Below are 144,179 nucleotides of genomic sequence, written 5' to 3' on the forward strand. Positions count from 1 at the left end.
AGTGGCATATATGTAAATACGGGGTTTCGGTACCATTTCTTGCGCATTACGGTTCGAACACTCGAACACCTATACGGATTCTCCAGCACAGTGGCAGATATGTAAATACGGGGTTTCGGTACCATTTCTTGCGCATTACGGTTCGAACACTCGAACACCTGTACGGATTCTCCTGCACAGTGGCAGATATGTAAATACGGGGTTTACATATCATTTCTTGCACATTACGGTTCGAACACTCGAACACCTATGCGGATTCTCCTGCACAGTGGCAGATATGTAAATACGGGGTTTCCGTACCATTTCTTGCGCATTACGGTTCGAACACTCGAACACCTATGCGGATTCTCCTGCACAGTGGCAGATATGTAAATACGGGGTTTCGGTACCATTTCTTGCGCATTACGGTTCGAACACTCGAACACCTATACGGATTCTCCTGCACAGTGGCAGATATGTAAATACGGGGTTTCCGTACCATTTCTTGCGCATTACGGTTGGAACACTCGGACACCTATACGGATTCTCCTGCACAGTGGCAGATATGTAAATACGGGGTTTACATACCATTTCTTGCGCATTACGGTTCGAACACTCGAACACCTATGCGGATTCTCCTGCACAGTGGCATATATGTAAATACGGGGTTTCGGTACCATTTCTTGCGCATTACGGTTCGAACACTCGAACACCTATACGGATTCTCCAGCACAGTGGCAGATATGTAAATACGGGGTTTCGGTACCATTTCTTGCGCATTACAGTTCGAACACTCGAACACCTGTACGGATTCTCCTGCACAGTGGCAGATATGTAAATACGGGGTTTACATATCATTTCTTGCACATTACGGTTCGAACACTCGAACACCTATGCGGATTCTCCTGCACAGTGGCAGATATGTAAATACGGGGTTTCCGTACCATTTCTTGCGCATTACGGTTCGAACACTCGAACACCTATGCGGATTCTCCTGCATAGTGGCAGATATGTAAATACGGGGTTTCGGTACCATTTCTTGCGCATTACGGTTCGAACACTCGAACACCTATACGGATTCTCCTGCACAGTGGCAGATATGTAAATACGGGGTTTCCGTACCATTTCTTGCGCATTACGGTTCGAACACTCGAACACCTATGCGGATTCTCCTGCACAGTGGCAGATATGTAAATACGGGGTTTCGGTACCATTTCTTGCGCATTACGGTTCGAACACTCGAACACCTATACGGATTCTCCTGCACAGTGGCAGATATGTAAATACGGGGTTTCGGTAACATTTCTTGCGCATTACGGTTCGAACACTCGAACACCTATCCGGATTCTCCTGCACAGTGGCAGATATGTAAATACGGGGTTTCGGTACCATTTCTTGCGCATTACGGTTCGAACACTCGAACACCTATACGGATTCTCCTGCACAGTGGCATATATGTAAATACGGGGTTTCGGTACCATTTCTTGCGCATTACGGTTCGAACACTCGAACACCTATACGGATTCTCCAGCACAGTGGCAGATATGTAAATACGGGGTTTCGGTACCATTTCTTGCGCATTACGGTTCGAACACTCGAACACCTGTACGGATTCTCCTGCACAGTGGCAGATATGTAAATACGGGGTTTACATATCATTTCTTGCACATTACGGTTCGAACACTCGAACACCTATGCGGATTCTCCTGCACAGTGGCAGATATGTAAATACGGGGTTTCCGTACCATTTCTTGCGCATTACGGTTCGAACACTCGAACACCTATGCGGATTCTCCTGCACAGTGGCAGATATGTAAATACGGGGTTTCGGTACCATTTCTTGCGCATTACGGTTCGAACACTCGAACACCTATCCGGATTCTCCTGCACAGTGGCAGATATGTAAATACGGGGTTTCCGTACCATTTCTTGCGCATTACGGTTGGAACACTCGGACACCTATACGGATTCTCCTGCACAGTGGCAGATATGTAAATACGGGGTTTACATACCATTTCTTGCGCATTACGGTTCGAACACTCGAACACCTATGCGGATTCTCCTGCACAGTGGCATATATGTAAATACGGGGTTTCGGTACCATTTCTTGCCCATTACGGTTCGAACACTCGAACACCTATACGGATTCTCCAGCACAGTGGCAGATATGTAAATACGGGGTTTCGGTACCATTTCTTGCGCATTACAGTTCGAACACTCGAACACCTGTACGGATTCTCCTGCACAGTGGCAGATATGTAAATACGGGGTTTACATATCATTTCTTGCACATTACGGTTCGAACACTCGAACACCTATGCGGATTCTCCTGCACAGTGGCAGATATGTAAATACGGGGTTTCCGTACCATTTCTTGCGCATTACGGTTCGAACACTCGAACACCTATGCGGATTCTCCTGCACAGTGGCAGATATGTAAATACGGGGTTTCGGTACCATTTCTTGCGCATTACGGTTCGAACACTCGAACACCTATACGGATTCTCCTGCACAGTGGCAGATATGTAAATACGGGGTTTCCGTACCATTTCTTGCGCATTACGGTTGGAACACTCGGACACCTATACGGATTCTCCTGCACAGTGGCAGATATGTAAATACGGGGTTTACATACCATTTCTTGTGCAATACGGTTCGAAGACTCGAACACCTATACGGATTCTCCTGCACAGTGGCAGATATGTAAATACGGGGTTTCCGTACCATTTCTTGCGCATTACGGTTCGAACACTCGAACACCTATGCGGATTCTCCTGCACAGTGGCAGATATGTAAATACGGGGTTTCGGTACCATTTCTTGCGCATTACGGTTCGAACACTCGAACACCTATACGGATTCTCCTGCACAGTGGCAGATATGTAAATACGGGGTTTCGGTAACATTTCTTGCGCATTACGGTTCGAACACTCGAACACCTATCCGGATTCTCCTGCACAGTGGCAGATATGTAAATACGGGGTTTCGGTACCATTTCTTGCGCATTACGGTTCGAACACTCGAACACCTATACGGATTCTCCTGCACAGTGGCATATATGTAAATACGGGGTTTCGGTACCATTTCTTGCGCATTACGGTTCGAACACTCGAACACCTATACGGATTCTCCAGCACAGTGGCAGATATGTAAATACGGGGTTTCGGTACCATTTCTTGCGCATTACGGTTCGAACACTCGAACACCTGTACGGATTCTCCTGCACAGTGGCAGATATGTAAATACGGGGTTTACATATCATTTCTTGCACATTACGGTTCGAACACTCGAACACCTATGCGGATTCTCCTGCACAGTGGCAGATATGTAAATACGGGGTTTCCGTACCATTTCTTGCGCATTACGGTTCGAACACTCGAACACCTATGCGGATTCTCCTGCACAGTGGCAGATATGTAAATACGGGGTTTCGGTACCATTTCTTGCGCATTACGGTTCGAACACTCGAACACCTATCCGGATTCTCCTGCACAGTGGCAGATATGTAAATACGGGGTTTCCGTACCATTTCTTGCGCATTACGGTTGGAACACTCGGACACCTATACGGATTCTCTTGCACAGTGGCAGATATGTAAATACGGGGTTTACATACCATTTCTTGCGCATTACGGTTCGAACACTCGAACACCTATGCGGATTCTCCTGCACAGTGGCATATATGTAAATACGGGGTTTCGGTACCATTTCTTGCCCATTACGGTTCGAACACTCGAACACCTATACGGATTCTCCAGCACAGTGGCAGATATGTAAATACGGGGTTTCGGTACCATTTCTTGCGCATTACAGTTCGAACACTCGAACACCTGTACGGATTCTCCTGCACAGTGGCAGATATGTAAATACGGGGTTTACATATCATTTCTTGCACATTACGGTTCGAACACTCGAACACCTATGCGGATTCTCCTGCACAGTGGCAGATATGTAAATACGGGGTTTCCGTACCATTTCTTGCGCATTACGGTTCGAACACTCGAACACCTATGCGGATTCTCCTGCACAGTGGCAGATATGTAAATACGGGGTTTCGGTACCATTTCTTGCGCATTACGGTTCGAACACTCGAACACCTATACGGATTCTCCTGCACAGTGGCAGATATGTAAATACGGGGTTTCCGTACCATTTCTTGCGCATTACGGTTGGAACACTCGGACACCTATACGGATTCTCCTGCACAGTGGCAGATATGTAAATACGGGGTTTACATACCATTTCTTGTGCAATACGGTTCGAAGACTCGAACACCTATGCGGATTCTCCTGCACAGTGGCAGATATGTAAATACGGGGTTTCGGTACCATTTCTTGCGCATTACGGTTCGAACACTCAAACACCTATCCGGATTCTCCTGCACAGTGGCAGATATGTAAATACGGGGTTTCGGTACCATTTCTTGCGCATTACGGTTCGAACACTCGAACACCTATACGGATTCTCCTGCACAGTGGCAGATATGTAAATACGGGGTTTCGGTACCATTTCTTGCGCATTACGGTTGGAACACTCGGACACCTATACGGATTCTCCTGCACAGTGGCAGATATGTAAATACGGGGTTTACATACCATTTCTTGCGCATTACGGTTCGAACACTCGAACACCTATGCGGATTCTCCTGCACAGTGGCAGATATGTAAATACGGGGTTTACATACCATTTCTTGCGCATTACGGTTCGAACACTCGAACACCTATGCGGATTCTCCTGCACAGTGGCAGATATGTAAATACGGGGTTTCCGTACCATTTCTTGCGCATTACGGTTCGAACACTCGAACACCTATACAGATTCTCCTGCACAGTGGCAGATATGTAAATACGGGGTTTACATACCATTTCTTGCGCATTACGGTTCGAACACTCGAACACCTATGTGGATTCTCCTGCACAGTGGCAGATATGTAAATACGGGGTTTCGGTACCATTTCTTGCGCATTACGGTTCGAACACTCGAACACCTATACGGATTCTCCTGCACAGTGGCAGATATGTAAATACGGGGTTTACATACCATTTCTTGCGCATTACGGTTCGAACACTCGAACACCTATACGGATTCTCCTGCACAGTGGCAGATATGTAAATACGGGGTTTCGGTACCATTTCTTGCGCATTATGGTTGGAACACTCGAACACCTATACGGATTCTCCTGCACAGTGGCAGATATGTAAATACGGGGTTTACATACCATTTCTTGCACATTACGGTTCGAACACTCGAACACCTATGCGGATTCTCCTGCACAGTGGCAGATATGTAAATACGGGGTTTCCGTACCATTTCTTGCGCATTACGGTTCGAACACTCGAACACCTATGCGGATTCTCCTGCACAGTGGCAGATATGTAAATACGGGGTTTCGGTACCATTTCTTGCGCATTACGGTTCGAACACTCGAACACCTATACGGATTCTCCTGCACAGTGGCAGATATGTAAATACGGGGTTTCGGTAACATTTCTTGCGCATTACGGTTCGAACACTCGAACACCTATCCGGATTCTCCTGCACAGTGGCAGATATGTAAATACGGGGTTTCGGTACCATTTCTTGCGCATTACGGTTCGAACACTCGAACACCTATACGGATTCTCCTGCACAGTGGCATATATGTAAATACGGGGTTTCGGTACCATTTCTTGCGCATTACGGTTCGAACACTCGAACACCTATACGGATTCTCCAGCACAGTGGCAGATATGTAAATACGGGGTTTCGGTACCATTTCTTGCGCATTACGGTTCGAACACTCGAACACCTGTACGGATTCTCCTGCACAGTGGCAGATATGTAAATACGGGGTTTACATATCATTTCTTGCACATTACGGTTCGAACACTCGAACACCTATGCGGATTCTCCTGCACAGTGGCAGATATGTAAATACGGGGTTTCCGTACCATTTCTTGCGCATTACGGTTCGAACACTCGAACACCTATGCGGATTCTCCTGCACAGTGGCAGATATGTAAATACGGGGTTTCGGTACCATTTCTTGCGCATTACAGTTCGAACCCTCGAACACCTGTACGGATTCTCCTGCACAGTGGCAGATATGTAAATACGGGGTTTACATATCATTTCTTGCACATTACGGTTCGAACACTCGAACACCTATGCGGATTCTCCTGCACAGTGGCAGATATGTAAATACGGGGTTTCCGTACCATTTCTTGCCCATTACGGTTCGAACACTCGAACACCTATACGGATTCTCCAGCACAGTGGCAGATATGTAAATACGGGGTTTCGGTACCATTTCTTGCGCATTACAGTTCGAACACTCGAACACCTGTACGGATTCTCCTGCACAGTGGCAGATATGTAAATACGGGGTTTACATATCATTTCTTGCACATTACGGTTCGAACACTCGAACACCTACGCGGATTCTCCTGCACAGTGGCAGATATGTAAATACGGGGTTTCCGTACCATTTCTTGCGCATTACGGTTCGAACACTCGAACACCTATGCGGATTCTCCTGCACAGTGGCAGATATGTAAATACGGGGTTTCGGTACCATTTCTTGCGCATTACGGTTCGAACACTCGAACACCTATACGGATTCTCCTGCACAGTGGCAGATATGTAAATACGGGGTTTCCGTACCATTTCTTGCGCATTACGGTTGGAACACTCGGACACCTATACGGATTCTCCTGCACAGTGGCAGATATGTAAATACGGGGTTTACATACCATTTCTTGTGCAATACGGTTCGAAGACTCGAACACCTATGCGGATTCTCCTGCACAGTGGCAGATATGTAAATACGGGGTTTCGGTACCATTTCTTGCGCATTACGGTTCGAACACTCAAACACCTATCCGGATTCTCCTGCACAGTGGCAGATATGTAAATACGGGGTTTCGGTACCATTTCTTGCGCATTACGGTTCGAACACTCGAACACCTATACGGATTCTCCTGCACAGTGGCAGATATGTAAATACGGGGTTTCGGTACCATTTCTTGCGCATTACGGTTGGAACACTCGGACACCTATACGGATTCTCCTGCACAGTGGCAGATATGTAAATACGGGGTTTACATACCATTTCTTGCGCATTACGGTTCGAACACTCGAACACCTATGCGGATTCTCCTGCACAGTGGCAGATATGTAAATACGGGGTTTACATACCATTTCTTGCGCATTACGGTTCGAACACTCGAACACCTATGCGGATTCTCCTGCACAGTGGCAGATATGTAAATACGGGGTTTCCGTACCATTTCTTGCGCATTACGGTTCGAACACTCGAACACCTATACAGATTCTCCTGCACAGTGGCAGATATGTAAATACGGGGTTTACATACCATTTCTTGCGCATTACGGTTCGAACACTCGAACACCTATGTGGATTCTCCTGCACAGTGGCAGATATGTAAATACGGGGTTTCGGTACCATTTCTTGCGCATTACGGTTCGAACACTCGAACACCTATACGGATTCTCCTGCACAGTGGCAGATATGTAAATACGGGGTTTACATACCATTTCTTGCGCATTACGGTTCGAACACTCGAACACCTATACGGATTCTCCTGCACAGTGGCAGATATGTAAATACGGGGTTTCGGTACCATTTCTTGCGCATTATGGTTGGAACACTCGAACACCTATACGGATTCTCCTGCACAGTGGCAGATATGTAAATACGGGGTTTACATACCATTTCTTGCACATTACGGTTCGAACACTCGAACACCTATGCGGATTCTCCTGCACAGTGGCAGATATGTAAATACGGGGTTTCCGTACCATTTCTTGCGCATTACGGTTCGAACACTCGAACACCTATGCGGATTCTCCTGCACAGTGGCAGATATGTAAATACGGGGTTTCGGTACCATTTCTTGCGCATTACGGTTCGAACACTCGAACACCTATACGGATTCTCCTGCACAGTGGCAGATATGTAAATACGGGGTTTCGGTAACATTTCTTGCGCATTACGGTTCGAACACTCGAACACCTATCCGGATTCTCCTGCACAGTGGCAGATATGTAAATACGGGGTTTCGGTACCATTTCTTGCGCATTACGGTTCGAACACTCGAACACCTATACGGATTCTCCTGCACAGTGGCATATATGTAAATACGGGGTTTCGGTACCATTTCTTGCGCATTACGGTTCGAACACTCGAACACCTATACGGATTCTCCAGCACAGTGGCAGATATGTAAATACGGGGTTTCGGTACCATTTCTTGCGCATTACGGTTCGAACACTCGAACACCTGTACGGATTCTCCTGCACAGTGGCAGATATGTAAATACGGGGTTTACATATCATTTCTTGCACATTACGGTTCGAACACTCGAACACCTATGCGGATTCTCCTGCACAGTGGCAGATATGTAAATACGGGGTTTCCGTACCATTTCTTGCGCATTACGGTTCGAACACTCGAACACCTATGCGGATTCTCCTGCACAGTGGCAGATATGTAAATACGGGGTTTCGGTACCATTTCTTGCGCATTACGGTTCGAACACTCGAACACCTATACGGATTCTCCTGCACAGTGGCAGATATGTAAATACGGGGTTTCCGTACCATTTCTTGCGCATTACGGTTGGAACACTCGGACACCTATACGGATTCTCCTGCACAGTGGTAGATATGTAAATACGGGGTTTACATACCATTTCTTGCGCATTACGGTTCGAACACTCGAACACCTATGCGGATTCTCCTGCACAGTGGCATATATGTAAATACGGGGTTTCGGTACCATTTCTTGCGCATTACGGTTCGAACACTCGAACACCTATACGGATTCTCCAGCACAGTGGCAGATATGTAAATACGGGGTTTCGGTACCATTTCTTGCGCATTACAGTTCGAACACTCGAACACCTGTACGGATTCTCCTGCACAGTGGCAGATATGTAAATACGGGGTTTACATATCATTTCTTGCACATTACGGTTCGAACACTCGAACACCTATGCGGATTCTCCTGCACAGTGGCAGATATGTAAATACGGGGTTTCCGTACCATTTCTTGCGCATTACGGTTCGAACACTCGAACACCTATGCGGATTCTCCTGCACAGTGGCAGATATGTAAATACGAGGTTTCGCTACCATTTCTTGCGCATTACGGTTCGAACACTCGAACACCTATACGGATTCTCCTGCACAGTGGCAGATATGTAAATACGGGGTTTCCGTACCATTTCTTGCGCATTACGGTTCGAACACTCGAACACCTATACGGATTCTCCTGCACAGTGGCAGATATGTAAATACGGGGTTTACATACCATTTCTTGCGCATTACGGTTCGAACACTCGAACACCTATGCGGATTCTCCTGCACAGTGGCAGATATGTAAATACGGGGTTTCGGTACCATTTCTTGCGCATTACGGTTCGAACACTCGAACACCTATACGGATTCTCCTGCACAGTGGCAGATATGTAAATACGGGGTTTCCGTACCATTTCTTGCGCATTACGGTTCGAACACTCGAACACCTATACGGATTCTCCTGCACAGTGGCAGATATGTAAATACGGGGTTTCCATACCTTTTCTTGCGCATTACGGTTCGAACACTCGAACACCTATACGGATTATCCTGCACAGCGGCAGATATGTAAATACGGGGTTTACATACCATATCTTGCGCAATACGGTTCGAACACTCGAACACCTATGCGGATTCTCCTGCACAGTGGCAGATATGTAAATACGGGGTTTCGGTACCATTTCTTGCGCATTACGGTTGGAACACTCGGACACCTATACGGATTCTCCTGCACAGTGGCAGATATGTAAATACGGGGTTTACATACCATTTCTTGCGCATTACGGTTCGAACACTCGAACACCTATGCGGATTCTCCTGCACAGTGGCAGATATGTAAATACGGGGTTTACATACCATTTCTTGCGCATTACGGTTCGAACACTCGAACACCTATGCGGATTCTCCTGCACAGTGGCAGATATGTAAATACGGGGTTTCCGTACCATTTCTTGCGCATTACGGTTCGAACACTCGAACACCTATACGGATTCTCCTGCACAGTGGCAGATATGTAAATACGGGGTTTACATACCATTTCTTGCGCATTACGGTTCGAACACTCGAACACCTATGCGGATTCTCCTGCACAGTGGCAGATATGTAAATACGGGGTTTCGGTACCATTTCTTGCGCATTACGGTTCGAACACTCGAACACCTATACGGATTCTCCTGCACAGTGGCAGATATGTAAATACGGGGTTTCCGTACCATTTCTTGCGCATTACGGTTCGAACACTCGAACACCTATACGGATTCTCCTGCACAGTGGCAGATATGTAAATACGGGGTTTCCATACCTTTTCTTGCGCATTACGGTTCGAACACTCGAACACCTATACGGATTATCCTGCACAGCGGCAGATATGTAAATACGGGGTTTACATACCATTTCTTGCGCAATACGGTTCGAACACTCGAACACCTATGCGGATTCTCCTGCACAGTGGCAGATATGTAAATACGGGGTTTCGGTACCATTTCTTGCGCATTACGGTTCGAACACTCAAACACCTATCCGGATTCTCCTGCACAGTGGCAGATATGTAAATACGGGGTTTCGGTACCATTTCTTGCGCATTACGGTTCGAACACTCGAACACCTATACGGATTCTCCTGCATAGTGGCAGATATGTAAATACGGGGTTTCGGTACCATTTCTTGCGCATTACGGTTGGAACACTCGAACACCTATACGGATTCTCCTGCACAGTGGCAGATATGTAAATATGGGGTTTACATACCATTTCTTGCGCATTACGGTTCGAACACTCGAACACCTATACGGATTCTCCAGCACAGTGGCAGATATGTAAATACGGGGTTTCGGTACCATTTCTTGCGCATTACGGTTCGAACACTCGAACACCTGTACGGATTCTCCTGCACAGTGGCAGATATGTAAATACGGGGTTTACATATCATTTCTTGCACATTACGGTTCGAACACTCGAACACCTATGCGGATTCTCCTGCACAGTGGCAGATATGTAAATACGGGGTTTCCGTACCATTTCTTGCGCATTACGGTTCGAACACTCGAACACCTATGCGGATTCTCCTGCACAGTGGCAGATATGTAAATACGGGGTTTCGGTACCATTTCTTGCGCTTTACGGTTCGAACACTCGAACACCTATACGGATTCTCCTGCACAGTGGCAGATATGTAAATACGGGGTTTCCGTACCATTTCTTGCGCATTACGGTTCGAACACTCGAACACCTATCCGGATTCTCCTGCACAGTGGTAGATATGTAAATACGGGGTTTCGGTACCATTTCTTGCGCATTACGGTTCGAACACTCGAACACCTGTACGGATTCTCCTGCACAGTGGCAGATATGTAAATACGGGGTTTACATATCATTTCTTGCACATTACGGTTCGAACACTCGAACACCTATGCGGATTCTCCTGCACAGTGGCAGATATGTAAATACGGGGTTTCCGTACCATTTCTTGCGCATTACGGTTCGAACACTCGAACACCTATGCGGATTCTCCTGCACAGTGGCAGATATGTAAATACGGGGTTTCGGTACCATTTCTTGCGCATTACGGTTCGAACACTCGAACACCTATACGGATTCTCCTGCACAGTGGCAGATATGTAAATACGGGGTTTCCGTACCATTTCTTGCGCATTACGGTTCGAACACTCGAACACCTATCCGGATTCTCCTGCACAGTGGCAGATATGTAAATACGGGGTTTCGGTACCATTTCTTGCGCATTACGGTTCGAACACTCGAACACCTATACGGATTCTCCTGCACAGTGGCATATATGTAAATACGGGGTTTCGGTACCATTTCTTGCGCATTACGGTTCGAACACTCGAACACCTATACGGATTCTCCAGCACAGTGGCAGATATGTAAATACGGGGTTTCGGTACCATTTCTTGCGCATTACGGTTCGAACACTCGAACACCTGTACGGATTCTCCTGCACAGTGGCAGATATGTAAATACGGGGTTTACATATCATTTCTTGCACATTACGGTTCGAACACTCGAACACCTATGCGGATTCTCCTGCACAGTGGCAGATATGTAAATACGGGGTTTCCGTACCATTTCTTGCGCATTACGGTTCGAACACTCGAACACCTATGCGGATTCTCCTGCACAGTGGCAGATATGTAAATACGGGGTTTCGGTACCATTTCTTGCGCATTACGGTTCGAACACTCGAACACCTATACGGATTCTCCTGCACAGTGGCAGATATGTAAATACGGGGTTTCCGTACCATTTCTTGCGCATTACGGTTGGAACACTCGGACACCTATACGGATTCTCCTGCACAGTGGTAGATATGTAAATACGGGGTTTACATACCATTTCTTGCGCATTACGGTTCGAACACTCGAACACCTATGCGGATTCTCCTGCACAGTGGCATATATGTAAATACGGGGTTTCGGTACCATTTCTTGCGCATTACGGTTCGAACACTCGAACACCTATACGGATTCTCCAGCACAGTGGCAGATATGTAAATACGGGGTTTCGGTACCATTTCTTGCGCATTACAGTTCGAACACTCGAACACCTGTACGGATTCTCCTGCACAGTGGCAGATATGTAAATACGGGGTTTACATATCATTTCTTGCACATTACGGTTCGAACACTCGAACACCTATGCGGATTCTCCTGCACAGTGGCAGATATGTAAATACGGGGTTTCCGTACCATTTCTTGCGCATTACGGTTCGAACACTCGAACACCTATGCGGATTCTCCTGCACAGTGGCAGATATGTAAATACGAGGTTTCGGTACCATTTCTTGCGCATTACGGTTCGAACACTCGAACACCTATACGGATTCTCCTGCACAGTGGCAGATATGTAAATACGGGGTTTCCGTACCATTTCTTGCGCATTACGGTTGGAACACTCGGACACCTATACGGATTCTCCTGCACAGTGGCAGATATGTAAATACGGGGTTTACATACCATTTCTTGTGCAATACGGTTCGAAGACTCGAACACCTATGCGGATTCTCCTGCACAGTGGCAGATATGTAAATACGGGGTTTCGGTACCATTTCTTGCGCATTACGGTTCGAACACTCAAACACCTATCCGGATTCTCCTGCACAGTGGCAGATATGTAAATACGGGGTTTCGGTACCATTTCTTGCGCATTACGGTTCGAACACTCGAACACCTATACGGATTCTCCTGCACAGTGGCAGATATGTAAATACGGGGTTTCGGTACCATTTCTTGCGCATTACGGTTGGAACACTCGGACACCTATACGGATTCTCCTGCACAGTGGCAGATATGTAAATACGGGGTTTACATACCATTTCTTGCGCATTACGGTTCGAACACTCGAACACCTATGCGGATTCTCCTGCACAGTGGCAGATATGTAAATACGGGGTTTACATACCATTTCTTGCGCATTACGGTTCGAACACTCGAACACCTATGCGGATTCTCCTGCACAGTGGCAGATATGTAAATACGGGGTTTCCGTACCATTTCTTGCGCATTACGGTTCGAACACTCGAACACCTATACGGATTCTCCTGCACAGTGGCAGATATGTAAATACGGGGTTTACATACCATTTCTTGCGCATTACGGTTCGAACACTCGAACACCTATGCGGATTCTCCTGCACAGTGGCAGATATGTAAATACGGGGTTTCGGTACCATTTCTTCCGCATTACGGTTCGAACACTCGAACACCTATACGGATTCTCCTGCACAGTGGCAGATATGTAAATACGGGGTTTCGGTACCATTTCTTGCGCATTACGGTTGGAACACTCGAACACCTATACGGATTCTCCTGCACAGTGGCAGATATGTAAATACGGGGTTTCCATACCTTTTCTTGCGCATTACGGTTCGAACACTCGAACACCTATACGGATTATCCTGCACAGCGGCAGATATGTAAATACGGGGTTTACATACCATTTCTTGCGCAATACGGTTCGAACACTCGAACACCTATGCGGATTCTCCTGCACAGTGGCAGATATGTAAATACGGGGTTTCGGTACCATTTCTTGCGCATTACGGTTCGAACACTCAAACACCTATCCGGATTCTCCTGCACAGTGGCAGATATGTAAATACGGGGTTTCGGTACCATTTCTTGCGCATTACGGTTCGAACACTCGAACACCTATACGGATTCTCCTGCATAGTGGCAGATATGTAAATACGGGGTTTCGGTACCATTTCTTGCGCATTACGGTTGGAACACTCGAACACCTATACGGATTCTCCTGCACAGTGGCAGATATGTAAATATGGGGTTTACATACCATTTCTTGCGCATTACGGTTCGAACACTCGAACACCTATACGGATTCTCCAGCACAGTGGCAGATATGTAAATACGGGGTTTCGGTACCATTTCTTGCGCATTACGGTTCGAACACTCGAACACCTGTACGGATTCTCCTGCACAGTGGCAGATATGTAAATACGGGGTTTACATATCATTTCTTGCACATTACGGTTCGAACACTCGAACACCTATGCGGATTCTCCTGCACAGTGGCAGATATGTAAATACGGGGTTTCCGTACCATTTCTTGCGCATTACGGTTCGAACACTCGAACACCTATGCGGATTCTCCTGCACAGTGGCAGATATGTAAATACGGGGTTTCGGTACCATTTCTTGCGCATTACGGTTCGAACACTCGAACACCTATACGGATTCTCCTGCACAGTGGCAGATATGTAAATACGGGGTTTCCGTACCATTTCTTGCGCATTACGGTTCGAACACTCGAACACTTATCCGGATTCTCCTGCACAGTGGCAGATATGTAAATACGGGGTTTCGGTACCATTTCTTGCGCATTACGGTTCGAACACTCGAACACCTATACGGATTCTCCTGCACAGTGGCATATATGTAAATACGGGGTTTCGGTACCATTTCTTGCGCATTACGGTTCGAACACTCGAACACCTATACGGATTCTCCAGCACAGTGGCAGATATGTAAATACGGGGTTTCGGTACCATTTCTTGCGCATTACGGTTCGAACACTCGAACACCTGTACGGATTCTCCTGCACAGTGGCAGATATGTAAATACGGGGTTTACATATCATTTCTTGCACATTACGGTTCGAACACTCGAACACCTATGCGGATTCTCCTGCACAGTGGCAGATATGTAAATACGGGGTTTCCGTACCATTTCTTGCGCATTACGGTTCGAACACTCGAACACCTATGCGGATTCTCCTGCACAGTGGCAGATATGTAAATACGGGGTTTCGGTACCATTTCTTGCGCATTACGGTTCGAACACTCGAACACCTATACGGATTCTCCTGCACAGTGGCAGATATGTAAATACGGGGTTTCCGTACCATTTCTTGCGCATTACGGTTGGAACACTCGGACACCTATACGGATTCTCCTGCACAGTGGCAGATATGTAAATACGGGGTTTACATACCATTTCTTGCGCATTACGGTTCGAACACTCGAACACCTATACGGATTCTCCTGCACAGTGGCAGATATGTAAATACGGGGTTTACATACCATTTCTTGCGCATTACGGTTCGAACACTCGAACACCTATGCGGATTCTCCTGCACAGTGGCAGATATGTAAATACGGGGTTTCGGTACCATTTCTTGCGCATTACGGTTCGAACACTCGAACACCTATACGGATTCTCCTGCACAGTGGCAGATATGTAAATACGGGGTTTCCGTACCATTTCTTGCGCATTACGGTTCGAACACTCGAACACCTATACGGATTCTCCTGCACAGTGGCAGATATGTAAATACGGGGTTTCCATACCTTTTCTTGCGCATTACGGTTCGAACACTCGAACACCTATACGGATTATCCTGCACAGCGGCAGATATGTAAATACGGGGTTTACATACCATTTCTTGCGCAATACGGTTCGAACACTCGAACACCTATGCGGATTCTCCTGCACAGTGGCAGATATGTAAATACGGGGTTTCGGTACCATTTCTTGCGCATTACGGTTCGAACACTCAAACACCTATCCGGATTCTCCTGCACAGTGGCAGATATGTAAATACGGGGTTTCGGTACCATTTCTTGCGCATTACGGTTCGAACACTCGAACACCTATACGGATTCTCCTGCATAGTGGCAGATATGTAAATACGGGGTTTCGGTACCATTTCTTGCGCATTACGGTTGGAACACTCGAACACCTATACGGATTCTCCTGCACAGTGGCAGATATGTAAATATGGGGTTTACATACCATTTCTTGCGCATTACGGTTCGAACACTCGAACACCTATACGGATTCTCCAGCACAGTGGCAGATATGTAAATACGGGGTTTCGGTACCATTTCTTGCGCATTACGGTTCGAACACTCGAACACCTGTACGGATTCTCCTGCACAGTGGCAGATATGTAAATACGGGGTTTACATATCATTTCTTGCACATTACGGTTCGAACACTCGAACACCTATGCGGATTCTCCTGCACAGTGGCAGATATGTAAATACGGGGTTTCCGTACCATTTCTTGCGCATTACGGTTCGAACACTCGAACACCTATGCGGATTCTCCTGCACAGTGGCAGATATGTAAATACGGGGTTTCGGTACCATTTCTTGCGCATTACGATTCGAACACTCGAACACCTATACGGATTCTCCTGCACAGTGGCAGATATGTAAATACGGGGTTTCCGTACCATTTCTTGCGCATTACGGTTCGAACACTCGAACACCTATCCGGATTCTCCTGCACAGTGGCAGATATGTAAATACGGGGTTTCGGTACCATTTCTTGCGCATTACGGTTCGAACACTCGAACACCTATACGGATTCTCCTGCACAGTGGCATATATGTAAATACGGGGTTTCGGTACCATTTCTTGCGCATTACGGTTCGAACACTCGAACACCTATACGGATTCTCCAGCACAGTGGCAGATATGTAAATACGGGGTTTCGGTACCATTTCTTGCGCATTACGGTTCGAACACTCGAACACCTGTACGGATTCTCCTGCACAGTGGCAGATATGTAAATACGGGGTTTACATATCATTTCTTGCACATTACGGTTCGAACACTCGAACACCTATGCGGATTCTCCTGCACAGTGGCAGATATGTAAATACGGGGTTTCCGTACCATTTCTTGCGCATTACGGTTCGAACACTCGAACACCTATGCGGATTCTCCTGCACAGTGGCAGATATGTAAATACGGGGTTTCGGTACCATTTCTTGCGCATTACGGTTCGAACACTCGAACACCTATACGGATTCTCCTGCACAGTGGCAGATATGTAAATACGGGGTTTCCGTACCATTTCTTGCGCATTACGGTTGGAACACTCGGACACCTATACGGATTCTCCTGCACAGTGGCAGATATGTAAATACGGGGTTTACATACCATTTCTTGCGCATTACGGTTCGAACACTCGAACACCTATGCGGATTCTCCTGCACAGTGGCATATATGTAAATACGGGGTTTCGGTACCATTTCTTGCGCATTACGGTTCGAACACTCGAACACCTATACGGATTCTCCAGCACAATGGCAGATATGTAAATACGGGGTTTCGGTACCATTTCTTGCGCATTACAGTTCGAGCACTCGAACACCAGTACGGATTCTCCTGCACAGTGGCAGATATGTAAATACGGGGTTTACATATCATTTCTTGCACATTACGGTTCGAACACTCGAACACCTATGCGGATTCTCCTGCACAGTGGCAGATATGTAAATACGGGGTTTCCGTACCATTTCTTGCGCATTACGGTTCGAACACTCGAACACCTATGCGGATTCTCCTGCACAGTGGCAGATATGTAAATACGGGGTTTCGGTACCATTTCTTGCGCATTACGGTTCGAACACTCGAACACCTATACGGATTCTCCTGCACAGTGGCAGATATGTAAATACGGGATTTCCGTACCATTTCTTGCGCATTACGGTTGGAACACTCGGACACCTATACGGATTCTCCTACACAGTGGCAGATATGTAAATACGGGGTTTACATACCATTTCTTGTGCAATACGGTTCGAAGACTCGAACACCTATGCGGATTCTCCTGCACAGTGGCAGATATGTAAATACGGGGTTTCGGTACCATTTCTTGCGCATTACGGTTCGAACACTCAAACACCTATCCGGATTCTCCTGCACAGTGGCAGATATGTAAATACGGGGTTTCGGTACCATTTCTTGCGCATTACGGTTCGAACACTCGAACACCTATACGGATTCTCCTGCACAGTGGCAGATATGTAAATACGGGGTTTCGGTACCATTTCTTGCGCATTACGGTTGGAACACTCGGACACCTATACGGATTCTCCTGCACAGTGGCAGATATGTAAATACGGGGTTTACATACCATTTCTTGCGCATTACGGTTCGAACACTCGAACACCTATGCGGATTCTCCTGCACAGTGGCAGATATGTAAATACGGGGTTTACATACCATTTCTTGCGCATTACGGTTCGAACACTCGAACACCTATGCGGATTCTCCTGCACAGTGGCAGATATGTAAATACGGGGTTTCCGTACCATTTCTTGCGCATTACGGTTCGAACACTCGAACACCTATACGGATTCTCCTGCACAGTGGCAGATATGTAAATACGGGGTTTACATACCATTTCTTGCGCATTACGGTTCGAACACTCGAACACCTATGCGGATTCTCCTGCACAGTGGCAGATATGTAAATACGGGGTTTCGGTACCATTTCTTGCGCATTACGGTTCGAACACTCGAACACCTATACGGATTCTCTTGCACAGTGGCAGATATGTAAATACGGGGTTTCCGTACCATTTCTTGCGCATTACGGTTCGAACACTCGAACACCTATACGGATTCTCCTGCACAGTGGCAGATATGTAAATACGGGGTTTCCATACCTTTTCTTGCGCATTACGGTTCGAACACTCGAACACCTATACGGATTATCCTGCACAGCGGCAGATATGTAAATACGGGGTTTACATACCATTTCTTGCGCAATACGGTTCGAACACTCGAACACCTATGCGGATTCTCCTGCACAGTGGCAGATATGTAAATACGGGGTTTCGGTACCATTTCTTGCGCATTACGGTTCGAACACTCAAACACCTATCCGGATTCTCCTGCACAGTGGCAGATATGTAAATACGGGGTTTCGGTACCATTTCTTGCGCATTACGGTTCGAACACTCGAACACCTATACGGATTCTCCTGCACAGTGGCAGATATGTAAATACGGGGTTTACATACCATTTCTTGCGCATTACGGTTCGAACACTCGAACACCTATGCGGATTCTCCTGCACAGTGGCAGATATGTAAATACGGGGTTTCGGTACCATTTCTTGCGCATTACGGTTCGAACACTCGAACACCTATACGGATTCTCCTGCACAGTGGCAGATATGTAAATACGGGGTTTCCGTACCATTTCTTGCGCATTACGGTTGGAACACTCGGACACCTATACGGATTCTCCTACACAGTGGCAGATATGTAAATACGGGGTTTACATACCATTTCTTGTGCAATACGGTTCGAAGACTCGAACACCTATGCGGATTCTCCTGCACAGTGGCAGATATGTAAATACGGGGTTTCGGTACCATTTCTTGCGCATTACGGTTCGAACACTCAAACACCTATCCGGATTCTCCTGCACAGTGGCAGATATGTAAATACGGGGTTTCGGTACCATTTCTTGCGCATTACGGTTCGAACACTCGAACACCTATACGGATTCTCCTGCACAGTGGCAGATATGTAAATACGGGGTTTCCGTACCATTTCTTGCGCATTACGGTTGGAACACTCGGACACCTATACGGATTCTCCTACACAGTGGCAGATATGTAAATACGGGGTTTACATACCATTTCTTGTGCAATACGGTTCGAAGACTCGAACACCTATGCGGATTCTCCTGCACAGTGGCAGATATGTAAATACGGGGTTTCGGTACCATTTCTTGCGCATTACGGTTGGAACACTCGGACACCTATACGGATTCTCCTGCACAGTGGCAGATATGTAAATACGGGGTTTACATACCATTTCTTGCGCATTACGGTTCGAACACTCGAACACCTATGCGGATTCTCCTGCACAGTGGCATATATGTAAATACGGGGTTTCGGTACCATTTCTTGCGCATTACGGTTCGAACACTCGAACACCTATACGGATTCTCCAGCACAATGGCAGATATGTAAATACGGGGTTTCGGTACCATTTCTTGCGCATTACAGTTCGAGCACTCGAACACCTGTACGGATTCTCCTGCACAGTGGCAGATATGTAAATACGGGGTTTACATATCATTTCTTGCACATTACGGTTCGAACACTCGAACACCTATGCGGATTCTCCTGCACAGTGGCAGATATGTAAATACGGGGTTTCCGTACCATTTCTTGCGCATTACGGTTCGAACACTCGAACACCTATGCGGATTCTCCTGCACAGTGGCAGATATGTAAATACGGGGTTTCGGTACCATTTCTTGCGCATTACGGTTCGAACACTCGAACACCTATACGGATTCTCCTGCACAGTGGCAGATATGTAAATACGGGGTTTCCGTACCATTTCTTGCGCATTACGGTTGGAACACTCGGACACCTATACGGATTCTCCTACACAGTGGCAGATATGTAAATACGGGGTTTACATACCATTTCTTGTGCAATACGGTTCGAAGACTCGAACACCTATGCGGATTCTCCTGCACAGTGGCAGATATGTAAATACGGGGTTTCGGTACCATTTCTTGCGCATTACGGTTCGAACACTCAAACACCTATCCGGATTCTCCTGCACAGTGGCAGATATGTAAATACGGGGTTTCGGTACCATTTCTTGCGCATTACGGTTCGAACACTCGAACACCTATACGGATTCTCCTGCACAGTGGCAGATATGTAAATACGGGGTTTCGGTACCATTTCTTGCGCATTACGGTTGGAACACTCGGACACCTATACGGATTCTCCTGCACAGTGGCAGATATGTAAATACGGGGTTTACATACCATTTCTTGCGCATTACGGTTCGAACACTCGAACACCTATGCGGATTCTCCTGCACAGTGGCAGATATGTAAATACGGGGTTTACATACCATTTCTTGCGCATTACGGTTCGAACACTCGAACACCTATGCGGATTCTCCTGCACAGTGGCAGATATGTAAATACGGGGTTTCCGTACCATTTCTTGCGCATTACGGTTCGAACACTCGAACACCTATACGGATTCTCCTGCACAGTGGCAGATATGTAAATACGGGGTTTACATACCATTTCTTGCGCATTACGGTTCGAACACTCGAACACCTATGCGGATTCTCCTGCACAGTGGCAGATATGTAAATACGGGGTTTCGGTACCATTTCTTGCGCATTACGGTTCGAACACTCGAACACCTATACGGATTCTCTTGCACAGTGGCAGATATGTAAATACGGGGTTTCCGTACCATTTCTTGCGCATTACGGTTCGAACACTCGAACACCTATACGGATTCTCCTGCACAGTGGCAGATATGTAAATACGGGGTTTCCATACCTTTTCTTGCGCATTACGGTTCGAACACTCGAACACCTATACGGATTATCCTGCACAGCGGCAGATATGTAAATACGGGGTTTACATACCATTTCTTGCGCAATACGGTTCGAACACTCGAACACCTATGCGGATTCTCCTGCACAGTGGCAGATATGTAAATACGGGGTTTCGGTACCATTTCTTGCGCATTACGGTTCGAACACTCAAACACCTATCCGGATTCTCCTGCACAGTGGCAGATATGTAAATACGGGGTTTCGGTACCATTTCTTGCGCATTACGGTTCGAACACTCGAACACCTATACGGATTCTCCTGCACAGTGGCAGATATGTAAATACGGGGTTTACATACCATTTCTTGCGCATTACGGTTCGAACACTCGAACACCTATGCGGATTCTCCTGCACAGTGGCAGATATGTAAATACGGGGTTTCGGTACCATTTCTTGCGCATTACGGTTCGAACACTCGAACACCTATACGGATTCTCCTGCACAGTGGCAGATATGTAAATACGGGGTTTCCGTACCATTTCTTGCGCATTACGGTTCGAACACTCGAACACCTATACGGATTCTCCTGCACAGTGGCAGATATGTAAATACGGGGTTTCCATACCTTTTCTTGCGCATTACGGTTCGAACACTCGAACACCTATACGGATTATCCTGCACAGCGGCAGATATGTAAATACGGGGTTTACATACCATTTCTTGCGCAATACGGTTCGAACACTCGAACACCTATGCGGATTCTCCTGCACAGTGGCAGATATGTAAATACGGGGTTTCGGTACCATTTCTTGCGCATTACGGTTCGAACACTCAAACACCTATCCGGATTCTCCTGCACAGTGGCAGATATGTAAATACGGGGTTTCGGTACCATTTCTTGCGCATTACGGTTCGAACACTCGAACACCTATACGGATTCTCCTGCATAGTGGCAGATATGTAAATACGGGGTTTCGGTACCATTTCTTGCGCATTACGGTTGGAACACTCGAACACCTATACGGATTCTCCTGCACAGTGGCAGATATGTAAATATGGGGTTTACATACCATTTCTTGCGCATTACGGTTCGAACACTCGAACACCTATACGGATTCTCCAGCACAGTGGCAGATATGTAAATACGGGGTTTCGGTACCATTTCTTGCGCATTACGGTTCGAACACTCGAACACCTGTACGGATTCTCCTGCACAGTGGCAGATATGTAAATACGGGGTTTACATATCATTTCTTGCACATTACGGTTCGAACACTCGAACACCTATGCGGATTCTCCTGCACAGTGGCAGATATGTAAATACGGGGTTTCCGTACCATTTCTTGCGCATTACGGTTCGAACACTCGAACACCTATGCGGATTCTCCTGCACAGTGGCAGATATGTAAATACGGGGTTTCGGTACCATTTCTTGCGCATTACGATTCGAACACTCGAACACCTATACGGATTCTCCTGCACAGTGGCAGATATGTAAATACGGGGTTTCCGTACCATTTCTTGCGCATTACGGTTCGAACACTCGAACACCTATCCGGATTCTCCTGCACAGTGGCAGATATGTAAATACGGGGTTTCGGTACCATTTCTTGCGCATTACGGTTCGAACACTCGAACACCTATACGGATTCTCCTGCACAGTGGCATATATGTAAATACGGGGTTTCGGTACCATTTCTTGCGCATTACGGTTCGAACACTCGAACACCTATACGGATTCTCCAGCACAGTGGCAGATATGTAAATACGGGGTTTCGGTACCATTTCTTGCGCATTACGGTTCGAACACTCGAACACCTGTACGGATTCTCCTGCACAGTGGCAGATATGTAAATACGGGGTTTACATATCATTTCTTGCACATTACGGTTCGAACACTCGAACACCTATGCGGATTCTCCTGCACAGTGGCAGATATGTAAATACGGGGTTTCCGTACCATTTCTTGCGCATTACGGTTCGAACACTCGAACACCTATGCGGATTCTCCTGCACAGTGGCAGATATGTAAATACGGGGTTTCGGTACCATTTCTTGCGCATTACGGTTCGAACACTCGAACACCTATACGGATTCTCCTGCACAGTGGCAGATATGTAAATACGGGGTTTCCGTACCATTTCTTGCGCATTACGGTTGGAACACTCGGACACCTATACGGATTCTCCTGCACAGTGGCAGATATGTAAATACGGGGTTTACATACCATTTCTTGCGCATTACGGTTCGAACACTCGAACACCTATGCGGATTCTCCTGCACAGTGGCATATATGTAAATACGGGGTTTCGGTACCATTTCTTGCGCATTACGGTTCGAACACTCGAACACCTATACGGATTCTCCAGCACAATGGCAGATATGTAAATACGGGGTTTCGGTACCATTTCTTGCGCATTACAGTTCGAGCACTCGAACACCTGTACGGATTCTCCTGCACAGTGGCAGATATGTAAATACGGGGTTTACATATCATTTCTTGCACATTACGGTTCGAACACTCGAACACCTATGCGGATTCTCCTGCACAGTGGCAGATATGTAAATACGGGGTTTCCGTACCATTTCTTGCGCATTACGGTTCGAACACTCGAACACCTATGCGGATTCTCCTGCACAGTGGCAGATATGTAAATACGGGGTTTCGGTACCATTTCTTGCGCATTACGGTTCGAACACTCGAACACCTATACGGATTCTCCTGCACAGTGGCAGATATGTAAATACGGGGTTTCCGTACCATTTCTTGCGCATTACGGTTGGAACACTCGGACACCTATACGGATTCTCCTACACAGTGGCAGATATGTAAATACGGGGTTTACATACCATTTCTTGTGCAATACGGTTCGAAGACTCGAACACCTATGCGGATTCTCCTGCACAGTGGCAGATATGTAAATACGGGGTTTCGGTACCATTTCTTGCGCATTACGGTTCGAACACTCAAACACCTATCCGGATTCTCCTGCACAGTGGCAGATATGTAAATACGGGGTTTCGGTACCATTTCTTGCGCATTACGGTTCGAACACTCGAACACCTATACGGATTCTCCTGCACAGTGGCAGATATGTAAATACGGGGTTTCGGTACCATTTCTTGCGCATTACGGTTGGAACACTCGGACACCTATACGGATTCTCCTGCACAGTGGCAGATATGTAAATACGGGGTTTACATACCATTTCTTGCGCATTACGGTTCGAACACTCGAACACCTATGCGGATTCTCCTGCACAGTGGCAGATATGTAAATACGGGGTTTACATACCATTTCTTGCGCATTACGGTTCGAACACTCGAACACCTATGCGGATTCTCCTGCACAGTGGCAGATATGTAAATACGGGGTTTCCGTACCATTTCTTGCGCATTACGGTTCGAACACTCGAACACCTATACGGATTCTCCTGCACAGTGGCAGATATGTAAATACGGGGTTTACATACCATTTCTTGCGCATTACGGTTCGAACACTCGAACACCTATGCGGATTCTCCTGCACAGTGGCAGATATGTAAATACGGGGTTTCGGTACCATTTCTTGCGCATTACGGTTCGAACACTCGAACACCTATACGGATTCTCTTGCACAGTGGCAGATATGTAAATACGGGGTTTCCGTACCATTTCTTGCGCATTACGGTTCGAACACTCGAACACCTATACGGATTCTCCTGCACAGTGGCAGATATGTAAATACGGGGTTTCCATACCTTTTCTTGCGCATTACGGTTCGAACACTCGAACACCTATACGGATTATCCTGCACAGCGGCAGATATGTAAATACGGGGTTTACATACCATTTCTTGCGCAATACGGTTCGAACACTCGAACACCTATGCGGATTCTCCTGCACAGTGGCAGATATGTAAATACGGGGTTTCGGTACCATTTCTTGCGCATTACGGTTCGAACACTCAAACACCTATCCGGATTCTCCTGCACAGTGGCAGATATGTAAATACGGGGTTTCGGTACCATTTCTTGCGCATTACGGTTCGAACACTCGAACACCTATACGGATTCTCCTGCACAGTGGCAGATATGTAAATACGGGGTTTCGGTACCATTTCTTGCGCATTACGGTTGGAACACTCGAACACCTATACGGATTCTCCTGCACAGTGGCAGATATGTAAATACGGGGTTTCGGTACCATTTCTTGCGCATTACGGTTCGAACACTCGAACACCTGTACGGATTCTCCTGCACAGTGGCAGATATGTAAATACGGGGTTTACATATCATTTCTTGCACATTACGGTTCGAACACTCGAACACCTATGCGGATTCTCCTGCACAGTGGCAGATATGTAAATACGGGGTTTCCGTACCATTTCTTGCGCATTACGGTTCGAACACTCGAACACCTATGCGGATTCTCCTGCACAGTGGCAGATATGTAAATACGGGGTTTCGGTACCATTTCTTGCGCATTACTGTTGGAACACTCGAACACCTATACGGATTCTCCTGCACAGTGGCAGATATGTAAATACGGGGTTTACATACCATTTCTTGCGCATTACGGTTCGAACACTCGAACACCTATGCGGATTCTCCTGCACAGTGGCATATATGTAAATACGGGGTTTCGGTACCATTTCTTGCGCATTACGGTTCGAACACTCGAACACCTATACGGATTCTCCAGCACAGTGGCAGATATGTAAATACGGGGTTTCGGTACCATTTCTTGCGCATTACAGTTCGAACACTCGAACACCTGTACGGATTCTCCTGCACAGTGGCAGATATGTAAATACGGGGTTTCCGTACCATTTCTTGCACATTACGGTTCGAACACTCGAACACCTATGCGGATTCTCCTGCACAGTGGCAGATATGTAAATACGGGGTTTCCGTACCATTTCTTGCGCATTACGGTTCGAGCACTCGAACACCTATGCGGATTCTCCTGCACAGTGGCAGATATGTAAATACGGGGTTTCGGTACCATTTCTTGCGCATTACGGTTCGAACACTCGAACACCTATACGGATTCTCCTGCACAGTGGCAGATATGTAAATACGGGGTTTCCGTACCATTTCTTGCGCATTACGGTTGGAACACTCGGACACCTATACGGATTCTCCTGCACAGTGGCAGATATGTAAATACGGGGTTTACATACCATTTCTTGTGCAATACGGTTCGAAGACTCGAACACCTATGCGGATTCTCCTGCACAGTGGCGGATATGTAAATACGGGGTTTCGGTACCATTTCTTGCGCATTACGGTTCGAACACTCAAACACCTATCCGGATTCTCCTGCACAGTGGCAGATATGTAAATACGGGGTTTCGGTACAATTTCTTGCGCATTACGGTTCGAACACTCGAACACCTATACGGATTCTCCTGCACAGTGGCAGATATGTAAATACGGGGTTTCGGTACCATTTCTTGCGCATTACGGTTGGAACACTCGGACACCTATACGGATTCTCCTGCACAGTGGCAGATATGTAAATACGGGGTTTACATACCATTTCTTGCGCATTACGGTTCGAACACTCGAACACCTATGCGGATTCTCCTGCACAGTGGCAGATATGTAAATACGGGGTTTACATACCATTTCTTGCGCATTACGGTTCGAACACTCGAACACCTATGCGGATTCTCCTGCACAGTGGCAGATATGTAAATACGGGGTTTCCGTACCATTTCTTGCGCATTACGGTTCGAACACTCGAACACCTATACGGATTCTCCTGCACAGTGGCAGATATGTAAATACGGGGTTTACATACCATTTCTTGCGCATTACGGTTCGAACACTCGAACACCTATGCGGATTCTCCTGCACAGTGGCAGATATGTAAATACGGGGTTTCGGTACCATTTCTTGCGCATTACGGTTCGAACACTCGAACACCTATACGGATTCTCCTGCACAGTGGCAGATATGTAAATACGGGGTTTCCGTACCATTTCTTGCGCATTACGGTTCGAACACTCGAACACCTATACGGATTCTCCTGCACAGTGGCAGATATGTAAATACGGGGTTTCCATACCTTTTCTTGCGCATTACGGTTCGAACACTCGAACACCTATACGGATTATCCTGCACAGCGGCAGATATGTAAATACGGGGTTTACATACCATTTCTTGCGCAATACGGTTCGAACACTCGAACACCTATGCGGATTCTCCTGCACAGTGGCAGATATGTAAATACGGGGTTTCGGTACCATTTCTTGCGCATTACGGTTCGAACACTCAAACACCTATCCGGATTCTCCTGCACAGTGGCAGATATGTAAATACGGGGTTTCGGTACCATTTCTTGCGCATTACGGTTCGAACACTCGAACACCTATACGGATTCTCCTGCACAGTGGCAGATATGTAAATACGGGGTTTCGGTACCATTTCTTGCGCATTACGGTTGGAACACTCGAACACCTATACGGATTCTCCTGCACAGTGGCAGATATGTAAATACGGGGTTTACATACCATTTCTTGCGCATTACGGTTCGAACACTCGAACACCTATACGGATTCTCCTGCACAGTGGCAGATATGTAAATACGGGGTTTCCGTACCATTTCTTGCGCATTACGGTTGGAACACTCGGACACCTATACGGATTCTCCTGCACAGTGGCAGATATGTAAATACGGGGTTTACATACCATTTCTTGTGCAATACGGTTCGAAGACTCGAACACCTATGCGGATTCTCCTGCACAGTGGCAGATATGTAAATACAGGGTTTCGGTACCATTTCTTGCGCATTACGGTTCGAACACTCAAACACCTATCCGGATTCTCCTGCACAGTGGCAGATATGTAAATACGGGGTTTCGGTACCATTTCTTGCGCATTACGGTTCGAACACTCGAACACCTATACGGATTCTCCTGCACAGTGGCAGATATGTAAATACGGGGTTTCGGTACCATTTCTTGCGCATTACGGTTGGAACACTCGGACACCTATACGGATTCTCCTGCACAGTGGCAGATATGTAAATACGGGGTTTACATACCATTTCTTGCGCATTACGGTTCGAACACTCGAACACCTATGCGGATTCTCCTGCACAGTGGCAGATATGTAAATACGGGGTTTACATACCATTTCTTGCGCATTACGGTTCGAACACTCGAACACCTATGCGGATTCTCCTGCACAGTGGCAGATATGTAAATACGGGGTTTCCGTACCATTTCTTGCGCATTACGGTTCGAACACTCGAACACCTATACGGATTCTCCTGCACAGTGGCAGATATGTAAATACGGGGTTTACATACCATTTCTTGCGCATTACGGTTCGAACACTCGAACACCTATGCGGATTCTCCTGCACAGTGGCAGATATGTAAATACGGGGTTTCGGTACCATTTCTTGCGCATTACGGTTCGAACACTCGAACACCTATACGGATTCTCCTGCACAGTGGCAGATATGTAAATTCGGGGTTTCCGTACCATTTCTTGCGCATTACGGTTCGAACACTCGAACACCTATACGGATTCTCCTGCACAGTGGCAGATATGTAAATACGGGGTTTCCATACCTTTTCTTGCGCATTACGGTTCGAACACTCGAACACCTATACGGATTATCCTGCACAGCGGCAGATATGTAAATACGGGGTTTACATACCATTTCTTGCGCAATACGGTTCGAACACTCGAACACCTATGCGGATTCTCCTGCACAGTGGCAGATATGTAAATACGGGGTTTCGGTACCATTTCTTGCGCATTACGGTTCGAACACTCAAACACCTATCCGGATTCTCCTGCACAGTGGCAGATATGTAAATACGGGGTTTCGGTACCATTTCTTGCGCATTACGGTTCGAACACTCGAACACCTATACGGATTCTCCTGCACAGTGGCAGATATGTAAATACGGGGTTTCGGTACCATTTCTTGCGCATTACGGTTGGAACACTCGAACACCTATACGGATTCTCCTGCACAGTGGCAGATATGTAAATACAGGGTTTCGGTACCATTTCTTGCGCATTACGGTTCGAACACTCGAACACCTGTACGGATTCTCCTGCACAGTGGCAGATATGTAAATACGGGGTTTACATATCATTTCTTGCACATTACGGTTCGAACACTCGAACACCTATGCGGATTCTCCTGCACAGTGGCAGATATGTAAATACGGGGTTTCCGTACCATTTCTTGCGCATTACGGTTCGAACACTCGAACACCTATGCGGATTCTCCTGCACAGTGGCAGATATGTAAATACGGGGTTTCGGTACCATTTCTTGCGCATTACTGTTGGAACACTCGAACACCTATACGGATTCTCCTGCACAGTGGCAGATATGTAAATACGGGGTTTACATACCATTTCTTGCGCATTACGGTTCGAACACTCGAACACCTATGCGGATTCTCCTGCACAGTGGCATATATGTAAATACGGGGTTTCGGTACCATTTCTTGCGCATTACGGTTCGAACACTCGAACACCTATACGGATTCTCCAGCACAGTGGCAGATATGTAAATACGGGGTTTCGGTACCATTTCTTGCGCATTACAGTTCGAACACTCGAACACCTGTACGGATTCTCCTGCACAGTGGCAGATATGTAAATACGGGGTTTCCGTACCATTTCTTGCACATTACGGTTCGAACACTCGAACACCTATGCGGATTCTCCTGCACAGTGGCAGATATGTAAATACGGGGTTTCCGTACCATTTCTTGCGCATTACGGTTCGAGCACTCGAACACCTATGCGGATTCTCCTGCACAGTGGCAGATATGTAAATACGGGGTTTCGGTACCATTTCTTGCGCATTACGGTTCGAACACTCGAACACCTATACGGATTCTCCTGCACAGTGGCAGATATGTAAATACGGGGTTTCCGTACCATTTCTTGCGCATTACGGTTGGAACACTCGGACACCTATACGGATTCTCCTGCACAGTGGCAGATATGTAAATACGGGGTTTACATACCATTTCTTGTGCAATACGGTTCGAAGACTCGAACACCTATGCGGATTCTCCTGCACAGTGGCGGATATGTAAATACGGGGTTTCGGTACCATTTCTTGCGCATTACGGTTCGAACACTCAAACACCTATCCGGATTCTCCTGCACAGTGGCAGATATGTAAATACGGGGTTTCGGTACAATTTCTTGCGCATTACGGTTCGAACACTCGAACACCTATACGGATTCTCCTGCACAGTGGCAGATATGTAAATACGGGGTTTCGGTACCATTTCTTGCGCATTACGGTTGGAACACTCGGACACCTATACGGATTATCCTGCACAGTGGCAGATATGTAAATACGGGGTTTACATACCATTTCTTGCGCATTACGGTTCGAACACTCGAACACCTATGCGGATTCTCCTGCACAGTGGCAGATATGTAAATACGGGGTTTACATACCATTTCTTGCGCATTACGGTTCGAACACTCGAACACCTATGCGGATTCTCCTGCACAGTGGCAGATATGTAAATACGGGGTTTCCGTACCATTTCTTGCGCATTACGGTTCGAACACTCGAACACCTATACGGATTCTCCTGCACAGTGGCAGATATGTAAATACGGGGTTTACATACCATTTCTTGCGCATTACGGTTCGAACACTCGAACACCTATGCGGATTCTCCTGCACAGTGGCAGATATGTAAATACGGGGTTTCGGTACCATTTCTTGCGCATTACGGTTCGAACACTCGAACACCTATACGGATTCTCCTGCACAGTGGCAGATATGTAAATACGGGGTTTCCGTACCATTTCTTGCGCATTACGGTTCGAACACTCGAACACCTATACGGATTCTCCTGCACAGTGGCAGATATGTAAATACGGGGTTTCCATACCTTTTCTTGCGCATTACGGTTCGAACACTCGAACACCTATACGGATTATCCTGCACAGCGGCAGATATGTAAATACGGGGTTTACATACCATTTCTTGCGCAATACGGTTCGAACACTCGAACACCTATGCGGATTCTCCTGCACAGTGGCAGATATGTAAATACGGGGTTTCGGTACCATTTCTTGCGCATTACGGTTCGAACACTCAAACACCTATCCGGATTCTCCTGCACAGTGGCAGATATGTAAATACGGGGTTTCGGTACCATTTCTTGCGCATTACGGTTCGAACACTCGAACACCTATACGGATTCTCCTGCACAGTGGCAGATATGTAAATACGGGGTTTCGGTACCATTTCTTGCGGATTACGGTTGGAACACTCGAACACCTATACGGATTCTCCTGCACAGTGGCAGATATGTAAATACGGGGTTTACATACCATTTCTTGCGCATTACGGTTCGAACACTCGAACACCTATACGGATTCTCCTGCACAGTGGCAGATATGTAAATACGGGGTTTCCGTACCATTTCTTGCGCATTACGGTTGGAACACTCGGACACCTATACGGATTCTCCTGCACAGTGGCAGATATGTAAATACGGGGTTTACATACCATTTCTTGTGCAATACGGTTCGAAGACTCGAACACCTATGCGGATTCTCCTGCACAGTGGCAGATATGTAAATACAGGGTTTCGGTACCATTTCTTGCGCATTACGGTTCGAACACTCAAACACCTATCCGGATTCTCCTGCACAGTGGCAGATATGTAAATACGGGGTTTCGGTACCATTTCTTGCGCATTACGGTTCGAACACTCGAACACCTATACGGATTCTCCTGCACAGTGGCAGATATGTAAATACGGGGTTTCGGTACCATTTCTTGCGCATTACGGTTGGAACACTCGGACACCTATACGGATTCTCCTGCACAGTGGCAGATATGTAAATACGGGGTTTACATACCATTTCTTGCGCATTACGGTTCGAACACTCGAACACCTATGCGGATTCTCCTGCACAGTGGCAGATATGTAAATACGGGGTTTACATACCATTTCTTGCGCATTACGGTTCGAACACTCGAACACCTATGCGGATTCTCCTGCACAGTGGCAGATATGTAAATACGGGGTTTCCGTACCATTTCTTGCGCATTACGGTTCGAACACTCGAACACCTATACGGATTCTCCTGCACAGTGGCAGATATGTAAATACGGGGTTTACATACCATTTCTTGCGCATTACGGTTCGAACACTCGAACACCTATGCGGATTCTCCTGCACAGTGGCAGATATGTAAATACGGGGTTTCGGTACCATTTCTTGCGCATTACGGTTCGAACACTCGAACACCTATACGGATTCTCCTGCACAGTGGCAGATATGTAAATTCGGGGTTTCCGTACCATTTCTTGCGCATTACGGTTCGAACACTCGAACACCTATACGGATTCTCCTGCACAGTGGCAGATATGTAAATACGGGGTTTCCATACCTTTTCTTGCGCATTACGGTTCGAACACTCGAACACCTATACGGATTATCCTGCACAGCGGCAGATATGTAAATACGGGGTTTACATACCATTTCTTGCGCAATACGGTTCGAACACTCGAACACCTATGCGGATTCTCCTGCACAGTGGCAGATATGTAAATACGGGGTTTCGGTACCATTTCTTGCGCATTACGGTTCGAACACTCAAACACCTATCCGGATTCTCCTGCACAGTGGCAGATATGTAAATACGGGGTTTCGGTACCATTTCTTGCGCATTACGGTTCGAACACTCGAACACCTATCCGGATTCTCCTGCACAGTGGCAGATATGTAAATACGGGGTTTCGGTACCATTTCTTGCGCATTACGGTTCGAACACTCGAACACCTATACGGATTCTCCTGCACAGTGGCAGATATGTAAATACGGGGTTTACATACCATTTCTTGCGCATTACGGTTCGACCACTCGGACACCTATACGGATTCTCCTGCACAGTGGCAGATATGTAAATACGGGGTTTCCGTACCATTTCTTGCGCATTACGGTTCGAACACTCGAACACCTATACGGATTCTCCTGCACAGTGGCAGATTTGTAAATACGGGGTTTACATACCATTTCTTGCGCAATACGGTTCGAACACTCGAACACCTATGCGGATTCTCCTGCACAGTGGCAGATATGTAAATACGGGGTTTCGGTACCATTTCTTGCGCAATACGGTTCGAACACTCGAACACCTATCCGGATTCTCCTGCACAGTGGCAGATATGTAAATACGGGGTTTCGGTACCATTTCTTGCGCATTACGATTCGAACACTCGAACACCTATACGGATTCTCCTAAACAGTGGCAGATATGTAAATACGGGGTTTCGGTACCATTTCTTGCGCATTACGGTTCGAACACTCGAACACCTATGCGGATTCTCCTGCACAGTGGCAGATATGTAAATACGGGGTTTACATACCATTTCTTGCGCATTACGGTTCGAACACTCGAACACCTATACGGATTCTCCTGCACAGTGGCAGATATGTAAATACGGGGTTTCCATACCTTTTCTTGCGCATTACGGTTCGAACACTCGAACACCTATACGGATTATCCTGCACAGTGGCAGATATGTAAATACGGGGTTTACATACCATTTCTTGCGCAATACGGTTCGAACACTCGAACACCTATGCGGATTCTCCTGCACAGTGGCAGATATGTAAATACGGGGTTTCGGTACCATTTCTTGCGAATTACGGTTCGAACACTCAAACACCTATCCGGATTCTCCTGCACAGTGGCAGATATGTAAATACGGGGTTTCCATACCATTTCTTGCGCATTACGGTTCGAACACTCGAACACCTATCCGGATTCTCCTGCACAGTGGCAGATATGTAAATACGGGGTTTCGGTACCATTTCTAGCGCATTACGGTTCGAACACTCGAACACCTATACGGATTCTCCTGCACAGTGGCAGATATGTAAATACGGGGTTTCGCTACCATTTCTTGCGCATTACGGTTGGAACACTCGAACACCTATACGGATTCTCCTGCACAGTGGCAGATATGTAAATACGGGGTTTACATACCATTTCTTGCGCATTACGGTTCGAACACTCGAGCACCTATGCGGATTCTCCTACACAGTGGCAGATATGTAAATACGGGGTTTCCATACCATTTCTTGCGCATTACGGTTCGAACACTCGGACACCTATACGGATTCTCCTGCACAGTGGCAGATATGTAAATACGGGGTTTACATACCATTTCTTGCGCATTACGGTTCGAACACTCGAACACCTATGCGGATTCTCCTGCACAGTGGCAGATATGTAAATACGGGGTTTACATACCATTTCTTGCGCATTACGGTTCGAACACTCGAACACCTATGCGGATTCTCCTGCACAGTGGCAGATATGTAAATACGGGGTTTCGGTACCATTTCTTGCGCAATACGGTTCGAACACTCGAACACCTATACGGATTCTCCTGCACAGTGGCAGATATGTAAATACGGGGTTTCGGTACCATTTCTTGCGCATTACGATTCGAACACTCGAACACCTATACGGATTCTCCTAAACAGTGGCAGATATGTAAATACGGGGTTTCGGTACCATTTCTTGCGCATTACGGTTCGAACACTCGAACACCTATGCGGATTCTCCTGCACAGTGGCAGATATGTAAATACGGGGTTTCCATACCTTTTCTTGCGCATTACGGTTCGAACACTCGAACACCTATACGGATTATCCTGCACAGTGGCAGATATGTAAATACGGGGTTTACATACCATTTCTTGCGCAATACGGTTCGAACACTCGAACACCTATGCGGATTCTCCTGCACAGTGGCAGATATGTAAATACGGGGTTTCGGTACCATTTCTTGCGAATTACGGTTCGAACACTCAAACACCTATCCGGATTCTCCTGCACAGTGGCAGATATGTAAATACGGGGTTTCCATACCATTTCTTGCGCATTACGGTTCGAACACTCGAACACCTATGCGGATTCTCCTGCACAGTGGCAGATATGTAAATACGGGGTTTCGGTACCATTTCTTGCGCAATACGGTTCGAACACTCGAACACCTATACGGATTCTCCTGCACAGTGGCAGATATGTAAATACGGGGTTTCGGTACCATTTCTTGCGCATTACGATTCGAACACTCGAACACCTATACGGATTCTCCTAAACAGTGGCAGATATGTAAATACGGGGTTTCGGTACCATTTCTTGCGCATTACGGTTCGAACACTCGAACACCTATGCGGATTCTCCTGCACAGTGGCAGATATGTAAATACGGGGTTTCCATACCTTTTCTTGCGCATTACGGTTCGAACACTCGAACACCTATACGGATTATCCTGCACAGTGGCAGATATGTAAATACGGGGTTTACATACCATTTCTTGCGCAATACGGTTCGAACACTCGAACACCTATGCGGATTCTCCTGCACAGTGGCAGATATGTAAATACGGGGTTTCGGTACCATTTCTTGCGAATTACGGTTCGAACACTCAAACACCTATACGGATTATCCTGCACAGTGGCAGATATGTAAATACGGGGTTTACATACCATTTCTTGCGCAATACGGTTCGAACACTCGAACACCTATGCGGATTCTCCTGCACAGTGGCAGATATGTAAATACGGGGTTTCGGTACCATTTCTTGCGAATTACGGTTCGAACACTCAAACACCTATCCGGATTCTCCTGCACAGTGGCAGATATGTAAATACGGGGTTTCCATACCATTTCTTGCGCATTACGGTTCGAACACTCGAACACCTATCCGGATTCTCCTGCACAGTGGCAGATATGTAAATACGGGGTTTCGGTACCATTTCTAGCGCATTACGGTTCGAACACTCGAACACCTATACGGATTCTCCTGCACAGTGGCAGATATGTAAATACGGGGTTTCGCTACCATTTCTTGCGCATTACGGTTGGAACACTCGAACACCTATACGGATTCTCCTGCACAGTGGCAGATATGTAAATACGGGGTTTACATACCATTTCTTGCGCATTACGGTTCGAACACTCGAGCACCTATGCGGATTCTCCTACACAGTGGCAGATATGTAAATACGGGGTTTCCATACCATTTCTTGCGCATTACGGTTCGAACACTCGGACACCTATACGGATTCTCCTGCACAGTGGCAGATATGTAAATACGGGGTTTACATACCATTTCTTGCGCATTACGGTTCGAACACTCGAACACCTATGCGGATTCTCCTGCACAGTGGCAGATATGTAAATACGGGGTTTACATACCATTTCTTGCGCATTACGGTTCGAACACTCGAACACCTATGCGGATTCTCCTGCACAGTGGCAGATATGTAAATACGGGGTTTCGGTACCATTTCTTGCGCAATACGGTTCGAACACTCGAACACCTATACGGATTCTCCTGCACAGTGGCAGATATGTAAATACGGGGTTTCGGTACCATTTCTTGCGCATTACGATTCGAACACTCGAACACCTATACGGATTCTCCTAAACAGTGGCAGATATGTAAATACGGGGTTTCGGTACCATTTCTTGCGCATTACGGTTCGAACACTCGAACACCTATGCGGATTCTCCTGCACAGTGGCAGATATGTAAATACGGGGTTTCCATACCTTTTCTTGCGCATTACGGTTCGAACACTCGAACACCTATACGGATTATCCTGCACAGTGGCAGATATGTAAATACGGGGTTTACATACCATTTCTTGCGCAATACGGTTCGAACACTCGAACACCTATGCGGATTCTCCTGCACAGTGGCAGATATGTAAATACGGGGTTTCGGTACCATTTCTTGCGAATTACGGTTCGAACACTCAAACACCTATCCGGATTCTCCTGCACAGTGGCAGATATGTAAATACGGGGTTTCCATACCATTTCTTGCGCATTACGGTTCGAACACTCGAACACCTATCCGGATTCTCCTGCACAGTGGCAGATATGTAAATACGGGGTTTCGGTACCATTTCTAGCGCATTACGGTTCGAACACTCGAACACCTATACGGATTCTCCTGCACAGTGGCAGATATGTAAATACGGGGTTTCGCTACCATTTCTTGCGCATTACGGTTGGAACACTCGAACACCTATACGGATTCTCCTGCACAGTGGCAGATATGTAAATACGGGGTTTACATACCATTTCTTGCGCATTACGGTTCGAACACTCGAGCACCTATGCGGATTCTCCTACACAGTGGCAGATATGTAAATACGGGGTTTCCGTACCATTTCTTGCGCATTACGGTTCGAACACTCGAACACCTATACGGATTCTCCTGCACAGTGGCAGATATGTAAATACGGGGTTTGCATACCATTTCTTGCGCATTACGGTTCGAACACTCGAACACCTATACGGATTCTCCTGCACAGTGGCAGATATGTAAATACGGGGTTTTCGTACCATTTCTTCCGCATTACGGTTCGAACACTCGAACACCTATACGGATTCTCCTGCACAGTGGCAGATATGTAAATACGGGGTTTCCATACCATTTCTTGCGCATTACGGTTCGAACACTCGAACACCTATACGGATTCTCCTGCACAGTGGCAGATATGTAAATACGGGGTTTCCGTACCATTTCTTGCGCAATACGGTTCGAACACTCGAACACCTATGCGGATTCTCCTGCACAGTGGCAGATATGTAAATACGGGGTTTCGGTACCATTTCTTGCGCAATACGGTTCGAACACTCGAACGCCTATGCGGATTCTCCTGCACAGTGGCAGATATGTAAATACGGGGTTTCGGTACCATTTCTTGCGCATTACGGTTCGAACACTCAAACACCTATCCGGATTCTCCTGCACAGTGGCAGATATGTAAATACGGGGTTTCGGTACCATTTCTTGCGCATTACGGTTCGATCACTCGAACACCTATACGGATTCTCCTGCACAGTGGCAGATATGTAAATACGGGGTTTCGGTACCATTTCTTGCTCATTACGGTTCGAACACACGGACACCTATACGGATTCTCCTGCACAGTGGCAGATATGTAAATACGGGGTTTACATACCATTTCTTGCGCATTACGGTTCGAACACTCGAACACCTATGCGGATTCTCCTGCACAGTGGCAGATATGTAAATACGGGGTTTACATACCATTTCTTGCGCATTACGGTTCGAACACTCGAACACCTATGCGGATTCTCCTGCACAGTGGCAGATATGTAAATACGGGGTTTCCGTACCATTTCTTGCGCATTACGGTTCGAACACTCGAACACCTATACGGATTCTCCTGCACAGTGGCAGATATGTAAATACGGGGTTTACATACCATTTCTTGCGCATTACGGTTCGAACACTCGAACACCTATACGGATTCTCCTGCACAGTGGCAGATATGTAAATACGGGGTTTCCATACCTTTTCTTGCGCATTACGGTTCGAACACTCGAACACCTATACGGATTATCCTGCACAGTGGCAGATATGTAAATACGGGGTTTACATACCATTTCTTGCGCAATACGGTTCGAACACTCGAACACCTATGCGGATTCTCCTGCACAGTGGCAGATATGTAAATACGGGGTTTCGGTACCATTTCTTGCGCATTACGGTTCGAACACTCAAACACCTATCCGGATTCTCCTGCACAGTGGCAGATATGTAAATACGGGGTTTCCATACCATTTCTTGCGCATTACGGTTCGAACACTCGAACACCTATCCGGATTCTCCTGCACAGTGGCAGATATGTAAATACGGGGTTTCGGTACCATTTCTTGCGCATTACGGTTCGAACACTCGAACACCTATACGGATTCTCCTGCACAGTGGCAGATATGTAAATACGGGGTTTCGGTACCATTTCTTGCGCATTACGGTTGGAACACTCGAACACCTATACGGATTCTCCTGCACAGTGGCAGATTTGTAAATACGGGGTTTACATACCATTTCTTGCGCATTACGGTTCGAACACTCGAACACCTATGCGGATTCTCCTGCACAGTGGCAGATATGTAAATACGGGGTTTACATACCATTTCTTGCGCATTACGGTTCGAACACTCGAACACCTATGCGGATTCTCCTGCACAGTGGCAGATATGTAAATACGGGGTTTCGGTACCATTTCTTGCGCATTACGGTTCGAACACTCGAACACCTATCCGGATTCTCCTGTACAGTGGCTGATATGTAAATACGGGGTTTCGGTACCATTTCTTGCGCATTACGGTTCGAACACTCGAACACCTATACGGATTCTCCTGCACAGTGGCAGATATGTAAATACGGGGTTTACATACCATTTCTTGCGCATTACGGTTCGAACACTCGAACACCTATGCGGATTCTCCTACACAGTGGCAGATATGTAAATACGGGGTTTACATACCATTTCTTGCGCATTACGGTTCGAACACTCGAACACCTATGCGGATTCTCCTGCACAGTGGCAGATTTGTAAATACGGGGTTTCGGTACCGTTTCTTGCGCATTACGGTTCGAACACTCGAACACCTATCCGGATTCTCCTGCACAGTGGCAGATATGTAAATACGGGGTTTCGGTACCATTTCTTGCGCATTACGGTTCCAACACTCGAACACCTATACGGATTCTCCTGCACAGTGGCAGATATGTAAATACGGGGTTTCGGTACCATTTCTTGCGCATTACGGTTGGAACACTCGAACACCTATACGGATTCTCCTGCACAGTGGCAGATATGTAAATACGGGGTTTACATACCATTTCTTGCGCATTACGGTTCGAACACTCGAACACCTATGCGGATTCTCCTGCACAGTGGCAGATATGTAAATACGGGGTTTCCGTACCATTTCTTGCGCATTACGGTACGAACACTCGAACACCTATACGGATTCTCCTGCACAGTGGCAGATATGTAAATACGGGGTTTACATACCATTTCTTGCGCATTACGGTTCGAACACTCGAACACCTATGCGGATTCTCCTGCACAGTGGCAGATATGTAAATACGGGGTTTCGGCACCATTTCTTGCGCATTACGGTTCGAACACTCGAACACCTATACGGATTATCCTGCACAGTGGCAGATATGTAAATACGGGGTTTCCGTACCATTTCTTGCGCATTACGGTTCGAACACTCGAACACCTATACGGATTCTCCTGCACAGTGGCAAATATGTAAATACGGGGTTTCCATACCATTTCTTGCGCATTACGGTTCGAACACTCGAACACCTATACGGATTCTCCTGCACAGTGGCAGATATGTAAATACGTGGTTTACATACCATTTCTTGTGCAATACGGTTCGAACACTCGAATACCTATGCGGATTCTCCTGCACAGTGGCAGATATGTAAATACGGGGTTTCGGTACGATTTCTTGCGCATTACGGTTCGAACACTCAAACACCTATCCGGATTCTCCTGCACAGTGGCAGATATGTAAATACGGGGTTTCGGTACCATTTCTTGCGCATTACGGTTCGAACACTCGAACACCTATACGGATTCTCCTGCACAGTGGCAGATATGTAAATACGGGGTTTCGGTACCATTTCTTGCGCATTACGGTTGGAACACTCGGACACCTATACGGATTCTCCTGCACAGTGGCAGATATGTAAATACGGGGTTTACATACCATTTCTTGCGCATTACGGTTCGAACACTCGAACACCTATGCGGATTCTCCTGCACAGTGGCAGATATGTAAATACGGGGTTTCGGCACCATTTCTTGCGCATTACGGTTCGAACACTCGAACACCTATACGGATTATCCTGCACAGTGGCAGATATGTAAATACGGGGTTTCCGTACCATTTCTTGCGCATTACGGTTCGAACACTCGAACACCTATACGGATTCTCCTGCACAGTGGCAGATATGTAAATACGGGGTTTCCATACCATTTCTTGCGCATTACGGTTCGAACACTCGAACACCTATACGGATTCTCCTGCACAGTGGCAGATATGTAAATACGGGGTTTACATACCATTTCTTGTGCAATACGGTTCGAAGACTCGAACATCTATGCAGATTCTCCTGCACAGTGGCAGATATGTAAATACGGGGTTTCGGTACCATTTCTTGCGCATTACGGTTCGAACACTCAAACACCTATCCGGATTCTCCTGCACAGTTGCAGATATGTAAATACGGGGTTTCGGTACCATTTCTTGCGCATTACGGTTCGAACACTCGAACACCTATACGGATTCTCCTGCACAGTGGCAGATATGTAAATACGGGGTTTCGGTACCATTTCTTGCGCATTACGGTTGGAACACACGGACACCTATACGGATTCTCCTGCACAGTGGCAGATATGTAAATACGGGGTTTACATACCATTTCTTGCGCATTACGGTTCGAACACTCGAACACCTATGCGGATTCTCCTGCACAGTGGCAGATATGTAAATACGGGGTTTACATACCATTTCTTGCGCATTACGGTTCGAACACTCGAACACCTATGCGGATTCTCCTACACAGTGGCAGATATGTAAATACGGGGTTTCCGTACCATTTCTTGCGCATTACGGTTCGAACACTCGAACACCTATACGGATTCTCCTGCACAGTGGCAGATATGTAAATACGGGGTTCACATACCATTTCTTGCGCATTACGGTTCGAACACTCGAACACCTATGCGGATTCTCCTGCACAGTGGCAGATATGTAAATACGGGGTTTCGGTACCATTTCTTGCGCATTACGGTTCGAACACTCGAACACCTATACGGATTCTCCTGCACAGTGGCAGATATGTAAATACGGGGTTTCCGTACCATTTCTTGCGCATTACGGTTCGAACACTCGAACACCTATACGGATTCTCCTGCACAGTGGCAGATATGTAAATACGGGGTTTCCATACCTTTTCTTGCGCATTACGGTTCGAACACTCGAACACCTATACGGATTATCCTGCACAGCGGCAGATATGTAAATATGGGGTTTACATACCATTTCTTGCGCAATACGGTTCGAACACTCGAACACCTATGCGGATTCTCCTGCACAGTGGCAGATATGTAAATACGGGGTTTCGGTACCATTTCTTGCGCATTACGGTTCGAACACTCAAACACCTATCCGGATTCTCCTGCACAGTGGCAGATATGTAAATACGGGGTTTCGGTACCATTTCTTGCGCATTACGGTTCGAACACTCGAACACCTATACGGATTCTCCTGCACAGTGGCAGATATGTAAATACGGGGTTTCGGTACCATTTCTTGCGCATTACGGTTGGAACATTCGAACACCTATACGGATTCTCCTGCACAGTGGCAGATATGTAAATACGGGGTTTACATACCATTTCTTGCGCATTACGGTTCGAACACTCGAACACCTATGCGGATTCTCCTGCACAGTGGCAGATATGTAAATACGGGGTTTCCGTACCATTCCTTGCGCATTACGGTTCGAACACTCGAACACCTATACGGATTCTCCTGCACAGTGGCAGATATGTAAATACGGGGTTTACATACCATTTCTTGCGCAATACGGTTCGAACACTCGAACACCTATGCGGATTCTCCTGCACAGTGGCAGATATGTAAATACGGGGTTTCGGTACCATTTCTTGCGCATTACGGTTCGAACACTCGAACACCTATACGGATTCTCCTGCACAGTGGCAGATATGTAAATACGGGGTTTCGGTACCATTTCTTGCGCATTACGGTTCGAACACTCGAACACCTATACGGATTCTCCTGCACAGTGGCAGATATGTAAATACGGGGTTTCGGTACCATTTCTTGCGCATTACGGTTCGAACACTCGAACACCTATGCGGATTCTCCTGCACAGTGGCAGATATGTAAATACGGGGTTTACATACCATTTCTTGCGCATTACGGTTCGAACACTCGAACACCTATGCGGATTCTCCTGCACAGTGGCAGATATGTAAATACGGGGTTTCCGTACGATTTCTTGCGCATTACGGTTCGAACACTCGAACACCTATCCGGATTCTCCTGCACAGTGGCAGATATGTAAATACGGGGTTTCGGTACCATTTCTTGCGCATTACGGTTCGAACACTCGAACACCTATTCGGATTCTCCTGCACAGTGGCAGATATGTAAATACGGGGTTTACATACCATTTCTTGCGCATTACGGTTCGAACACTCGAACACCTATGCGGATTCTCCTGCACAGTGGCAGATATGTAAATACGGGGTTTACATACCATTTCTTGCGCATTACGGTTCGAACACTCGAACACCTATGCGGATTCACCTGCACAGTGGCAGATATGTAAATACGGGGTTTCGGTACCGTTTCTTGCGCATTACGGTTCGAACACTCGAACACCTATCCGGATTCTCCTGCACAGTGGCAGATATGTAAATACGGGGTTTCGGTACCATTTCTTTCGCATTACGGTTCGAACACTCGAACACCTATACGGATTCTCCTGCACAGTGGCAGATATGTAAATACGGGGTTTACATACCATTTCTTGCGCAATACGGTTCGAACACTCGAACACCTATGCGGATTCTCCTGCACAGTGGCAGATATGTAAATACGGGGTTTCGGTACCATTTCTTGCGCATTACGGTTGGAACACTCGAACACCTATACGGATTCTCCTGCACAGTGGCAGATATGTAAATACGGGGTTTACATACCATTTCTTGCGCATTACGGTTCGAACACTCGAACACCTATGCGGATTCTCCTGCACAGTGGCAGATATGTAAATACGCGGTTTCCGTACCATTTCTTGCGCATTACGGTACGAACACTCGAACACCTATACGGATTCTCCTGCACAGTGGCAGATATGTAAATACGGGGTTTACATACCATTTCTTGCGCATTACGGTTCGAACACTCGAACACCTATGCGGATTCTCCTGCACAGTGGCAGATATGTAAATACGGGGTTTCGGCACCATTTCTTGCGCATTACGGTTCGAACACTCGAACACCTATACGGATTATCCTGCACAGTGGCAGATATGTAAATACGGGGTTTCCGTACCATTTCTTGCGCATTACGGTTCGAACACTCGAACACCTATACGGATTCTCCTGCACAGTGGCAAATATGTAAATACGGGGTTTCCATACCATTTCTTGCGCATTACGGTTCGAACACTCGAACACCTATACGGATTCTCCTGCACAGTGGCAGATATGTAAATACGTGGTTTACATACCATTTCTTGTGCAATACGGTTCGAACACTCGAACACCTATGCGGATTCTCCTGCACAGTGGCAGATATGTAAATACGGGGTTTCGGTACGATTTCTTGCGCATTACGGTTCGAACACTCAAACACCTATCCGGATTCTCCTGCACAGTGGCAGATATGTAAATACGGGGTTTCGGTACCATTTCTTGCGCATTACGGTTCGAACACTCGAACACCTATACGGATTCTCCTGCACAGTGGCAGATATGTAAATACGGGGTTTCCATACCTTTTCTTGCGCATTACGGTTCGAACACTCGAACACCTATACGGATTATCCTGCACAGCGGCAGATATGTAAATACGGGGTTTACATACCATTTCTTGCGCAATACGGTTCGAACACTCGAACACCTATGCGGATTCTCCTGCACAGTGGCAGATATGTAAATACGGGGTTTCGGTACCATTTCTTGCGCATTACGGTTCGAACACTCAAACACCTATCCGGATTCTCCTGCACAGTGGCAGATATGTAAATACGGGGTTTCGGTACCATTTCTTGCGCATTACGGTTCGAACACTCGAACACCTATACGGATTCTCCTGCACAGTGGCAGATATGTAAATACGGGGTTTCGGTACCATTTCTTGCGCATTACGGTTGGAACACTCGAACACCTATACGGATTCTCCTGCACAGTGGCAGATATGTAAATACGGGGTTTACATACCATTTCTTGCGCATTACGGTTCGAACACTCGAACACCTATGCGGATTCTCCTGCACAGTGGCAGATATGTAAATACGGGGTTTCCGTACCATTCCTTGCGCATTACGGTTCGAACACTCGAACACCTATACGGATTCTCCTGCACAGTGGCAGATATGTAAATACGGGGTTTACATACCATTTCTTGCGCAATACGGTTCGAACACTCGAACACCTATGCGGATTCTCCTGCACAGTGGCAGATATGTAAATACGGGGTTTCGGTACCATTTCTTGCGCATTACGGTTCGAACACTCGAACACCTATACGGATTCTCCTGCACAGTGGCAGATATGTAAATACGGGGTTTCGGTACCATTTCTTGCGCATTACGGTTCGAACACTCGAACACCTATACGGATTCTCCTGCACAGTGGCAGATATGTAAATACGGGGTTTCGGTACCATTTCTTGCGCATTACGGTTCGAACACTCGAACACCTATGCGGATTCTCCTGCACAGTGGCAGATATGTAAATACGGGGTTTCGGTACGATTTCTTGCGCATTACGGTTCGAACACTCAAACACCTATCCGGATTCTCCTGCACAGTGGCAGATATGTAAATACGGGGTTTCGGTACCATTTCTTGCGCATTACGGTTCGAACACTCGAACACCTATACGGATTCTCCTGCACAGTGGCAGATATGTAAATACGGGGTTTCCATACCTTTTCTTGCGCATTACGGTTCGAACACTCGAACACCTATACGGATTATCCTGCACAGCGGCAGATATGTAAATACGGGGTTTACATACCATTTCTTGCGCAATACGGTTCGAACACTCGAACACCTATGCGGATTCTCCTGCACAGTGGCAGATATGTAAATACGGGGTTTCGGTACCATTTCTTGCGCATTACGGTTCGAACACTCAAACACCTATCCGGATTCTCCTGCACAGTGGCAGATATGTAAATACGGGGTTTCGGTACCATTTCTTGCGGATTACGGTTCGAACACTCGAACACCTATACGGATTCTCCTGCACAGTGGCAGATATGTAAATACGGGGTTTCGGTACCATTTCTTGCGCATTACGGTTGGAACACTCGAACACCTATACGGATTCTCCTGCACAGTGGCAGATATGTAAATACGGGGTTTACATACCATTTCTTGCGCATTACGGTTCGAACACTCGAACACCTATGCGGATTCTCCTGCACAGTGGCAGATATGTAAATACGGGGTTTCCGTACCATTCCTTGCGCATTACGGTTCGAACACTCGAACACCTATACGGATTCTCCTGCACAGTGGCAGATATGTAAATACGGGGTTTACATACCATTTCTTGCGCAATACGGTTCGAACACTCGAACACCTATGCGGATTCTCCTGCACAGTGGCAGATATGTAAATACGGGGTTTCGGTACCATTTCTTGCGCATTACGGTTCGAACACTCGAACACCTATACGGATTCTCCTGCACAGTGGCAGATATGTAAATACGGGGTTTCGGTACCATTTCTTGCGCATTACGGTTCGAACACTCGAACACCTATACGGATTCTCCTGCACAGTGGCAGATATGTAAATACGGGGTTTCGGTACCATTTCTTGCGCATTACGGTTCGAACACTCGAACACCTATGCGGATTCTCCTGCACAGTGGCAGATATGTAAATACGGGGTTTACATACCATTTCTTGCGCATTACGGTTCGAACACTCGAACACCTATGCGGATTCTCCTGCACAGTGGCAGATATGTAAATACGGGGTTTCGGTACCATTTCTTGCGCATTACGGTTCGAACACTCGAACACCTATCCGGATTCTCCTGCACAGTGGCAGATATGTAAATACGGGGTTTCGGTACCATTTCTTGCGCATTACGGTTCGAACACTCGAACACCTATACGGATTCTCCTGCACAGTGGCAGATATGTAAATACGGGGTTTACATACCATTTCTTGCGCATTACGGTTCGAACACTCGAACACCTATGCGGATTCTCCTGCACAGTGGCAGATATGTAAATACGGGGTTTACATACCATTTCTTGCGCATTACGGTTCGAACACTCGAACACCTATGCGGATTCACCTGCACAGTGGCAGATATGTAAATACGGGGTTTCGGTACCGTTTCTTGCGCATTACGGTTCGAACACTCGAACACCTATCCGGATTCTCCTGCACAGTGGCAGATATGTAAATACGGGGTTTCGGTACCATTTCTTTCGCATTACGGTTCGAACACTCGAACACCTATACGGATTCTCCTGCACAGTGGCAGATATGTAAATACGGGGTTTACATACCATTTCTTGTGCAATACGGTTCGAACACTCGAACACCTATGCGGATTCTCCTGCACAGTGGCAGATATGTAAATACGGGGTTTCGGTACCATTTCTTGCGCATTACGGTTCAAACACTCCAACACCTATCCGGATTCTCCTGCACAGTGGCAGATATGTAAATACGGGGTTTCGGTACCATTTCTTGCGCATTACGGTTCGAACACTGAACACCTATACGGATTCTCCTGCACAGTGGCAGATATGTAAATACGGGGTTTCGATACCATTTCTTGCGCATTACGGTTGGAACACTCGAACACCTATACGGATTCTCCTGCACAGTGGCAGATATGTAAATACGGGGTTTACATACCATTTCTTGCGCATTACGGTTCGAACACTCGAACACCTATGCGGATTCTCCTGCACAGTGGCAGATATGTAAATACGGGGTTTCCGTACCATTTCTTGCGCATTACGGTTCGAACACTCGAACACCTATACGGATTCTCCTGCACAGTGGCAGATATGTAAATACGGGGTTTACATACCATTTCTTGCGGAATCCGGTTCGAACACTCGAACACCTATGCGGAATCTCCTACACAGTGGCAGATATGTAAATACGGGGTTTCGGTACCATTTCTTGCGCATTACGGTTGGAACACTCGAACACCTATACGGATTCTCCTGCACAGTGGCAGATATGTAAATACGGGGTTTACATACCATTTCTTGCGCATTACGGTTCGAACACTCGAACACCTATGCGGATTCTCCTGCACAGTGGCAGATATGTAAATACGGGGTTTCGGTACCATTTCTTGCGCATTACGGTTCGAACACTCGAACACCTATACGGATTCTCCTGCACAGTGGCAGATATGTAAATACGGGGTTTCGGTACCATTTCTTGCGCATTACGGTTCGAACACTCGAACACCTATGCGGATTCTCCTGCACAGTGGCAGATATGTAAATACGGGGTTTACATACCATTTCTTGCGCATTACGGTTCGAACACTCGAACACCTATGCGGATTCTCCTGCACAGTGGCAGATATGTAAATACGGGGTTTCGGTACCATTTCTTGCGCATTACGGTTCGAACACTCGAACACCTATCCGGATTCTCCTGCACAGTGGCAGATATGTAAATACGGGGTTTCGGTACCATTTCTTGCGCATTACGGTTCGAACACTCGAACACCTATACGGATTCTCCTGCACAGTGGCAGATATGTAAATACGGGGTTTACATACCATTTCTTGCGCATTACGGTTCGAACACTCGAACACCTATGCGGATTCTCCTGCACAGTGGCAGATATGTAAATACGGGGTTTACATACCATTTCTTGCGCATTACGGTTCGAACACTCGAACACCTATGCGGATTCACCTGCACAGTGGCAGATATGTAAATACGGGGTTTCGGTACCGTTTCTTGCGCATTACGGTTCGAACACTCGAACACCTATCCGGATTCTCCTGCACAGTGGCAGATATGTAAATACGGGGTTTCGGTACCATTTCTTTCGCATTACGGTTCGAACACTCGAACACCTATACGGATTCTCCTGCACAGTGGCAGATATGTAAATACGGGGTTTACATACCATTTCTTGCGCATTACGGTTCGAACACTCGAACACCTATGCGGATTCTCCTGCACAGTGGCAGATATGTAAATACGGGGTTTACATACCATTTCTTGCGCATTACGGTTCGAACACTCGAACACCTATGCGGATTCACCTACACAGTGGCAGATATGTAAATACGGGGTTTCGGTACCGTTTCTTGCGCATTACGGTTCGAACACTCGAACACCTATCCGGATTCTCCTGCACAGTGGCAGATATGTAAATACGGGGTTTCGGTACCATTTCTTTCGCATTACGGTTCGAACACTCGAACACCTATACGGATTCTCCTGCACAGTGGCAGATATGTAAATACGGGGTTTACATACCATTTCTTGTGCAATACGGTTCGAACACTCGAACACCTATGCGGATTCTCCTGCACAGTGGCAGATATGTAAATACGGGGTTTCGGTACCATTTCTTGCGCATTACGGTTCAAACACTCCAACACCTATCCGGATTCTCCTGCACAGTGGCAGATATGTAAATACGGGGTTTCGGTACCATTTCTTGCGCATTACGGTTCGAACACTGAACACCTATACGGATTCTCCTGCACAGTGGCAGATATGTAAATACGGGGTTTCGATACCATTTCTTGCGCATTACGGTTGGAACACTCGAACACCTATACGGATTCTCCTGCACAGTGGCAGATATGTAAATACGGGGTTTACATACCATTTCTTGCGCATTACGGTTCGAACACTCGAACACCTATGCGGATTCTCCTGCACAGTGGCAGATATGTAAATACGGGGTTTCCGTACCATTTCTTGCGCATTACGGTTCGAACACTCGAACACCTATACGGATTCTCCTGCACAGTGGCAGATATGTAAATACGGGGTTTACATACCATTTCTTGCGGAATCCGGTTCGAACACTCGAACACCTATGCGGAATCTCCTACACAGTGGCAGATATGTAAATACGGGGTTTCGGTACCATTTCTTGCGCATTACGGTTGGAACACTCGAACACCTATACGGATTCTCCTGCACAGTGGCAGATATGTAAATACGGGGTTTACATACCATTTCTTGCGCATTACGGTTCGAACACTCGAACACCTATGCGGATTCTCCTGCACAGTGGCAGATATGTAAATACGGGGTTTCGGTACCATTTCTTGCGCATTACGGTTCGAACACTCGAACACCTATACGGATTCTCCTGCACAGTGGCAGATATGTAAATACGGGGTTTCGGTACCATTTCTTGCGCATTACGGTTCGAACACTCGAACACCTATGCGGATTCTCCTGCACAGTGGCAGATATGTAAATACGGGGTTTACATACCATTTCTTGCGCATTACGGTTCGAACACTCGAACACCTATGCGGATTCTCCTGCACAGTGGCAGATATGTAAATACGGGGTTTCGGTACCATTTCTTGCGCATTACGGTTCGAACACTCGAACACCTATCCGGATTCTCCTGCACAGTGGCAGATATGTAAATACGGGGTTTCGGTACCATTTCTTGCGCATTACGGTTCGAACACTCGAACACCTATACGGATTCTCCTGCACAGTGGCAGATATGTAAATACGGGGTTTACATACCATTTCTTGCGCATTACGGTTCGAACACTCGAACACCTATGCGGATTCTCCTGCACAGTGGCAGATATGTAAATACGGGGTTTACATACCATTTCTTGCGCATTACGGTTCGAACACTCGAACACCTATGCGGATTCACCTGCACAGTGGCAGATATGTAAATACGGGGTTTCGGTACCGTTTCTTGCGCATTACGGTTCGAACACTCGAACACCTATCCGGATTCTCCTGCACAGTGGCAGATATGTAAATACGGGGTTTCGGTACCATTTCTTTCGCATTACGGTTCGAACACTCGAACACCTATACGGATTCTCCTGCACAGTGGCAGATATGTAAATACGGGGTTTACATACCATTTCTTGCGCATTACGGTTCGAACACTCGAACACCTATGCGGATTCTCCTGCACAGTGGCAGATATGTAAATACGGGGTTTACATACCATTTCTTGCGCATTACGGTTCGAACACTCGAACACCTATGCGGATTCACCTACACAGTGGCAGATATGTAAATACGGGGTTTCGGTACCGTTTCTTGCGCATTACGGTTCGAACACTCGAACACCTATCCGGATTCTCCTGCACAGTGGCAGATATGTAAATACGGGGTTTCGGTACCATTTCTTTCGCATTACGGTTCGAACACTCGAACACCTATACGGATTCTCCTGCACAGTGGCAGATATGTAAATACGGGGTTTACATACCATTTCTTGTGCAATACGGTTCGAACACTCGAACACCTATGCGGATTCTCCTGCACAGTGGCAGATATGTAAATACGGGGTTTCGGTACCATTTCTTGCGCATTACGGTTCAAACACTCCAACACCTATCCGGATTCTCCTGCACAGTGGCAGATATGTAAATACGGGGTTTCGGTACCATTTCTTGCGCATTACGGTTCGAACACTGAACACCTATACGGATTCTCCTGCACAGTGGCAGATATGTAAATACGGGGTTTCGATACCATTTCTTGCGCATTACGGTTGGAACACTCGAACACCTATACGGATTCTCCTGCACAGTGGCAGATATGTAAATACGGGGTTTACATACCATTTCTTGCGCATTACGGTTCGAACACTCGAACACCTATGCGGATTCTCCTGCACAGTGGCAGATATGTAAATACGGGGTTTCCGTACCATTTCTTGCGCATTACGGTTCGAACACTCGAACACCTATACGGATTCTCCTGCACAGTGGCAGATATGTAAATACGGGGTTTACATACCATTTCTTGCGGAATCCGGTTCGAACACTCGAACACCTATGCGGAATCTCCTACACAGTGGCAGATATGTAAATACGGGGTTTCGGTACCATTTCTTGCGCATTACGGTTGGAACACTCGAACACCTATACGGATTCTCCTGCACAGTGGCAGATATGTAAATACGGGGTTTACATACCATTTCTTGCGCATTACGGTTCGAACACTCGAACACCTATGCGGATTCTCCTGCACAGTGGCAGATATGTAAATACGGGGTTTCGGTACCATTTCTTGCGCATTACGGTTCGAACACTCGAACACCTATACGGATTCTCCTGCACAGTGGCAGATATGTAAATACGGGGTTTCGGTACCATTTCTTGCGCATTACGGTTCGAACACTCGAACACCTATGCGGATTCTCCTGCACAGTGGCAGATATGTAAATACGGGGTTTACATACCATTTCTTGCGCATTACGGTTCGAACACTCGAACACCTATGCGGATTCTCCTGCACAGTGGCAGATATGTAAATACGGGGTTTCGGTACCATTTCTTGCGCATTACGGTTCGAACACTCGAACACCTATCCGGATTCTCCTGCACAGTGGCAGATATGTAAATACGGGGTTTCGGTACCATTTCTTGCGCATTACGGTTCGAACACTCGAACACCTATACGGATTCTCCTGCACAGTGGCAGATATGTAAATACGGGGTTTACATACCATTTCTTGCGCATTACGGTTCGAACACTCGAACACCTATGCGGATTCTCCTGCACAGTGGCAGATATGTAAATACGGGGTTTACATACCATTTCTTGCGCATTACGGTTCTAACACTCGAACACCTATGCGGATTCACCTGCACAGGGGCAGATATGTAAATACGGGGTTTCGGTACCGTTTCTTGCGCATTACGGTTCGAACACTCGAACACCTATCCGGATTCTCCTGCACAGTGGCAGATATGTAAATACGGGGTTTCGGTACCATTTCTTTCGCATTACGGTTCGAACACTCGAACACCTATACGGATTCTCCTGCACAGTGGCAGATATGTAAATACGGGGTTTACATACCATTTCTTGCGCATTATGGTTCGAACACTCGAACACCTATGCGGATTCTCCTGCACAGTGGCAGATATGTAAATACGGGGTTTCCGTACCATTTCTTGCGCATTACGGTTCGAACACTCGAACACCTATACGGATTCTCCTGCACAGTGGCAGATATGTAAATACGGGGTTTACATACCATTTCTTGCGCATTACGGTTCGAATACTCGAACACCTATGCGGATTCTCCTGCACAGTGGCAGATATGTAAATACGGGGTTTCGGCACCATTTCTTGCGCATTACGGTTCGAACATTCGAACACCTATACGGATTCTCCTGCACAGTGGCAGATATGTAAATACGGGGTTTCCGTACCATTTTTTGCGCATTACGGTTCGAACACTCGAACACCTATACGGATTCTCCTGCACAGTGGCAGATATGTAAATACGGGGTTTCCATACCATTTCTTGCGCATTACGGTTCGAACACTCGAACACCTATACGGATTCTCCTGCACAGTGGCAGATATGTAAATACGGGGTTTACATACCATTTCTTGTGCAATACGGTTCGAACACTCGAACACCTATGCGGATTCTCCTGCACAGTGGCAGATATGTAAATACGGGGTTTCGGTACCATTTCTTGCGCATTACGGTTCAAACACTCCAACACCTATCCGGATTCTCCTGCACAGTGGCAGATATGTAAATACGGGGTTTCGGTACCATTTCTTGCGCATTACGGTTCGAACACTGAACACCTATACGGATTCTCCTGCACAGTGGCAGATATGTAAATACGGGGTTTCGATACCATTTCTTGCGCATTACGGTTGGAACACTCGAACACCTATACGGATTCTCCTGCACAGTGGCAGATATGTAAATACGGGGTTTACATACCATTTCTTGCGCATTACGGTTCGAACACTCGAACACCTATGCGGATTCTCCTGCACAGTGGCAGATATGTAAATACGGGGTTTCCGTACCATTTCTTGCGCATTACGGTTCGAACACTCGAACACCTATACGGATTCTCCTGCACAGTGGCAGATATGTAAATACGGGGTTTACATACCATTTCTTGCGGAATCCGGTTCGAACACTCGAACACCTATGCGGAATCTCCTACACAGTGGCAGATATGTAAATACGGGGTTTCGGTACCATTTCTTGCGCATTACGGTTGGAACACTCGAACACCTATACGGATTCTCCTGCACAGTGGCAGATATGTAAATACGGGGTTTACATACCATTTCTTGCGCATTACGGTTCGAACACTCGAACACCTATGCGGATTCTCCTGCACAGTGGCAGATATGTAAATACGGGGTTTCCGTACCATTTCTTGCGCATTACGGTACGAACACTCGAACACCTATACGGATTTTCCTGCACAGTGGCAGATATGTAAATACGGGGTTTACATACCATTTCTTGCGCATTACGGTTCGAACACTCGAACACCTATGCGGATTCTCCTGCACAGTGGCAGAAATGTAAATACGGGGTTTCGGCACCATTTCTTGCGCATTACGGTTCGAACACTCGAACACCTATACGGATTATCCTGCACAGTGGCAGATATGTAAATACGGGGTTTCCGTACCATTTCTTGCGCATTACGGTTCGAACACTCGAACACCTATACGGATTCTCCTGCACAGTGGCAAATATGTAAATACGGGGTTTCCATACCATTTCTTGCGCATTACGGTTCGAACACTCGAACACCTATACGGATTCTCCTGCACAGTGGCAGATATGTAAATACGTGGTTTACATACCATTTCTTGTGCAATACGGTTCGAACACTCGAACACCTATGCGGATTCTCCTACACAGTGGCAGATATGTAAATACGGGGTTTCGGTACGATTTCTTGCGCATTACGGTTCGAACACTCAAACACCTATCCGGATTCTCCTGCACAGTGGCAGATATGTAAATACGGGGTTTCGGTACCATTTCTTGCGCATTACGGTTGGAACACTCGGACACCTATACGGATTCCCCTGCACAGTGGCAGATATGTAAATACGGGGTTTACATACCATTTCTTGCGCATTACGGTTCGAACACTCGAACACCTATGCGGATTCTCCTGCACAGTGGCAGATATGTAAATACGGGGTTTCGGCACCATTTCTTGCGCATTACGGTTGGAACACTCGAACACCTATACGGATTCTCCTGCACAGTGGCAGATATGTAAATACGGGGTTTCCATACCATTTCTTGCGCATTACGGTTCGAACACTCGAACACCTATACGGATTCTCCTGCACAGTGGCAGATATGTAAATACGGGGTTTACATACCATTTCTTGCGCATTACGGTTCGAACACTCGAACACCTATGCGGATTCTCCTGCACAGTGGCAGATATGTAAATACGGGGTTTCCGTACCATTTCTTGCGCATTACGGTACGAACACTCGAACACCTATACGGATTCTCCTGCACAGTGGCAGATATGTAAATACGGGGTTTACATACCATTTCTTGCGCATTACGGTTCGAACACTCGAACACCTATGCGGATTCTCCTGCACAGTGGCAGATATGTAAATACGGGGTTTCGGCACCATTTCTTGCGCATTACGGTTCGAACACTCGAACACCTATACGGATTATCCTGCACAGTGGCAGATATGTAAATACGGGGTTTCCGTACCATTTCTTGCGCATTACGGTTCGAACACTCGAACACCTATACGGATTCTCCTGCACAGTGGCAAATATGTAAATACGGGGTTTCCATACCATTTCTTGCGCATTACGGTTCGAACACTCGAACACCTATACGGATTCTCCTGCACAGTGGCAGATATGTAAATACGTGGTTTACATACCATTTCTTGTGCAATACGGTTCGAACACTCGAACACCTATGCGGATTCTCCTGCACAGTGGCAGATATGTAAATACGGGGTTTCGGTACGATTTCTTGCGCATTACGGTTCGAACACTCAAACACCTATCCGGATTCTCCTGCACAGTGGCAGATATGTAAATACGGGGTTTCGGTACCATTTCTTGCGCATTACGGTTCGAACACTCGAACACCTATACGGATTCTCCTGCACAGTGGCAGATATGTAAATACGGGGTTTCGGTACCATTTCTTGCGCATTACGGTTGGAACACTCGGACACCTATACGGATTCCCCTGCACAGTGGCAGCTATGTAAATACGGGGTTTACATACCATTTCTTGCGCATTACGGTTCGAACACTCGAACACCTATGCGGATTCTCCTGCACAGTGGCAGATATGTAAATACGGGGTTTCGGCACCATTTCTTGCGCATTACGGTTCGAACACTCGAACACCTATACGGATTATCCTGCACAGTAGCAGATATGTAAATACGGGGTTTCCGTACCATTTCTTGCGCATTACGGTTCGAACACTCGAACACCTATACGGATTCTCCTGCACAGTGGCAGATATGTAAATACGGGGTTTCCATACCATTTCTTGCGCATTACGGTTCGAACACTCGAACACCTATACGGATTCTCCTGCACAGTGGCAGATATGTAAATACGGGGTTTACATACCATTTCTTGTGCAATACGGTTCGAAGACTCGAACACCTATGCGGATTCTCCTGCACAGTGGCAGATATGTAAATACGGGGTTTCGGTACCATTTCTTGCGCATTACGGTTCGAACACTCAAACACCTATCCGGATTCTCCTGCACAGTTGCAGATATGTAAATACGGGGTTTCGGTACCATTTCTTGCGCATTACGGTTCGAACACTCGAACACCTATACGGATTCTCCTCCACAGTGGCAGATATGTAAATACGGGGTTTCGGTACCATTTCTTGCGCATTACGGTTGGAACACTCGGACACCTATACGGATTCTCCTGCACAGTGGCAGATATGTAAATACGGGGTTTACATACCATTTCTTGCGCATTACGGTTCGAACACTCGAACACCTATGCGGATTCTCCTGCACAGTGGCAGATATGTAAATATGGGGTTTACATACCATTTCTTGCGCATTACGGTTCGAACACTCGAACACCTATGCGGATTCTCCTACACAGTGGCAGATATGTAAATACGGGGTTTCCGTACCATTTCTTGCGCATTACGGTTCGAACACTCGAACACCTATACGGATTCTCCTGCACAGTGGCAGATATGTAAATACGGGGTTCACATACCATTTCTTGCGCATTACGGTTCGAACACTCGAACACCTATGCGGATTCTCCTGCACAGTGGCAGATATGTAAATACGGGGTTTCGGTACCATTTCTTGCGCATTACGGTTCGAACACTCGAACACCTATACGGATTCTCCTGCACAGTGGCAGATATGTAAATACGGGGTTTCCGTACCATTTCTTGCGCATTACGGTTCGAACACTCGAACACCTATACGGATTCTCCTGCACAGTGGCAGATATGTAAATACGGGGTTTCCATACCTTTTCTTGCGCATTACGGTTCGAACACTCGAACACCTATACGGATTATCCTGCACAGCGGCAGATATGTAAATACGGGGTTTACATACCATTTCTTGCGCAATACGGTTCGAACACTCGAACACCTATGCGGATTCTCCTGCACAGTGGCAGATATGTAAATACGGGGTTTCGGTACCATTTCTTGCGCATTACGGTTCGAACACTCAAACACCTATCCGGATTCTCCTGCACAGTGGCAGATATGTAAATACGGGGTTTCGGTACCATTTCTTGCACATTACGGTTCGAACACTCGAACACCTATACGGATTCTCCTGCACAGTGGCAGATATGTAAATACGGGGTTTCCATACCATTTCTTGCGCATTACGGTTCGAACACTCGAACACCTATACGGATTCTCCTGCACAGTGGCAGATATGTAAATACGGGGTTTACATACCATTTCTTGTGCAATACGGTTCGAAGACTCGAACACCTATGCGGATTCTCCTGCACAGTGGCAGATATGTAAATACGGGGTTTCCATACCATTTCTTGCGCATTACGGTTCGAACACTCGAACACCTATACGGATTCTCCTGCACAGTGGCAGATATGTAAATACGGGGTTTACATACCATTTCTTGTGCAATACGGTTCGAACACTCGAACACCTATGCGGATTCTCCTGCACAGTGGCAGATATGTAAATACGGGGTTTCGGCACCATTTCTTGCGCATTACGGTTCGAACATTCGAACACCTATACGGATTCTCCTGCACAGTGGCAGATATGTAAATACGGGGTTTCCGTACCATTTCTTGCGCATTACGGTTCGAACACTCGAACACCTATACGGATTCTCCTGCACAGTGGCAGATATGTAAATACGGGGTTTCCATACCATTTCTTGCGCATTACGGTTCGAACACTCGAACACCTATACGGATTCTCCTGCACAGTGGCAGATATGTAAATACGGGGTTTACATACCATTTCTTGTGCAATACGGTTCGAACACTCGAACACCTATGCGGATTCTCCTGCACAGTGGCAGATATGTAAATACGGGGTTTCGGTACCATTTCTTGCGCATTACGGTTCAAACACTCCAACACCTATCCGGATTCTCCTGCACAGTGGCAGATATGTAAATACGGGGTTTCGGTACCATTTCTTGCGCATTACGGTTCGAACACTGAACACCTATACGGATTCTCCTGCACAGTGGCAGATATGTAAATACGGGGTTTCGATACCATTTCTTGCGCATTACGGTTGGAACACTCGAACACCTATACGGATTCTCCTGCACAGTGGCAGATATGTAAATACGGGGTTTACATACCATTTCTTGCGCATTACGGTTCGAACACTCGAACACCTATGCGGATTCTCCTGCACAGTGGCAGATATGTAAATACGGGGTTTCCGTACCATTTCTTGCGCATTACGGTTCGAATACTCGAACACCTATACGGATTCTCCTGCACAGTGGCAGATATGTAAATACGGGGTTTACATACCATTTCTTGCGGAATCCGGTTCGAACACTCGAACACCTATGCGGAATCTCCTACACAGTGGCAGATATGTAAATACGGGGTTTCGGTACCATTTCTTGCGCATTACGGTTGGAACACTCGAACACCTATACGGATTCTCCTGCACAGTGGCAGATATGTAAATACGGGGTTTACATACCATTTCTTGCGCATTACGGTTCGAACACTCGAACACCTATGCGGATTCTCCTGCACAGTGGCAGATATGTAAATACGGGGTTTCCGTACCATTTCTTGCGCATTACGGTACGAACACTCGAACACCTATACGGATTCTCCTGCACAGTGGCAGATATGTAAATACGGGGTTTACATACCATTTCTTGCGCATTACGGTTCGAACACTCGAACACCTATGCGGATTCTCCTGCACAGTGGCAGATATGTAAATACGGGGTTTCGGCACCATTTCTTGCGCATTACGGTTCGAACACTCGAACACCTATACGGATTATCCTGCACAGTGGCAGATATGTAAATACGGGGTTTCCGTACCATTTCTTGCGCATTACGGTTCGAACACTCGAACACCTATACGGATTCTCCTGCACAGTGGCAAATATGTAAATACGGGGTTTCCATACCATTTCTTGCGCATTACGGTTCGAACACTCGAACACCTATACGGATTCTCCTGCACAGTGGCAGATATGTAAATACGTGGTTTACATACCATTTCTTGTGCAATACGGTTCGAACACTCGAACACCTATGCGGATTCTCCTGCACAGTGGCAGATATGTAAATACGGGGTTTCGGTACGATTTCTTGCGCATTACGGTTCGAACACTCAAACACCTATCCGGATTCTCCTGCACAGTGGCAGATATGTAAATACGGGGTTTCGGTACCATTTCTTGCGCATTACGGTTCGAACACTCGAACACCTATACGGATTCTCCTGCACAGTGGCAGATATGTAAATACGGGGTTTCGGTACCATTTCTTGCGCATTACGGTTGGAACACTCGGACACCTATACGGATTCCCCTGCACAGTGGCAGATATGTAAATACGGGGTTTACATACCATTTCTTGCGCATTACGGTTCGAACACTCGAACACCTATGCGGATTCTCCTGCACAGTGGCAGATATGTAAATACGGGGTTTCGGTACCATTTCTTGCGCATTACGGTTCGAACACTCGAACACCTATACGGATTATACTGCACAGTGGCAGATATGTAAATACGGGGTTTCCGTACCATTTCTTGCGCATTACGATTCGAACACTCGAACACCTATACGGATTCTCCTGCACAGTGGCAGATATGTAAATACGGGGTTTCCATACCATTTCTTGCGCATTACGGTTCGAACACTCGAACACCTATACGGATTCTCCTGCACAGTGGCAGATATGTAAATACGGGGTTTACATACCATTTCTTGTGCAATACGGTTCGAAGACTCGAACACCTATGCGGATTCTCCTGCACAGTGGCAGATATGTAAATACGGGGTTTCGGTACCATTTCTTGCGCATTACGGTTCGAACACTCAAACACCTATCCGGATTCTCCTGCACAGTTGCAGATATGTAAATACGGGGTTTCGGTACCATTTCTTGCGCATTACGGTTCGAACACTCGAACACCTATACGGATTCTCCTCCACAGTGGCAGATATGTAAATACGGGGTTTCGGTACCATTTCTTGCGCATTACGGTTGGAACACTCGGACACCTATACGGATTCTCCTGCACAGTGGCAGATATGTAAATACGGGGTTTACATACCATTTCTTGCGCATTACGGTTCGAACACTCGAACACCTATGCGGATTCTCCTGCACAGTGGCAGATATGTAAATACGGGGTTTACATACCATTTCTTGCGCATTACGGTTCGAACACTCGAACACCTATGCGGATTCTCCTACACAGTGGCAGATATGTAAATACGGGGTTTCCGTACCATTTCTTGCGCATTACGGTTCGAACACTCGAACACCTATACGGATTCTCCTGCACAGTGGCAGATATGTAAATACGGGGTTCACATACCATTTCTTGCGCATTACGGTTCGAACACTCGAACACCTATGCGGATTCTCCTGCACAGTGGCAGATATGTAAATACGGGGTTTCGGTACCATTTCTTGCGCATTACGGTTCGAACACTCGAACACCTATACGGATTCTCCTGCACAGTGGCAGATATGTAAATACGGGGTTTCCGTACCATTTCTTGCGCATTACGGTTCGAACACTCGAACACCTATACGGATTCTCCTGCACAGTGGCAGATATGTAAATACGGGGTTTCCATACCTTTTCTTGCGCATTACGGTTCGAACACTCGAACACCTATACGGATTATCCTGCACAGCGGCAGATATGTAAATACGGGGTTTACATACCATTTCTTGCGCAATACGGTTCGAACACTCGAACACCTATGCGGATTCTCCTGCACAGTGGCAGATATGTAAATACGGGGTTTCGGTACCATTTCTTGCGCATTACGGTTCGAACACTCAAACACCTATCCGGATTCTCCTGCACAGTGGCAGATATGTAAATACGGGGTTTCGGTACCATTTCTTGCGCATTACGGTTCGAACACTCGAACACCTATACGGATTCTCCTGCACAGTGGCAGATATGTAAATACGGGGTTTCGGTACCATTTCTTGCGCATTACGGTTGGAACACTCGAACACCTATACGGATTCTCCTGCACAGTGGCAGATATGTAAATACGGGGTTTACATACCATTTCTTGCGCATTACGGTTCGAACACTCGAACACCTATGCGGATTCTCCTGCACAGTGGCAGATATGTAAATACGGGGTTTCCGTACCATTCCTTGCGCATTACGGTTCGAACACTCGAACACCTATACGGATTCTCCTGCACAGTGGCAGATATGTAAATACGGGGTTTACATACCATTTCTTGCGCAATACGGTTCGAACACTCGAACACCTATGCGGATTCTCCTGCACAGTGGCAGATATGTAAATACGGGGTTTCGGTACCATTTCTTGCGCATTACGGTTCGAACACTCGAACACCTATACGGATTCTCCTGCACAGTGGCAGATATGTAAATACGGGGTTTCGGTACCATTTCTTGCGCATTACGGTTCGAACACTCGAACACCTATACGGATTCTCCTGCACAGTGGCAGATATGTAAATACGGGGTTTCGGTACCATTTCTTGCGCATTACGGTTCGAACACTCGAACACCTATGCGGATTCTCCTGCACAGTGGCAGATATGTAAATACGGGGTTTACATACCATTTCTTGCGCATTACGGTTCGAACACTCGAACACCTATGCGGATTCTCCTGCACAGTGGCAGATATGTAAATACGGGGTTTCGGTACCATTTCTTGCGCATTACGGTTCGAACACTCGAACACCTATCCGGATTCTCCTGCACAGTGGCAGATATGTAAATACGGGGTTTCGGTACCATTTCTTGCGCATTACGGTTCGAACACTCGAACACCTATACGGATTCTCCTGCACAGTGGCAGATATGTAAATACGGGGTTTACATACCATTTCTTGCGCATTACGGTTCGAACACTCGAACACCTATGCGGATTCTCCTGCACAGTGGCAGATATGTAAATACGGGGTTTACATACCATTTCTTGCGCATTACGGTTCGAACACTCGAACACCTATGCGGATTCACCTGCACAGTGGCAGATATGTAAATACGGGGTTTCGGTACCGTTTCTTGCGCATTACGGTTCGAACACTCGAACACCTATCCGGATTCTCCTGCACAGTGGCAGATATGTAAATACGGGGTTTCGGTACCATTTCTTTCGCATTACGGTTCGAACACTCGAACACCTATACGGATTCTCCTGCACAGTGGCAGATATGTAAATACGGGGTTTACATACTATTTCTTGCGCATTATGGTTCGAACACTCGAACACCTATGCGGATTCTCCTGCACAGTGGCAGATATGTAAATACGGGGTTTCCGTACCATTTCTTGCGCATTACGGTTCGAACACTCGAACACCTATACGGATTCTCCTGCACAGTGGCAGATATGTAAATACGGGGTTTACATACCATTTCTTGCGCATTACGGTTCGAATACTCGAACACCTATGCGGATTCTCCTGCACAGTGGCAGATATGTAAATACGGGGTTTCGGCACCATTTCTTGCGCATTACGGTTCGAACATTCGAACACCTATACGGATTCTCCTGCACAGTGGCAGATATGTAAATACGGGGTTTCCGTACCATTTCTTGCGCATTACGGTTCGAACACTCGAACACCTATACGGATTCTCCTGCACAGTGGCAGATATGTAAATACGGGGTTTCCATACCATTTCTTGCGCATTACGGTTCGAACACTCGAACACCTATACGGATTCTCCTGCACAGTGGCAGATATGTAAATACGGGGTTTACATACCATTTCTTGTGCAATACGGTTCGAACACTCGAACACCTATGCGGATTCTCCTGCACAGTGGCAGATATGTAAATACGGGGTTTCGGTACCATTTCTTGCGCATTACGGTTCAAACACTCCAACACCTATCCGGATTCTCCTGCACAGTGGCAGATATGTAAATACGGGGTTTCGGTACCATTTCTTGCGCATTACGGTTCGAACACTGAACACCTATACGGATTCTCCTGCACAGTGGCAGATATGTAAATACGGGGTTTCGATACCATTTCTTGCGCATTACGGTTGGAACACTCGAACACCTATACGGATTCTCCTGCACAGTGGCAGATATGTAAATACGGGGTTTACATACCATTTCTTGCGCATTACGGTTCGAACACTCGAACACCTATGCGGATTCTCCTGCACAGTGGCAGATATGTAAATACGGGGTTTCCGTACCATTTCTTGCGCATTACGGTTCGAACACTCGAACACCTATACGGATTCTCCTACACAGTGGCAGATATGTAAATACGGGGTTTACATACCATTTCTTGCGGAATCCGGTTCGAACACTCGAACACCTATGCGGAATCTCCTGCACAGTGGCAGATATGTAAATACGGGGTTTCGGTACCATTTCTTGCGCATTACGATTCGAACACTCGAACACCTATACGGATTCTCCTGCACAGTGGCAGATATGTAAATACGGGGTTTCGGTACCATTTCTTGCGCATTACGGTTCGAACACTCGAACACCTATACGGATTCTCCTAAACAGTGGCAGATATGTAAATACGGGGTTTCGGTACCATTTCTTGCGCATTACGGTTCGAACACTCGAACACCTATACGGATTCTCCTGCACAGTGGCAGATATGTAAATACGGGGTTTACATACCATTTCTTGCGCATTACGATTCGAACACTCGAACACCTATACGGATTCTCCTGCACAGTGGCAGATATGTAAATACGCGGTTTCGGTACCATTTCTTCCGCATTACGGTTCGAACACTCGAACACCTATACGGATTCTCCTGCACAGTGGCAGATATGTAAATACGGGGTTTCGGTACCATTTCTTGCGCATTACGGTTCGAACACCCGAACACCTATACGGATTCTCCTGCACAGTGGCAGATATGTAAATACGGGGTTTACATACCATTTCTTGCGCAATACGGTTCGAACACTCGAACACCTATGCGGATTCTCCTGCACAGTGGCAGATATGTAAATACGGGGTTTCGGTACCATTTCTTGCGCATTACGGTTCGAACACTCGAACACCTATACGGATTCTCCTGCACAGTGGCAGATATGTAAATACGGGGTTTCCGTACCATTTCTTGCGCATTACGTTTCGAACACTCGAACACCTATACGGATTCTCCTGCACAGTGGCAGATATGTAAATACGGGGTTTCCATACCTTTTCTTGCGCATTACGGTTCGAACACTCGAACACCTATACGGATTATCCTGCACAGCGGCAGATATGTAAATACGGGGTTTACATACCATTTCTTGCGCAATACGGTTCGAACACTCGAACACCTATGCGGATTCTCCTGCACAGTGGCAGATATGTAAATACGGGGTTTCGGTACCATTTCTTGCGCATTACGGTTCGAACACTCAAACACCTATCCGGATTCTCCTGCACAGTGGCAGATATGTAAATACGGGGTTTCGGTACCATTTCTTGCGCATTACGGTTCGAACACTCGAACACCTATACGGATTCTCCTGCACAGTGGCAGATATGTAAATACGGGGTTTCGGTACCATTTCTTGCGCATTACGGTTGGAACACTCGAACACCTATACGGATTCTCCTGCACAGTGGCAGATATGTAAATACGGGGTTTACATACCATTTCTTGCGCATTACGGTTCGAACACTCGAACACCTATGCGGATTCTCCTGCACAGTGGCAGATATGTAAATACGGGGTTTCCGTACCATTCCTTGCGCATTACGGTTCGAACACTCGAACACCTATACGGATTCTCCTGCACAGTGGCAGATATGTAAATACGGGGTTTACATACCATTTCTTGCGCAATACGGTTCGAACACTCGAACACCTATGCGGATTCTCCTGCACAGTGGCAGATATGTAAATACGGGGTTTCGGTACCATTTCTTGCGCATTACGGTTCGAACACTCGAACACCTATACGGATTCTCCTGCACAGTGGCAGATATGTAAATACGGGGTTTCGGTACCATTTCTTGCGCATTACGGTTCGAACACTCGAACACCTATACGGATTCTCCTGCACAGTGGCAGATATGTAAATACGGGGTTTCGGTACCATTTCTTGCGCATTACGATTGGAACACTCGAACACCTATACGGATTCTCCTGCACAGTGGCAGATATGTAAATACGGGGTTTACATACCATTTCTTGCGCATTACGGTTCGAACACTCGAACACCTATGCGGATTCTCCTGCACAGTGGCAGATATGTAAATACGGGGTTTACATACCATTTCTTGCGCATTACGGTTCGAACACTCGAACACCTATGCGGATTCTCCTGCACAGTGGCAGATATGTAAATACGGGGTTTCGGTACCATTTCTTGCGCATTACGGTTCGAACACTCGAACACCTATCCGGATTCTCCTGCACAGTGGCAGATATGTAAATACGGGGTTTCGGTACCATTTCTTGCGCATTACGGTTCGAACACTCGAACACCTATACGGATTCTCCTGCACAGTGGCAGATATGTAAATACGGGGTTTACATACCATTTCTTGCGCATTACGGTTCGAACACTCGAACACCTATGCGGATTCTCCTGCACAGTGGCAGATATGTAAATACGGGGTTTACATACCATTTCTTGCGCATTACGGTTCGAACACTCGAACACCTATGCGGATTCACCTGCACAGTGGCAGATATGTAAATACGGGGTTTCGGTACCGTTTCTTGCGCATTACGGTTCGAACACTCGAACACCTATCCGGATTCTCCTGCACAGTGGCAGATATGTAAATACGGGGTTTCGGTACCATTTCTTTCGCATTACGGTTCGAACACTCGAACACCTATACGGATTCTCCTGCACAGTGGCAGATATGTAAATACGGGGTTTACATACCATTTCTTGCGCATTATGGTTCGAACACTCGAACACCTATGCGGATTCTCCTGCACAGTGGCAGATATGTAAATACGGGGTTTCCGTACCATTTCTTGCGCATTACGGTTCGAACACTCGAACACCTATACGGATTCTCCTGCACAGTGGCAGATATGTAAATACGGGGTTTACATACCATTTCTTGCGCATTACGGTTCGAATACTCGAACACCTATGCGGATTCTCCTGCACAGTGGCAGATATGTAAATACGGGGTTTCGGCACCATTTCTTGCGCATTACGGTTCGAACATTCGAACACCTATACGGATTCTCCTGCACAGTGGCAGATATGTAAATACGGGGTTTCCGTACCATTTCTTGCGCATTACGGTTCGAACACTCGAACACCTATACGGATTCTCCTGCACAGTGGCAGATATGTAAATACGGGGTTTCCATACCATTTCTTGCGCATTACGGTTCGAACACTCGAACACCTATACGGATTCTCCTGCACAGTGGCAGATATGTAAATACGGGGTTTACATACCATTTCTTGTGCAATACGGTTCGAACACTCGAACACCTATGCGGATTCTCCTGCACAGTGGCAGATATGTAAATACGGGGTTTCGGTACCATTTCTTGCGCATTACGGTTCGAACACTCGAACACCTATACGGATTCTCCTAAACAGTGGCAGATATGTAAATACGGGGTTTCGGTACCATTTCTTGCGCATTACGGTTCGAACACTCGAACACCTATACGGATTCTCCTGCACAGTGGCAGATATGTAAATACGGGGTTTACATACCATTTCTTGCGCATTACGATTCGAACACTCGAACACCTATACGGATTCTCCTGCACAGTGGCAGATATGTAAATACGCGGTTTCGGTACCATTTCTTCCGCATTACGGTTCGAACACTCGAACACCTATACGGATTCTCCTGCACAGTGGCAGATATGTAAATACGGGGTTTCGGTACCATTTCTTGCGCATTACGGTTCGAACCCCCGAACACCTATACGGATTCTCCTGCACAGTGGCAGATATGTAAATACGGGGTTTACATACCATTTCTTGCGCAATACGGTTCGAACACTCGAACACCTATGCGGATTCTCCTGCACAGTGGCAGATATGTAAATACGGGGTTTCGGTACCATTTCTTGCGCATTACGGTTCGAACACTCGAACACCTATACGGATTCTCCTGCACAGTGGCAGATATGTAAATACGGGGTTTCCGTACCATTTCTTGCGCATTACTTTTCGAACACTCGAACACCTATACGGATTCTCCTGCACAGTGGCAGATATGTAAATACGGGGTTTCCATACCTTTTCTTGCGCATTACGGTTCGAACACTCGAACACCTATACGGATTATCCTGCACAGCGGCAGATATGTAAATACGGGGTTTACATACCATTTCTTGCGCAATACGGTTCGAACACTCGAACACCTATGCGGATTCTCCCGCACAGTGGCAGATATGTAAATACGGGGTTTCGGTACCATTTCTTGCGCATTACGGTTCGAACACTCAAACACCTATCCGGATTCTCCTGCACAGTGGCAGATATGTAAATACGGGGTTTCGGTACCATTTCTTGCGCATTACGGTTCGAACACTCGAACACCTATACGGATTCTCCTGCACAGTGGCAGATATGTAAATTCGGGGTTTCGGTACCATTTCTTGCGCATTACGGTTGGAACACTCGAACACCTATACGGATTCTCCTGCACAGTGGCAGATATGTAAATACGGGGTTTACATACCATTTCTTGCGCATTACGGTTCGAACACTCGAACACCTATGCGGATTCTCCTGCACAGTGGCAGATATGTAAATACGGGGTTTCCGTACCATTCCTTGCGCATTACGGTTCGAACACTCGAACACCTATACGGATTCTCCTGCACAGTGGCAGATATGTAAATACGGGGTTTACATACCATTTCTTGCGCAATACGGTTCGAACACTCGAACACCTATGCGGATTCTCCTGCACAGTGGCAGATATGTAAATACGGGGTTTCGGTACCATTTCTTGCGCATTACGGTTCGAACACTCGAACACCTATACGGATTCTCCTGCACAGTGGCAGATATGTAAATACGGGGTTTCGGTACCATTTCTTGCGCATTACGGTTCGAACACTCGAACACCTATACGGATTCTCCTGCACAGTGGCAGATATGTAAATACGGGGTTTCGGTACCATTTCTTGCGCATTACAATTGGAACACTCGAACACCTATACGGATTCTCCTGCACAGTGGCAGATATGTAAATACGGGGTTTACATACCATTTCTTGCGCATTACGGTTCGAACACTCGAACACCTATGCGGATTCTCCTGCACAGTGGCAGATATGTAAATACGGGGTTTACATACCATTTCTTGCGCATTACGGTTCGAACACTCGAACACCTATGCGGATTCTCCTGCACAGTGGCAGATATGTAAATACGGGGTTTCGGTACCATTTCTTGCGCATTACGGTTCGAACACTCGAACACCTATCCGGATTCTCCTGCACAGTGGCAGATATGTAAATACGGGGTTTCGGTACCATTTCTTGCGCATTACGGTTCGAACACTCGAACACCTATACGGATTCTCCTGCACAGTGGCAGATATGTAAATACGGGGTTTACATACCATTTCTTGCGCATTACGGTTCGAACACTCGAACACCTATGCGGATTCTCCTGCACAGTGGCAGATATGTAAATACGGGGTTTACATACCATTTCTTGCGCATTACGGTTCGAACACTCGAACACCTATGCGGATTCACCTGCACAGTGGCAGATATGTAAATACGGGGTTTCGGTACCGTTTCTTGCGCATTACGGTTCGAACACTCGAACACCTATCCGGATTCTCCTGCACAGTGGCAGATATGTAAATACGGGGTTTCGGTACCATTTCTTTCGCATTACGGTTCGAACACTCGAACACCTATACGGATTCTCCTGCACAGTGGCAGATATGTAAATACGGGGTTTACATACCATTTCTTGCGCATTATGGTTCGAACACTCGAACACCTATGCGGATTCTCCTGCACAGTGGCAGATATGTAAATACGGGGTTTCCGTACCATTTCTTGCGCATTACGGTTCGAACACTCGAACACCTATACGGATTCTCCTGCACAGTGGCAGATATGTAAATACGGGGTTTACATACCATTTCTTGCGCATTACGGTTCGAATACTCGAACACCTATGCGGATTCTCCTGCACAGTGGCAGATATGTAAATACGGGGTTTCGGCACCATTTCTTGCGCATTACGGTTCGAACATTCGAACACCTATACGGATTCTCCTGCACAGTGGCAGATATGTAAATACGGGGTTTCCGTACCATTTCTTGCGCATTACGGTTCGAACACTCGAACACCTATACGGATTCTCCTGCACAGTGGCAGATATGTAAATACGGGGTTTCCATACCATTTCTTGCGCATTACGGTTCGAACACTCGACCACCTATACGGATTCTCCTGCACAGTGGCAGATATGTAAATACGGGGTTTACATACCATTTCTTGTGCAATACGGTTCGAACACTCGAACACCTATGCGGATTCTCCTGCACAGTGGCAGATATGTAAATACGGGGTTTCGGTACCATTTCTTGCGCATTACGGTTCAAACACTCCAACACCTATCCGGATTCTCCTGCACAGTGGCAGATATGTAAATACGGGGTTTCGGTACCATTTCTTGCGCATTACGGTTCGAACACTGAACACCTATACGGATTCTCCTGCACAGTGGCAGATATGTAAATACGGGGTTTCGATACCATTTCTTGCGCATTACGGTTGGAACACTCGAACACCTATACGGATTCTCCTGCACAGTGGCAGATATGTAAATACGGGGTTTACATACCATTTCTTGCGCATTACGGTTCGAACACTCGAACACCTATGCGGATTCTCCTGCACAGTGGCAGATATGTAAATACGGGGTTTCCGTACCATTTCTTGCGCATTACGGTTCGAACACTCGAACACCTATACGGATTCTCCTGCACAGTGGCAGATATGTAAATACGGGGTTTACATACCATTTCTTGCGGAATCCGGTTCGAACACTCGAACACCTATGCGGAATCTCCTGCACAGTGGCAGATATGTAAATACGGGGTTTCGGTACCATTTCTTGCGCATTACGGTTCGAACACTCGAACACCTATACGGATTCTCCTGCACAGTGGCAGATATGTAAATACGGGGTTTACATACCATTTCTTGCGCATTACGGTTCGAACACTCGAACACCTATGCGGATTCTCCTGCACAGTGGCAGATATGTAAATACGGGGTTTACATACCATTTCTTGCGCATTACGGTTCGAACACTCGAACACCTATGCGGATTCTCCTGCACAGTGGCAGATATGTAAATACGGGGTTTCGGTACCATTTCTTGCGCATTACGGTTCGAACACTCGAACACCTATCCGGATTCTCCTGCACAGTGGCAGATATGTAAATACGGGGTTTCGGTACCATTTCTTGCGCATTACGGTTCGAACACTCGAACACCTATACGGATTCTCCTGCACAGTGGCAGATATGTAAATACGGGGTTTACATACCATTTCTTGCGGAATCCGGTTCGAACACTCGAACACCTATGCGGAATCTCCTGCACAGTGGCAGATATGTAAATACGGGGTTTCGGTACCATTTCTTGCGCATTACGGTTCGAACACTCGAACACCTATACGGATTCTCCTGCACAGTGGCAGATATGTAAATACGGGGTTTACATACCATTTCTTGCGCATTACGGTTCGAACACTCGAACACCTATGCGGATTCTCCTGCACAGTGGCAGATATGTAAATACGGGGTTTACATACCATTTCTTGCGCATTACGGTTCGAACACTCGAACACCTATGCGGATTCTCCTGCACAGTGGCAGATATGTAAATACGGGGTTTCGGTACCATTTCTTGCGCATTACGGTTCGAACACTCGAACACCTATCCGGATTCTCCTGCACAGTGGCAGATATGTAAATACGGGGTTTCGGTACCATTTCTTGCGCATTACGGTTCGAACACTCGAACACCTATACGGATTCTCCTGCACAGTGGCAGATATGTAAATACGGGGTTTCGGTACCATTTCTTGCGCATTACGGTTCGAACACCCGAACACCTATACGGATTCTCCTGCACAGTGGCAGATATGTAAATACGGGGTTTACATACCATTTCTTGCGCAATACGGTTCGAACACTCGAACACATATGCGGATTCTCCTGCACAGTGGCAGATATGTAAATACGGGGTTTCGGTACCATTTCTTGCGCATTACGGTTCGAACACTCGAACACCTATCCGGATTCTCCTGCACAGTGGCAGATATGTAAATACGGGGTTTCGGTACCATTTCTTGCGCATTACGTTTCGAACACTCGAACACCTATACGGATTCTCCTGCACAGTGGCAGATATGTAAATACGGGGTTTACATACCATTTCTTGCGCATTACGGTTCGAACACTCGAACACCTATACGGATTCTCCTGCACAGTGGCAGATATGTAAATACGGGGTTTCGGTACCATTTCTTGCGCATTATGGTTGGAACACTCGAACACCTATACGGATTCTCCTGCACAGTGGCAGATATGTAAATACGGGGTTTACATACCATTTCTTGCACATTACGGTTCGAACACTCGAACACCTATGCGGATTCTCCTGCACAGTGGCAGATATGTAAATACGGGGTTTCCGTACCATTTCTTGCGCATTACGGTTCGAACACTCGAACACCTATGCGGATTCTCCTGCACAGTGGCAGATATGTAAATACGGGGTTTCGGTACCATTTCTTGCGCATTACGGTTCGAACACTCGAACACCTATACGGATTCTCCTGCACAGTGGCAGATATGTAAATACGGGGTTTCCGTACCATTTCTTGCGCATTACGGTTCGAACACTCGAACACCTATACGGATTCTCCTGCACAGTGGCAGATATGTAAATACGGGGTTTCCATACCTTTTCTTGCGCATTACGGTTCGAACACTCGAACACCTATACGGATTATCCTGCACAGCGGCAGATATGTAAATACGGGGTTTACATACCATTTCTTGCGCAATACGGTTCGAACACTCGAACACCTATGCGGATTCTCCTGCACAGTGGCAGATATGTAAATACGGGGTTTCGGTACCATTTCTTGCGCATTACGGTTCGAACACTCAAACACCTATCCGGATTCTCCTGCACAGTGGCAGATATGTAAATACGGGGTTTCGGTACCATTTCTTGCGCATTACGGTTCGAACACTCGAACACCTATACGGATTCTCCAGCACAGTGGCAGATATGTAAATACGGGGTTTCGGTACCATTTCTTGCGCATTACGATTGGAACACTCGAACACCTATACGGATTCTCCTGCACAGTGGCAGATATGTAAATACGGGGTTTACATACCATTTCTTGCGCATTACGGTTCGAACACTCGAACACCTATGCGGATTCTCCTGCACAGTGGCAGATATGTAAATACGGGGTTTCCGTACCATTCCTTGCGCATTACGGTTCGAACACTCGAACACCTATACGGATTCTCCTGCACAGTGGCAGATATGTAAATACGGGGTTTACATACCATTTCTTGCGCAATACGGTTCGAACACTCGAACACCTATGCGGATTCTCCTGCACAGTGGCAGATATGTAAATACGGGGTTTCGGTACCATTTCTTGCGCATTACGGTTCGAACACTCGAACACCTATACGGATTCTCCTGCACAGTGGCAGATATGTAAATACGGGGTTTCGGTACCATTTCTTGCGCATTACGGTTCGAACACTCGAACACCTATACGGATTCTCCTGCACAGTGGCAGATATGTAAATACGGGGTTTACATACCATTTCTTGCGCATTACGGTTCGAACACTCGAACACCTATGCGGATTCACCTGCACAGTGGCAGATATGTAAATACGGGGTTTCGGTACCGTTTCTTGCGCATTACGGTTCGAACACTCGAACACCTATCCGGATTCTCCTGCACAGTGGCAGATATGTAAATACGGGGTTTCGGTACCATTTCTTTCGCATTACGGTTCGAACACCCGAACACCTATACGGATTCTCCTGCACAGTGGCAGATATGTAAATACGGGGTTTACATACCATTTCTTGCGCATTATGGTTCGAACACTCGAACACCTATGCGGATTCTCCTGCACAGTGGCAGATATGTAAATACGGGGTTTCCGTACCATTTCTTGCGCATTACGGTTCGAACACTCGAACACCTATACGGATTCTCCTGCACAGTGGCAGATATGTAAATACGGGGTTTACATACCATTTCTTGCGCATTACGGTTCGAATACTCGAACACCTATGCGGATTCTCCTGCACAGTGGCAGATATGTAAATACGGGGTTTCGGCACCATTTCTTGCGCATTACGGTTCGAACATTCGAACACCTATACGGATTCTCCTGCACAGTGGCAGATATGTAAATACGGGGTTTCCGTACCATTTCTTGCGCATTACGGTTCGAACACTCGAACACCTATACGGATTCTCCTGCACAGTGGCAGATATGTAAATACGGGGTTTCCATACCATTTCTTGCGCATTACGGTTCGAACACTCGAACACCTATACGGATTCTCCTGCACAGTGGCAGATATGTAAATACGGGGTTTACATACCATTTCTTGTGCAATACGGTTCGAACACTCGAACACCTATGCGGATTCTCCTGCACAGTGGCAGATATGTAAATACGGGGTTTCGGTACCATTTCTTGCGCATTACGCTTCAAACACTCCAACACCTATCCGGATTCTCCTGCACAGTGGCAGATATGTAAATACGGGGTTTCGGTACCATTTCTTGCGCATTACGGTTCGAACACTGAACACCTATACGGATTCTCCTGCACAGTGGCAGATATGTAAATACGGGGTTTCGATACCATTTCTTGCGCATTACGGTTGGAACACTCGAACACCTATACGGATTCTCCTGCACAGTGGCAGATATGTAAATACGGGGTTTACATACCATTTCTTGCGCATTACGGTTCGAACACTCGAACACCTATGCGGATTCTCCTGCACAGTGGCAGATATGTAAATACGGGGTTTCCGTACCATTTCTTGCGCATTACGGTTCGAACACTCGAACACCTATACGGATTCTCCTGCACAGTGGCAGATATGTAAATACGGGGTTTACATACCATTTCTTGCGGAATCCGGTTCGAACACTCGAACACCTATGCGGAATCTCCTGCACAGTGGCAGATATGTAAATACGGGGTTTCGGTACCATTTCTTGCGCATTACGATTCGAACACTCGAACACCTATACGGATTCTCCTGCACAGTGGCAGATATGTAAATACGGGGTTTCGGTACCATTTCTTGCGCATTACGGTTCGAACACTCGAACACCTATACGGATTCTCCTAAACAGTGGCAGATATGTAAATACGGGGTTTCGGTACCATTTCTTGCGCATTACGGTTCGAACACTCGAACACCTATACGGATTCTCCTGCACAGTGGCAGATATGTAAATACGGGGTTTACATACCATTTCTTGCGCATTACGATTCGAACACTCGAACACCTATACGGATTCTCCTGCACAGTGGCAGATATGTAAATACGGGGTTTCGGTACCATTTCTTCCGCATTACGGTTCGAACACTCGAACACCTATACGGATTCTCCTGCACAGTGGCAGATATGTAAATACGGGGTTTCGGTACCATTTTTGCGCATTACGGTTCGAACACCCGAACACCTATACGGATTCTCCAGCACAGTGGCAGATATGTAAATACGGGGTTTCGGTACCATTTCTTGCGCATTACGGTTCGAACAGTCGAACACCTATACGGATTCTCCTGCACAGTGGCAGATATGTAAATACGGGGTTTACATACCATTTTTTGCGCAATACGGTTCGAACACTCGAACACATATGCGGATTCTCCTGCACAGTGGCAGATATGTAAATACGGGGTTTCGGTACCATTTCTTGCGCATTACGGTTCGAACACTCGAACACCTATCCGGATTCTCCTGCACAGTGGCAGATATGTAAATACGGGGTTTCGGTACCATTTCTTGCGCATTACGTTTCGAACACTCGAACACCTATACGGATTCTCCTGCACAGTGGCAGATATGTAAATACGGGGTTTACATACCATTTATTGCGCATTACGGTTCGAACACTCGAACACCTATACGGATTCTCCTGCACAGTGGCAGATATGTAAATACGGGGTTTCGGTACCATTTCTTGCGCATTATGGTTGGAACACTCGAACACCTATACGGATTCTCCTGCACAGTGGCAGATATGTAAATACGGGGTTTACATACCATTTCTTGCACATTACGGTTCGAACACTCGAACACCTATGCGGATTCTCCTGCACAGTGGCAGATATGTAAATACGGGGTTTCCGTACCATTTCCTGCGCATTACGGTTCGAACACTCGAACACCTATGCGGATTCTCCTGCACAGTGGCAGATATGTAAATACGGGGTTTCGGTACCATTTCTTGCGCATTACGGTTCGAACACTCGAACACCTATACGGATTCTCCTGCACAGTGGCAGATATGTAAATACGGGGTTTCGGTAACATTTCTTGCGCATTACGGTTCGAACACTCGAACACCTATCCGGATTCTCCTGCACAGTGGCAGATATGTAAATACGGGGTTTCGGTACCATTTCTTGCGCATTACGGTTCGAACACTCGAACACCTATACGGATTCTCCTGCACAGTGGCATATATGTAAATACGGGGTTTCGGTACCATTTCTTGCGCATTACGGTTCGAACACTCGAACACCTATACGGATTCTCCAGCACAGTGGCAGATATGTAAATACGGGGTTTCGGTACCATTTCTTGCGCATTACGGTTCGAACACTCGAACACCTATACGGATTCTCCTGCACAGTGGCAGATATGTAAATACGGGGTTTCGGTACCATTTCTTGCGCATTACGGTTGGAACACTCGGACACCTATACGTATTCTCCTGCACAGTGGCAGATATGTAAATACGGGGTTTACATACCATTTCTTGCGCATTACGGTTCGAACACTCAAACACCTATCCGGATTCTCCTGCACAGTTGCAGATATGTAAATACGGGGTTTCGGTACCATTTCTTGCGCATTACGGTTCGAACACTCGAACACCTATACGGATTCTCCTGCACAGTGGCAGATATGTAAATACGGGGTTTCGGTACCATTTCTTGCGCATTACGGTTGGAACACTCGGACACCTATACGGATTCTCCTGCACAGTGGCAGATATGTAAATACGGGGTTTACATACCATTTCTTGCGCATTACGGTTCGAACACTCGAACACCTATGCGGATTCTCCTGCACAGTGGCAGATATGTAAATACGGGGTTTACATACCATTTCTTGCGCATTACGGTTCGAACACTCGAACACCTATGCAGATTCTCCTGCACAGTGGCAGATATGTAAATACGGGGTTTCCGTACCATTTCTTGCGCATTACGGTTCGAACACTCGAACACCTATACGGATTCTCCTGCACAGTGGCAGATATGTAAATACGGGGTTCACATACCATTTCTTGCGCATTACGGTTCGAACACTCGAACACCTATGCGGATTCTCCTGCACAGTGGCAGATATGTAAATACGGGGTTTCGGTACCATTTCTTGCGCATTACGGTTCGAACACTCGAACACCTATACGGATTCTCCTGCACAGTGGCAGATATGTAAATACGGGGTTTCGGTACCATTTCTTGCGCATTACGGTTCGAACACTCGAACACCTATACGGATTCTCCTAAACAGTGGCAGATATGTAAATACGGGGTTTCCATACCTTTTCTTGCGCATTACGGTTCGAACACTCGAACACCTATACGGATTATCCTGCACAGCGGCAGATATGTAAATATGGGGTTTACATACCATTTCTTGCGCAATACGGTTCGAACACTCGAACACCTATGCGGATTCTCCTGCACAGTGGCAGATATGTAAATACGGGGTTTCGGTACCATTTCTTGCGCATTACGGTTCGAACACTCAAACACCTATCCGGATTCTCCTGCACAGTGGCAGATATGTAAATACGGGGTTTCGGTACCATTTCTTGCGCATTACGGTTCGAACACTCGAACACCTATACGGATTCTCCTGCACAGTGGCAGATATGTAAATACGGGGTTTCGGTACCATTTCTTGCGCATTACGGTTGGAACACTCGAACACCTATACGGATTCTCCTGCACAGTGGCAGATATGTAAATACGGGGTTTACATACCATTTCTTGCGCATTACGGTTCGAACACTCGAACACCTATGCGGATTCTCCTGCACAGTGGCAGATATGTAAATACGGGGTTTCCGTACCATTCCTTGCGCATTACGGTTCGAACACTCGAACACCTATACGGATTCTCCTGCACAGTGGCAGATATGTAAATACGGGGTTTACATACCATTTCTTGCGCAATACGGTTCGAACACTCGAACACCAATGCGGATTCTCCTGCACAGTGGCAGATATGTAAATACGGGGTTTCGGTACCATTTCTTGCGCATTACGGTTCGAACACTCGAACACCTATACGGATTCTCCTGCACAGTGGCAGATATGTAAATACGGGGTTTCCGTACCATTTCTTGCGCATTACGGTTCGAACACTCGAACACCTATACGGATTCTCCTGCACAGTGGCAGATATGTAAATACGGGGTTTCGGTACCATTTCTTGCGCATTACGGTTCGAACACTCGAACACCTATACGGATTCTCCTGCACAGTGGCAGATATGTAAATACGGGGTTTACATACCATTTCTTGCGCATTACGGTTCGAACACTCGAACACCTATGCGGATTCTCCTGCACAGTGGCAGATATGTAAATACGGGGTTTCCGTACCATTCCTTGCGCATTACGGTTCGAACACTCGAACACCTATGCGGATTCTCCTGCACAGTGGCAGATATGTAAATACGGGGTTTACATACCATTTCTTGCGCATTACGGTTCGAACACTCGAACACCTATGCGGATTCTCCTGCACAGTGGCAGATATGTAAATACGGGGTTTCGGTACCATTTCTTGCGCATTACGGTTCGAACACTCGAACACCTATCCGGATTCTCCTGCACAGTGGCAGATATGTAAATACGGGGTTTCGGTACCATTTCTTGCGCATTACGGTTCGAACACTCGAACACCTATACGGATTCTCCTGCACAGTGGCAGATATGTAAATACGGGGTTTACATACCATTTCTTGCGCATTACGGTTCGAACACTCGAACACCTATGCGGATTCTCCTGCACAGTGGCAGATATGTAAATACGGGGTTTACATACCATTTCTTGCGCATTACGGTTCGAACACTCGAACACCTATGCGGATTCACCTGCACAGTGGCAGATATGTAAATACGGGGTTTCGGTACCGTTTCTTGCGCATTACGGTTCGAACACTCGAACACCTATCCGGATTCTCCTGCACAGTGGCAGATATGTATATCTGGGGTTTCGGTACCATTTCTTTCGCATTACGGTTCGAACACTCGAACACCTATACGGATTCTCCTGCACAGTGGCAGATATGTAAATACGGGGTTTACATACCATTTCTTGCGCATTATGGTTCGAACACTCGAACACCTATGCGGATTCTCCTGCACAGTGGCAGATATGTAAATACGGGGTTTCCGTACCATTTCTTGCGCATTACGGTTCGAACACTCGAACACCTATACGGATTCTCCTGCACAGTGGCAGATATGTAAATACGGGGTTTACATACCATTTCTTGCGCATTACGGTTCGAATACTCGAACACCTATGCGGATTCTCCTGCACAGTGGCAGATATGTAAATACGGGGTTTCGGCACCATTTCTTGCGCATTACGGTTCGAACATTCGAACACCTATACGGATTCTCCTGCACAGTGGCAGATATGTAAATACGGGGTTTCCGTACCATTTCTTGCGCATTACGGTTCGAACACTCGAACACCTATACGGATTCTCCTGCACAGTGGCAGATATGTAAATACGGGGTTTCCATACCATTTCTTGCGCATTACGGTTCGAACACTCGAACACCTATACGGATTCTCCTGCACAGTGGCAGATATGTAAATACGGGGTTTACATACCATTTCTTGTGCAATACGGTTCGAACACTCGAACACCTATGCGGATTCTCCTGCACAGTGGCAGATATGTAAATACGGGGTTTCGGTACCATTTCTTGCGCATTACGGTTCAAACACTCCAACACCTATCCGGATTCTCCTGCACAGTGGCAGATATGTAAATACGGGGTTTCGGTACCATTTCTTGCGCATTACGGTTCGAACACTGAACACCTATACGGATTCTCCTGCACAGTGGCAGATATGTAAATACGGGGTTTCGATACCATTTCTTGCGCATTACGGTTGGAACACTCGAACACCTATACGGATTCTCCTGCACAGTGGCAGATATGTAAATACGGGGTTTACATACCATTTCTTGCGCATTACGGTTCGAACACTCGAACACCTATGCGGATTCTCCTGCACAGTGGCAGATATGTAAATACGGGGTTTCCGTACCATTTCTTGCGCATTACGGTTCGAACACTCGAACACCTATACGGATTCTCCTGCACAGTGGCAGATATGTAAATACGGGGTTCACATACCATTTCTTGCGCATTACGGTTCGAACACTCGAACACCTATGCGGATTCTCCTGCACAGTGGCAGATATGTAAATACGGGGTTTCGGTACCATTTCTTGCGCATTACGGTTCGAACACTCGAACACCTATACGGATTCTCCTGCACAGTGGCAGATATGTAAATACGGGGTTTCCGTACCATTTCTTGCGCATTACGATTCGAACACTCGAACACCTATACGGATTCTCCTGCACAGTGGCAGATATGTAAATACGGGGTTTCCATACCTTTTCTTGCGCATTACGGTTCGAACACTCGAACACCTATACAGATTATCCTGCACAGCGGCAGATATGTAAATACGGGGTTTACATACCATTTCTTGCGCAATACGGTTCGAACACTCGAACACCTATGCGGATTCTCCTGCACAGTGGCAGATATGTAAATACGGGGTTTCGGTACCATTTCTTGCGCATTACGGTTCGAACACTCAAACACCTATCCGGATTCTCCTGCACAGTGGCAGATATGTAAATACGGGGTTTCGGTACCATTTCTTGCGCATTACGGTTCGAACACTCGAACACCTATACGGATTCTCCTGCACAGTGGCAGATATGTAAATACGGGGTTTCGGTACCATTTCTTGCGCATTACGGTTGGAACACTCGAACACCTATACGGATTCTCCTGCACAGTGGCAGATATGTAAATACGGGGTTTACATACCATTTCTTGCGCATTACGGTTCGAACACTCGAACACCTATGCGGATTCTCCTGCACAGTGGCAGATATGTAAATACGGGGTTTCCGTACCATTCCTTGCGCATTACGGTTCGAACACTCGAACACCTATACGGATTCTCCTGCACAGTGGCAGATATGTAAATACGGGGTTTACATACCATTTCTTGCGCAATACGGTTCGAACACTCGAACACCTATGCGGATTCTCCTGCACAGTGGCAGATATGTAAATACGGGGTTTCGGTACCATTTCTTGCGCATTACGGTTCGAACACTCGAACACCTATACGGATTCTCCTGCACAGTGGCAGATATGTAAATACGGGGTTTCCGTACCATTTCTTGCGCATTACGGTTCGAACACTCGAACACCTATACGGATTCTCCTGCACAGTGGCAGATATGTAAATACGGGGTTTCGGTACCATTTCTTGCGCATTACGGTTCGAACACTCGAACACCTATACGGATTCTCCTGCACAGTGGCAGATATGTAAATACGGGGTTTACATACCATTTCTTGCGCATTACGGTTCGAACACTCGAACACCTATGCGGATTCTCCTGCACAGTGGCAGATATGTAAATACGGGGTTTCCGTACCATTTCTTGCGCATTACGGTTCGAACACTCGAACACCTATACGGATTCTCCTGCACAGTGGCAGATATGTAAATACGGGGTTCACATACCATTTCTTGCGCATTACGGTTCGAACACTCGAACACCTATGCGGATTCTCCTGCACAGTGGCAGATATGTAAATACGGGGTTTCGGTACCATTTCTTGCGCATTACGGTTCGAACACTCGAACACCTATACGGATTCTCCTGCACAGTGGCAGATATGTAAATACGGGGTTTCCGTACCATTTCTTGCGCATTACGGTTCGAACACTCGAACACCTATACGGATTCTCCTGCACAGTGGCAGATATGTAAATACGGGGTTTCCATACCTTTTCTTGCGCATTACGGTTCGAACACTCGAACACCTATACGGATTATCCTGCACAGCGGCAGATATGTAAATACGGGGTTTACATACCATTTCTTGCGCAATACGGTTCGAACACTCGAACACCTATGCGGATTCTCCTGCACAGTGGCAGATATGTAAATACGGGGTTTCGGTACCATTTCTTGCGCATTACGGTTCGAACACTCAAACACCTATCCGGATTCTCCTGCACAGTGGCAGATATGTAAATACGGGGTTTCGGTACCATTTCTTGCGCATTACGGTTCGAACACTCGAACACCTATACGGATTCTCCTGCACAGTGGCAGATATGTAAATACGGGGTTTCGGTACCATTTCTTGCGCATTACGGTTGGAACACTCGAACACCTATACGGATTCTCCTGTACAGTGGCAGATATGTAAATACGGGGTTTACATACCATTTCTTGCGCATTACGGTTCGAACACTCGAACACCTATGCGGATTCTCCTGCACAGTGGCAGATATATAAATACGGGGTTTCCGTACCATTCCTTGCGCATTACGGTTCGAACACTCGAACACCTATACGGATTCTCCTGCACAGTGGCAGATATGTAAATACGGGGTTTACATACCATTTCTTGCGCAATACGGTTCGAACACTCGAACACCTATGCGGATTCTCCTGCACAGTGGCAGATATGTAAATACGGGGTTTCGGTACCATTTCTTGCGCATTACGGTTCGAACACTCGAACACCTATACGGATTCTCCTGCACAGTGGCAGATATGTAAATACGGGGTTTCCGTACCATTTCTTGCGCATTACGGTTCGAACACTCGAACACCTATACGGATTCTCCTGCACAGTGGCAGATATGTAAATACGGGGTTTCGGTACCATTTCTTGCGCATTACGGTTCGAACACTCGAACACCTATACGGATTCTCCCGCACAGTGGCAGATATGTAAATACGGGGTTTACATACCATTTCTTGCGCATTACGGTTCGAACACTCGAACACCTATGCGGATTCTCCTGCACAGTGGCAGATATGTAAATACGGGGTTTCCGTACCATTCCTTGCGCATTACGGTTCGAACACTCGAACACCTATGCGGATTCTCCTGCACAGTGGCAGATATGTAAATACGGGGTTTACATACCATTTCTTGCGCATTACGGTTCGAACACTCGAACACCTATGCGGATTCTCCTGCACAGTGGCAGATATGTAAATACGGGGTTTCGGTACCATTTCTTGCGCATTACGGTTCGAACACTCGAACACCTATCCGGATTCTCCTGCACAGTGGCAGATATGTAAATACGGGGTTTCGGTACCATTTCTTGCGCATTACGGTTCGAACACTCGAACACCTATACGGATTCTCCTGCACAGTGGCAGATATGTAAATACGGGGTTTACATACCATTTCTTGCGCATTACGGTTCGAACACTCGAACACCTATGCGGATTCTCCTGCACAGTGGCAGATATGTAAATACGGGGTTTACATACCATTTCTTGCGCATTACGGTTCGAACACTCGAACACCTATGCGGATTCACCTGCACAGTGGCAGATATGTAAATACGGGGTTTCGGTACAGTTTCTTGCGCATTACGGTTCGAACACTCGAACACCTATCCGGATTCTCCTGCACAGTGGCAGATATGTAAATACGGGGTTTCGGTACCATTTCTTTCGCATTACGGTTCGAACACTCGAACACCTATACGGATTCTCCTGCACAGTGGCAGATATGTAAATACGGGGTTTACATACCATTTCTTGCGCATTATGGTTCGAATACTCGAACACCTATGCGGATTCTCCTGCACAGTGGCAGATATGTAAATACGGGGTTTCCGTACCATTTCTTGCGCATTACGGTTCGAACACTCGAACACCTATACGGATTCTCCTGCACAGTGGCAGATATGTAAATACGGGGTTTACATACCATTTCTTGCGCATTACGGTTCGAATACTCGAACACCTATGCGGATTCTCCTGCACAGTGGCAGATATGTAAATACGGGGTTTCGGCACCATTTCTTGCGCATTACGGTTCGAACATTCGAACACCTATACGGATTCTCCTGCACAGTGGCAGATATGTAAATACGGGGTTTCCGTACCATTTCTTGCGCATTACGGTTCGAACACTCGAACACCTATACGGATTCTCCTGCACAGTGGCAGATATGTAAATACGGGGTTTCCATACCATTTCTTGCGCATTACGGTTCGAACACTCGAACACCTATACGGATTCTCCTGCACAGTGGCAGATATGTAAATACGGGGTTTACATACCATTTCTTGTGCAATACGGTTCGAACACTCGAACACCTATGCGGATTCTCCTGCACAGTGGCAGATATGTAAATACGGGGTTTCGGTACCATTTCTTGCGCATTACGGTTCAAACACTCCAACACCTATCCGGATTCTCCTGCACAGTGGCAGATATGTAAATACGGGGTTTCGGTACCATTTCTTGCGCATTACGGTTCGAACACTGAACACCTATACGGATTCTCCTGCACAGTGGCAGATATGTAAATACGGGGTTTCGATACCATTTCTTGCGCATTACGGTTGGAACACTCGAACACCTATACGGATTCTCCTGCACAGTGGCAGATATGTAAATACGGGGTTTACATACCATTTCTTGCGCATTACGGTTCGAACACTCGAACACCTATACGGATTCTCCTGCACAGTGGCAGATATGTAAATACGGGGTTTCGGTACCATTTCTTGCGCATTATGGTTGGAACACTCGAACACCTATACGGATTCTCCTGCACAGTGGCAGATATGTAAATACGGGGTTTACATACCATTTCTTGCACATTACGGTTCGAACACTCGAACACCTATGCGGATTCTCCTGCACAGTGGCAGATATGTAAATACGGGGTTTCCGTACCATTTCTTGCGCATTACGGTTCGAACACTCGAACACCTATGCGGATTCTCCTGCACAGTGGCAGATATGTAAATACGGGGTTTCGGTACCATTTCTTGCGCATTACGGTTCGAACACTCGAACACCTATACGGATTCTCCCGCACAGTGGCAGATATGTAAATACGGGGTTTACATACCATTTCTTGCGCATTACGGTTCGAACACTCGAACACCTATGCGGATTCTCCTGCACAGTGGCAGATATGTAAATACGGGGTTTCCGTACCATTCCTTGCGCATTACGGTTCGAACACTCGAACACCTATGCGGATTCTCCTGCACAGTGGCAGATATGTAAATACGGGGTTTACATACCATTTCTTGCGCATTACGGTTCGAACACTCGAACACCTATGCGGATTCTCCTGCACAGTGGCAGATATGTAAATACGGGGTTTCGGTACCATTTCTTGCGCATTACGGTTCGAACACTCGAACACCTATCCGGATTCTCCTGCACAGTGGCAGATATGTAAATACGGGGTTTCGGTACCATTTCTTGCGCATTACGGTTCGAACACTCGAACACCTATACGGATTCTCCTGCACAGTGGCAGATATGTAAATACGGGGTTTACATACCATTTCTTGCGCATTACGGTTCGAACACTCGAACACCTATGCGGATTCTCCTGCACAGTGGCAGATATGTAAATACGGGGTTTACATACCATTTCTTGCGCATTACGGTTCGAACACTCGAACACCTATGCGGATTCACCTGCACAGTGGCAGATATGTAAATACGGGGTTTCGGTACAGTTTCTTGCGCATTACGGTTCGAACACTCGAACACCTATCCGGATTCTCCTGCACAGTGGCAGATATGTAAATACGGGGTTTCGGTACCATTTCTTTCGCATTACGGTTCGAACACTCGAACACCTATACGGATTCTCCTGCACAGTGGCAGATATGTAAATACGGGGTTTACATACCATTTCTTGCGCATTATGGTTCGAATACTCGAACACCTATGCGGATTCTCCTGCACAGTGGCAGATATGTAAATACGGGGTTTCCGTACCATTTCTTGCGCATTACGGTTCGAACACTCGAACACCTATACGGATTCTCCTGCACAGTGGCAGATATGTAAATACGGGGTTTACATACCATTTCTTGCGCATTACGGTTCGAATACTCGAACACCTATGCGGATTCTCCTGCACAGTGGCAGATATGTAAATACGGGGTTTCGGCACCATTTCTTGCGCATTACGGTTCGAACATTCGAACACCTATACGGATTCTCCTGCACAGTGGCAGATATGTAAATACGGGGTTTCCGTACCATTTCTTGCGCATTACGGTTCGAACACTCGAACACCTATACGGATTCTCCTGCACAGTGGCAGATATGTAAATACGGGGTTTCCATACCATTTCTTGCGCATTACGGTTCGAACACTCGAACACCTATACGGATTCTCCTGCACAGTGGCAGATATGTAAATACGGGGTTTACATACCATTTCTTGTGCAATACGGTTCGAACACTCGAACACCTATGCGGATTCTCCTGCACAGTGGCAGATATGTAAATACGGGGTTTCGGTACCATTTCTTGCGCATTACGGTTCAAACACTCCAACACCTATCCGGATTCTCCTGCACAGTGGCAGATATGTAAATACGGGGTTTCGGTACCATTTCTTGCGCATTACGGTTCGAACACTGAACACCTATACGGATTCTCCTGCACAGTGGCAGATATGTAAATACGGGGTTTCGATACCATTTCTTGCGCATTACGGTTGGAACACTCGAACACCTATACGGATTCTCCTGCACAGTGGCAGATATGTAAATACGGGGTTTACATACCATTTCTTGCGCATTACGGTTCGAACACTCGAACACCTATACGGATTCTCCTGCACAGTGGCAGATATGTAAATACGGGGTTTCGGTACCATTTCTTGCGCATTATGGTTGGAACACTCGAACACCTATACGGATTCTCCTGCACAGTGGCAGATATGTAAATACGGGGTTTACATACCATTTCTTGCACATTACGGTTCGAACACTCGAACACCTATGCGGATTCTCCTGCACAGTGGCAGATATGTAAATACGGGGTTTCCGTACCATTTCTTGCGCATTACGGTTCGAACACTCGAACACCTATGCGGATTCTCCTGCACAGTGGCAGATATGTAAATACGGGGTTTCGGTACCATTTCTTGCGCATTACGGTTCGAACACTCGAACACCTATACGGATTCTCCTGCACAGTGGCAGATATGTAAATACGGGGTTTCGGTAACATTTCTTGCGCATTACGGTTCGAACACTCGAACACCTATCCGGGTTCTCCTGCACAGTGGCAGATATGTAAATACGGGGTTTACATACCATTTTTTGCGCAATACGGTTCGAACACTCGAACACATATGCGGATTCTCCTGCACAGTGGCAGATATGTAAATTCGGGGTTTCGGTACCATTTCTTGCGCATTACGGTTCGAACACTCGAACACCTATCCGGATTCTCCTGCACAGTGGCAGATATGTAAATACGGGGTTTCGGTACCATTTCTTGCGCATTACGTTTCGAACACTCGAACACCTATACGGATTCTCCTGCACAGTGGCAGATATGTAAATACGGGGTTTACATACCATTTCTTGCGCATTACGGTTCGAACACTCGAACACCTATACGGATTCTCCTGCACAGTGGCAGATATGTAAATACGGGGTTTCGGTACCATTTCTTGCGCATTATGGTTGGAACACTCGAACACCTATACGGATTCTCCTGCACAGTGGCAGATATGTAAATACGGGGTTTACATACCATTTCTTGCACATTACGGTTCGAACACTCGAACACCTATGCGGATTCTCCTGCACAGTGGCAGATATGTAAATACGGGGTTTCCGTACCATTTCTTGCGCATTACGGTTCGAACACTCGAACACCTATGCGGATTCTCCTGCACAGTGGCAGATATGTAAATACGGGGTTTCGGTACCATTTCTTGCGCATTACGGTTCGAACACTCGAACACCTATACGGATTCTCCTGCACAGTGGCAGATATGTAAATACGGGGTTTCGGTAACATTTCTTGCGCATTACGGTTCGAACACTCGAACACCTATCCGGGTTCTCCTGCACAGTGGCAGATATGTAAATACGGGGTTTCGGTACCATTTCTTGCGCATTACGGTTCGAACACTCGAACACCTATACGGATTCTCCTGCACAGTGGCATATATGTAAATACGGGGTTTCGGTACCATTTCTTGCGCATTACGGTTCGAACACTCGAACACCTATACGGATTCTCCAGCACAGTGGCAGATATGTAAATACGGGGTTTCGGTACCATTTCTTGCGCATTACGGTTGGAACACTCGGACACCTATACGGATTCTCCTGCACAGTGGCAGATATGTAAATACGGGGTTTACATACCATTTCTTGCGCATTACGGTTCGAACACTCAAACACCTATCCGGATTCTCCTGCACAGTTGCAGATATGTAAATACGGGGTTTCGGTACCATTTCTTGCGCATTACGGTTCGAACACTCGAACACCTATACGGATTCTCCTGCACAGTGGCAGATATGTAAATACGGGGTTTCGGTACCATTTCTTGCGCATTACGGTTGGAACACTCGGACACCTATACGGATTCTCCTGCACAGTGGCAGATATGTAAATACGGGGTTTACATACCATTTCTTGCGCATTACGGTTCGAACACTCGAACACCTATGCGGATTCTCCTGCACAGTGGCAGATATGTAAATATGGGGTTCACATACCATTTCTTGCGCATTACGGTTCGAACACTCGAACACCTATGCGGATTCTCCTGCACAGTGGCAGATATGTAAATACGGGGTTTCGGTACCATTTCTTGCGCATTACGGTTCGAACACTCGAACACCTATACGGATTCTCCTGCACAGTGGCAGATATGTAAATACGGGGTTTCCGTACCATTTCTTGCGCATTACGGTTCGAACACTCGAACACCTATACGGATTCTCCTGCACAGTGGCAGATATGTAAATACGGGGTTTCCCTACCTTTTCTTGCGCATTACGGTTCGAACACTCGAACACCTATACGGATTATCCTGCACAGCGGCAGATATGTAAATACGGGGTTTACATACCATTTCTTGCGCAATACGGTTCGAACACTCGAACACCTATACGGATTCTCCTGCACAGTGGCAGATATGTAAATACGGGGTTTCGGTACCATTTCTTGCGCATTACGGTTCGAACACTCGAACACCTATACGGATTCTCCTGCACAGTGGCAGATATGTAAATACGGGGTTTCGGTACCATTTCTTGCGCATTACGGTTCGAACACTCGAACACCTATGCGGATTCTCCTGCACAGTGGCAGATATGTAAATACGGGGTTTACATACCATTTCTTGCGCATTACGGTTCGAACACTCGAACACCTATGCGGATTCTCCTGCACAGTGGCAGATATGTAAATACGGGGTTTCGGTACCATTTCTTGCGCATTACGGTTCGAACACTCGAACACCTATCCGGATTCTCCTGCACAGTGGCAGATATGTAAATACGGGGTTTCGGTACCATTTCTTGCGCATTACGGTTCGAACACTCGAACACCTATACGGATTCTCCTGCACAGTGGCAGATATGTAAATACGGGGTTTACATACCATTTCTTGCGCATTACGGTTCGAACACTCGAACACCTATGCGGATTCTCCTGCACAGTGGCAGATATGTAAATACGGGGTTTACATACCATTTCTTGCGCATTACGGTTCGAACACTCGAACACCTATGCGGATTCACCTGCACAGTGGCAGATATGTAAATACGGGGTTTCGGTACCGTTTCTTGCGCATTACGGTTCGAACACTCGAACACCTATCCGGATTCTCCTGCACAGTGGCAGATATGTAAATACGGGGTTTCGGTACCATTTCTTTCGCATTACGGTTCGAACACTCGAACACCTATACGGATTCTCCTGCACAGTGGCAGATATGTAAATACGGGGTTTACATACCATTTCTTGCGCATTATGGTTCGAACACTCGAACACCTATGCGGATTCTCCTGCACAGTGGCAGATATGTAAATACGGGGTTTCCGTACCATTTCTTGCGCATTACGGTTCGAACACTCGAACACCTATACGGATTCTCCTGCACAGTGGCAGATATGTAAATACGGGGTTTACATACCATTTCTTGCGCATTACGGTTCGAATACTCGAACACCTATGCGGATTCTCCTGCACAGTGGCAGATATGTAAATACGGGGTTTCGGCACCATTTCTTGCGCATTACGGTTCGAACATTCGAACACCTATACGGATTCTCCTGCACAGTGGCAGATATGTAAATACGGGGTTTCCGTACCATTTCTTGCGCATTACGGTTCGAACACTCGAACACCTATACGGATTCTCCTGCACAGTGGCAGATATGTAAATACGGGGTTTCCATACCATTTCTTGCGCATTACGGTTCGAACACTCGAACACCTATACGGATTCTCCTGCACAGTGGCAGATATGTAAATACGGGGTTTACATACCATTTCTTGTGCAATACGGTTCGAACACTCGAACACCTATGCGGATTCTCCTGCACAGTGGCAGATATGTAAATACGGGGTTTCGGTACCATTTCTTGCGCATTACGGTTCAAACACTCCAACACCTATCCGGATTCTCCTGCACAGTGGCAGATATGTAAATACGGGGTTTCGGTACCATTTCTTGCGCATTACGGTTCGAACACTGAACACCTATACGGATTCTCCTGCACAGTGGCAGATATGTAAATACGGGGTTTCGATACCATTTCTTGCGCATTACGGTTGGAACACTCGAACACCTATACGGATTCTCCTGCACAGTGGCAGATATGTAAATACGGGGTTTACATACCATTTCTTGCGCATTACGGTTCGAACACTCGAACACCTATGCGGATTCTCCTGCACAGTGGCAGATATGTAAATACGGGGTTTCCGTACCATTTCTTGCGCATTACGGTTCGAACACTCGAACACCTATACGGATTCTCCTGCACAGTGGCAGATATGTAAATACGGGGTTTACATACCATTTCTTGCGGAATCCGGTTCGAACACTCGAACACCTATGCGGAATCTCCTGCACAGTGGCAGATATGTAAATACGGGGTTTCGGTACCATTTCTTGCGCATTACGATTCGAACACTCGAACACCTATACGGATTCTCCTGCACAGTGGCAGATATGTAAATACGGGGTTTCGGTACCATTTCTTGCGCATTACGGTTCGAACACTCGAACACCTATACGGATTCTCCTAAACAGTGGCAGATATGTAAATACGGGGTTTCGGTACCATTTCTTGCGCATTACGGTTCGAACACTCGAACACCTATACGGATTCTCCTGCACAGTGGCAGATATGTAAATACGGGGTTTACATACCATTTCTTGCGCATTACGATTCGAACACTCGAACACCTATACGGATTCTCCTGCACAGTGGCAGATATGTAAATACGGGGTTTCGGTACCATTTCTTCCGCATTACGGTTCGAACACTCGAACACCTATACGGATTCTCCTGCACAGTGGCAGATATGTAAATACGGGGTTTCGGTACCATTTCTTGCGCATTACGGTTCGAACACCCGAACACCTATACGGATTCTCCAGCACAGTGGCAGATATGTAAATACGGGGTTTCGGTACCATTTCTTGCGCATTACGGTTCGAACAGTCGAACACCTATACGGATTCTCCTGCACAGTGGCAGATATGTAAATACGGGGTTTACATACCATTTTTTGCGCAATACGGTTCGAACACTCGAACACATATGCGGATTCTCCTGCACAGTGGCAGATATGTAAATACGGGGTTTCGGTACCATTTCTTGCGCATTACGGTTCGAACACTCGAACACCTATCCGGATTCTCCTGCACAGTGGCAGATATGTAAATACGGGGTTTCGGTACCATTTCTTGCGCATTACGTTTCGAACACTCGAACACCTATACGGATTCTCCTGCACAGTGCAGATATGTAAATACGGGGTTTACATACCATTTATTGCGCATTACGGTTCGAACACTCGAACACCTATACGGATTCTCCTGCACAGTGGCAGATATGTAAATACGGGGTTTCGGTACCATTTCTTGCGCATTATGGTTGGAACACTCGAACACCTATACGGATTCTCCTGCACAGTGGCAGATATGTAAATACGGGGTTTACATACCATTTCTTGCACATTACGGTTCGAACACTCGAACACCTATGCGGATTCTCCTGCACAGTGGCAGATATGTAAATACGGGGTTTCCGTACCATTTCTTGCGCATTACGGTTCGAACACTCGAACACCTATGCGGATTCTCCTGCACAGTGGCAGATATGTAAATACGGGGTTTCGGTACCATTTCTTGCGCATTACGGTTCGAACACTCGAACACCTATCCAGATTCTCCTGCACAGTGGCAGATATGTAAATACGGGGTTTCGGTACCATTTCTTGCGCATTACGGTTCGAACACTCGAACACCTATACGGATTCTCCTGCACAGTGGCAGATATGTAAATACGGGGTTTACATACCATTTCTTGCGCATTACGGTTCGAACACTCGAACACCTATGCGGATTCTCCTGCACAGTGGCAGATATGTAAATACGGGGTTTACATACCATTTCTTGCGCATTACGGTTCGAACACTCGAACACCTATGCGGATTCACCTGCACAGTGGCAGATATGTAAATACGGGGTTTCGGTACCGTTTCTTGCGCATTACGGTTCGAACACTCGAACACCTATCCGGATTCTCCTGCACAGTGGCAGATATGTAAATACGGGGTTTCGGTACCATTTCTTTCGCATTACGGTTCGAACACTCGAACACCTATACGGATTCTCCTGCACAGTGGCAGATATGTAAATACGGGGTTTACATACCATTTCTTGCGCATTATGGTTCGAACACTCGAACACCTATGCGGATTCTCCTGCACAGTGGCAGATATGTAAATACGGGGTTTCCGTACCATTTCTTGCGCATTACGGTTCGAACACTCGAACACCTATACGGATTCTCCTGCACAGTGGCAGATATGTAAATACGGGGTTTACATACCATTTCTTGCGCATTACGGTTCGAATACTCGAACACCTATGCGGATTCTCCTGCACAGTGGCAGATATGTAAATACGGGGTTTCGGCACCATTTCTTGCGCATTACGGTTCGAACATTCGAACACCTATACGGATTCTCCTGCACAGTGGCAGATATGTAAATACGGGGTTTCCGTACCATTTCTTGCGAATTACGGTTCGAACACTCGAACACCTATACGGATTCTCCTGCACAGTGGCAGATATGTAAATACGGGGTTTCCATACCATTTCTTGCGCATTACGGTTCGAACACTCGAACACCTATACGGATTCTCCTGCACAGTGGCAGATATGTAAATACGGGGTTTACATACCATTTCTTGTGCAATACGGTTCGAACACTCGAACACCTATGCGGATTCTCCTGCACAGTGGCAGATATGTAAATACGGGGTTTCGGTACCATTTCTTGCGCATTACGGTTCAAACACTCCAACACCTATCCGGATTCTCCTGCACAGTGGCAGATATGTAAATACGGGGTTTCGGTACCATTTCTTGCGCATTACGGTTCGAACACTGAACACCTATACGGATTCTCCTGCACAGTGGCAGATATGTAAATACGGGGTTTCGATACCATTTCTTGCGCATTACGGTTGGAACACTCGAACACCTATACGGATTCTCCTGCACAGTGGCAGATATGTAAATACGGGGTTTACATACCATTTCTTGCGCATTACGGTTCGAACACTCGAACACCTATGCGGATTCTCCTGCACAGTGGCAGATATGTAAATACGGGGTTTCCGTACCATTTCTTGCGCATTACGGTTCGAACACTCGAACACCTATACGGATTCTCCTGCACAGTGGCAGATATGTAAATACGGGGTTTACATACCATTTCTTGCGGAATCCGGTTCGAACACTCGAACACCTATGCGGAATCTCCTGCACAGTGGCAGATATGTAAATACGGGGTTTCGGTACCATTTCTTGCGCATTACGATTCGAACACTCGAACACCTATACGGATTCTCCTGCACAGTGGCAGATATGTAAATACGGGGTTTCGGTACCATTTCTTGCGCATTACGGTTCGAACACTCGAACACCTATACGGATTCTCCTAAACAGTGGCAGATATGTAAATACGGGGTTTCGGTACCATTTCTTGCGCATTACGGTTCGAACACTCGAACACCTATACGGATTCTCCTGCACAGTGGCAGATATGTAAATACGGGGTTTACATACCATTTCTTGCGCATTACGATTCGAACACTCGAACACCTATGCGGATTCTCCTGCACAGTGGCAGATATGTAAATACGGGGTTTACATACCATTTCTTGCGCATTACGGTTCGAATACTCGAACACCTATGCGGATTCTCCTGCACAGTGGCAGATATGTAAATACGGGGTTTACATACCATTTCTTGCGCATTACGGTTCGAATACTCGAACACCTATGCGGATTCTCCTGCACAGTGGCAGATATGTAAATACGGGGTTTCGGCACCATTTCTTGCGCATTACGGTTCGAACATTCGAACACCTATACGGATTCTCCTGCACAGTGGCAGATATGTAAATACGGGGTTTCCGTACCATTTCTTGCGCATTACGGTTCGAACACTCGAACACCTATACGGATTCTCCTGCACAGTGGCAGATATGTAAATACGGGGTTTCCATACCATTTCTTGCGCATTACGGTTCGAACACTCGAACACCTATACGGATTCTCCTGCACAGTGGCAGATATGTAAATACGGGGTTTACATACCATTTCTTGTGCAATACGGTTCGAACACTCGAACACCTATGCGGATTCTCCTGCACAGTGGCAGATATGTAAATACGGGGTTTCGGTACCATTTCTTGCGCATTACGGTTCAAACACTCCAACACCTATCCGGATTCTCCTGCACAGTGGCAGATATGTAAATACGGGGTTTCGGTACCATTTCTTGCGCATTACGGTTCGAACACTGAACACCTATACGGATTCTCCTGCACAGTGGCAGATATGTAAATACGGGGTTTCGATACCATTTCTTGCGCATTACGGTTGGAACACTCGAACACCTATACGGATTCTCCTGCACAGTGGCAGATATGTAAATACGGGGTTTACATACCATTTCTTGCGCATTACGGTTCGAACACTCGAACACCTATACGGATTCTCCTGCACAGTGGCAGATATGTAAATACGGGGTTTCGGTACCATTTCTTGCGCATTATGGTTGGAACACTCGAACACCTATACGGATTCTCCTGCACAGTGGCAGATATGTAAATACGGGGTTTACATACCATTTCTTGCACATTACGGTTCGAACACTCGAACACCTATGCGGATTCTCCTGCACAGTGGCAGATATGTAAATACGGGGTTTCCGTACCATTTCTTGCGCATTACGGTTCGAACACTCGAACACCTATGCGGATTCTCCTGCACAGTGGCAGATATGTAAATACGGGGTTTCGGTACCATTTCTTGCGCATTACGGTTCGAACACTCGAACACCTATACGGATTCTCCTGCACAGTGGCAGATATGTAAATACGGGGTTTCGGTAACATTTCTTGCGCATTACGGTTCGAACACTCGAACACCTATCCGGGTTCTCCTGCACAGTGGCAGATATGTAAATACGGGGTTTACATACCATTTTTTGCGCAATACGGTTCGAACACTCGAACACATATGCGGATTCTCCTGCACAGTGGCAGATATGTAAATTCGGGGTTTCGGTACCATTTCTTGCGCATTACGGTTCGAACACTCGAACACCTATCCGGATTCTCCTGCACAGTGGCAGATATGTAAATACGGGGTTTCGGTACCATTTCTTGCGCATTACGTTTCGAACACTCGAACACCTATACGGATTCTCCTGCACAGTGGCAGATATGTAAATACGGGGTTTACATACCATTTCTTGCGCATTACGGTTCGAACACTCGAACACCTATACGGATTCTCCTGCACAGTGGCAGATATGTAAATACGGGGTTTCGGTACCATTTCTTGCGCATTATGGTTGGAACACTCGAACACCTATACGGATTCTCCTGCACAGTGGCAGATATGTAAATACGGGGTTTACATACCATTTCTTGCACATTACGGTTCGAACACTCGAACACCTATGCGGATTCTCCTGCACAGTGGCAGATATGTAAATACGGGGTTTCCGTACCATTTCTTGCGCATTACGGTTCGAACACTCGAACACCTATGCGGATTCTCCTGCACAGTGGCAGATATGTAAATACGGGGTTTCGGTACCATTTCTTGCGCATTACGGTTCGAACACTCGAACACCTATACGGATTCTCCTGCACAGTGGCAGATATGTAAATACGGGGTTTCGGTAACATTTCTTGCGCATTACGGTTCGAACACTCGAACACCTATCCGGGTTCTCCTGCACAGTGGCAGATATGTAAATACGGGGTTTCGGTACCATTTCTTGCGCATTACGGTTCGAACACTCGAACACCTATACGGATTCTCCTGCACAGTGGCATATATGTAAATACGGGGTTTCGGTACCATTTCTTGCGCATTACGGTTCGAACACTCGAACACCTATACGGATTCTCCAGCACAGTGGCAGATATGTAAATACGGGGTTTCGGTACCATTTCTTGCGCATTACGGTTCGAACACTCGAACACCTATACGGATTCTCCTGCACAGTGGCAGATATGTAAATACGGGGTTTCGGTACCATTTCTTGCGCATTACGGTTGGAACACTCGGACACCTATACGGATTCTCCTGCACAGTGGCAGATATGTAAATACGGGGTTTACATACCATTTCTTGCGCATTACGGTTCGAACACTCAAACACCTATCCGGATTCTCCTGCACAGTTGCAGATATGTAAATACGGGGTTTCGGTACCATTTCTTGCGCATTACGGTTCGAACACTCGAACACCTATACGGATTCTCCTGCACAGTGGCAGATATGTAAATACGGGGTTTCGGTACCATTTCTTGCGCATTACGGTTGGAACACTCGGACACCTATACGGATTCTCCTGCACAGTGGCAGATATGTAAATACGGGGTTTACATACCATTTCTTGCGCATTACGGTTCGAACACTCGAACACCTATGCGGATTCTCCTGCACAGTGGCAGATATGTAAATATGGGGTTCACATACCATTTCTTGCGCATTACGGTTCGAACACTCGAACACCTATGCGGATTCTCCTGCACAGTGGCAGATATGTAAATACGGGGTTTCGGTACCATTTCTTGCGCATTACGGTTCGAACACTCGAACACCTATACGGATTCTCCTGCACAGTGGCAGATATGTAAATACGGGGTTTCCGTACCATTTCTTGCGCATTACGGTTCGAACACTCGAACACCTATACGGATTCTCCTGCACAGTGGCAGATATGTAAATACGGGGTTTCCCTACCTTTTCTTGCGCATTACGGTTCGAACACTCGAACACCTATACGGATTATCCTGCACAGCGGCAGATATGTAAATACGGGGTTTACATACCATTTCTTGCGCAATACGGTTCGAACACTCGAACACCTATACGGATTCTCCTGCACAGTGGCAGATATGTAAATACGGGGTTTCGGTACCATTTCTTGCGCATTACGGTTCGAACACTCGAACACCTATACGGATTCTCCTGCACAGTGGCAGATATGTAAATACGGGGTTTCGGTACCATTTCTTGCGCATTACGGTTCGAACACTCGAACACCTATGCGGATTCTCCTGCACAGTGGCAGATATGTAAATACGGGGTTTACATACCATTTCTTGCGCATTACGGTTCGAACACTCGAACACCTATGCGGATTCTCCTGCACAGTGGCAGATATGTAAATACGGGGTTTCGGTACCATTTCTTGCGCATTACGGTTCGAACACTCGAACACCTATCCGGATTCTCCTGCACAGTGGCAGATATGTAAATACGGGGTTTCGGTACCATTTCTTGCGCATTACGGTTCGAACACTCGAACACCTATACGGATTCTCCTGCACAGTGGCAGATATGTAAATACGGGGTTTACATACCATTTCTTGCGCATTACGGTTCGAACACTCGAACACCTATGCGGATTCTCCTGCACAGTGGCAGATATGTAAATACGGGGTTTACATACCATTTCTTGCGCATTACGGTTCGAACACTCGAACACCTATGCGGATTCACCTGCACAGTGGCAGATATGTAAATACGGGGTTTCGGTACCGTTTCTTGCGCATTACGGTTCGAACACTCGAACACCTATCCGGATTCTCCTGCACAGTGGCAGATATGTAAATACGGGGTTTCGGTACCATTTCTTTCGCATTACGGTTCGAACACTCGAACACCTATACGGATTCTCCTGCACAGTGGCAGATATGTAAATACGGGGTTTACATACCATTTCTTGCGCATTATGGTTCGAACACTCGAACACCTATGCGGATTCTCCTGCACAGTGGCAGATATGTAAATACGGGGTTTCCGTACCATTTCTTGCGCATTACGGTTCGAACACTCGAACACCTATACGGATTCTCCTGCACAGTGGCAGATATGTAAATACGGGGTTTACATACCATTTCTTGCGCATTACGGTTCGAATACTCGAACACCTATGCGGATTCTCCTGCACAGTGGCAGATATGTAAATACGGGGTTTCGGCACCATTTCTTGCGCATTACGGTTCGAACATTCGAACACCTATACGGATTCTCCTGCACAGTGGCAGATATGTAAATACGGGGTTTCCGTACCATTTCTTGCGCATTACGGTTCGAACACTCGAACACCTATACGGATTCTCCTGCACAGTGGCAGATATGTAAATACGGGGTTTCCATACCATTTCTTGCGCATTACGGTTCGAACACTCGAACACCTATACGGATTCTCCTGCACAGTGGCAGATATGTAAATACGGGGTTTACATACCATTTCTTGTGCAATACGGTTCGAACACTCGAACACCTATGCGGATTCTCCTGCACAGTGGCAGATATGTAAATACGGGGTTTCGGTACCATTTCTTGCGCATTACGGTTCAAACACTCCAACACCTATCCGGATTCTCCTGCACAGTGGCAGATATGTAAATACGGGGTTTCGGTACCATTTCTTGCGCATTACGGTTCGAACACTGAACACCTATACGGATTCTCCTGCACAGTGGCAGATATGTAAATACGGGGTTTCGATACCATTTCTTGCGCATTACGGTTGGAACACTCGAACACCTATACGGATTCTCCTGCACAGTGGCAGATATGTAAATACGGGGTTTACATACCATTTCTTGCGCATTACGGTTCGAACACTCGAACACCTATGCGGATTCTCCTGCACAGTGGCAGATATGTAAATACGGGGTTTCCGTACCATTTCTTGCGCATTACGGTTCGAACACTCGAACACCTATACGGATTCTCCTGCACAGTGGCAGATATGTAAATACGGGGTTTACATACCATTTCTTGCGGAATCCGGTTCGAACACTCGAACACCTATGCGGAATCTCCTGCACAGTGGCAGATATGTAAATACGGGGTTTCGGTACCATTTCTTGCGCATTACGATTCGAACACTCGAACACCTATACGGATTCTCCTGCACAGTGGCAGATATGTAAATACGGGGTTTCGGTACCATTTCTTGCGCATTACGGTTCGAACACTCGAACACCTATACGGATTCTCCTAAACAGTGGCAGATATGTAAATACGGGGTTTCGGTACCATTTCTTGCGCATTACGGTTCGAACACTCGAACACCTATACGGATTCTCCTGCACAGTGGCAGATATGTAAATACGGGGTTTACATACCATTTCTTGCGCATTACGATTCGAACACTCGAACACCTATACGGATTCTCCTGCACAGTGGCAGATATGTAAATACGGGGTTTCGGTACCATTTCTTCCGCATTACGGTTCGAACACTCGAACACCTATACGGATTCTCCTGCACAGTGGCAGATATGTAAATACGGGGTTTCGGTACCATTTCTTGCGCATTACGGTTCGAACACCCGAACACCTATACGGATTCTCCAGCACAGTGGCAGATATGTAAATACGGGGTTTCGGTACCATTTCTTGCGCATTACGGTTCGAACAGTCGAACACCTATACGGATTCTCCTGCACAGTGGCAGATATGTAAATACGGGGTTTACATACCATTTTTTGCGCAATACGGTTCGAACACTCGAACACATATGCGGATTCTCCTGCACAGTGGCAGATATGTAAATACGGGGTTTCGGTACCATTTCTTGCGCATTACGGTTCGAACACTCGAACACCTATCCGGATTCTCCTGCACAGTGGCAGATATGTAAATACGGGGTTTCGGTACCATTTCTTGCGCATTACGTTTCGAACACTCGAACACCTATACGGATTCTCCTGCACAGTGCAGATATGTAAATACGGGGTTTACATACCATTTATTGCGCATTACGGTTCGAACACTCGAACACCTATACGGATTCTCCTGCACAGTGGCAGATATGTAAATACGGGGTTTCGGTACCATTTCTTGCGCATTATGGTTGGAACACTCGAACACCTATACGGATTCTCCTGCACAGTGGCAGATATGTAAATACGGGGTTTACATACCATTTCTTGCACATTACGGTTCGAACACTCGAACACCTATGCGGATTCTCCTGCACAGTGGCAGATATGTAAATACGGGGTTTCCGTACCATTTCTTGCGCATTACGGTTCGAACACTCGAACACCTATGCGGATTCTCCTGCACAGTGGCAGATATGTAAATACGGGGTTTCGGTACCATTTCTTGCGCATTACGGTTCGAACACTCGAACACCTATCCAGATTCTCCTGCACAGTGGCAGATATGTAAATACGGGGTTTCGGTACCATTTCTTGCGCATTACGGTTCGAACACTCGAACACCTATACGGATTCTCCTGCACAGTGGCAGATATGTAAATACGGGGTTTACATACCATTTCTTGCGCATTACGGTTCGAACACTCGAACACCTATGCGGATTCTCCTGCACAGTGGCAGATATGTAAATACGGGGTTTACATACCATTTCTTGCGCATTACGGTTCGAACACTCGAACACCTATGCGGATTCACCTGCACAGTGGCAGATATGTAAATACGGGGTTTCGGTACCGTTTCTTGCGCATTACGGTTCGAACACTCGAACACCTATCCGGATTCTCCTGCACAGTGGCAGATATGTAAATACGGGGTTTCGGTACCATTTCTTTCGCATTACGGTTCGAACACTCGAACACCTATACGGATTCTCCTGCACAGTGGCAGATATGTAAATACGGGGTTTACATACCATTTCTTGCGCATTATGGTTCGAACACTCGAACACCTATGCGGATTCTCCTGCACAGTGGCAGATATGTAAATACGGGGTTTCCGTACCATTTCTTGCGCATTACGGTTCGAACACTCGAACACCTATACGGATTCTCCTGCACAGTGGCAGATATGTAAATACGGGGTTTACATACCATTTCTTGCGCATTACGGTTCGAATACTCGAACACCTATGCGGATTCTCCTGCACAGTGGCAGATATGTAAATACGGGGTTTCGGCACCATTTCTTGCGCATTACGGTTCGAACATTCGAACACCTATACGGATTCTCCTGCACAGTGGCAGATATGTAAATACGGGGTTTCCGTACCATTTCTTGCGAATTACGGTTCGAACACTCGAACACCTATACGGATTCTCCTGCACAGTGGCAGATATGTAAATACGGGGTTTCCATACCATTTCTTGCGCATTACGGTTCGAACACTCGAACACCTATACGGATTCTCCTGCACAGTGGCAGATATGTAAATACGGGGTTTACATACCATTTCTTGTGCAATACGGTTCGAACACTCGAACACCTATGCGGATTCTCCTGCACAGTGGCAGATATGTAAATACGGGGTTTCGGTACCATTTCTTGCGCATTACGGTTCAAACACTCCAACACCTATCCGGATTCTCCTGCACAGTGGCAGATATGTAAATACGGGGTTTCGGTACCATTTCTTGCGCATTACGGTTCGAACACTGAACACCTATACGGATTCTCCTGCACAGTGGCAGATATGTAAATACGGGGTTTCGATACCATTTCTTGCGCATTACGGTTGGAACACTCGAACACCTATACGGATTCTCCTGCACAGTGGCAGATATGTAAATACGGGGTTTACATACCATTTCTTGCGCATTACGGTTCGAACACTCGAACACCTATGCGGATTCTCCTGCACAGTGGCAGATATGTAAATACGGGGTTTCCGTACCATTTCTTGCGCATTACGGTTCGAACACTCGAACACCTATACGGATTCTCCTGCACAGTGGCAGATATGTAAATACGGGGTTTACATACCATTTCTTGCGGAATCCGGTTCGAACACTCGAACACCTATGCGGAATCTCCTGCACAGTGGCAGATATGTAAATACGGGGTTTCGGTACCATTTCTTGCGCATTACGATTCGAACACTCGAACACCTATACGGATTCTCCTGCACAGTGGCAGATATGTAAATACGGGGTTTCGGTACCATTTCTTGCGCATTACGGTTCGAACACTCGAACACCTATACGGATTCTCCTAAACAGTGGCAGATATGTAAATACGGGGTTTCGGTACCATTTCTTGCGCATTACGGTTCGAACACTCGAACACCTATACGGATTCTCCTGCACAGTGGCAGATATGTAAATACGGGGTTTACATACCATTTCTTGCGCATTACGATTCGAACACTCGAACACCTATACGGATTCTCCTGCACAGTGGCAGATATGTAAATACGGGGTTTCGGTACCATTTCTTCCGCATTACGGTTCGAACACTCGAACACCTATACGGATTCTCCTGCACAGTGGCAGATATGTAAATACGGGGTTTCGGTACCATTTCTTGCGCATTACGGTTCGAACACCCGAACACCTATACGGATTCTCCAGCACAGTGGCAGATATGTAAATACGGGGTTTCGGTACCATTTCTTGCGCATTACGGTTCGAACAGTCGAACACCTATACGGATTCTCCTGCACAGTGGCAGATATGTAAATACGGGGTTTACATACCATTTTTTGCGCAATACGGTTCGAACACTCGAACACATATGCGGATTCTCCTGCACAGTGGCAGATATGTAAATACGGGGTTTCGGTACCATTTCTTGCGCATTACGGTTCGAACACTCGAACACCTATCCGGATTCTCCTGCACAGTGGCAGATATGTAAATACGGGGTTTCGGTACCATTTCTTGCGCATTACGTTTCGAACACTCGAACACCTATACGGATTCTCCTGCACAGTGCAGATATGTAAATACGGGGTTTACATACCATTTATTGCGCATTACGGTTCGAACACTCGAACACCTATACGGATTCTCCTGCACAGTGGCAGATATGTAAATACGGGGTTTCGGTACCATTTCTTGCGCATTATGGTTGGAACACTCGAACACCTATACGGATTCTCCTGCACAGTGGCAGATATGTAAATACGGGGTTTACATACCATTTCTTGCACATTACGGTTCGAACACTCGAACACCTATGCGGATTCTCCTGCACAGTGGCAGATATGTAAATACGGGGTTTCCGTACCATTTCTTGCGCATTACGGTTCGAACACTCGAACACCTATGCGGATTCTCCTGCACAGTGGCATATATGTAAATACGGGGTTTCGGTACCATTTCTTGCGCATTACGGTTCGAACACTCGAACACCTATACGGATTCTCCTGCACAGTGGCAGATATGTAAATACGGGGTTTCGGTAACATTTCTTGCGCATTACGGTTCGAACACTCGAACACCTATCCGGATTCTCCTGCACAGTGGCAGATATGTAAATACGGGGTTTCGGTACCATTTCTTGCGCATTACGGTTCGAACACTCGAACACCTATACGGATTCTCCTGCACAGTGGCATATATGTAAATACGGGGTTTCGGTACCATTTCTTGCGCATTACGGTTCGAACACTCGAACACCTATACGGATTCTCCAGCACAGTGGCAGATATGTAAATACGGGGTTTCGGTACCATTTCTTGCGCATTACGGTTCGAACACTCGAACACCTATACGGATTCTCCTGCACAGTGGCAGATATGTAAATACGGGGTTTCGGTACCATTTCTTGCGCATTACGGTTGGAACACTCGGACACCTATACGGATTCTCCTGCACAGTGGCAGATATGTAAATACGGGGTTTACATACCATTTCTTGCGCATTACGGTTCGAACACTCAAACACCTATCCGGATTCTCCTGCACAGTTGCAGATATGTAAATACGGGGTTTCGGTACCATTTCTTGCGCATTACGGTTCGAACACTCGAACACCTATACGGATTCTCCTGCACAGTGGCAGATATGTAAATACGGGGTTTCGGTACCATTTCTTGCGCATTACGGTTGGAACACTTGGACACCTATACGGATTCTCCTGCACAGTGGCAGATATGTAAATACGGGGTTTACATACCATTTCTTGCGCATTACGGTTCGAACACTCGAACACCTATGCGGATTCTCCTGCACAGTGGCAGATATGTAAATACGGGGTTTACATACCATTTCTTGCGCATTACGGTTCGAACACTCGAACACCTATGCGGATTCTCCTGCACAGTGGCAGATATGTAAATACGGGGTTTCCGTACCATTTCTTGCGCATTACGGTTCGAACACTCGAACACCTATACGGATTCTCCTGCACAGTGGCAGATATGTAAATACGGGGTTCACATACCATTTCTTGCGCATTACGGTTCGAACACTCGAACACCTATGCGGATTCTCCTGCACAGTGGCAGATATGTAAATACGGGGTTTCGGTACCATTTCTTGCGCATTACGGTTCGAACACTCGAACACCTATACGGATTCTCCTGCACAGTGGCAGATATGTAAATACGGGGTTTCCGTACCATTTCTTGCGCATTACGGTTCGAACACTCGAACACCTATACGGATTCTCCTGCACAGTGGCAGATATGTAAATACGGGGTTTCCATACCTTTTCTTGCGCATTACGGTTCGAACACTCGAACACCTATACGGATTATCCTGCACAGCGGCAGATATGTAAATACGGGGTTTACATACCATTTCTTGCGCAATACGGTTCGAACACTCGAACACCTATGCGGATTCTCCTGCACAGTGGCAGATATGTAAATACGGGGTTTCGGTACCATTTCTTGCGCATTACGGTTCGAACACTCAAACACCTATCCGGATTCTCCTGCACAGTGGCAGATATGTAAATACGGGGTTTCGGTACCATTTCTTGCGCATTACGGTTCGAACACTCGAACACCTATACGGATTCTCCTGCACAGTGGCAGATATGTAAATACGGGGTTTCGGTACCATTTCTTGCGCATTACGGTTGGAACACTCGAACACCTATACGGATTCTCCTGCACAGTGGCAGATATGTAAATACGGGGTTTACATACCATTTCTTGCGCATTACGGTTCGAACACTCGAACACCTATGCGGATTCTCCTGCACAGTGGCAGATATGTAAATACGGGGTTTACATACCATTTCTTGCGCATTACGGTTCGAACACTCGAACACCTATGCGGATTCTCCTGCACAGTGGCAGATATGTAAATACGGGGTTTCCGTACCATTTCTTGCGCATTACGGTTCGAACACTCGAACACCTATACGGATTCTCCTGCACAGTGGCAGATATGTAAATACGGGGTTCACATACCATTTCTTGCGCATTACGGTTCGAACACTCGAACACCTATGCGGATTCTCCTCCACAGTGGCAGATATGTAAATACGGGGTTTCGGTACCATTTCTTGCGCATTACGGTTCGAACACTCGAACACCTATACGGATTCTCCTGCACAGTGGCAGATATGTAAATACGGGGTTTCCGTACCATTTCTTGCGCATTACGGTTCGAACACTCGAACACCTATACGGATTCTCCTGCACAGTGGCAGATATGTAAATACGGGGTTTCCATACCTTTTCTTGCGCATTACGGTTCGAACACTCGAACACCTATACGGATTATCCTGCACAGCGGCAGATATGTAAATACGGGGTTTACATACCATTTCTTGCGCAATACGGTTCGAACACTCGAACACCTATGCGGATTCTCCTGCACAGTGGCAGATATGTAAATACGGGGTTTCGGTACCATTTCTTGCGCATTACGGTTCGAACACTCAAACACCTATCCGGATTCTCCTGCACAGTGGCAGATATGTAAATACGGGGTTTCGGTACCATTTCTTGCGCATTACGGTTCGAACACTCGAACACCTATACGGATTCTCCTGCACAGTGGCAGATATGTAAATACGGGGTTTCGGTACCATTTCTTGCGCATTACGGTTGGAACACTCGAACACCTATACGGATTCTCCTGCACAGTGGCAGATATGTAAATACGGGGTTTACATACCATTTCTTGCGCATTACGGTTCGAACACTCGAACACCTATGCGGATTCTCCTGCACAGTGGCAGATATGTAAATACGGGGTTTCCGTACCATTCCTTGCGCATTACGGTTCGAACACTCGAACACCTATACGGATTCTCCTGCACAGTGGCAGATATGTAAATACGGGGTTTACATACCATTTCTTGCGCAATACGGTTCGAACACTCGAACACCTATGCGGATTCTCCTGCACAGTGGCAGATATGTAAATACGGGGTTTCGGTACCATTTCTTGCGCATTACGGTTCGAACACTCGAACACCTATACGGATTCTCCTGCACAGTGGCAGATATGTAAATACGGGGTTTCCATACCTTTTCTTGCGCATTACGGTTCGAACACTCGAACACCTATACGGATTATCCTGCACAGCGGCAGATATGTAAATACGGGGTTTACATACCATTTCTTGCGCAATACGGTTCGAACACTCGAACACCTATGCGGATTCTCCTGCACAGTGGCAGATATGTAAATACGGGGTTTCGGTACCATTTCTTGCGCATTACGGTTCGAACACTCAAACACCTATCCGGATTCTCCTGCACAGTGGCAGATATGTAAATACGGGGTTTCGGTACCATTTCTTGCGCATTACGGTTCGAACACTCGAACACCTATACGGATTCTCCTGCACAGTGGCAGATATGTAAATACGGGGTTTCGGTACCATTTCTTGCGCATTACGGTTGGAACACTCGAACACCTATACGGATTCTCCTGCACAGTGGCAGATATGTAAATACGGGGTTTACATACCATTTCTTGCGCATTACGGTTCGAACACTCGAACACCTATGCGGATTCTCCTGCACAGTGGCAGATATGTAAATACGGGGTTTACATACCATTTCTTGCGCATTACGGTTCGAACACTCGAACACCTATGCGGATTCTCCTGCACAGTGGCAGATATGTAAATACGGGGTTTCCGTACCATTTCTTGCGCATTACGGTTCGAACACTCGAACACCTATACGGATTCTCCTGCACAGTGGCAGATATGTAAATACGGGGTTCACATACCATTTCTTGCGCATTACGGTTCGAACACTCGAACACCTATGCGGATTCTCCTCCACAGTGGCAGATATGTAAATACGGGGTTTCGGTACCATTTCTTGCGCATTACGGTTCGAACACTCGAACACCTATACGGATTCTCCTGCACAGTGGCAGATATGTAAATACGGGGTTTCCGTACCATTTCTTGCGCATTACGGTTCGAACACTCGAACACCTATACGGATTCTCCTGCACAGTGGCAGATATGTAAATACGGGGTTTCCATACCTTTTCTTGCGCATTACGGTTCGAACACTCGAACACCTATACGGATTATCCTGCACAGCGGCAGATATGTAAATACGGGGTTTACATACCATTTCTTGCGCAATACGGTTCGAACACTCGAACACCTATGCGGATTCTCCTGCACAGTGGCAGATATGTAAATACGGGGTTTCGGTACCATTTCTTGCGCATTACGGTTCGAACACTCAAACACCTATCCGGATTCTCCTGCACAGTGGCAGATATGTAAATACGGGGTTTCGGTACCATTTCTTGCGCATTACGGTTCGAACACTCGAACACCTATACGGATTCTCCTGCACAGTGGCAGATATGTAAATACGGGGTTTCGGTACCATTTCTTGCGCATTACGGTTGGAACACTCGAACACCTATACGGATTCTCCTGCACAGTGGCAGATATGTAAATACGGGGTTTACATACCATTTCTTGCGCATTACGGTTCGAACACTCGAACACCTATGCGGATTCTCCTGCACAGTGGCAGATATGTAAATACGGGGTTTCCGTACCATTCCTTGCGCATTACGGTTCGAACACTCGAACACCTATACGGATTCTCCTGCACAGTGGCAGATATGTAAATACGGGGTTTACATACCATTTCTTGCGCAATACGGTTCGAACACTCGAACACCTATGCGGATTCTCCTGCACAGTGGCAGATATGTAAATACGGGGTTTCGGTACCATTTCTTGCGCATTACGGTTCGAACACTCGAACACCTATACGGATTCTCCTGCACAGAGGCAGATATGTAAATACGGGGTTTCCGTACCATTTCTTGCGCATTACGGTTCGAACACTCGAACACCTATACGGATTCTCCTGCACAGTGGCAGATATGTAAATACGGGGTTTACATACCATTTCTTGCGCATTACGGTTCGAACACTCGAACACCTATGCGGATTCTCCTGCACAGTGGCAGATATGTAAATACGGGGTTTCCGTACCATTCCTTGCGCATTACGGTTCGAACACTCGAACACCTATGCGGATTCTCCTGCACAGTGGCAGATATGTAAATACGGGGTTTACATACCATTTCTTGCGCATTACGGTTCGAACACTCGAACACCTATGCGGATTCTCCTGCACAGTGGCAGATATGTAAATACGGGGTTTACATACCATTTCTTGCGCATTACGGTTCGAACACTCGAACACCTATGCGGATTCTCCTCCACAGTGGCAGATATGTAAATACGGGGTTTCCGTACCATTTCTTGCGCATTACGGTTCGAACACTCGAACACCTATACGGATTCTCCTGCACAGTGGCAGATATGTAAATACGGGGTTTACATACCATTTCTTGCGCATTACGGTTCGAACACTCGAACACCTATGCGGATTCTCCTGCACAGTGGCAGATATGTAAATACGGGGTTTACATACCATTTCTTGCGCATTACGGTTCGAACACTCGAACACCTATGCGGATTCACCTGCACAGTGGCAGATATGTAAATACGGGGTTTCGGTACCGTTGCTTGCGCATTACGGTTCGAACACTCGAACACCTATACGGATTCTCCTGCACAGTGGCAGATATGTAAATACGGGGTTTCCATACCATTTCTTGCGCATTACGGTTCGAACACTCGAACACCTATACGGATTCTCCTGCACAGTGGCAGATATGTAAATACGGGGTTTACATACCATTTCTTGTGCATTACGGTTCGAACACTCGAACACCTATACGGATTCTCCTGCACAGTGGCAGATATGTAAATACGGGGTTTCCATACCATTTCTTGCGCATTACGGTTCGAACACTCGAACACCTATACGGATTCTCCTGCACAGTGGCAGATATGTAAATACGGGGTTTACATACCATTTCTTGTGCAATACGGTTCGAACACTCGAACACCTATGCGGATTCTCCTGCACAGTGGCAGATATGTAAATACGGGGTTTCGGTACCATTTCTTGCGCATTACGGTTCAAACACTCCAACACCTATCCGGATTCTCCTGCACAGTGGCAGATATGTAAATACGGGGTTTCGGTACCATTTCTTGCGCATTACGGTTCGAACACTGAACACCTATACGGATTCTCCTGCACAGTGGCAGACATGTAAATACGGGGTTTCGATACCATTTCTTGCGCATTACGGTTGGAACACTCGAACACCTATACGGATTCTCCTGCACAGTGGCAGATATGTAAATACGGGGTTTACATACCATTTCTTGCGCATTACGGTTCGAACACTCGAACACCTATGCGGATTCTCCTGCACAGTGGCAGATATGTAAATACGGGGTTTCCGTACCATTTCTTGCGCATTACGGTTCGAACACTCGAACACCTATACGGATTCTCCTGCACAGTGGCAGATATGTAAATACGGGGTTTACATACCATTTCTTGCGCAATCCGGTTCGAACACTCGAACACCTATGCGGAATCTCCTGCACAGTGGCAGATATGTAAATACGGGGTTTCGGTACCATTTCTTGCGCATTACGATTCGAACACTCGAACACCTATACGGATTCTCCTGCACAGTGGCAGATATGTAAATACGGGGTTTCGGTACCATTTCTTGCGCATTACGGTTCGAACACTCGAACACCTATACGGATTCTCCTAAACAGTGGCAGATATGTAAATACGGGGTTTCGGTACCATTTCTTGCGCATTACGGTTCGAACACTCGAACACCTATACGGATTCTCCTGCACAGTGGCAGATATGTAAATACGGGGTTTACATACCATTTCTTGCGCATTACGATTCGAACACTCGAACACCTATACGGATTCTGCTGCACAGTGGCAGATATGTAAATACGGGGTTTCGGTACCATTTCTTCCGCATTACGGTTCGAACACTCGAACACCTATACGGATTCTCCTGCACAGTGGCAGATATGTAAATACGGGGTTTCGGTACCATTTCTTGCGCATTACGGTTCGAACACCCGAACACCTATACGGATTCTCCAGCACAGTGGCAGATAAGTAAATACGGGGTTTCGGTACCATTTCTTGCGCATTACGGTTCGAACAGTCGAACACCTATACGGATTCTCCTGCACAGTGGCAGATATGTAAATACGGGGTTTACATACCATTTTTTGCGCAATACGGTTCGAACACTCGAACACCTATACGGATTCTCCTGCACAGTGGCAGACATGTAAATACGGGGTTTACATACCATTTCTTTCGCATTACGGTTCGAACACTCGAACACCTATACGGATTCTCCTGCACAGTGGCAGATATGTAAATACGGGGTTTCGGTACCATTTCTTGCGCATTATGGTTGGAACACTCGAACACCTATACGGATTCTCCTGCACAGTGGCAGATATGTAAATACGGGGTTTCGGTACCATTTCTTGCGCATTACGGTTCGAACACTCGAACACCTATCCGGATTCTCCTGCACAGTGGCAGATATGCAAATACGGGGTTTCGGTACCATTTCTTGCGCATTACGTTTCGAACACTCGAACACCTATACGGATTCTCCTGCACAGTGGCAGATATGTAAATACGGGGTTTACATACCATTTCTTGCGCATTACGGTTCGAACACTCGAACACCTATACGGATTCTCCTGCACAGTGGCAGATATGTAAATACGGGGTTTCGGTACCATTTCTTGCGCATTATGGTTGGAACACTCGAACACCTATACGGATTCTCCTGCACAGTGGCAGATATGTAAATACGGGGTTTACATACCATTTCTTGCACATTACGGTTCGAACACTCGAACACCTATGCGGATTCTCCTGCACAGTGGCAGATATGTAAATACGGGGTTTCCGTACCATTTCTTGCGCATTACGGTTCGAACACTCGAACACCTATGCGGATTCTCCTGCACAGTGGCAGATATGTAAATACGGGGTTTCGGTACCATTTCTTGCGCATTACGGTTCGAACACTCGAACACCTATACGGATTCTCCTGCACAGTGGCAGATATGTAAATACGGGGTTTCGGTAACATTTCTTGCGCATTACGGTTCGAACACTCGAACACCTATCCGGATTCTCCTGCACAGTGGCAGATATGTAAATACGGGGTTTCGGTACCATTTCTTGCGCATTACGGTTCGAACACTCGAACACCTATACGGATTCTCCTGCACAGTGGCATATATGTAAATACGGGGTTTCGGTACCATTTCTTGCGCATTACGGTTCGAACACTCGAACACCTATACGGATTCTCCGGCACAGTGGCAGATATGTAAATACGGGGTTTCGGTACCATTTCTTGCGCATTACGGTTCGAACACTCGAACACCTGTACGGATTCTCCTGCACAGTGGCAGATATGTAAATACGGGGTTTACATATCATTTCTTGCACATTACGGTTCGAACACTCGAACACCTATGCGGATTCTCCTGCACAGTGGCAGATATGTAAATACGGGGTTTCCGTACCATTTCTTGCGCATTACGGTTCGAACACTCGAACACCTATGCGGATTCTCCTGCACAGTGGCAGATATATAAATACGGGGTTTCGGTACCATTTCTTGCGCATTACGGTTCGAACACTCGAACACCTATACGGATTCTCCTGCACAGTGGCAGATATGTAAATACGGGGTTTCCGTACCATTTCTTGCGCATTACGGTTCGAACACTCGAACACCTATCCGGATTCTCCTGCACAGTGGTAGATATGTAAATACGGGGTTTCGGTACCGTTTCTTGCGCATTACGGTTCGAACACTCGAACTCCTATACGTATTCTCCTGCACAGTGGCATATATGTAAATACGGGGTTTCGGTACCATTTCTTGCGCATTACGGTTTGAACACTCGAACACCTATACGGATTCTCCAGCACAGTGGCAGATATGTAAATACGGGGTTTCGGTACCATTTCTTGCGCATTACGGTTCGAACACTCGAACACCTATACGGATTCTCCTGCACAGTGGCAGATATGTAAATACGGGGTTTACATACCATTTCTTGCGCAATACGGTTCGAACACTCGAACACATATGCGGATTCTCCTGCACAGTGGCAGATATGTAAATACGGGGTTTCGGTACCATTTCTTGCGCATTACGGTTCGAACACTCGAACACCTATCCGGATTCTCCTGCACAGTGGCAGATATGTAAATACGGGTTTCGGTACCATTTCTTGCGCATTACGGTTCGAACACTCGAACACCTATACGGATTCTCCTGCACAGTGGCATATATGTAAATACGGGGTTTCGGTACCATTTCTTGCGCATTACGGTTCGAACACTCGAACACCTATACGGATTCTCCTGCACAGTGGCAGATATGTAAATACGGGGTTTCGGTACCATTTCTTGCGCATTACGGTTGGAACACTCGAACACCTATACGGATTCTCCTGCACAGTGGCAGATATGTAAATACGGGGTTTACATACCATTTCTTGCGCATTACGGTTCGAACACTCGAACACCTATGCGGATTCTCCTGCACAGTGGCAGATATGTAAATACGGGGTTTCCGTACCATTCCTTGCGCATTACGGTTCGAACACTCGAACACCTATACGGATTCTCCTGCACAGTGGCAGATATGTAAATACGGGGTTTACATACCATTTCTTGCGCAATACGGTTCGAACACTCGAACACCTATGCGGATTCTCCTGCACAGTGGCAGATATGTAAATACGGGGTTTCGGTACCATTTCTTGCGCATTACGGTTCGAACACTCGAACACCTATACGGATTCTCCTGCACAGAGGCAGATATGTAAATACGGGGTTTCCGTACCATTTCTTGCGCATTACGGTTCGAACACTCGAACACCTATACGGATTCTCCTGCACAGTGGCAGATATGTAAATACGGGGTTTACATACCATTTCTTGCGCATTACGGTTCGAACACTCGAACACCTATGCGGATTCTCCTGCACAGTGGCAGATATGTAAATACGGGGTTTCCGTACCATTCCTTGCGCATTACGGTTCGAACACTCGAACACCTATGCGGATTCTCCTGCACAGTGGCAGATATGTAAATACGGGGTTTACATACCATTTCTTGCGCATTACGGTTCGAACACTCGAACACCTATGCGGATTCTCCTGCACAGTGGCAGATATGTAAATACGGGGTTTACATACCATTTCTTGCGCATTACGGTTCGAACACTCGAACACCTATGCGGATTCTCCTCCACAGTGGCAGATATGTAAATACGGGGTTTCCGTACCATTTCTTGCGCATTACGGTTCGAACACTCGAACACCTATACGGATTCTCCTGCACAGTGGCAGATATGTAAATACGGGGTTTACATACCATTTCTTGCGCATTACGGTTCGAACACTCGAACACCTATGCGGATTCTCCTGCACAGTGGCAGATATGTAAATACGGGGTTTACATACCATTTCTTGCGCATTACGGTTCGAACACTCGAACACCTATGCGGATTCACCTGCACAGTGGCAGATATGTAAATACGGGGTTTCGGTACCGTTGCTTGCGCATTACGGTTCGAACACTCGAACACCTATCCGGATTCTCCTGCACAGTGGCAGATATGTAAATACGGGGTTTCGATACCATTTCTTTCGCATTACGGTTCGAACACTCGAACACCTATACGGATTCTCCTGCACAGTGGCAGATATGTAAATACGGGGTTTACATACAATTTCTTGCGCATTATGGTTCGAACACTCGAACACCTATGCGGATTCTCCTGCACAGTGGCAGATATGTAAATACGGGGTTTCCGTACCATTTCTTGCGCATTACGGTTCGAACACTCGAAAACCTATACGGATTCTCCTGCACAGTGGCAGATATGTAAATACGGGGTTTACATACCATTTCTTGCGCATTACGGTTCGAATACTCGAACACCTATGCGGATTCTCCTGCACAGTGGCAGATATGTAAATACGGGGTTTCGGCACCATTTCTTGCGCATTACGGTTCGAACATTCGAACACCTATACGGATTCTGCTGCACAGTGGCAGATATGTAAATACGGGGTTTCCGTACCATTTCTTGCGCATTACGGTTCGAACACTCGAACACCTATACGGATTCTCCTGCACAGTGGCAGATATGTAAATACGGGGTTTCCATACCATTTCTTGCGCATTACGGTTCGAACACTCGAACACCTATACGGATTCTCCTGCACAGTGGCAGATATGTAAATACGGGGTTTACATACCATTTCTTGTGCAATACGGTTCGAACACTCGAACACCTATGCGGATTCTCCTGCACAGTGGCAGATATGTAAATACGGGGTTTCGGTACCATTTCTTGCGCATTACGGTTCAAACACTCCAACACCTATCCGGATTCTCCTGCACAGTGGCAGATATGTAAATACGGGGTTTCGGTACCATTTCTTGCGCATTACGGTTCGAACACTGAACACCTATACGGATTCTCCTGCACAGTGGCAGACATGTAAATACGGGGTTTCGATACCATTTCTTGCGCATTACGGTTGGAACACTCGAACACCTATACGGATTCTCCTGCACAGTGGCAGATATGTAAATACGGGGTTTACATACCATTTCTTGCGCATTACGGTTCGAACACTCGAACACCTATGCGGATTCTCCTGCACAGTGGCAGATATGTAAATACGGGGTTTCCGTACCATTTCTTGCGCATTACGGTTCGAACACTCGAACACCTATACGGATTCTCCTGCACAGTGGCAGATATGTAAATACGGGGTTTACATACCATTTCTTGCGCAATCCGGTTCGAACACTCGAACACCTATGCGGAATCTCCTGCACAGTGGCAGATATGTAAATACGGGGTTTCGGTACCATTTCTTGCGCATTACGATTCGAACACTCGAACACCTATACGGATTCTCCTGCACAGTGGCAGATATGTAAATACGGGGTTTCGGTACCATTTCTTGCGCATTACGGTTCGAACACTCGAACACCTATACGGATTCTCCTAAACAGTGGCAGATATGTAAATACGGGGTTTCGGTACCATTTCTTGCGCATTACGGTTCGAACACTCGAACACCTATACGGATTCTCCTGCACAGTGGCAGATATGTAAATACGGGGTTTACATACCATTTCTTGCGCATTACGATTCGAACACTCGAACACCTATACGGATTCTGCTGCACAGTGGCAGATATGTAAATACGGGGTTTCGGTACCATTTCTTCCGCATTACGGTTCGAACACTCGAACACCTATACGGATTCTCCTGCACAGTGGCAGATATGTAAATACGGGGTTTCGGTACCATTTCTTGCGCATTACGGTTCGAACACCCGAACACCTATACGGATTCTCCAGCACAGTGGCAGATAAGTAAATACGGGGTTTCGGTACCATTTCTTGCGCATTACGGTTCGAACAGTCGAACACCTATACGGATTCTCCTGCACAGTGGCAGATATGTAAATACGGGGTTTACATACCATTTTTTGCGCAATACGGTTCGAACACTCGAACACCTATACGGATTCTCCTGCACAGTGGCAGACATGTAAATACGGGGTTTACATACCATTTCTTTCGCATTACGGTTCGAACACTCGAACACCTATACGGATTCTCCTGCACAGTGGCAGATATGTAAATACGGGGTTTCGGTACCATTTCTTGCGCATTATGGTTGGAACACTCGAACACCTATACGGATTCTCCTGCACAGTGGCAGATATGTAAATACGGGGTTTCGGTACCATTTCTTGCGCATTACGGTTCGAACACTCGAACACCTATCCGGATTCTCCTGCACAGTGGCAGATATGCAAATACGGGGTTTCGGTACCATTTCTTGCGCATTACGTTTCGAACACTCGAACACCTATACGGATTCTCCTGCACAGTGGCAGATATGTAAATACGGGGTTTACATACCATTTCTTGCGCATTACGGTTCGAACACTCGAACACCTATACGGATTCTCCTGCACAGTGGCAGATATGTAAATACGGGGTTTCGGTACCATTTCTTGCGCATTATGGTTGGAACACTCGAACACCTATACGGATTCTCCTGCACAGTGGCAGATATGTAAATACGGGGTTTACATACCATTTCTTGCACATTACGGTTCGAACACTCGAACACCTATGCGGATTCTCCTGCACAGTGGCAGATATGTAAATACGGGGTTTCCGTACCATTTCTTGCGCATTACGGTTCGAACACTCGAACACCTATGCGGATTCTCCTGCACAGTGGCAGATATGTAAATACGGGGTTTCGGTACCATTTCTTGCGCATTACGGTTCGAACACTCGAACACCTATACGGATTCTCCTGCACAGTGGCAGATATGTAAATACGGGGTTTCGGTAACATTTCTTGCGCATTACGGTTCGAACACTCGAACACCTATCCGGATTCTCCTGCACAGTGGCAGATATGTAAATACGGGGTTTCGGTACCATTTCTTGCGCATTACGGTTCGAACACTCGAACACCTATACGGATTCTCCTGCACAGTGGCATATATGTAAATACGGGGTTTCGGTACCATTTCTTGCGCATTACGGTTCGAACACTCGAACACCTATACGGATTCTCCGGCACAGTGGCAGATATGTAAATACGGGGTTTCGGTACCATTTCTTGCGCATTACGGTTCGAACACTCGAACACCTGTACGGATTCTCCTGCACAGTGGCAGATATGTAAATACGGGGTTTACATATCATTTCTTGCACATTACGGTTCGAACACTCGAACACCTATGCGGATTCTCCTGCACAGTGGCAGATATGTAAATACGGGGTTTCCGTACCATTTCTTGCGCATTACGGTTCGAACACTCGAACACCTATGCGGATTCTCCTGCACAGTGGCAGATATATAAATACGGGGTTTCGGTACCATTTCTTGCGCATTACGGTTCGAACACTCGAACACCTATACGGATTCTCCTGCACAGTGGCAGATATGTAAATACGGGGTTTCCGTACCATTTCTTGCGCATTACGGTTCGAACACTCGAACACCTATCCGGATTCTCCTGCACAGTGGTAGATATGTAAATACGGGGTTTCGGTACCGTTTCTTGCGCATTACGGTTCGAACACTCGAACTCCTATACGTATTCTCCTGCACAGTGGCATATATGTAAATACGGGGTTTCGGTACCATTTCTTGCGCATTACGGTTTGAACACTCGAACACCTATACGGATTCTCCAGCACAGTGGCAGATATGTAAATACGGGGTTTCGGTACCATTTCTTGCGCATTACGGTTCGAACACTCGAACACCTATACGGATTCTCCTGCACAGTGGCAGATATGTAAATACGGGGTTTACATACCATTTCTTGCGCAATACGGTTCGAACACTCGAACACATATGCGGATTCTCCTGCACAGTGGCAGATATGTAAATACGGGGTTTCGGTACCATTTCTTGCGCATTACGGTTCGAACACTCGAACACCTATCCGGATTCTCCTGCACAGTGGCAGATATGTAAATACGGGTTTCGGTACCATTTCTTGCGCATTACGGTTCGAACACTCGAACACCTATACGGATTCTCCTGCACAGTGGCAGATATGTAAATACGGGGTTTCGGTACCATTTCTTGCGCATTACGGTTGGAACACTCGAACACCTATACGGATTCTCCTGCACAGTGGCAGATATGTAAATACAGGGTTTACATACCATTTCTTGCACATTACGGTTCGAACGCTCGAACACCTATGCGGATTCTCCTGCACAGTGGCAGATATGTAAATACGGGGTTTCCGTACCATTTCTTGCGCATTACGGTTCGAACACTCGAACACCTACGCGGATTCTCCTGCACAGTGGCAGATATGTAAATACGGGGTTTCGGTACCATTTCTTGCGCATTACGGTTCGAACACTCGAACACCTATACGAATTCTCCTGCACAGTGGTAGATATGTAAATACGGGGTTTCCGTACCATTTCTTGCGCATTACGGTTCGAACACTCGAACACCTATCCGGATTCTCCTGCACAGTGGCATATATGTAAATACGGGGTTTCGGTACCATTTCTTGCGCATTACGGTTCGAACACTCGAACACTTATACGGATTCTCCTGCACAGTGGCAGATATGTAAATACGGGGTTTCGGTACCATTTCTTGCGCATTACGGTTGGAACACTCGAACACCTATACGGATTCTCCTGCACAGTGGCAGATATGTAAATAAAGGGTTTACATACCATTTCTTGCGCATTACGGATCGAACACTCGAACACCTATGCGGATTCTCTTGCACAGTGGCAGATATGTAAATACGGGGTTTCGGCACCATTTCTTGCGCATTACGGTTCGAACACTCGAACACCTATACGGATTCTCCTGCACAGTGGCAGATATGTAAATACGGGGTTTCCGTACCATTTCTTGCGCATTACGGTTCGAACACTCGAACACCTATGCGGATTCTCCTGCACAGTGGCAGATATGTAAATACGGGGTTTCGGTACCATTTCTTGCGCATTACGGTTCGAACACTCGAACACCTATACGGATTCTCCTGCACAGTGGCAGATATGTAAATACGGGGTTTCGGTAACATTTCTTGCGCATTACGGTTCGAACACTCGAACACCTATCCGGATTCTCCTGCACAGTGGCAGATATGTAAATACGGGGTTTCGGTACCATTTCTTGCGCATTACGGTTCAAACACTCGAACACCTATACGGATTCTCCTGCACAGTGGCATATATGTAAATACGGGGTTTCGGTACCATTTCTTGCGCATTACGGTTCGAACACTCGAACACCTATACGGATTCTCCAGCACAGTGGCAGATATGTAAATACGGGGTTTCGGTACCATTTCTTGCGCATTACGGTTCGAACACTCGAACACCTGTACGGATTCTCCTGCACAGTGGCAGATATGTAAATACGGGGTTTACATATCATTTCTTGCACATTACGGTTCGAACACTCGAACACCTATGCGGATTCTCCTGCACAGTGGCAGATATGTAAATACGGGGTTTTCGTACCATTTCTTGCGCATTACGGTTCGAACACTCGAACACCTATGCGGATTCTCCTGCACAGTGGCAGATATATAAATACGGGGTTTCGGTACCATTTCTTGCGCATTACGGTTCGAACACTCGAACACCTATACGGATTCTCCTGCACAGTGGCAGATATGTAAATACGGGGTTTCCGTACCATTTCTTGCGCATTACGGTTCGAACACTCGAACACCTATCCGGATTCTCCTGCACAGTGGCAGATATGTAAATACGGGGTTTCGGTACCGTTTCTTGCGCATTACGGTTCGAACACTCGAACTCCTATACGTATTCTCCTGCACAGTGGCATATATGTAAATACGGGGTTTCGGTACCATTTCTTGCGCATTACGGTTTGAACACTCGAACACCTATACGGATTCTCCAGCACAGTGGCAGATATGTAAATACGGGGTTTCGGTACCATTTCTTGCGCATTACGGTTCGAACACTCGAACACCTATACGGATTCTCCTGCACAGTGGCAGATATGTAAATACGGGGTTTACATACCATTTCTTGCGCAATACGGTTCGAACACTCGAACACATATGCGGATTCTCCTGCACAGTGGCAGATATGTAAATACGGGGTTTCGGTACCATTTCTTGCGCATTACGGTTCGAACACTCGAACACCTATCCGGATTCTCCTGCACAGTGGCAGATATGTAAATACGGGTTTCGGTACCATTTCTTGCGCATTACGGTTCGAACATTCGAACACCTATACGGATTCTCCTGCACAGTGGCATATATGTAAATACGGGGTTTCGGTACCATTTCTTGCGCATTACGGTTGGAACACTCGAACACCTATACGGATTCTCCTGCACAGTGGCAGATATGTAAATACAGGGTTTACATACCATTTCTTGCACATTACGGTTCGAACGCTCGAACACCTATGCGGATTCTCCTGCACAGTGGCAGATATGTAAATACGGGGTTTCCGTACCATTTCTTGCGCATTACGGTTCGAACACTCGAACACCTACGCGGATTCTCCTGCACAGTGGCAGATATGTAAATACGGGGTTTCGGTACCATTTCTTGCGCATTACGGTTCGAACACTCGAACACCTATACGAATTCTCCTGCACAGTGGTAGATATGTAAATACGGGGTTTCCGTACCATTTCTTGCGCATTACGGTTCGAACACTCGAACACCTATCCGGATTCTCCTGCACAGTGGCATATATGTAAATACGGGGTTTCGGTACCATTTCTTGCGCATTACGGTTCGAACACTCGAACACTTATACGGATTCTCCTGCACAGTGGCAGATATGTAAATACGGGGTTTCGGTACCATTTCTTGCGCATTACGGTTGGAACACTCGAACACCTATACGGATTCTCCTGCACAGTGGCAGATATGTAAATAAAGGGTTTACATACCATTTCTTGCGCATTACGGATCGAACACTCGAACACCTATGCGGATTCTCCTGCACAGTGGCAGATATGTAAATACGGGGTTTCGGCACCATTTCTTGCGCATTACGGTTCGAACACTCGAACACCTATACGGATTCTCCTGCACAGTGGCAGATATGTAAATACGGGGTTTCCGTACCATTTCTTGCGCATTACGGTTCGAACACTCGAACACCTATACGGATTCTCCTGCACAGTGGCAGATATGTAAATACGGGGTTTCCATACCATTTCTTGCGCATTACGGTTCGAACACTCGAACACCTATACGGATTCTCCTGCACAGTGGCAGATATGTAAATACGGGGTTTACATACCATTTCTTGTGCAATACGGTTCGAACACTCGAACACCTATGCGGATTCTCCTGCACAGTGGCAGATATGTAAATACGGGGTTTCGGTACCATTTCTTGCGCATTACGGTTCGAACACTCCAACACCTATCCGGATTCTCCTGCACAGTGGCAGATATGTAAATACGGGGTTTCGGTACCATTTCTTGCGCATTACGGTTCGAACACTGAACACCTATACGGATTCTCCTGCACAGTGGCATATATGTAAATACAGGGTTTCGGTACCATTTCTTGCGCATTACGGTTGGAACACTCGAACACCTATACGGATTCTCCTGCACAGTGGCAGATATGTAAATACGGGGTTTACATACCATTTCTTGCGCATTACGGTTCGAACACTCGAACACCTATGCGGATTCTCCTGCACAGTGGCAGATATATAAATACGGGGTTTCGGTACCATTTCTTGCGCATTACGATTCGAACACTCGAACACCTATACGGATTCTCCTGCACAGTGGCAGATATGTAAATACGGGGTTTCGGTACCATTTCTTGCGCATTACGGTTCGAACACTAGAACACCTATACGGATTCTCCTAAACAGTGGCAGATATGTAAATACGGGGTTTCGGTACCATTTCTTGCGCATTACGGTTCGAACACTCGAACACCTATACGGATTATCCTGCACAGTGGCAGATATGTAAATACGGGGTTTACATACCATTTCTTGTGCAATACGGTTCGAACACTCGAACACCTATGCGGATTCTCCTGCACAGTGGCAGATATGTAAATACGGGGTTTCGGTACCATTTCTTGCGCATTACGGTTCGAACAGTCGAACACCTATACGGATTCTCCTGCACAGTGGCAGATATGTAAATACGGGGTTTACATACCATTTCTTGCGCAATACGGTTCGAACACTCGAACACATATGCGGATTCTCCTGCATAGTGGCAGATATGTAAATACGGGGTTTCGGTACCATTTCTTGTGCATTACGGTTCGAACACTCGAACACCTATCCGGATTCTCCTGCACAGTGGCAGATATGTAAATACGGGGTTTCGGTACCATTTCTTGCGCATTACGGTTGGAACACTCGAACACCTATACGGATTCTCCTGCACAGTGGCAGATATGTAAATAAAGGGTTTACATACCATTTCTTGCGCATTACGGATCGAACACTCGAACACCTATGCGGATTCTCCTGCACAGTGGCAGATATGTAAATACGGGGTTTCGGCACCATTTCTTGCGCATTACGGTTCGAACACTCGAACACCTATACGGATTCTCCTGCACAGTGGCAGATATGTAAATACGGGGTTTCCGTACCATTTCTTGCGCATTACGGTTCGAACACTCGAACACCTATACGGATTCTCCTGCACAGTGGCAGATATGTAAATACGGGGTTTCCATACCATTTCTTGCGCATTACGGTTCGAACACTCGAACACCTATACGGATTCTCCTGCACAGTGGCAGATATGTAAATACGGGGTTTACATACCATTTCTTGTGCAATACGGTTCGAACACTCGAACACCTATGCGGATTCTCCTGCACAGTGGCAGATATGTAAATACGGGGTTTCGGTACCATTTCTTGCGCATTACGGTTCGAACACTCCAACACCTATCCGGATTCTCCTGCACAGTGGCAGATATGTAAATACGGGGTTTCGGTACCATTTCTTGCGCATTACGGTTCGAACACTGAACACCTATACGGATTCTCCTGCACAGTGGCATATATGTAAATACAGGGTTTCGGTACCATTTCTTGCGCATTACGGTTGGAACACTCGAACACCTATACGGATTCTCCTGCACAGTGGCAGATATGTAAATACGGGGTTTACATACCATTTCTTGCGCATTACGGTTCGAACACTCGAACACCTATGCGGATTCTCCTGCACAGTGGCAGATATATAAATACGGGGTTTCGGTACCATTTCTTGCGCATTACGATTCGAACACTCGAACACCTATACGGATTCTCCTGCACAGTGGCAGATATGTAAATACGGGGTTTCGGTACCATTTCTTGCGCATTACGGTTCGAACACTAGAACACCTATACGGATTCTCCTAAACAGTGGCAGATATGTAAATACGGGGTTTCGGTACCATTTCTTGCGCATTACGGTTCGAACACTCGAACACCTATACGGATTATCCTGCACAGTGGCAGATATGTAAATACGGGGTTTACATACCATTTCTTGTGCAATACGGTTCGAACACTCGAACACCTATGCGGATTCTCCTGCACAGTGGCAGATATGTAAATACGGGGTTTCGGTACCATTTCTTGCGCATTACGGTTCGAACAGTCGAACACCTATACGGATTCTCCTGCACAGTGGCAGATATGTAAATACGGGGTTTACATACCATTTCTTGCGCAATACGGTTCGAACACTCGAACACATATGCGGATTCTCCTGCATAGTGGCAGATATGTAAATACGGGGTTTCGGTACCATTTCTTGTGCATTACGGTTCGAACACTCGAACACCTATCCGGATTCTCCTGCACAGTGGCAGATATGTAAATACGGGGTTTCGGTACCATTTCTTGCGCATTACGGTTCGAACACTCGAACACCTATACGGATTCTCCTGCACAGTGGCAGATATGTAAATATGGGGTTTCGGTACCATTTCTTGCGCATTACGGTTGGAACACTCGAACACCTATACGGATTCTCCTGCACAGTGGCAGATATGTAAATACGGGGTTTACATACCATTTCTTGCACATTACGGTTCGAACACTCGAACACCTATGCGGATTCTCCTGCACAGTGGCAGATATGTAAATACGGGGTTTCCGTACCATTTCTTGCGCATTACGGTTCGAACACTCGAACACCTATGCGGATTCTCCTGCACAGTGGCAGATATGTAAATACGGGGTTTCGGTACCATTTCTTGCGCATTACGGTTCGAACACTCGAACACCTATACGGATTCTCCTGCACAGTGGCAGATATGTAAATACGGGGTTTCGGTACCATTTCTTGCGCATTACGGTTCGAACACTCGAACACCTATCCGGATTCTCCTGCACAGTGGCAGATATGTAAATACGGGGTTTCGGTACCATTTCTTGCGCATTACGGTTCGAACACTCGAACACCTATATGGATTCTCCTGCACAGTGGCATATATGTAAATACGGGGTTTCGGTACCGTTTCTTGCGCATTACGGTTCGAACACTCGAACACCTATACGGATTCTCCTGCACAGTGGCAGATATGTAAATACGGGGTTTACATACCATTTCTTGTGCAATACGGTTCGAACACTCGAACACCTATGCGGATTCTGCTGCACAGTGGCAGATATGTAAATACGGGGTTTCGGTACCATTTCTTGCGCATTACGGTTCGAACACTCGAACACATATGCGGATTCTCCTGCACAGTGGCAGATATGTAAATACGGGGTTTCGGTACCATTTCTTGCGCATTACGGTTCGAACACTCGAACACCTATACGGATTCTCCTGCACAGTGACAGATATGTAAATACGGGGTTTCGGTACCATTTCTTGCGCATTACGGTTGGAACACTCGAACACCTATACGGATTCTCCTGCACAGTGGCAGATATGTAAATACGGGGTTTACATACCATTTCTTGCACATTACGGTTCGAACACTCGAACACCTATGCGGATTCTCCTGCACAGTGGCAGATATGTAAATACGGGGTTTCCGTACCATTTCTTGCGTATTACGGTTCGACCACTCGAACACCTATGCGGATTCTCCTGCACAGTGGCAGATATGTAAATACGGGGTTTACATACCATTTCTTGCGCATTACGGTTCGAACACTCGAACACCTATGCGGATTCTCCTGCACAGTGGCAGATATGTAAATACGGGGTTTCGGTACCATTTCTTGCGCATTACGATTCGAACACTCGAACACCTATACGGATTCTCCTGCACAGTGGCAGATATGTAAATACGGGGTTTCGGTACCATTTCTTGCGCATTACGGTTCGAACACTCGAACACCTATACGGATTCTCCTAAACAGTGGCAGATATGTAAATACGGGGTTTCGGTACCATTTCTTGCGCATTACGGTTCGAACACTCGAACACCTATACGGATTCTCCTGCACAGTGGCATATATGTAAATACGGGGTTTCGGTACCATTTTTTGCGCATTACGGTTCGAACACTCGAACACCTATACGGATTCTCCAGCACAGTGGCAGATATGTAAATACGGGGTTTCGGTACCATTTCTTGCGCATTACGGTTCGAACACTCGAACACCTATACGGATTCTCCTGCACAGTGGCAGATATGTAAATACGGGGTTTACATACCATTTCTTGCGCAATACGGTTCGAACACTCGAACACATATGTGGATTCTCCTGCACAGTGGCAGATATGTAAATACGGGGTTTCGGTACCATTTCTTGCGCATTACGGTTCGAACACTCGAACACCTATACGGATTCTCCTGCACAGTGGCAGATATGTAAATACGGGGTTTCGGTACCATTTCTTGCGCATTACGGTTGGAACACTCGAACACCTATACGGATTCTCCTGCACAGTGGCAGATATCTAAATACGGGGTTTCGGTACCATTTCTTGCGCATTACGGTTCGAACACTCGAACACCTATACGGATTCTCCTGCACAGTGGCAGATATGTAAATACGGGGTTTACATATCATTTCTTGCACATTACGGTTCGAACACTCGAACACCTATCCGGATTCTCCTGCACAGTGGCAGATATGTAAATACGGGGTTTCGGTACCATTTCTTGCGCATTACGGTTCGAACACTCGAACACCTATACGGATTCTCCTGCACAGTGGCAGATATGTAAATACGGGGTTTACATATCATTTCTTGCACATTACGGTTCGAACACTCGAACACCTATCCGGATTCTCCTGCACAGTGGCAGATATGTAAATACGGGGTTTCGGTACCATTTCTTGCGCATTACGGTTCGAACACTCGAACACCTATACGGATTCTCCTGCACAGTGGCAGATATGTAAATACGGGGTTTCCGTACCATTTCTTGCGCATTACGGTTCGAACACTCGAACACCTATCCGGATTCTCCTGTACAGTGGCAGATATGTAAATACGGGGTTTCGGTACCATTTCTTGCGCATTACGGTTCGAACACTCGAACTCCTATACGGATTCTCCTGCACAGTGGCATATATGTAAATACGGGGTTTCGGTACCATTTCTTGCGCATTACGGTTTGAACACTCGAACACCTATACGGATTCTCCAGCACAGTGGCAGATATGTAAATACGGGGTTTCGGTACCATTTCTTGCGCATTACGGTTGGAACACTCGAACACCAATACGGATTCTCCTGCACAGTGGCAGATATGTAAATACGGGGTTTACATACCATTTCTTGCACATTACGGTTCGAACACTCGAACACCTATGCGGATTCTCCTGCACAGTGGCAGATATGTAAATACGGGGTTTCCGTACCATTTCTTGCGCATTACGGTTCGAACACTCGAACACCTATGCGGATTCTCCTGCACAGTGGCAGATATGTAAATACGGGGTTTCGGTACCATTTCTTGCGCATTACGGTTCGAACACTCGAACACCTATACGGATTCTCCTGCACAGTGGCAGATATGTAAATACGGGGTTTCGGTACCATTTCTTGCGCATTACGGTTCGAACACTCGAACACCTATCCGGATTCTCCTGCACAGTGGCAGATATGTAAATACGGGGTTTCGGTACCATTTCTTGCGCATTACGGTTCGAACACTCGAACACCTATACGGATTCTCCTGCACAGTGGCAGATATGTAAATACGGGGTTTCGGTACCGTTTCTTGCGCATTACGGTTCGAACACTCGAACACCTATACGGATTCTCCTGCACAGTGGCAGATATGTAAATACGGGGTTTACATACCATTTCTTGTGCAATACGGTTCGAACACTCGAACACCTATGCGGATTCTCCTGCACAGTGGCAGATATGTAAATACGGGGTTTCGGTACCATTTCTTGCGCATTACGGTTCGAACACTCGAACACATATGCGGATTCTCCTGCACAGTGGCAGATATGTAAATACGGGGTTTCCGTACCATTTCTTGCGCATTACGGTTCGACCACTCGAACACCTATGCGGATTCTCCTGCACAGTGGCAGATATGTAAATACGGGGTTTACATACCATTTCTTGTGCAATACGGTTCGAACACTCGAACACCTATGCGGATTCTCCTGCACAGTGGCAGATATGTAAATACGGGGTTTCGGTACCATTTCTTGCGCATTACGGTTCGAACACTCGAACACCTATACGGATTCTCCTGCACAGTGGCAGATATGTAAATACGGGGTTTCGGTACCATTTCTTGCGCATTACGGTTCGAACACTCGAACACCTATACGGATTCTCCTAAACAGTGGCAGATATGTAAATACGGGGTTTCGGTACCATTTCTTGCGCATTACGGTTCGAACACTCGAACACCTATACGGATTCTCCTGCACAGTGGCATATATGTAAATACGGGGTTTCGGTACCATTTTTTGCGCATTACGGTTCGAACACTCGAACACCTATACGGATTCTCCAGCACAGTGGCAGATATGTAAATACGGGGTTTCGGTACCATTTCTTGCGCATTACGGTTCGAACACTCGAACACCTATACGGATTCTCCTGCACAGTGGCAGATATGTAAATACGGGGTTTACATACCATTTCTTGCGCAATACGGTTCGAACACTCGAACACATATGTGGATTCTCCTGCACAGTGGCAGATATGTAAATACGGGGTTTCGGTACCATTTCTTGCGCATTACGGTTCGAACACTCGAACACCTATACGGATTCTCCTGCACAGTGGCAGATATGTAAATACGGGGTTTCCGTACCATTTCTTGCGCATTACGGTTCGAACACTCGAACACCTATCCGGATTCTCCTGTACAGTGGCTGATATGTAAATACGGGGTTTCGGTACCATTTCTTGCGCATTACGGTTCGAACACTCGAACTCCTATACGGATTCTCCTGCACAGTGGCATATATGTAAATACGGGGTTTCGGTACCATTTCTTGCGCATTACGGTTTGAACACTCGAACACCTATACGAATTCTCCAGCACAGTGGCAGATATGTAAATACGGGGTTTCGGTACCATTTCTTGCGCATTACGGTTGGAACACTCGAACACCAATACGGATTCTCCTGCACAGTGGCAGATATGTAAATACGGGGTTTACATACCATTTCTTGCACATTACGGTTCGAACACTCGAACACCTATGCGGATTCTCCTGCACAGTGGCAGATATGTAAATACGGGGTTTCCGTACCATTTCTTGCGCATTACGGTTCGAACACTCGAACACCTATGCGGATTCTCCTGCACAGTGGCAGATATGTAAATACGGGGTTTCGGTACCATTTCTTGCGCATTACGGTTCGAACACTCGAACACCTATACGGATTCTCCTGCACAGTGGCAGATATGTAAATACGGGGTTTCGGTACCATTTCTTGCGCATTACGGTTCGAACACTCGAACACCTATACGGATTCTCCTGCACAGTGGCAGATATGTAAATACGGGGTTTCGGTACCATTTCTTGCGCATTACGGTTGGAACACTCGAACACCTATACGGATTCTCCTGCACAGTGGCAGATATGTAAATACGGGGTTTCGGTACCATTTCTTGCGCATTACGGTTCGAACACTCGAACACCTATACGGATTCTCCTGCACAGTGGCAGATATGTAAATACGGGGTTTACATATCATTTCTTGCACATTACGGTTCGAACACTCGAACACCTATCCGGATTCTCCTGCACAGTGGCAGATATGTAAATACGGGGTTTCGGTACCATTTCTTGCGCATTACGGTTCGAACACTCGAACACCTATACGGATTCTCCTGCACAGTGGCAGATATGTAAATACGGGGTTTCCGTACCATTTCTTGCGCATTACGGTTCGAACACTCGAACACCTATCCGGATTCTCCTGTACAGTGGCAGATATGTAAATACGGGGTTTCGGTACCATTTCTTGCGCATTACGGTTCGAACACTCGAACTCCTATACGGATTCTCCTGCACAGTGGCATATATGTAAATACGGGGTTTCGGTACCATTTCTTGCGCATTACGGTTTGAACACTCGAACACCTATACGGATTCTCCAGCACAGTGGCAGATATGTAAATACGGGGTTTCGGTACCATTTCTTGCGCATTACGGTTGGAACACTCGAACACCAATACGGATTCTCCTGCACAGTGGCAGATATGTAAATACGGGGTTTACATACCATTTCTTGCACATTACGGTTCGAACACTCGAACACCTATGCGGATTCTCCTGCACAGTGGCAGATATGTAAATACGGGGTTTCCGTACCATTTCTTGCGCATTACGGTTCGAACACTCGAACACCTATGCGGATTCTCCTGCACAGTGGCAGATATGTAAATACGGGGTTTCGGTACCATTTCTTGCGCATTACGGTTCGAACACTCGAACACCTATACGGATTCTCCTGCACAGTGGCAGATATGTAAATACGGGGTTTCGGTACCATTTCTTGCGCATTACGGTTCGAACACTCGAACACCTATCCGGATTCTCCTGCACAGTGGCAGATATGTAAATACGGGGTTTCGGTACCATTTCTTGCGCATTACGGTTCGAACACTCGAACACCTATACGGATTCTCCTGCACAGTGGCAGATATGTAAATACGGGGTTTCGGTACCGTTTCTTGCGCATTACGGTTCGAACACTCGAACACCTATACGGATTCTCCTGCACAGTGGCAGATATGTAAATACGGGGTTTACATATCATTTCTTGCACATTACGGTTCGAACACTCGAACACCTATCCGGATTCTCCTGCACAGTGGCAGATATGTAAATACGGGGTTTCGGTACCATTTCTTGCGCATTACGGTTCGAACACTCGAACACCTATACGGATTCTCCTGCACAGTGGCAGATATGTAAATACGGGGTTTCCGTACCATTTCTTGCGCATTACGGTTCGAACACTCGAACACCTATCCGGATTCTCCTGTACAGTGGCTGATATGTAAATACGGGGTTTCGGTACCATTTCTTGCGCATTACGGTTCGAACACTCGAACTCCTATACGGATTCTCCTGCACAGTGGCATATATGTAAATACGGGGTTTCGGTACCATTTCTTGCGCATTACGGTTTGAACACTCGAACACCTATACGGATTCTCCAGCACAGTGGCAGATATGTAAATACGGGGTTTCGGTACCATTTCTTGCGCATTACGGTTGGAACACTCGAACACCAATACGGATTCTCCTGCACAGTGGCAGATATGTAAATACGGGGTTTACATACCATTTCTTGCACATTACGGTTCGAACACTCGAACACCTATGCGGATTCTCCTGCACAGTGGCAGATATGTAAATACGGGGTTTCCGTACCATTTCTTGCGCATTACGGTTCGAACACTCGAACACCTATACGGATTCTCCTGCACAGTGGCAGATATGTAAATACGGGGTTTCGGTACCATTTCTTGCGCATTACGGTTCGAACACTCGAACACCTATACGGATTCTCCTAAACAGTGGCAGATATGTAAATACGGGGTTTCGGTACCATTTCTTGCGCATTACGGTTCGAACACTCGAACACCTATACGGATTCTCCTGCACAGTGGCAGATATGTAAATACGGGGTTTACATACCATTTCTTGCGCAATACGGTTCGAACACTCGAACACATATGTGGATTCTCCTGCACAGTGGCAGATATGTAAATACGGGGTTTCGGTACCATTTCTTGCGCATTACGGTTCGAACACTCGAACACCTATACGGATTCTCCTGCACAGTGGCAGATATGTAAATACGGGGTTTCGGTACCATTTCTTGCGCATTACGGTTGGAACACTCGAACACCTATACGGATTCTCCTGCACAGTGGCAGATATCTAAATACGGGGTTTCGGTACCATTTCTTGCGCATTACGGTTCGAACACTCGAACACCTATACGGATTCTCCTGCACAGTGGCAGATATGTAAATACGGGGTTTACATATCATTTCTTGCACATTACGGTTCGAACACTCGAACACCTATCCGGATTCTCCTGCACAGTGGCAGATATGTAAATACGGGGTTTCGGTACCATTTCTTGCGCATTACGGTTCGAACACTCGAACACCTATACGGATTCTCCTGCACAGTGGCAGATATGTAAATACGGGGTTTCCGTACCATTTCTTGCGCATTACGGTTCGAACACTCGAACACCTATGCGGATTCTCCTGCACAGTGGCAGATATGTAAATACGGGGTTTCGGTACCATTTCTTGCGCATTACGGTTCGAACACTCGAACACCTATACGGATTCTCCTGCACAGTGGCAGATATGTAAATACGGGGTTTCGGTACCATTTCTTGCGCATTACGGTTCGAACACTCGAACACCTATACGGATTCTCCTAAACAGTGGCAGATATGTAAATACGGGGTTTCGGTACCATTTCTTGCGCATTACGGTTCGAACACTCGAACACCTATACGGATTCTCCTGCACAGTGGCATATATGTAAATACGGGGTTTCGGTACCATTTTTTGCGCATTACGGTTCGAACACTCGAACACCTATACGGATTCTCCAGCACAGTGGCAGATATGTAAATACGGGGTTTCGGTACCATTTCTTGCGCATTACGGTTCGAACACTCGAACACCTATACGGATTCTCCTGCACAGTGGCAGATATGTAAATACGGGGTTTACATACCATTTCTTGCGCAATACGGTTCGAACACTCGAACACATATGTGGATTCTCCTGCACAGTGGCAGATATGTAAATACGGGGTTTCGGTACCATTTCTTGCGCATTACGGTTCGAACACTCGAACACCTATACGGATTCTCCTGCACAGTGGCAGATATGTAAATACGGGGTTTCGGTACCATTTCTTGCGCATTACGGTTGGAACACTCGAACACCTATACGGATTCTCCTGCACTGTGGCAGATATCTAAATACGGGGTTTCGGTACCATTTCTTGCGCATTACGGTTCGAACACTCGAACACCTATACGGATTCTCCTGCACAGTGGCAGATATGTAAATACGGGGTTTACATATCATTTCTTGCACATTACGGTTCGAACACTCGAACACCTATCCGGATTCTCCTGCACAGTGGCAGATATGTAAATACGGGGTTTCGGTACCATTTCTTGCGCATTACGGTTCGAACACTCGAACACCTATACGGATTCTCCTGCACAGTGGCAGATATGTAAATACGGGGTTTCCGTACCATTTCTTGCGCATTACGGTTCGAACACTCGAACACCTATGCGGATTCTCCTGCACAGTGGCAGATATGTAAATACGGGGTTTCGGTACCATTTCTTGCGCATTACGGTTCGAACACTCGAACACCTATACGGATTCTCCTGCACAGTGGCAGATATGTAAATACGGGGTTTCGGTACCATTTCTTGCGCATTACGGTTCGAACACTCGAACACCTATACGGATTCTCCTAAACAGTGGCAGATATGTAAATACGGGGTTTCGGTACCATTTCTTGCGCATTACGGTTCGAACACTCGAACACCTATACGGATTCTCCTGCACAGTGGCATATATGTAAATACGGGGTTTCGGTACCATTTTTGGCGCATTACGGTTCGAACACTCGAACACCTATACGGATTCTCCAGCACAGTGGCAGATATGTAAATACGGGGTTTCGGTACCATTTCTTGCGCATTACGGTTCGAACACTCGAACACCTATACGGATTCTCCTGCACAGTGGCAGATATGTAAATACGGGGTTTACATACCATTTCTTGCGCAATACGGTTCGAACACTCGAACACATATGTGGATTCTCCTGCACAGTGGCAGATATGTAAATACGGGGTTTCGGTACCATTTCTTGCGCATTACGGTTCGAACACTCGAACACCTATACGGATTCTCCTGCACAGTGGCAGATATGTAAATACGGGGTTTCGGTACCATTTCTTGCGCATTACGGTTGGAACACTCGAACACCTATACGGATTCTCCTGCACTGTGGCAGATATCTAAATACGGGGTTTCGGTACCATTTCTTGCGCATTACGGTTCGAACACTCGAACACCTATACGGATTCTCCTGCACAGTGGCAGATATGTAAATACGGGGTTTACATATCATTTCTTGCACATTACGGTTCGAACACTCGAACACCTATCCGGATTCTCCTGCACAGTGGCAGATATGTAAATACGGGGTTTCGGTACCATTTCTTGCGCATTACGGTTCGAACACTCGAACACCTATACGGATTCTCCTGCACAGTGGCAGATATGTAAATACGGGGTTTCCGTACCATTTCTTGCGCATTACGGTTCGAACACTCGAACACCTATCCGGATTCTCCTGTACAGTGGCTGATATGTAAATACGGGGTTTCGGTACCATTTCTTGCGCATTACGGTTCGAACACTCGAACTCCTATACGGATTCTCCTGCACAGTGGCATATATGTAAATACGGGGTTTCGGTACCATTTCTTGCGCATTACGGTTTGAACACTCGAACACCTATACGGATTCTCCAGCACAGTGGCAGATATGTAAATACGGGGTTTCGGTACCATTTCTTGCGCATTACGGTTGGAACACTCGAACACCAATACGGATTCTCCTGCACAGTGGCAGATATGTAAATACGGGGTTTACATACCATTTCTTGCACATTACGGTTCGAACACTCGAACACCTATGCGGATTCTCCTGCACAGTGGCAGATATGTAAATACGGGGTTTCCGTACCATTTCTTGCGCATTACGGTTCGAACACTCGAACACCTATACGGATTCTCCTGCACAGTGGCAGATATGTAAATACGGGGTTTCGGTACCATTTCTTGCGCATTACGGTTCGAACACTCGAACACCTATACGGATTCTCCTAAACAGTGGCAGATATGTAAATACGGGGTTTCGGTACCATTTCTTGCGCATTACGGTTCGAACACTCGAACACCTATACGGATTCTCCTGCACAGTGGCATATATGTAAATACGGGGTTTCGGTACCATTTTTTGCGCATTACGGTTCGAACACTCGAACACCTATACGGATTCTCCAGCACAGTGGCAGATATGTAAATACGGGGTTTCGGTACCATTTCTTGCGCATTACGGTTCGAACACTCGAACACCTATACGGATTCTCCTGCACAGTGGCAGATATGTAAATACGGGGTTTACATACCATTTCTTGCGCAATACGGTTCGAACACTCGAACACATATGTGGATTCTCCTGCACAGTGGCAGATATGTAAATACGGGGTTTCGGTACCATTTCTTGCGCATTACGGTTCGAACACTCGAACACCTATACGGATTCTCCTGCACAGTGGCAGATATGTAAATACGGGGTTTCGGTACCATTTCTTGCGCATTACGGTTGGAACACTCGAACACCTATACGGATTCTCCTGCACAGTGGCAGATATCTAAATACGGGGTTTCGGTACCATTTCTTGCGCATTACGGTTCGAACACTCGAACACCTATACGGATTCTCCTGCACAGTGGCAGATATGTAAATACGGGGTTTACATATCATTTCTTGCACATTACGGTTCGAACACTCGAACACCTATCCGGATTCTCCTGCACAGTGGCAGATATGTAAATACGGGGTTTCGGTACCATTTCTTGCGCATTACGGTTCGAACACTCGAACACCTATACGGATTCTCCTGCACAGTGGCAGATATGTAAATACGGGGTTTCCGTACCATTTCTTGCGCATTACGGTTCGAACACTCGAACACCTATCCGGATTCTCCTGTACAGTGGCTGATATGTAAATACGGGGTTTCGGTACCATTTCTTGCGCATTACGGTTCGAACACTCGAACTCCTATACGGATTCTCCTGCACAGTGGCATATATGTAAATACGGGGTTTCGGTACCATTTCTTGCGCATTACGGTTTGAACACTCGAACACCTATACGGATTCTCCAGCACAGTGGCAGATATGTAAATACGGGGTTTCGGTACCATTTCTTGCGCATTACGGTTGGAACACTCGAACACCAATACGGATTCTCCTGCACAGTGGCAGATATGTAAATACGGGGTTTACATACCATTTCTTGCACATTACGGTTCGAACACTCGAACACCTATGCGGATTCTCCTGCACAGTGGCAGATATGTAAATACGGGGTTTCCGTACCATTTCTTGCGCATTACGGTTCGAACACTCGAACACCTATGCGGATTCTCCTGCACAGTGGCAGATATGTAAATACGGGGTTTCGGTACCATTTCTTGCGCATTACGGTTCGAACACTCGAACACCTATACGGATTCTCCTGCACAGTGGCAGATATGTAAATACGGGGTTTCGGTACCATTTCTTGCGCATTACGGTTCGAACACTCGAACACCTATACGGATTCTCCTAAACAGTGGCAGATATGTAAATACGGGGTTTCGTTACCATTTCTTGCGCATTACGGTTCGAACACTCGAACACCTATACGGATTCTCCTGCACAGTGGCATATATGTAAATACGGGGTTTCGGTACCATTTTTTGCGCATTACGGTTCGAACACTCGAACACCTATACGGATTCTCCAGCACAGTGGCAGATATGTAAATACGGGGTTTCGGTACCATTTCTTGCGCATTACGGTTCGAACACTCGAACACCTATACGGATTCTCCTGCACAGTGGCAGATATGTAAATACGGGGTTTACATACCATTTCTTGCGCAATACGGTTCGAACACTCGAACACATATGTGGATTCTCCTGCACAGTGGCAGATATGTAAATACGGGGTTTCGGTACCATTTCTTGCGCATTACGGTTCGAACACTCGAACACCTATACGGATTCTCCTGCACAGTGGCAGATATGTAAATACGGGGTTTCGGTACCATTTCTTGCGCATTACGGTTGGAACACTCGAACACCTATACGGATTCTCCTGCACAGTGGCAGATATCTAAATACGGGGTTTCGGTACCATTTCTTGCGCATTACGGTTCGAACACTCGAACACCTATACGGATTCTCCTGCACAGTGGCAGATATGTAAATACGGGGTTTACATATCATTTCTTGCACATTACGGTTCGAACACTCGAACACCTATCCGGATTCTCCTGCACAGTGGCAGATATGTAAATACGGGGTTTCGGTACCATTTCTTGCGCATTACGGTTCGAACACTCGAACACCTATACGGATTCTCCTGCACAGTGGCAGATATGTAAATACGGGGTTTCCGTACCATTTCTTGCGCATTACGGTTCGAACACTCGAACACCTATCCGGATTCTCCTGTACAGTGGCTGATATGTAAATACGGGGTTTCGGTACCATTTCTTGCGCATTACGGTTCGAACACTCGAACTCCTATACGGATTCTCCTGCACAGTGGCATATATGTAAATACGGGGTTTCGGTACCATTTCTTGCGCATTACGGTTTGAACACTCGAACACCTATACGGATTCTCCAGCACAGTGGCAGATATGTAAATACGGGGTTTCGGTACCATTTCTTGCGCATTACGGTTGGAACACTCGAACACCAATACGGATTCTCCTGCACAGTGGCAGATATGTAAATACGGGGTTTACATACCATTTCTTGCACATTACGGTTCGAACACTCGAACACCTATGCGGATTCTCCTGCACAGTGGCAGATATGTAAATACGGGGTTTCCGTACCATTTCTTGCGCATTACGGTTCGAACACTCGAACACCTATACGGATTCTCCTGCACAGTGGCATATATGTAAATACGGGGTTTCGGTACCATTTTTTGCGCATTACGGTTCGAACACTCGAACACCTATACGGATTCTCCAGCACAGTGGCAGATATGTAAATACGGGGTTTCGGTACCATTTCTTGCGCATTACGGTTCGAACACTCGAACACCTATACGGATTCTCCAGCACAGTGGCAGATATGTAAATACGGGGTTTACATACCATTTCTTGCGCAATACGGTTCGAACACTCGAACACATATGTGGATTCTCCTGCACAGTGGCAGATATGTAAATACGGGGTTTCGGTACCATTTCTTGCGCATTACGGTTCGAACACTCGAACACCTATACGGATTCTCCTGCACAGTGGCAGATATGTAAATACGGGGTTTCGGTACCATTTCTTGCGCATTACGGTTGGAACACTCGAACACCTATACGGATTCTCCTGCACAGTGGCAGATATCTAAATACGGGGTTTCGGTACCATTTCTTGCGCATTACGGTTCGAACACTCGAACACCTATACGGATTCTCCTGCACAGTGGCAGATATGTAAATACGGGGTTTACATATCATTTCTTGCACATTACGGTTCGAACACTCGAACACCTATCCGGATTCTCCTGCACAGTGGCAGATATGTAAATACGGGGTTTCGGTACCATTTCTTGCGCATTACGGTTCGAACACTCGAACACCTATACGGATTCTCCTGCACAGTGGCAGATATGTAAATACGGGGTTTCCGTACCATTTCTTGCGCATTACGGTTCGAACACTCGAACACCTATCCGGATTCTCCTGTACAGTGGCTGATATGTAAATACGGGGTTTCGGTACCATTTCTTGCGCATTACGGTTCGAACACTCGAACTCCTATACGGATTCTCCTGCACAGTGGCATATATGTAAATACGGGGTTTCGGTACCATTTCTTGCGCATTACGGTTTGAACACTCGAACACCTATACGAATTCTCCAGCACAGTGGCAGATATGTAAATACGGGGTTTCGGTACCATTTCTTGCGCATTACGGTTGGAACACTCGAACACCAATACGGATTCTCCTGCACAGTGGCAGATATGTAAATACAGGGTTTACATACCATTTCTTGCACATTACGGTTCGAACACTCGAACACCTATGCGGATTCTCCTGCACAGTGGCAGATATGTAAATACGGGGTTTCCGTACCATTTCTTGCGCATTACGGTTCGAACACTCGAACACCTATGCGGATTCTCCTGCACAGTGGCAGATATGTAAATACGGGGTTTCGGTACCATTTCTTGCGCATTACGGTTCGAACACTCGAACACCTATACGGATTCTCCTGCACAGTGGCAGATATGTAAATACGGGGTTTCGGTACCATTTCTTGCGCATTACGGTTCGAACACTCGAACACCTATACGGATTCTCCTGCACAGTGGCAGATATGTAAATACGGGGTTTCGGTACCATTTCTTGCGCATTACGGTTGGAACACTCGAACACCTATACGGATTCTCCTGCACAGTGGCAGATATGTAAATACGGGGTTTCGGTACCATTTCTTGCGCATTACGGTTCGAACACTCGAACACCTATACGGATTCTCCTGCACAGTGGCAGATATGTAAATACGGGGTTTACATATCATTTCTTGCACATTACGGTTCGAACACTCGAACACCTATCCGGATTCTCCTGCACAGTGGCAGATATGTAAATACGGGGTTTCGGTACCATTTCTTGCGCATTACGGTTCGAACACTCGAACACCTATACGGATTCTCCTGCACAGTGGCAGATATGTAAATACGGGGTTTCCGTACCATTTCTTGCGCATTACGGTTCGAACACTCGAACACCTATCCGGATTCTCCTGTACAGTGGCAGATATGTAAATACGGGGTTTCGGTACCATTTCTTGCGCATTACGGTTCGAACACTCGAACTCCTATACGGATTCTCCTGCACAGTGGCATATATGTAAATACGGGGTTTCGGTACCATTTCTTGCGCATTACGGTTTGAACACTCGAACACCTATACGGATTCTCCAGCACAGTGGCAGATATGTAAATACGGGGTTTCGGTACCATTTCTTGCGCATTACGGTTGGAACACTCGAACACCAATACGGATTCTCCTGCACAGTGGCAGATATGTAAATACGGGGTTTACATACCATTTCTTGCACATTACGGTTCGAACACTCGAACACCTATGCGGATTCTCCTGCACAGTGGCAGATATGTAAATACGGGGTTTCCGTACCATTTCTTGCGCATTACGGTTCGAACACTCGAACACCTATGCGGATTCTCCTGCACAGTGGCAGATATGTAAATACGGGGTTTCGGTACCATTTCTTGCGCATTACGGTTCGAACACTCGAACACCTATACGGATTCTCCTGCACAGTGGCAGATATGTAAATACGGGGTTTCGGTACCATTTCTTGCGCATTACGGTTCGAACACTCGAACACCTATCCGGATTCTCCTGCACAGTGGCAGATATGTAAATACGGGGTTTCGGTACCATTTCTTGCGCATTACGGTTCGAACACTCGAACACCTATACGGATTCTCCTGCACAGTGGCAGATATGTAAATACGGGGTTTCGGTACCGTTTCTTGCGCATTACGGTTCGAACACTCGAACACCTATACGGATTCTCCTGCACAGTGGCAGATATGTAAATACGGGGTTTACATACCATTTCTTGTGCAATACGGTTCGAACACTCGAACACCTATGCGGATTCTCCTGCACAGTGGCAGATATGTAAATACGGGGTTTCGGTACCATTTCTTGCGCATTACGGTTCGAACACTCGAACACATATGCGGATTCTCCTGCACAGTGGCAGATATGTAAATACGGGGTTTCCGTACCATTTCTTGCGCATTACGGTTCGAACACTCGAACACCTATCCGGATTCTCCTGTACAGTGGCAGATATGTAAATACGGGGTTTCGGTACCATTTCTTGCGCATTACGGTTCGAACACTCGAACTCCTATACGGATTCTCCTGCACAGTGGCAGATATGTAAATACGGGGTTTCGGTACCATTTCTTGCGCATTACGGTTGGAACACTCGAACACCTATACGGATTCTCCTGCACAGTGGCAGATATGTAAATACGGGGTTTCGGTACCATTTCTTGCGCATTACGGTTCGAACACTCGAACACCTATACGGATTCTCCTGCACAGTGGCAGATATGTAAATACGGGGTTTACATATCATTTCTTGCACATTACGGTTCGAACACTCGAACACCTATCCGGATTCTCCTGCACAGTGGCAGATATGTAAATACGGGGTTTCGGTACCATTTCTTGCGCATTACGGTTCGAACACTCGAACACCTATACGGATTCTCCTGCACAGTGGCAGATATGTAAATACGGGGTTTCCGTACCATTTCTTGCGCATTACGGTTCGAACACTCGAACACCTATCCGGATTCTCCTGTACAGTGGCAGATATGTAAATACGGGGTTTCGGTACCATTTCTTGCGCATTACGGTTCGAACACTCGAACTCCTATACGGATTCTCCTGCACAGTGGCATATATGTAAATACGGGGTTTCGGTACCATTTCTTGCGCATTACGGTTTGAACACTCGAACACCTATACGGATTCTCCAGCACAGTGGCAGATATGTAAATACGGGGTTTCGGTACCATTTCTTGCGCATTACGGTTGGAACACTCGAACACCAATACGGATTCTCCTGCACAGTGGCAGATATGTAAATACGGGGTTTACATACCATTTCTTGCACATTACGGTTCGAACACTCGAACACCTATGCGGATTCTCCTGCACAGTGGCAGATATGTAAATACGGGGTTTCCGTACCATTTCTTGCGCATTACGGTTCGAACACTCGAACACCTATGCGGATTCTCCTGCACAGTGGCAGATATGTAAATACGGGGTTTCGGTACCATTTCTTGCGCATTACGGTTCGAACACTCGAACACCTATACGGATTCTCCTGCACAGTGGCAGATATGTAAATACGGGGTTTCGGTACCATTTCTTGCGCATTACGGTTCGAACACTCGAACACCTATCCGGATTCTCCTGCACAGTGGCAGATATGTAAATACGGGGTTTCGGTACCATTTCTTGCGCATTACGGTTCGAACACTCGAACACCTATACGGATTCTCCTGCACAGTGGCAGATATGTAAATACGGGGTTTCGGTACCGTTTCTTGCGCATTACGGTTCGAACACTCGAACACCTATACGGATTCTCCTGCACAGTGGCAGATATGTAAATACGGGGTTTACATACCATTTCTTGTGCAATACGGTTCGAACACTCGAACACCTATGCGGATTCTCCTGCACAGTGGCAGATATGTAAATACGGGGTTTCGGTACCATTTCTTGCGCATTACGGTTCGAACACTCGAACACATATGCGGATTCTCCTGCACAGTGGCAGATATGTAAATACGGGGTTTCCGTACCATTTCTTGCGCATTACGGTTCGAACACTCGAACACCTATGCGGATTCTCCTGCACAGTGGCAGATATGTAAATACGGGGTTTACATACCATTTCTTGTGCAATACGGTTCGAACACTCGAACACCTATGCGGATTCTCCTGCACAGTGGCAGATATGTAAATACGGGGTTTCGGTACCATTTCTTGCGCATTACGGTTGGAACACTCGAACACCTATACGGATTCTCCTGCACAGTGGCAGATATGTAAATACGGGGTTTCGGTACCATTTCTTGCGCATTACGGTTCGAACACTCGAACACCTATACGGATTCTCCTGCACAGTGGCAGATATGTAAATACGGGGTTTACATATCATTTCTTGCACATTACGGTTCGAACACTCGAACACCTATCCGGATTCTCCTGCACAGTGGCAGATATGTAAATACGGGGTTTCGGTACCATTTCTTGCGCATTACGGTTCGAACACTCGAACACCTATACGGATTCTCCTGCACAGTGGCAGATATGTAAATACGGGGTTTCCGTACCATTTCTTGCGCATTACGGTTCGAACACTCGAACACCTATCCGGATTCTCCTGTACAGTGGCAGATATGTAAATACGGGGTTTCGGTACCATTTCTTGCGCATTACGGTTCGAACACTCGAACTCCTATACGGATTCTCCTGCACAGTGGCATATATGTAAATACGGGGTTTCGGTACCATTTCTTGCGCATTACGGTTTGAACACTCGAACACCTATACGGATTCTCCAGCACAGTGGCAGATATGTAAATACGGGGTTTCGGTACCATTTCTTGCGCATTACGGTTGGAACACTCGAACACCAATACGGATTCTCCTGCACAGTGGCAGATATGTAAATACGGGGTTTACATACCATTTCTTGCACATTACGGTTCGAACACTCGAACACCTATGCGGATTCTCCTGCACAGTGGCAGATATGTAAATACGGGGTTTCCGTACCATTTCTTGCGCATTACGGTTCGAACACTCGAACACCTATGCGGATTCTCCTGCACAGTGGCAGATATGTAAATACGGGGTTTCGGTACCATTTCTTGCGCATTACGGTTCGAACACTCGAACACCTATACGGATTCTCCTGCACAGTGGCAGATATGTAAATACGGGGTTTCGGTACCATTTCTTGCGCATTACGGTTCGAACACTCGAACACCTATCCGGATTCTCCTGCACAGTGGCAGATATGTAAATACGGGGTTTCGGTACCATTTCTTGCGCATTACGGTTCGAACACTCGAACACCTATACGGATTCTCCTGCACAGTGGCAGATATGTAAATACGGGGTTTCGGTACCGTTTCTTGCGCATTACGGTTCGAACACTCGAACACCTATACGGATTCTCCTGCACAGTGGCAGATATGTAAATACGGGGTTTACATACCATTTCTTGTGCAATACGGTTCGAACACTCGAACACCTATGCGGATTCTCCTGCACAGTGGCAGATATGTAAATACGGGGTTTCGGTACCATTTCTTGCGCATTACGGTTCGAACACTCGAACACATATGCGGATTCTCCTGCACAGTGGCAGATATGTAAATACGGGGTTTCCGTACCATTTCTTGCGCATTACGGTTCGAACACTCGAACACCTATGCGGATTCTCCTGCACAGTGGCAGATATGTAAATACGGGGTT

The sequence above is a fragment of the Camellia sinensis genome, chromosome 4 (genome assembly GCF_055761805.1).
Source record: "Camellia sinensis isolate YWXY chromosome 4, ASM5576180v1, whole genome shotgun sequence".
NCBI classification, from domain to species: Eukaryota; Viridiplantae; Streptophyta; class Magnoliopsida; order Ericales; family Theaceae; genus Camellia; species Camellia sinensis.